This window comes from Eleutherodactylus coqui, chromosome 3 (genome assembly GCF_035609145.1).
Source record: "Eleutherodactylus coqui strain aEleCoq1 chromosome 3, aEleCoq1.hap1, whole genome shotgun sequence".
NCBI classification, from domain to species: Eukaryota; Metazoa; Chordata; class Amphibia; order Anura; family Eleutherodactylidae; genus Eleutherodactylus; species Eleutherodactylus coqui.
This window is the reverse complement of record NC_089839.1, coordinates 153,720,004-153,864,182: the sequence shown is the minus strand read 5'-3', so window position 1 is coordinate 153,864,182 and position 144,179 is coordinate 153,720,004. Positions and strand designations below refer to the sequence as shown.

The following is a 144,179-nucleotide window of genomic DNA, read 5'->3' as shown; positions in this document are numbered from 1 at the left end:
AGCGCAAGCGCAAGTACGCCGCCACACACCCGCACACTCAAGCGTTAAACGTGCACATAGCCAAATTGTTCAGCCTGGAGATGCTGCCGTATAGGCTTGTGGAAACGGAGGCTTTCAAAAACATGATGGCGGCGGCGGCCCCGCGCTACTCGGTTCCCTGTCGCCACTACGTTTCCCGATGTGCCGTCCCAGCCCTGCACGACCACGTCTCCCGCAACATTGTACGCGCCCTCACCAATGCGATTACTGCCAAGGTCCACTTAACAACGGACACATGGACAAGCACAGGCGGGCAGGGCCACTATATCTCCCTGATGGCACATTGGGTGAATTTAGTGGAGGCTGGGACAGAGTCAGAGCCTGGGACCGCTCATGTCCTACCCACCCCCAGAATTGCGGGCCCCAGCTTGGTGCTGGTATCTGCGGCGGTGTATGCTTCCTCCACTAAACCACTCTCCTCCTCCTCCTCCAACGCAACCTCTGTCTCGCAATCAAGATGTGTCAGCAGCAGCACGTCGCCAGCAGTCGGTGTCGCGCGGCGTGGCAGCACAGCGGTGGGCAAGCGTCAGCAGGCCGTGCTGAAACTACTCAGCTTAGGAGAGAAGAGGCACATGGCCCACGAACTGCTGCAGGGTCTGACAGAGCAGACCGACTGCTGGCTTGCGCCGCTGAGCCTCCAACCGGGCATGGTCGTGTGTGACAACGGCCGTAACCTGGTGGCAGCTCTGCAGCTCGGCAGCCTCACGCACGTGCCATGCCTGGCCCACGTCTTTAATTTGGTGGTTCAGCGGTTTATAAAAAAGCTACCCATGCTTGTCAGACCTGCTCGGAAAGGTGCGCCGGGTCAGCGCACATTTCCGCAAGTCCAACACAGATGCTGCCACCCTGCGGACCCTGCAACATCGGTTTAATCTGCCAGTGCACCGACTGCTGTGCGACGTGCCCACACGGTGGAACTCTACGCTCCACATGTTGGCCAGGCTCTATGAGCAGCGTAGAGCTATAGTGGAATACCAACTCCAACATGGGCGGCGTAGTGGGAGTCAGCCTCCTCAATTCTTTACAGAAGAGTGGGCCTGGTTGGCAGACATCTGCCAGGTCCTTGGAAACTTTGAGGAGTCTACCCAGATGGTGAGCGGCGATGCTGCAATCATTAGCGTCACCATTCCTCTGCTATGCCTCTTGAGAAGTTTCCTGCAAAGCATAAAGGCAGATGCTTTGCGCTGGGAAACGGAGGTGGGGGAAGACAGTATGTCGCTGGATAGTCAGAGCACCCCCATGTCTATATCTCAGCGCGTTGAGGAGCAGGAGGAGGAGGAGGGGGAGGAGCATGAGGAGGAGGGGGAAGAGACAGCTTGGCCCAATGCTGAGGGTACCCATGCTGCTTGCCTGTCATCCTTTCAGCGTGTATGGCCTGAGGAGGAGGAGGAGGAGGATCCTGAAAGTGATCTTCCTAGTGAGGACAGCCATGTGTTGCGTACAGGTACCCTGGCACACATGGCTGACTTCATGTTAGGATGCCTTTCTCGTGACCCTCGCGTTACACGCATTCTGGCCACTACAGATTACTGGGTGTACACACTGCTCGACCCACGGTATAAGGAGAACCTTTCCACTCTCATACCCGAAGAGGAAAGGGGTTCGAGAGTGATGCTATACCACAGGACCCTGGCGGACAAACTGATGGTAAAATTGCCATCCGACAGCGCTAGTGGCAGAAAGCGCAGTTCCGAGGGCCAGGTAGCAGGGGAGGCGCAGAGATCAGGCAGCATGTACAGCGCAGGCAGGGGAACACTCTCCAAGGCCTTTGCCAGCTTTATGGCTCCCCAGCAAGACTGTGTCACCACTCCCCAGTCAAGGCTAAGTCGGCGGGAGCACTGTAAAAGGATGGTGAGGGAGTACGTAGCCGATCGCACGACCGTCCTCGGTGACGTCTCTGCCCCCTACAACTACTGGGTGTCGAAGGTGGACACGTGGCCTGAACTCGCGCTGTATGCCCTGGAGGTGCCTGCTTGTCCTGCGGCTAGCGTCTTGTCAGAGAGGGTGTTTAGTGCGGCTGGGGGAATCATCACGGATAAGCGTACCCGCCTGTCAACCGACAGTGCCGACAGGCTTACACTCATCAAGATGAACAAAGCCTGGATTTCCTCAGACTTCTCTTCTTCACCAGCGGACAGCAGCTATACCTAAGCAATACGTAGGCTGCACCCGCAGATGGAAGCATCGTTCTCTATCACCATCAAAAACGGGGACCTTTAAGCTTCATCAATCTGTGTATTATATTCATCCTTCTCCTCCTGCTCCTCCTCCTGAAACCTCACGTAATCACACCGAACGGGCAATTTTTCTTAGGCCCACAAGGCTCAGTCATATTACTTTTGTAAACAATGTTTATACGTTTCAATTCTCATTAAAGCGTTGAAACTTCCACCTGAACCAATTTTTATTTTAACTGGGCTGCCTCCAGGCCTAGTTATAAATTAAGCCACAGTAACGAAAGCGATTAATGGGTTTCACCTGCCCTCTTGGTTGGGCATGGGCAATTTTTCTGAGGTACATTTGTACTGTTGGTACACCAATTTTTTGGGGCCCTCGCCTACAGTGTAATCCTAGTAATTTTTATCGGCTTCGCCTGCACTCATGGTACAGCAAGGTGTGTGGGGTTGGCCTACACTTTTGCTACATAAATGTAACTGGGGCCTTGTCTATACTGCAACTACTGAAATGTGAAAGAGACTGTTATCTCCCTAAACTGCTGCAACGGGAATGTTACTGTGGCCTGTCTTGACTGCTACTACTACTGAAATGGAACTAATACTGTGCTCCCCCTATACTGCTGCTTTGGAATTGTTACTGGGGCCTGTCTTGTGTGCTACTATTACTGAAATGGAACTAATACTGTGCTCCTCCTATACTGCTGCTTCGGAATTGTTACTGGGGCCTGTCTTGAGTGCTACTATTACTGAAATGGAACTAAGACTGCGTTCCCCCTATACTGCTGCTTCGGAATTGTTACTGGAGCCTGTCTGGACTGCTACTACTACTGAAATGGAACTAATACTGTGCTCCCCCTATAATGCTGCTAGTGATATGTTACTGGGGCCCGTCCTAATGCTACCGCTGAAATGTTACTAATTCTGGGCTCTGCCTATACCGCTGCTAATGCTATGTCACTGGGGTGTGGAAACGGAGGCTTCCCAAAGACATGATGGCGGCGAGGCCATTTCCCACCAACGCGGTTACTGTTAAGGTGCATATAACCACGGACACGTAGTGCCTCAAAAACATCCCCCTCCTCCTCCAACATTGAAAACATTCTTGGCAAATTCCTTTGCATTGGTCCGTCTGGTGGCAGTCCAAGAATTTCACCTTTAACGACACAACAAGAGAGCCCCCCCACCATTCCCCCGCCACGGCCCACTTAATCCTGGCTACATTCCGAAAACCAACTAAATAAAACCGCGCTACTAGGTCCGCAGTCGCCACCACATTCCCACCAACGCGGTTACTGTTAAGGTGCATATAACCACGGACACGTGGAGAGGACACGTAGTGCCTCAAAAACATCCCCCTCCTCCTCCAACATTGAAAACATTCTTGGCAAATTCCTTTGCATTGGTCCGTCTGGTGGCAGTCCAAGAATTTCCCCTTTAATGACACAACAAGAGAGCCCCCCCACCATCCCCCCGCCACGGCCCACTTAATCCTGGCCACATTCTGAAAACCAACTAAATAAAACCGCGCTACTAGGTCCGCAGTCGCCACCACATTCCCACCAACGCGGTTATTGTTAAGGTACATATTACCAGTCTGACTGGGGCATGCACTGTGGGCCGAAGCCCACCTGTATTGTATCTGACGTTAGCTTTGCTGAGCAGGGCACTGCAATGGGATACATTTGTGTACCGCCGGTGGGTTCCAGGGAGCCACCCATGCTTTGGGTCCACACGGACTTCACATTAGGGATTTGTACCTGCCTGTGTCTATGTATTAAAAACCCTGGTTAGACTGGGGCATGCAGTGTGGGCCGAAGCCCACCTGCATTTAATCTGACGTTACCTCAGCTGTGCTGGGCAATGCAATGGGATTTATTTATGTAACGCCGGGGGCTTCCTGGGACCCACCCATGCTGTCGGTCCACACGGAGTTGTACCTGCCTGTATCTACTTATAAAGAACCCCGGTCGGACTGGGGCACGCAGTGTGGGCCGAAGCTCAGCTGTATTTAATCTGACATTAGCTCTACTATCCGGGGCACTGTATTGGGAAAAACTACAGGATCAATACAGCGCTAATGAGACGTGCACAGCTACGCTAAGATTGGAGTCCGCTGTAGGCACGCGATTGCTGAGGGCTTGTGCAGAGGCCTATGTCCTGGGTGCAGTGAAAGTCCGCTTCCAGCCTAGGATTGCTGAATCTGTGGGCCGAGGCCTATGCCGTGGGCGCGGTGCAAGTCTGCCATGTTTGGCCGCTCAGATCAATTTTTGGTTCATGTCTTGGGTTTCCTAGGACCCACCTATGCTGTTGGTGCAAACTTAGTTCCCATTGCGGTGTTTGACCTGTCTGGCACAAAGGCACTGACTAACTTGGGTAGGGGGCAGAGCGCTGACGGCTTTCCCCTTGCAGTGTGGATTGAGCTATGCGACACCTTGACAGAATGAATACTGTGTGGCACATGGATTCCCCATTGCTATGCCCACATTTGCAGCTCCTGACGGAGGTGGCACAGGATTGGAGTTCTCATTGCTTCTGTACAGCATTGTGGGCTATCGCCCCGCCCCTTTTAAAGAGGGTCGCTGCCTGGCCCTGCCAACCCTCTGCAGTGTGTGCCTCCGGTTCCTCCTCATGGCAGACGCACTTATAAATAGACATGAGGGTGGTGTGGCTATGAGGCCAGCGTGTGGCATGAGGGCAGCTGAAGGCTGCGCAGGGACACTTTGGTGTGCGCTGTGGACACTGGGTCATGCGGGGGGTTGGGCAGCATGTAACCTAGGAGAAGTGGCAGCGGAGTGTCATGCAGGCAGTGATTGTGCTTGGTTGGAGGTAGTGTGGTGCTTAGCTAAGGTATGCCTTGCTAATTTGGGTTTTTCAGAAGTAAAAATTGTTGGGAGGGGGGGGCACTCTTGCCGCTATTGTGGCTTAATAGTGGGACCTGGGAACTTGAGATGCAGCCCAACATGTAGCCCCTCGCCTGCCCTATCCGTTTCTGTGTCGTTCCCATCACTTTCTTGAATTTCCCAGATTTTCACAAATGAAAACCTTAGCGAGCATCGGCGATATACAAAAATGCTCGAGTCGCCCATTGACTTCAATGGGGTTCGTTACTCGAAACGAACCCTCGAGTATCGTGGAAAGTTCGACTCGAGTAATGAGCACCCGAGCATTTTGGTGCTCGCTCATCTCTACTCATAAGCGATGTCATGTACCTGCCTTTTAAGCTGTTTGAAACTGTAGTCTGCATTGTTGTGATGCAGGTTGTCCAGTCACAGGTTGTCCAATCACAGGTTGTCCAATCAGTACAGAAACATTCTCAGTGGCGAATTCCTGGTTCCTGATACAACCTCCCAGCACACGACATACAAGGAGACTAAATCATAATAATGGAATTATTCTTGGGATCTTCAACTCTTTGAATATAAACTGGAAAACTGAAACCTGCAGATATTATAAATGAAACATGTTTCAGTCAATAACTAAAGTTAATTACCTTTCCCAACTGATGCAGGACCCAATTAGAGGGATGGCCCTTTCGGACTTAACCAACATACCTGACAGAGTAACAAAGGTGCAGGTCAGGGGGTACCTAGGAAATAGTGACCATAATATAATAAAATTCCACTTGTCTTTTCATAGGACATTTTATTAGGGAGCTATAAAAATACTAAACTTTAGAAAGGCAATGTTTGATCAATGTCCTCAAAAATAAGAGTTGAGACAATAAATAGGACATTTTTAAAAGCATCTGAAATATTAACTGGGAGTTGTTCAAGCCTTGCAGGAATAGGAGGGTTAGGAACAGGAGAAAAACAATGTAGCTAAAAGCAGATGTAAATATGTCAATAAGCAACAAAAAGATGGCATTTAAACTACTTAAACATAAAGGCAGTGAAGAATCAATATAAAGCTGTAAGGACAAATTAAATTACGTAAAAATCAAATAAAAGCAACAAGTGTGGAGACAGAGAGTTGCATTGCCAAAGAGAGTAAAACTAACTCTAAAATGTTCTTCAGTTATATAAATAGTAAGATAATTAAAACCAAAAGTGCTGTATCTTTGAAAAGTAATGAGAAAATAATTGTAGAGAGTGATAAGGAGAAAGCAAATCTATTAAATTGTTTTTTCTCCACTGCATTCACAGGGGAAAAAAATATTTAAGGTGAAATGCAGAGTGATAAAGTAAACTCTCTATTAAATGTCACCAGTCTAACTCAGGAAGAAGTGCAGAGCTGCCTTAAAAAAAGATTAAAATAGACAAATTGTCGGATCCCAATGGCATACAACCCCAGGTTCCAAGGAAATTAAGCAATGTGATGGATAAACCATTGTTTTTTATATTTAAGGACTCTATAGTGATAGAGTCTGTTCCATAGGATTGGCACTTAGCATATATGTAGTGCCAATATTAAAAAAGGGGGCAAAAAGTGAAACTAAAAATTATAGGCCAATAAATCTAATTTTTATTGTGGGTAAAATGTTTTTAAGAGATGCTATCTTGGAGGACCATAATGAAAATAACTGTATAACTCCATATTAGTATGGTTTTATGAGGGATCAGTCCTGTCAAAGCAATCTGATCAGTTTCTATGAGGAGGTAAGTCCTAGATTGGACCGGGAAGAGCCATTAGATCTCATATAGCTCAATCTTTGCAAAGTGTTTATGTAAAATGAGAATCTTGGTCTGAAGAAGAATGTGTGTGGGCTACTACAGGGGGCAGCATTGGACCCTATTTCCTTAAATATATTTATGACCTCATAGAAGGATTGTACAGTAAACATCAATATTTGCAGATATGCAAAACAATGTAAAGTAATTAACACAAGAGCAGACCCTATACTTTCTGTAAAAAATTGATCTGGATAAGTAAGGAGCTTGGGCAGAAAAGTAACAAATGAGGTTTAACTCTTTCCAATTAAATTTCCCTGCCACCCGCATATTCCCCAACTCTTATTTATTTTGGGTGGGAAAGCACATTGTAGATTCCTTGGAAATACTCCAGAATTACAGAAACACATAGAAATGACCCATCATGGTGATGTTATTTGCAATTTTTAAAAAATCTAAAGCGAGTTATGGTGTATATTACTATATACTGTATATATATTATATATATTACAATATGCAGGAAAGAGGTCTGTCATTGTAGCTCTCTTCTGTATATGCATATATATTACAGTATGCAGAGGAGAGATCCAATATCGCAGCTCACCTCTGCATAGTTTGAGGCCGCTTTCTCACGGGCTACAAAATCGCACTACAGAACGCATGTATGTCAAGCCCATAGTTTCCAATGGATTCTTTCAAATGAGTGATGTTGGTAGCCTGAAAGAACCCATTGGAAACCATCAGCTTCACATACATGTATTTTGTAACGAGATTTTGTAGCCCGTGTGAAAGAGTATACGGAATAGCGCTCCGACATTGCAGCTCTCTTCTGCATAGTGTTAGAAACATGTTTCGGACCTCATTCTTGCTTTCAGTTTTTGCCCTGTTTCTCCGACATAAAGGCCCCAAACAGTACATTTACTACACATGATCAGGTACACAACATTGGAGGGGGAACATGTGATAGTCCCCGGGATCTTATAGTCCTGCTGTGTGTTGGGGATTTGTATCCTGTCCGCGGTCAGTACATGTGAGCAGGTCTTACAGCTCCTTATATTATAAGGGGTTCTCGACAGTAATCCTTGTGTATGGTATGGTGGAATTTCTTTGCGGTCTTCCTTAGTACGTCTAGCTGTGGATTGTAGGTCACTACTAGAGGTACACAATTGTTCCTTTCCTTCTCCTTGTATTGGAATAGTTGATTCCTCAGTATCCTGGTGGCTCTGGTGATTTGGTCATCAATTGAGGTGGGATGGTAGCCCTGATTTAAAAATGTCCTTTTAAGATGGTATAAATGTTCCTCTCTGTCTGTTGGGTTGGAGCAGATCTGGTTGTATCTGATGGCCTGGCTGTAGATGATTCACTTTTTGATGTGTTTAGGATGGAAACTGTCCCATCTTAGGTATGTGGGCCGATCAATCGGTTTTCAGTATAGGGTTGTCTGTATTGAGTTGTTTGAAATCTTTATGGTGGTGTCCAAAAAGTTAATTTCGGTATACGAGAAGCCTAATGTGAGGTTTATGGTGGTGTGAAATGCATTGAATCTCTCATGGAATTTTATTAATTCTTGTTCGGTGTTGGTTCAGATGATTGATGTCATTAATATAGCGGAAGTAGGCCAATGGTTTGCTGGGGCTGGAGGCCAGAAACTGACTCTCCAGTTTTGCCATAAAAATGTTGGCATATTGCGGTGCCAGTTTACTGCCCATTGCGGTTCCGGTGAGTTGCAAGAATATCTCTTTGCCAAAGGAGAAATAATTATGTGTGAGGATGAATCTTGTGAGTTGTAACACAGATTCAGAGTTAACGCCATTGGCCTCAAGGTGTGCCTGGCAGGCAGTCAGTCCATCTTCGTGTGGGATGTTGGAATGCAAGGATTCCACAACCATAGGGGCTAGGATGGCGCCATCGGGGAGGGGACCTACGGTTGAAAGTTTGTTCAGTAGGTCAGTGGTGTCTTGCAAGTAGCTGGTTGTGTTTCTCACCAGTTGGTTTCCCACACCTGAGATAATTGGCCTCCCTGGGTTGCCAGCTATGTGTAGTTTTGGAAGCATTGTTCGAACCCTGGGGTTCTCCGGTATCAAGTCGATAAGTTTTGTGGAGCCCACAGATAGACTTCTGATGACCCTTCTTAATTCCGTCACATATTTTTGAGTCAGGTCTTGATCCAGTTTGGTGTAGTATCTGGTGTCCGTCAGCTGTCTGTCTGCTTCTTTCTTGTAGTCCGATGTATTCATGAAGACTATAGCACCACTCTTATCTGCAGGCTTAATTGTGATCTTCCTGTTGCTCTAAAGTGCATAGATGGCCTTTCTTTCCTGCATATTAATATTAAAGGTTTCCCTTCCAGGCTTGTCCAGTATAGTAGATTGCACCATATTTCTAAAGGAATCTATATATTTGTCCAAAGTGTGGTTGCGGCCAGGAGAGGGTATCCAATCAGACTTCTTTTTGGCCCCAAGTTCCTCGTGTGTGTGCTCTTGAAAGTCCTGTGTCCGCTTTATCATGAAAAAAAATGGGAAATCACTGAGAAAAATTGACAAGGAAAAGTACTTGGTTATGCAGTTAACTGTAAACTTAAAAGTAATGTATCACCTATATTTTTCTTTACTAATTGAAACCAGATAGTGAAACACTTTTCATTATTCTAATCTTGTTTTATTTTCTAATTGAAGATTTTTTTATCCATTGTCTGTAAATGATTATGGGAGATGCCATCTTTCCTAACCGTATTTAAGAGCATTTCTGCTTCATCGAACTGATGGATATTGGCGTGTCAGGCGAGAGACATCAGAGAACAAACACCTTACAACTAGAGATGAGCGAACGTACTCGTCCGAGCTTGATACTCGTTCGAGTATTAGCGTGTTCGAGATGCTCGTTACTCGTGACGAGTACCACGCGATGTTCGAGTTACTTTCACTTTCATCTCTGAAACGTTAGCGCGCTTTTCTGGCCAATAGAAAGACAGGGAAGGCATTACAACTTCCCCCTGCGACGTTCAAGCCCTATACCACCCCCCTGCAGTGAGTGGCTGGCGAGATCAGGTGTCACCCGAGTATATAAATCGGCCCCTCCCGCGGCTCGCCACAGATTTATTCTGACAGAGATCAGGGACAGTGCTGCTGGTGCCGGAGCTGCTATAGGGAGAGCGTTAGGAGTATTTTAGGCTTCAAGAACCCCAATGGTCCTTCTTAGGGCCACATCTAACCGTGTGCAGTAGTGTGGAGGCTGCTTTTTGCAGTGTTGCACTTTTTTTTTTTTTTTTTTGTATATCGGCCGTGCAGAGCATTGCGCCCTGCAGTAATTATACATAGTCCAGGGCCAGTAGTGGTGGTGAGGCAGGGACAGAAGACATATATTTATTGAATATAGGCAGTGGGCCTTTCCAAAAACATTTGGGAAACAAAATCTATTTGGGCTGCCTGTGACTGTCCTCAGTGTACTGGGTCTATGCTGGGTGTAGTTGTCCTCCTAATTCATACGCAGCCAGCTAAGTGTTACAGCAGGCTTTCGCAAAATTATTTCCTGGCTCTGTGTTGGCTGTTACATAACCACTGTATTCCAGTCCACAGTGCAACAGTCTGCAGTTATTTTACATACTCCAGGGCCAGTAGTGGTGAGGCAGGGACAGAAGACATATATTTATTGAATATAGGCAGTGGGCCTTTCCAAAAACATTTGGGAAAAAAAATCTATTTGGGCTGCCTGTGACTGTCCTCAGTGTACTGGGTCTGTGCTGGGTGTAGTTGTCCTCCTAATTCATACGCAGCCAGCTAAGTGTTACAGCAGGCTTGCGCAAAATTATTTCCTGGCTCTGCTGTGCGTTCCGTAAGCGAAGTCAGCCTCCAACCACAGGCCAATAAGCGGCACATTTAATTACAGCGTTCTGTTTCTGCACTACTGGTAATACACCATGCTGAGGGGTAGGGGTAGGCCTAGAGGACGTGGACGCGGGCGAGGACGCGGAGGCCCAAGTCAGGGTGTGGGCACAGGCCGAGCCAGTGCGGTGGCCAGGGGTAGAGGCAGGGCCAGACCGAATAATCCACCAACTGTTTCCCAAAGCGCACCCTCGCGCCATGCCACCCTGCAGAGGTCAAGGTGCTCTACGGTGTGGCAGTTTTTCACAGAGACGCCTGACGACCGATGAACAGTGGTGTGCAACCTTTGTCGCGCCAAGATCAGCTGGGGAGCCACCACCACCAGCATGCGCAGGCATATGATGGCCAAGCACCCCACAAGGTGGGACGAAGGCCGTTCACCGCCTCCGGTTTGCACCACTGCCTCTCCCCCTGTGCCCCAACCTGCCACTGAGATCCAACCCCCCTCTGAGGACACAGGCACTACCGTCTCCTGGCCTGCACCCACACCCTCACCTCCGCTGTCCTCGGCCCCATCCAGCAATGTCTCTCAGCGCAGCGTCCAGACGTCGCTAGCGCCACTGTGTGAGCGCAAGCACAAGTACGCCGCCACGCACCCGCACGCTCAAGCGTTAAACGTGCACATTGCCAAATTGATCAGCCTGGAGATGCTGCCGTATAGGCTTGTGGAAACGGAGGCTTTCAAAAGCATGATGGCGGCGGCGGCCCCGCGCTACTCGGTTCCCAGTTGCCACTACTTTTCCCGATGTGCCGTCCCAGCCCTGCACGACCACGTCTCCCGCAACATTGTACGCGCCCTCACCAACGCGGTTACTGCCAAGGTCCACTTAACAACGGACACATGGACAAGCACAGGCGGGCAGGGCCACTATATCTCCCTGACGGCACATTGGGTGAATTTAGTGGAGGCTGGGACCGAGTCAGAGCCTGGGACCGCTCACGTCCTACCCACCCCCAGATTTGCGGGCCGCAGCTCGGTGCTGGTATCTGCGGCGGTGTATGCTTCCTCCACTAAACCACCCTCCTCCTCCTCCTCCTCCAACGCAACCTCTGTCTTGCAATCAAGATGTGTCAGCAGCAGCAGCACATCGCCAGCAGTCGGTGTCGCGCGGCGTGGCAGCACAGCGGTGGGCAAGCGTCAGCAGGCCGTGCTGAAACTACTCAGCTTAGGAGAGAAGAGGCACACGGCCCACGAACTGCTGCAGGGTCTGACAGAGCAGACCGACCGCTGGCTTGCGCCGCTGAGCCTCCAACCGGGCATGGTCGTGTGTGACAACGGCCGTAACCTGGTGGTGGCTCTGCAGCTCGGCAGCCTCACGCACGTGCCATGCCTGGCCCATGTCTTTAATTTGGTGGTTCAGCGCTTTCTGAAAAGCTACCCACACTTGTCATAACTGCTCGAAAAGGTGCGTCGGGTCAGCGCACATTTCCGCAACTCCAAGACGGACGCTGCCACCCTGCGGACCCTGCAACATCGGTTTAATCTGCCAGTGCACCGACTGCTGTGCGACGTGCCCACACAATGGAACTCTACGCTCCACATGTTGGCCAGGCTCTATGAGCAGCGTAGAGCTATAGTGGAATACCAACTCCAACATGGGCGGCGTAGTGGGAGTCAGCCTCCTCAATTCTTTACAGAAGAGTGGGCCTGGTTGGCAGCCATCTGCCAGGTCCTTGGAAACTTTGAGGAGTCTACCCAGATGCTGAGCGGGGATGCTGCAATCATTAGCGTCACCATTCCTCTGCTATGCCTCTTGAGAAGTTCCCTGCAAAGCATAAAGGCAGACGCTTTGCACTCAGAAACAGAGGCGTGGGAAGACAGTATGTCGCTGGATAGTCAGAGCACCCTCATGTCTATATCTCAGCGCGTTGAGGAGGAGGAGGAGGGGGAGGAGCATGAGGAGGAGGGGGAAGAGACAGCTTGGCCCACTGCTGAGGGTACACATGCTGTTTGCCTGTCATCCTTTCAGCATGTATGGCCGGAGCAGGAGGAGGAGGATCCTGAAAGTGATCTTCCTAGTGAGGACAGCCATGTGTTGCGTACAGGTACCCTGGCACACATGGCTGACTTCATGTTAGGATGCCTTTCTCATGACCCTCGCGTTACATGCATTCTGGCCACTACGGATTACTGGGTGTACACACTGCTCGACCCACGGTATAAGGAGAACCTTTCCACTCTCATTCCCGAAGAGGAAAGAAGTTCGAGAATGATGCTATACCACAGGGCGCTGGTGGACAAACTGATGGTAAAATTCCCATCCGACAGCGCTAGTGGCAGAAGGCGCAGTTCCGAGGGCCAGGTAGCAGGGGAGGCGCAGAGATCAGGCAGCATGTACAGCGCAGGCAGGGGAACATTCTCCAAGGCCTTTGCCAGCTTTATGGCTCCCCAGCAAGACTGTGTCACCGCTCCCCAGTCAAGGCTGAGTTGGCGGAAGCACTGTAAAAGGATGGTGAGGGAGTACGTAGCCGATCGCACGACCGTCCTCGGTGACGTCTCTGCCCCCTACAACTACTGGGTGTCGAAGCTGGACACGTGGCCTGAACTCGCGCTGTATGCCCTGGAGGTGCCTGCTTGTCCTGCGGCTAGCGTCTTGTCAGAGAGGGTGTTTAGTGCGGCTGGGGGAATCATCACGGATAAGCGTACCCGCCTGTCAACCGACAGTGCCGACAGGCTTACACTCATCAAGATGAACAAAGCCTGGATTTCCTCAGACTTCTCTTCTTCACCAGCGGACAGCAGCTATACCTAAGCAATACGTAGGCTGCACCCGCGGATGGAAGCATTGTTCTCTATCACCATCAAAAACGTGGACCTTTTAGCTTCATCAGTCTGTGTATAATATTCCTCCTCCTCCTCCTGCTCCTCCTCCTGAAACCTCACGTAATCACGCCGAACGGATAATTTTTCTTAGGCCCACAAGGCTCAGTCATATAATTTTTCTAAACAATTTTTATACGTTTCAATGCTCATTAAAGCGTTGAAGCTTGCACCTGAACCAATTTTTATTTAACTGGGCTGCCTCCAGGCCTAGTTACCAATTAAGCCACATTAACCAAAGCGATTAATGGGTTTCACCTGCCCTCTTGGTTGGGCATGGGCAATTTTTCTGAGGTACATTAGTACTGTTGGTACACCAATTTTTTGGGGCCCTCGCCTACAGTGTAATCCAATTAATTTTTTGCCCACCTGCATTACAGCTGACGTTACCTCAGCTGTGCTGGGCACTGCAATGGGATATATTTATGTACCGCCGGTGGGTTCCAGGGAGCCACCCATGCTGTCGGTCCACACGGAGTTGTAACTACATGTGTCCACTTCTAAAGAACCCCAGTCTGACTGGGGCATGCAGTGTGGGCCGAAGCCAGCCTGCATTAAACATGACATTACCTCAGCTGTGATGGGCAATGCTATGGGATATATTTATGTGCCACCGGTGGCTTCCTGGCACCCACCCATGCTGTGGGTCCACAGGGACTTCACAATAGGGAGTTGTACCTGCCTGTGTCTATGAGTTAAAGAGCCCAGTCAGGTTGGGGCATGCAGTGTGGGCCGAAGCCCACCTGCATTTAATCGGACGTTACCTCAGCTGTGATGGGCACTGCAATGGGATGCATTAATGTACAGTCGGTGGGTTCCAGGGAGCCACCCATGCTGTGGGTGCACACGGAATTCCCATTGCGGAGTTGTACCTGCCTGTGACTATTTATAAAAAACCGCGGTCTGACTGGGGCATGCAGACACCTTGACAGAATGAATAGTGTGTGGCACATAGGTTCCCCATTGCTATGCGCACGTGTGCAGCTCCTGATGGCGGTGGCACAGGATTATATTTCTCATTGCTTCTGTACAGCATTGTGGGCTATCGCCCCGCCCCTTTTAAAGAGGGTCGCTGCCTAGCCGTGCCAACCCTCTGCAGTGTGTGCCTGCGGTTCCTCCTCATGGCAGACGCACTTATAAATAGACATGAGTGTGGCATGGCATGAGGGCAGCTGAAGGCTGCGCAGGGACAATTTGGTGTGCGCTGTGGACACTGGGTCGTGCAGGGGGGGGGGGTTCGGCAGCATGTAACCCAGGAAAAGTGGCAGCGGAGTGTCATGCAGGCAGTGATTGTGCTTTGTTGGAGGTAGTGTGGTGCTTAGCTAAGGTATGCATTGCTAATGAGGGCTTTTCAGAAGTAAAAGTTGTTGGGAGGGGCCCACTCTTGCCGCTATTGTGGCTTAATAGTGGGACCTGGGAACTTGAGATGCAGCCCAACATGTAGCCCCTCGCCTGCCCTATCCGTTGCTGTGTCGTTCCCATCACTTTCTTGAATTGCCCAGATTTTCACAAATGGAAACCTTAGCGAGCATCGGCGATATACAAAAATGCTCGAGTCGCCCATTGACTTCAATGGGGTTCGTTACTCGAAACGAACCCTCGAGCATCGCGATAATTTCGTCCCGAGTAACGAGCACCCGAGCATTTTGGTGCTCGCTCATCTCTACTTACAACCATTGCTGGTAGAACACAAGCTGGTGGCGGTAGCGCTATATTGTCTGGGGAATTTTTTTGTGGTATTCTGTGGCCCGTTCATCCATGTGGTATTTTGTACCAATTTGGTTATGAATCCATCCTTACAGATCACGTACACCCATACATGCTATTTGTCTATTCTGGGGCAAACTGGATCCTCCAGCAAGACAATGCAACATATCACATGGCTAGAAATGTCTGTGGTTGGAAGAGAATGACAAAGACGTTCAAGGAGTTCCCTTCCCCCCTCTATTTCCCCAGACTTGAACCCAATTGAGCATCTGTAGGGCCACCTCCATTGTAATGTTCGCTGAATGGATCTTCCTCCACATACCCTCCAACAACTTTGGGTTGCACTGTAGTCAGCATGGCTCATAATAAATGAGACAACCTACCAACAATTTATTAAGTTGCTCTCAGGCTGTATAGCTACTGTCTGTGCGGCATGCAGTGGTTACTCTGACTGTTGGCTCGTCGTCATAATAGTGTGACTCAACTCTCTATAAACCAACTAACACGCCAACCTATTTGGCACAGGTGTTTTTAATATGCAGAAAACTTCTTGGTTTTATGAACTCCCAGTTGAAGTGCTACATCATTTTCTATTCTTGGATCTCTGCATTGGATCCATACCTGACAGAGTATTTTTTCAGGCGCTACCACCTAATCTGGTTTGACATCTAATCTTTTCTATGAAATACAGTGAGCGGTACCTGTTGTGTCTGCATTAACAACTATGATAGGAAGGATACACCAATTAAAAGCAGATGCTCTTCTCCTGACTCAGTATAAACAATGCAAGCATAGCAAAAACATTTCACTGTGCATTCTCCACCAATAAGGGACTCCTCTATTCCCTTATAGGGACACTCTTTTGGACTCAGATGAATAGAAAACCTATGGGTACATTTCCAATATATTCAGCAGAAGCCAGGAAACAGACATTGCAAAACACAATGTCAAGGTAGCTCTAGGGACCATTCACACGGGATGGAATAAGGACGTGCCGACATTTCTGCATCATAATGTTATCCCTGTGGGGCTTGAATTTCACACCTGTTAAAATCCATGTGACTTCACTTCAAAACAAGATTAAATTCTGCAGTGGAAAAGCTTTCTGCTGCAGAATTAATAAGGACATTTTGTGGAATTATTGTTAGAGATTTCTAACATACGGGAGATATAGTTAAGCAGAGTAAAAGGCAAGAAATTCCACAAGATGTTAGGCAGAATGCATTCTGCAGTTAAAATGCAACAAAATCCACACTAATTGACAACATCTGCATCTGTGCAGTCAAATCTGCCATCCTGCAGTCAATTCCATCCCATGTGAAAGGTCCCTTTTTGAGATTGGAATAGCTGATAAAACCCATTTTCAGATACCCTATTAGGGAATTCATTTTTGATAAAGGAGGTCTTCAAATTAAAGATCCTCATCTCTTAGCCATACAGTAGAGCAGCCACATGTATCTCATTCTTATTCTTGAGGACCAAACAGGTCCATGCATCATTCAGGCAGGCCATTTGTTTTAATGGAAACTGTACAATCTTTTATTTATCACTGTGGTGGCACGACAGGGAGACTGAACACTCCTTGGAGGGCTTGTCCACAGATTACAGCTGCTCTTTGGGAATCAAAGCAAGGAAACAACAACTCAGTTGCTTATTGCTTCTTCTAGCAAAAAAAGGTCTGTCCAAACCAAATAATACATATTAATCAGTGTGACAAGTCACTTTAATATGATATGAGTTTATATTATAACCAATTACAATCCTGGCAGTGGTCATAGTGGAACATTAGGACTTTCAGACTACTGCTTCTTTCAAGAGGCAAAATGGGGGAAGAGGATATGCGTAATAGACGCCAAAATAGTCTAAATAATTGGAGGTGGCAGGAACAGTTGCTGATGTCACTCACTAGCACATGCTTCAACACTACATTCTGATTCAGCAGCACAAAAGAGGAGCTGAATTGGATAGGGTATCATTTCTCCTTAATAGGGGGACCTAGAAGGTGTGAGAAGACTTGTAAGGCCATTCATGCTCCTTTGGTAAACATGCAAATGGGGAGATGGAACAATACCTCTGTAGTGCCACCACCTATTAGAAGGCAGCATTCCTGCAAGTCATTGCCAGACCTTTGTGACAAGCCTTATAACAACGACTGGGAATTACGAGCCAAACCAGAATCCTCTCCAGAACAGCAAATAACCATGTACAGACAGCTGTTACAGGGTGATTGTCCCTCATCAGTGTGCAGTAGGTTTCTGGCTTGGCTAGTAAAAGTCCTATAGATATGGGTCAAGAAGGGTATTGTTTCTCCTTAGGTACAGCACCTAGAAGGTGTGAGGAGACTTATAAGGAGACAGATATTTTAAAGCAACGTTTTATTGAACAGGGTTACCCAAAAGAATTAGTAGAATCCTCCTATTTAAGAGTTTTAACACCAACCAATAACCAACTGTTATTTTTCAAAAAAACAGGACTCTGAAAATCATTTTAGCCCTGTCTTGTCCCCATAGTAAAAAAAACCCTCTTGTTTACTTAGGGGTGTTATATTTGGACTTTTAAAGGGCTTTTTGAAATGTGGGATTCGGAATTGTAAGCATTGTTTAATTCATCATGGAAGGAAGGAAATTCCTTGTAGAAAGTGAGAATAGAACTATCCATCTGAAACAATTTTGCATTTGTGGTTCAAGCTACATAATTTACCTTTAAGAATATCCATGTGCTCTTAAATATATTGGGAGGACTATAAATGCCAGGATGACCACACACTCTTAACATCTTGAAAGGATTTCAAAAACACAGCATATCCAAAAACTTCTCAAGTGGGCACAATAAGGACTCCTCTTTGATGCGGATTACACTTCTGGAGAAGGCAATTCAAGGTCATTTCTCAAGACTCAAATCCAAAGAAATGTGCTGGGTATTCCATTTCAGAACACTCATGCCGAATGGCTTGAATGAAGTACTAGAGAAAATATGATAACAGTGATTTTACTATACCTTACTTTCTTATATCCCCATTTTTAACTTTTATTAGCTCACCTTTATATTGTCTTATTTTATGTTACAGTACCCAATTAATATTTTCTAATACTACTTTATTCACTCCTCTGGATCATTTTTATTTTTTACACTTTTCACATTTTAATATGCACGAGACATTTTATAAGTATTTTAAAATATCTCTCCCTGATTACTCCACGCCTGTCCGTATCTCCATTTATCTTAATAAATCATCAATTATCTCAAGTGTTTTCATCAAATTTTTATGTATAAAATATACATATTTATGTATAAAGTTGTAAATAGAGACAATACCTGTGAGCGGGGAAGGGAATCATGGGAACCTGAACTGTAGATGCTAGTGTCCACAGTTAACTTGGCACTGGCAAGACTGGAATGCAAAGTCTAAAGAATTTCCTGTTGTTCACCATAGCCCCCCGACAAGGAAGGTTGGACTTTTCTACAGAAGAATCCCCTGGTTATGATTCTCTGAAGAATTATCAGCTGGTAGTGGCGATGCAGATGAGCAGTGCAGAAAAATCTGGTATGGATTTAGAGGCCATGACCAGAAAGCAATCCAAAACGTCCATACAAAAACAAAAAAGGAAAGTAGTTAAGAGTAGCGAGTAATCAGAGCCAGAAGTAGAACCAGAAGTCTCAGCAAAGTATCCAAATTGCAATACTGGAGATTATATTTCAGTAGGTAGCACTCTGGCAAGCCAATATCTGACCTTTTAACATCTCTTCTAACATAACTGGGAATATAGCTCCAGTCCTAATAGAAGACCTGTTAAAGGGTAAGACATTGACTTGCCAAAATGCTACCTTCTAATAGGTGGCACCCTAGAGACATTGTACCATCTTCCATTTGCATACTAAATTTCCCAGAGGAGCATGCATGGCCTTATAAGTCTCCTCACACATACTAAGTGCTCTCCACAAGGAGAAACTAAACCCACCCAAAACATGGAGATTATTTTATAACAGCCAGGGTCAATAACAATTGGAGTAGAACTGCACACTTCTGCAAAATATCCAAAAAGCAATACAGGCGCATAGGAAATGGAAAGGCTAGACAAAAAATGGGATTAGAAACAATATAGGTCAAATAACAAGACAGAGAGCAGTAAAACACAGCAAGGTATGAGAAAACTGTAATAACTGGCACTGGAGATGGAGCTTGAAGTTCCTGGATCCCAATGTAAAACCTGTAACAGAGCTACAATACCTACCTACTATATGACATTTATAATAATGGTGTCTTCTTATGCAGCAGAGGAGGTCAGTTACCCTTAGGACCCTTTTACATGGGCCGAGAAGTCATTCATATTGTTAAAACACAGGAACGACCATCGCTGCACTCAACTCTATGCAGGAGGACCCAGGTAGGCTATTATCTTGACAGCCTCTACAGAGATAATTGTGCAGGTGATTGGCTGGGTGAGGTATGTTCATTATGGAACTGTAGTTCTTGCAGGCCCCAGCAGCATCTAAGTAAAGGTACAGCACAGAACTGGGCAAAATAATGAAAAATGACAATTTCTGCTCTATTGTGGCATCACCTGGTGAACAGTTAGCACTCATATAGGTAAATCTTTATTAGCTTGAAACCCGCTCAGGTCATAGGGGTTATGTTTGTCCAGCTGAACAATGTAAGCACCTAATAAGGCTAAACTTTCTAGCATGTATATATTAAAATCCCCCCTCTGTCAGCAGATCTCGGAGCCCACCAGTCTCGAAGATCTACTGATTACAGCACAATATAAATAAGTGAAACGTTTGGGTGCTCTGTTTAAGTTAACTTAACTTAAGGTTAGACTTAGAGATGAGCGAACGCGTTCGTCCGAGCTTGATATTCGTGCGAATATTAGGGTGTTCGGGATGTTCGTTATTCGTGACGAACACCATGCGGTGTTCTGGTTACTTTCACTTCCTTCCCTGAGACGTTAGCGCGCTTTTCTGGCCAATTGAAAGACAGGGAAGGCATTACAACTTCCCCCTGCAACGTTTAAGCCCTATACCACCCCCCTGCTGTGAGTGGCTGGCGAGATCAGGTGTTCGCCTAATATAAAAGTCGGCCCCTCCCGCGGCTCGCCTCAGATGCGGTGTGAGTTAGATGAGGGACAGTGCTGTTTATACCGGAGCTGCTGTAGGGAAAGAATTGGTAGTTAGTGTAGGCTTCAAGACCCCCCAAAGGTCCTTATTAGGGCCACTGATAGCTGTGTGTTGGCTGCTGTTAGCAGTGGGATTTTTTTTTTTTTCTCAAAATCGCCTCTGCAGACCGTTGCACCTGGCATTAGGGACAGAAGTGCTGCATAGGCAGGGAGAGTGTTAGGAGTGAGTGTAGCCTTCAAGAACCTCAACGGTCCTTTCTAGGGCCATATTTATCCGTGTGCAGTACTGTCCAGGCTGCTGTTGGCTGTGCTGCATTTTTTTTGGGCTTCTCAAAATCGCCTCTGCAGAGCATTGCACCCTCCATTGATACTGCAGGGAAAGAATTGTATAGGCAGGGCCACAACACAGTTATTATTCATAGAATATACGCAGTGCTGCCTGTTGGTGGGAAAAAACTGAAAACAAATCTATTTGTCCAGCCTCTGTCCGTCCTTACGCCTGTGTAGACGTGTGAGCTGCGTGAAAAACATTGCTAAATCATACGCAGCCAGCTACGCTTTACTGCTGGGTTCGCCATTTGCTTTCCTTAATTGGGAAAAAAAATACCTGCTCTCCAAGAGTTATAATAACTCTGCTACCCTCACGTTCTGTGACACATAAGCAGGGACACAGCGCAGTTATTAAACTTCGCAGGTTCATTGAATATACGCAGTGCTGCCTGTTGGTGGGAAAAAACTGAAAACAAATCTATTTGTCCAGCCTGTGTCCGTCCTTACGCCTGTGTAGACGTGTGAGCTGCGTGAAAAACATTGCTAAATCATACGCAGCCAGCTACGCTTTACTGCTGTGTTCGCCATTTGCTTTCCTTAATTGGGAAAAAAAAATACCTGCTCTCCAAGAGTTATAATAACTCTGCTACCCTCACGTTCTGTGACACATAAGCAGGGACACAGCGCAGTTATTAAACTTCGCAGGTTCATTGAATATACGCAGTGCTGCCTGTTGGTGGGAAAAAACTGAAAACAAATCTATTTGTCCAGCCTGTGTCCGTCCTTACGCCTGTGGAGACGTGTGAGCTGCGTGAAGAACATTGCTAAATCATACGCAGCCAGCTACGCTTTACTGCTGTGTTCGCCATTTGCTTTCCTTAATTGGGAAAAAAAAATACCTGCTCTCCAAGAGTTATAATAACTCTGCTACCCTCACGTTCTGTGACACATAAGCAGGGACACAGCGCAGTTATTAAACTTCGCAGGTTCATTGAATATACGCAGTGCTGCCTGTTGGTGGGAAAAAACTGAAAACAAATCTATTTGTCCAGCCTGTGTCCGTCCTTACGCCTGTGGAGACGTGTGAGCTGCGTGAAAAACATTGCTAAATCATACGCAGCCAGCTACGCTTTACTGCTGTGTTCGCCATTTGCTTTCCTTAATTGGGAAAAAAAAATACCTGCTCTCCAAGAGTTATAATAACTCTGCTACCCTCACGTTCTGTGACACATAAGCAGGGACACAGCGCAGTTATTAAACTTCGCAGGTTCATTGAATATACGCAGTGCTGCCTGTTGGTGGGAAAAAACTGAAAACAAATCTATTTGTCCAGCCTGTGTCCGTCCTTACGCCTGTGTAGACGTGTGAGCTGCGTGAAAAACATTGCTAAATCATACGCAGCCAGCTACGCTTTACTGCTGTGTTCGCCATTTGCTTTCCTTAATTGGGAAAAAAAAATACCTGCTCTCCAAGAGTTATAATAACTCTGCTACCCTCACGTTCTGTGACACATAAGCAGGGACACAGCGCAGTTATTAAACTTCGCAGGTTCATTGAATATACGCAGTGCTGCCTGTTGGTGGGAAAAAACTGAAAACAAATCTATTTGTCCAGCCTGTGTCCGTCCTTACGCCTGTGTAGACGTGTGAGCTGCGTGAAAAACATTGCTAAATCATACGCATCCAGCTACGCTTTACTGCTGTGTTCGCCATTTGCTTTCCTTAATTGGGAAAAAAAAATACCTGCTCTCCAAGAGTTATAATAACTCTGCTACCCTCACGTTCTGTGACACATAAGCAGGGACACAGCGCAGTTATTAAACTTCGCAGGTTCATTGAATATACGCAGTGCTGCCTGTTGGTGGGAAAAAACTGAAAACAAATCTATTTGTCCAGCCTGTGTCCGTCCTTACGCCTGTGGAGACGTGTGAGCTGCGTGAAGAACATTGCTAAATCATACGCAGCCAGCTACGCTTTACTGCTGTGTTCGCCATTTGCTTTCCTTAATTGGGAAAAAAAAATACCTGCTCTCCAAGAGTTATAATAACTCTGCTACCCTCACGTTCTGTGACACATAAGCAGGGACACAGCACAGTTATTAAACTTTGATAATTCATTCACTAGAGGCAGTGGGGCCTTTCGTTTTCCAAAAAGGGCAAAAATTATATTTGGCCTGCAGTCTTGCGCCAATTTATTTCCTGCCTGGGAAATCTAATCACTGGTAATACAGCATGCTGAGGGGTAGGGGTAAGCCTAGAGGACGTGGACGTGGACGTGGCAGAGGACGCGGAGGGCCAAGTGAGGGTGTGGGCACAGGCCAAGCTCCTGATCCAGGTGTGTCGCAGCTGTCTGCTGCGCGATTAGGAGAGAGGCACGTTTCTGGCGTCCCCACATTCATCGCCCAATTAATGGGTCCACGCGGGAGACGGTTATTAGAAAATGAGCAGTGTGAGCAGGTCCTGTCCTGGATGGCAGAAAGTGCTTCGAGCAACCTATCGTCTACCCGCAGTTCTGCGCCGTCCACTGCTGCCAATCCGAATCCTCTGTCTGCTGCTCCTCCTTCCTCCCAGCCTCCTCAGTCCACTACAATGACACCTGCTCAGGAGCGGGAACACTCCCAGGAACTGTTCTCGGGCCCCTGCTTAGATTGGGCAGCAGCGGTTCCTCTCCCACCAGAGGAGTTTATCGTCACTGATGCCCAACCATTCGAAAGTTCCCGGGGTCCGGGGGAAGAGGCTGGGGACTTCCGCCAACTGTCTCAACAACTTTCTGTGGGTGAGGAGGACGATGACGATCAGACACAGTTGTCTTGCAGTGAGGTAGTAGTAAGGGCAGTAAGTCCCAGGGAGCAGCGCACAGAGGATTCGGAGGAAGAGCAGCAGGACGATGAGGTGACTGACCCCACCTGGTGTGCAACGCTTACTCAGGAGGACAGGTCTTCAGAGGGGGAGTCAAGGGCATCAGCAGGGCAGGTTGCAAGAGGCAGTGCGGTGGCCAGGGGTAGAGGCAGGGCCAGACCGAATAATCCACCAAGTGTTTCCCAAAGCGCCCCCTCGCGCCATGCCACCCTGCGTAGGCCGAGGTGCTCTAAGGTCTGGCAGTTTTTCACAGAGACGCCTGACGACCGACGAACAGTGGTGTGCAACCTTTGTCGCGCAAAGCTCAGCCGGGGAGCCAACACCAACAGCCTCACCACCACCACCATGCGCAGACATATGATGGCCAAGCACCCCGCAAGGTGGGACAAAGGCCGTTCACCGTCTCCGGTTTGCACCCCTGCCTCTCCCCCTGTGCCCCAACCTGCCACTGAGATGCAACCCCCCTCTCAGGACACAGGCACTACCGCCTCATGGCCTGCACCCACACCCTCATCTCCGCTGTCCTCGGCCCCATCCAGCAGTGTAGTTCAGCGCACCGTTCAGCCGTCGCTTGCGCAAGTGTTCGAGCGCAAGCGCAAGTACGCCGCCACGCACCCGCACGCTCAAACGTTAACCGTCCGCATCGCAAAATTCATCAGCCTTGAGATGCTGCCGTATAGGGTTGTGGAAACGGAGTCCTTCAAAAGTATCATGGAGGCGGCGGCCCCGCGCTACTCAGTTCCCAGTCGCCACTACTTTTCCCGATGTGCCGTCCCAGCCCTGCACGACCACGTCTCCCGCAACATTGTGCGCGCCCTCACCAACGCGGTTACTGCCACGGTCCACTTAACTACGGACACGTGGACAAGCACAGGCGGGCAGGGCCACTACATCTCCCTGACGGCACATTGGGTGAATTTAGTGGAGGCTGGGACAGAGTCAGAGCCTGGGACCGCTCACGTCCTACCCACCCCCAGAATTGCGGGCCCCAGCTCGGTGCTGGTATCTGCGGAGGTGTATGCTTCCTCCACTAAAGCACCCTCCTCCTCCTCCTCCTCCTCTGTCTCACAATCAAGATGTGTTAGCAGCAGCATGTCGCCAGCAGTCGGTGTCGCGCGGTGTGGCAGCACAGCGGTGGGCAAGCGTCAGCAGGCCGTGCTGAAACTACTCAGCTTAGGCGATAAGAGGCACACGGCCCACGAACTGCTGCAGGGTCTGACACAGCAGACCGACCGCTGGCTTGCGCCGCTGAGCCTCCAACCGGGCATGGTCGTGTGTGACAACGGCCGTAACCTGGTGGCGGCTCTGCAGCTTGGCAGCCTCACGCACGTGCCATGCCTGGCCCACGTCTTTAATTTGGTGGTTCAGCGGTTTCTGAAAAGCTACCCACGCTTGTCAGACCTGCTCGTAAAGGCGCGCCGGCTCTGCGCACATTTCCGCAAGTCCCACACGGACGCTGCCACCCTGCGCACCCTGCAACATCACTTTAAGCTGCCAGTGCACCGACTGCTGTGCGACGTGCCCACACGGTGGAACTCTACGCTCCACATGTTGGCCAGGCTCTATGAACAACGGAGAGCTATAGTCGAATACCAACTCCAACATGGGCGGCGCAGTGGGAGTCAGCCTCCTCAATTCCTTTCAGAAGAGTGGGCCTGGTTGGCAGACATCTGCCATGTCCTTGGTAATTTTGAGGAGTCTACCCAGGTGGTGAGCGGCGATGCTACAATCATTAGCGTCACCATTCCTCTGCTATGCATCTTGAGAAATTCCCTGCAAACCATAAAGGCAGCTGCTTTGCGCTCGGAAACGGGGGCGGGGGAAGACAGTATGCCGCTGGATAGTCAGGGCACCCTCCTGTCTATTTCTCAGCGCGTACAGGAGGAGGAGGAGGAGCATGAGGAGGATGAGGAGGAGGGGGAAGAGACAGCTTGGCCCGCTGCTGACGGTACACCGGCTGATTGCCTGTCATCCTTTCAGCGTGTATGGCCTGAGGAGGAGGAGGAGGAGGAGGAGGATCCTGAAAGTGATCTTCCTAGTGAAGACAGCCATGTGTTGCGTACAGGTACCCTGGCACACATGGCTGACTTCATGTTAGGATGCCTTTCTCGTGACCCTCGCGTTGCACGCATTCTGGCCACGACGGATTACTGGGTGTACACACTGCTCGATCCACGGTATAAGGAGAACCTGCCCACTCTGATTCCCGAAGAGGAAAGGGGTTCGAGAGTGTTGCTATACCACAGGACCCTTGCGGACAAGCTGATGGTAAAATTCCCAGCCGACAGCGCTAGTGGCAGAAGGCGCAGTTCCGAGGGCCATGTTGCAGGGGATGTGCGTAGATCGAGCAGCATGTACATCCCAGGCAGTGCAACAGTCTTTAAGGGCCTGGCCAGCTTTATGGCTCCCCACCAAGACTGTGTCACCGCTCCCCAGTCACGGCTGAGTCGGCGGGAGCACTGCAAAAGGATGGTGAGGGAGTACGTAGCGGATCGCACGACCATCCTTGGTGACGCCTCTGCCCCCTACAACTACTGGGTGTCGAAGCTGGACACGTGGCCTGAACTAGCCCTGTATGCCCTTGAGGTGCTTGCTTGTCCTGCGGCTAGCGTGTTGTCGGAGAGGGTGTTTAGTGCGGCTGGGGGAATCATCACAGATAAGCGTAGCCGCTTGTCAACCGACAGTGCCGACAGGCTAACACTCATCAAGATGAACAAAGGCTGGATTTCCCCAGACTTCTGTTCTCCACCAGCGGACAGCAGCGATACGTAAGCAATACGTAGGCTGCACCCGCGGATGGAAGCTACGTTCTCTCTCACCATCCAAAACGGGGACATTTCTGCTTCATCAATCTGTGTCTAATATTCCTCCTCCTCCTCCTCCTGCTCCACCTCCTGAAACCTCACGTAATCACGCTGAACGGGCAATTTTTCTTAGGGCCACAAGGCTCACTCAAATAATTTTTCAGAACAATTTTTATAAGTTTCAATGCGCTTAAAAGCATTGGAACTTTAACTTGAACCAATTTTTCGTTACACTGGGCTGCCTCCAGGCCTAGTTACCACTTAAGCCACATTAACCAAAGCGATTAATGGGTTTCACCTGCCCTCTTGGCTGGCCATGGCCAATTTTTGGGATGTACATTAGTACTGTTGATACAGCAATTTGTGTGGGCCCTCGCCTACAGTGTAATCAAATTAATTTTTAGCCCACCTGCATTACAGCTGACGTTACCTCAGCTGTGTTGGGCAATGCAATGGGATATTTTTGTGTACCGCCGGTGGGTTCCAGGGAGCCACCCATGCTGTAGGTGCACACTGAGTTTTTAATACATCTGTACACTTCTAAAGAACCCGTCTGACCGGGGCATGCAGTGTGGGCCGAAGCCCACCTGTATTACGCACGACATTACTACCTCAGCTGTGTTGGGCAATGCAATGGGATATTTCTATGTACCGCCGGTGGCTTCCTGGCACCCACCCAGGCAGTGGGTCCACAGGGAGTTAAACCTACATGTGTCCACTTGTAAAGAATCCCAGTCTGACTGGGGCATGCAGTGTGGGCCGAAGCACACCTGTATTACGCACGACATTACTACCTCAGCTGTGTTGGGCAATGCAATGGGATATTTTTGTGTACCGCCGGTGGCTTCCTGGCACCCACCCAGGCAGTGGGTCCACAGGGAGTTAAACCGACATGTGTCCACTTGTAAAGAATCCCAGTCTGACTGGGGCATGCAGTGTGGGCCGAAGCACACCTGTATTACGCACGACATTACTACCTCAGCTGTGTTGGGCAATGCAATGGGATATTTCTATGTACCGCCGGTGGCTTCCTGGCACCCACCCAGGCAGTGGGTCCACAGGGAGTTAAACCTACATGTGTCCACTTGTAAAGAATCCCAGTCTGACTGGGGCATGCAGTGTGGGCCGAAGCACACCTGTATTACGCACGACATTACTACCTCAGCTGTGTTGGGCAATGCAATGGGATATTTTTGTGTACCGCCGGTGGGTTCCAGGGAGCCACCCATGCTGTGGGTCGACAGGGACTTCACAATAGGGAGTTGTACCTGCCTGTGTCTATGAATTAAAAAGCCCGGTCTGACTGGGGCATGCAGACACCTTGACAGAATGAATAGTGTGTGGCACATAGGTTCCCCATTGCTATGCCCACGTGTGCAGCTCCAGATGGCGGTGGCACAGGATTCTATTACTCATCGCTTCTGTACAGCATTGTGGGCTATCGCTCCGCCACTTTTAAAGAGGGTCGCTGCCTAGCCGTGCCAACCTCTGCAGTGTATGCCTGCGGTCCCTCGTCATGGCAGACGCAATTCTAAATAGACATGAGCGTGGTGTGGCATGAGGGCAGCTGAAGGCTGCGCAGGGACACTTTGGTGTGCGCTGTGGGGGGGAGGGGGTGCGGTTGGGCAGCATGTAACTCAGGAGAAGTGGCAGTGGAGTGTCATGCAGGCAGTGATTGTGCTTTGTTGGAGGTAGTGTGGTGCTTAGCAAAGGTATGCCATGCTAATGAGCGCTTTTCAGAAGTAAAAGTTGTTGGGAGGGGGGGGGGGCCCACTCTTGCCGCTATTGTGGCTTAATAGTGGGACCTGTGAACTTAGGATGCAGCCCAACATGTAGCCCCTCGCCTGCCCTATCCGTCACTGTGTCATTCCCATCACTTTCCTGAATTGCCCAGATTTTCACACATGAAAACCTTAGCGAGCATCGGCAAAATACAAAAATGTTCTGGTCGCCCATTGACTTCAATGGGGTTCGTTGTTCGAAACGAACCCTCGAGCATCACGGGAAGTTCGTTACGAATAACGAACACCCGAACATTTTGGTGTTCGCTCATCTCTAGTTAGACTCCTTTTAGGAATCCTAGACAGCCATTTTTTATTCTCATGATTGTCACACTTTGCTTGATATTTGCATGCGCACAATTAGATTCTAATATTAATAATAATCTATAGCATTATTTCTTGAGTGAACACTATTCTTGTCTGGCAGGTCTTCATTTAAACTATTATTACATACTGAAGACTACTGTATTTCTGACTTCTGAAGTTTTTAAAAACATCCATATGTCAAGCTTTTATGACTACCATACAAAACGATTCACATACAAAACTTAGCTTACAGTTCCTAAAGTGCTAGTCAAAGATTACTAAGAAATATATGAAAATAAGTAGCACTGAGCTGTTGTGCCTGAAATACCCAAAGAATTTAGACTGATAAGTTTGCCGTTCTAGCTTCCACCTCTCTGTATCAGCTTGCCATGGTAGGAGGTAATCAAACTTGCAAATTGTGGCAGATTGGTTTGCAGATTTTCTGTGTAGACATGAACTGTACTGTAAGTATTCTCTGATTCATGTACAAAGCCAATTAAAACCTCATGAATTTGTTGATCTGTATCAGATCCTATGAGTCATTGTTCTGAAGGAAAAAAATGCAGCATTTCAGAAGAAATACACTTGGAAGTTTAACTCAGAGCTGAGTTATGAATCACCGGGTTAGAACGTGCTGGCCTCTCCCTGCCCACTGCATGAAGACTGGCAGCTCTCTACCTATATACAAAAGGTGAGAGATCTGTCACTCTGCATGCAGCGGGTGGGGAGGGGCTGGTGTAGTGGGTGGGGAGGGGCCGATGTAGCTGGTGGGGAGGGGCCAATGTAGTGGATGGGGAGGGGCCAACGTAGCCCGCCTTCATGACTCAATGCATAGCTGCAAGTCAAACTGGATTTATTCTGAAACACCACAGCTTTTCAGAACAAGGGAACAAGAAGTTCCAATTTCTTGCTGCCCTTGGTTTGGACAGCATGAACCTGATGACAGAACCCCTTTAAATGATCTATTAGGTTATATTCACAGCATTTTTTCTTTCTGTCTAGCTGTTCTGTTGTGGGAGCAGCTCAACAGAAAGAAAAAGACCTTCAGTTTCAATCAGTTTGTCAATTTTCTATCACTATTCTGTTTTAAAAATGAAGCAAAAGAAACAGAACCAAAATGGACTGCAATGTTTTTGTTTTTTAATATTGCTATCAATGGAAAAGGGAAGCAAATTGAAATCTATCCAGTTGCTTCCGTTTTTCATTTTATGAAAGCAACGAAGGGCGATATATATATTTGGCAAATTTTCTTGTGTGTCTAGTGGTTGCTGGTGGCAGGTTCCAGGGAGGTTACTAATGATGTTTATTTATTTTTGACTTTAACACTTGATCATTTACAGCTGTTAAGGCTTCAGGTATCTGGTTTAATGACCCAGCAGTACTTGGTCATTTTTCCTAAAGCTACAAAGTTGGGTAGACGTGGAAAAAAATGTTTTTGTCAGGCTAGTCTTGAAAGGATTGAAGAAGGAGATAGGTCATTGAAGGCTAGGCTGTGTCATGTCCGTGCAGTGCACAAGCACCACGCTCAGCACCGATGCAGGATGATGTTCACAACTACTGTAGTAGATAGATATACACCGAAGAACAGTGCACACCACAACTTAAATACGTAACCCAGATGAAAAGCCTGTGCGACACCAGAGTACTACACTCAGCATGGCACCAAGGAACGTACACACTGTAGGAACTAGCCACACACTACGCTATGCTGAACGGTAGCACCACCCTAAGGAGGAGGAAGCCTAGCCCTAACCTAGCAGGGGGGAGTGAAGGGTCCCTGCCTAAAAGCAGAGTATTATTCTCGATAGAGACAACCCCACGGTCTTCATCCTGGGTCCTGACTATCCCTGAAATGACCCCTGGAGAGATGAACCGAACAGCAAAGTAAAATAGAAATAAAAAACAGAAATGCAACTGAAAAGGAACCCGCAGCAACTTATCTGCAAGTAGAAATACACCCAGCACAGAAGAGCTCCAAACTCCAGGGGCTCCACTATGGAAGGGAATAAGCAGGACTGAGCAAAGGGAGGGGTGAGAATATATAGCCACTATACACCTGGGAACTGGCAGAGTGAATGGAAAACCACACCTCCACCCTACTCCCAGGCATGACTAATCCAGCATGCATCCATGCAGCAAAGACAGACAGCACTATCAGTCTCTGCACATGGTGCATTAACTCTTGTCCTGCATAACAAGGGGACAGGTCTCGGCCTGTGTCGAGGCCACCTTGTCACAACATAGTCGCGACCGACAATCCGCGACAGGCTGCCCCTATTCTCTATGATTTGTTGAAGTTGTTATCTGTATTATCTGCATTATCTTCATCTGAGTACAAGGAGATGTTGTTTAATGCGGTTTCTGTTTTAGCCTCTTTCTGTGCGCTACAAATTTTGAAGTTAGTCTCACCAAGTGCATGATGTAGTTACTACCTATTTGGGATGTATGTTTTTACATTTGTTGGTCCAACACTGATGATTTCAGAAAAGGGTGGTGGATATCTCTGTACCCCTTTATGAAGCCAGCTTGCCTAATTCATTCATTGTCCATTTTTCTAGCTAATCAGAAGTTAAGGGCTCATTTGTATCTCACAAAAATGGAAGAGTTTCCAATTTGCACCTGTTTTTAAGAGAGCATTAAAGCCATTAAAGAATGCCTGATATACTACAGAGGAGTTCAGCACATATTCATTTAGGGTTAGTGCTGCTACCACTGCTAATGGGTTTGGTCTACTTGATGAAGAATTGCATCACATAGGGCATTGGTGGTCAGATTGTTTTGCAGGTTGCATCACACCTGACCTTGTTTTCCATTAACAGTTTTTCTTTCTTAGGTGTTCACCTGGCTGTGTGAATATTGGTGCATATGTTTGTTTTTTGGTATGAACAAAGGGCAGCAGTTTAGCCTTGAGAGCCCTTTCTCAGATTTACCGAGGTAGATGTCCATTGGCATGGTCTCCGGGATCTGTGGTAGTTGGAGGCTTTGCTTGAAGTGGTGGACATAGGCAAGAACCCACAAGTCACCATTCTACTAGCACTCCATAAAGGGCGCAATGATCAATGTCATATTCATGTGGAGAAGTTCATTTCTGTCATTCAGTCTGACTTAGGGAGGTTTGCTTTCTGTTTCTCACAGTTAATTTTGGTTGGGGATTATTTTCTGGGTATTTGTCAACTGGTGTCAACACTATCTAAGACGCCATTCCCACGAACGTATATCGGCTCGGTTTTCACGCCGAGCCGATATACGTCGTCCTCATGTGCAGGGGGGGAGGATGGGAGAACAAGGAGCAGAAACTGAGCTCCCGCCCCCTCTCTGCCTCCTCTCCGCCCCTCTGCACTATTTGCAATGAAAGGAGGTGGGTCGGGGGTGGGGCTAATTCTCGGAACTTAGCCCCGCCCCCGGCCCACCTCCTTTCATTGCAAATAGTGCAGAGGGGCGGAGAGGAGGCAGATAGGGGGCGGGAGCTTAGTCCCTGCTCCTGGCTCTTCCATCCCCCCCCCCTGCAGATGAGGATGACGTATATCGGCTCAGCGTGAAAACCGAGCCGATATACGTTCGTGGGAATGCAGCCTAAAGGGGAACACCATTTATTAAACACAGGGTCGTCCCATTTTGTTTGCGCAACAGTTTGAGTGGTTGTAAGATGCCAATTTTATAAGAGGAGATAATCAGTGTCTGCTGCTGACTCATGTGTCCATTCTAAAGATATTAGTATGGACATTTTTCTTGCCATTATCTAATACAGTCTGTTCCAACACTGGTAATATAGAATTAGGTGGTTTGAAAGTAATCTACAAAAGTTGAAACACCTGTAGGAATCGTTTGCTTCCAATTTCAAACCATAATTTGCTTTTTGTGCTGAAGTTGCCTGATGTGTTCCCTGAAATAACACCCTTTAGTTAAAATATTAAATTCACACTATTTTTGCATTTCAGTTTAAAATTTCATATTTTTATGTTTTTGACTTCCTTTGGAACCTTTGAACCATTAATAACCTTTCCTGTTATTTGCTGGACTTGAACTATTTAATGTCAAAAATAGCTGGAAAAACTTTCTACCAGTAGTGTATTTCAGAAAAAATAAAGATAAAACTTCATACAGACATTTAATAGAGCTGTAGCCAACCCTTGATCAACCCACATTGTATGACCCTAAATTGGTGTCTACTTTATTTACTGCCTATGTTATGGTCCTGTTGAGTTACCCGAGCAACCTTACCCCCTTTTTTTCCACAAGTTTAATTAATTTATTTTTGGGCAGTCTAAGTATAACAATGCATAAATAGTTTCATGTATTAGAAAATCAATCAATGGGTCTCATGATTATTTACAATTTACATATCATGTCACAAAAGAGATATATGAAGTCAAACAAGACATAACCAGCTATTATAACTAATAAAACAATATAACCAACTATTAAAAGCTAATCTTTAAATAAATGTCTACCCTCGAACAGCAATTTTTAATCCAAAGTGTTCCAAAATTCTGGGCTGATTAATTTAAAATATCTTTCTATGAGTTGATATGCAATTTGCCCTGCAAAGCATTAGAATAGAATTATTACATTTTGGATATCTCCAGACACTACAAGAAGAAATTCAGGAGCATACTGCATAGAATTCATACATTAACCCCATGAAGACTGGCCTAATTTATGCTTTAAGAAACACTCACAATTGTATCAGTAACTGGGACACACATCTAACTATTGTAGAGATCTAAGCGTTAAGTTCAATAATAAAATGGCATGCAGTTAAGCTCCATCTAGTGGAGAATGCAGGCAGACACAAATTTATCATTTTCCAAGTATATTTTTTTTAAAAATCATAGTGGGCAGATTAGTAACTAAAAAAAGAGAAAAAAAAAACTGTAATCACCTTTAAAATGCCCCCTGTGTCCAACACTGCCACACTTGTCCAGTCCCAGAAGTTCCTGCAACAGTCTTGTGCCATTCATCGTTCATATGACATCTGAAGCTAATTATTGGCATCAAAGGTCACATATGCATGAAAGACACATGTAAAATTCAGGTGCATGGTGTATGATGGTACAGCAGTGATGGAGGCAGAGGTAGTTTGATACAGCAAATTCAACTTTTCCTAACCAGAAATATTAATTACATTTCACTGTTTCTCTCCATAGCAGGACACAATATTTAAACATTATATTCAACCATTTTTTTACCAACGCAAAACAAATGATAATATTGAAAAATGAAAATGGGTTATTCCTCTAACTAATGTTTTCTTGTCTCACCCTGAGTAGTTATTCTGAGACTTAAATGTATCTTCAATCAATTACAAAGCTTGGTTACCTTTTTTTTAAGGAACATTTATTGGGCATGTCTTACATCACAATACAGAACAAGGGAGATGTCAGGACTCGGGGTCCGGGAAACTGGAAGTCCCTGAAAATACCCGCAACCCCTGTCCCTGCCTACTTGCCCCCCTGGGCTAAGCCCCAGGGCGACAACTGGGCGACGGTCCCTACACTCACTAAGGAAAGGGGACACTGGGACTAACAGACAGACACTGGAACAAACAACAGCAAGGAGAGTCAGACAATCCGGGTCAACAACGAGAGGGTACGCGGTACAAGAGGGTCAGGCAAAGGCAACGTCAGGTCAAAAGGCAGAGAGTCAGTATCAGGAGTCAGAAATACGAGGTACGCTGATGTAGCAGGAAATCCAAACTAACACTGGCACTGGTTTGCAGACACCAGCAGGTTTAAATGCTGTCAGAGCTCCCGCCCCATCAGCTGAGTGCACCCAGCAGCACTGGGGAACCCGCCCCTAGCCCTGCAGGAGGCAGGAGAGGAGACACATGTCTGGTTGCTATGATACCTAGGACGCGACGCGGGGCAACACCCACCGCGTCCCTAGCAACCCGGCGGCGAGGCGGAGCTCGGCGGCCAGGGGAGGTGACGAGGACCGGGGCCCCCCCAGCGCCACACAGCAGCCACACGTGTGACAGGACCGGCGGTGCGGGCACGACGGACCCGCGAACCGCCAGTTCTTACAGGAGAGTCATCAAGAATACTTCACAAAATTAAAACATTACAGTTTTCTCACTCCCTTCGAAATTTATAATAACCCCTTTTTTCTTTTCTTTTTTTTTTAATTTTAAACAACTTTGGCCGCTATAACAAAGGAGACCAAGACTCCCAACCTGGGGAATCATAACAGATAGAACAAACAACTATAAATTAAACCCACAGCTCCAGTACCAATATTGTGTATACGTATTGTCCATGCGAGTCACAACAACCAATAGAGAAAAGACCTTCAGTTTTTCCAGAAAAGATGAGTTAGTCAGATACACCCAGTGCCGTATTGGGGCAGTCAACCCACCGAACCCATATCTTGGTGAACTTGGCAGGGCATCCACTAGCCATATATGTCAATTTATTTAGAGGGGCAACACTGTTTAACTCACACAGCCAGGCTGCCCTAGTGTTTTTTGGGGGGTGTTTCCTTTTTAGCATAGAAAAAAAGCAATTTGTATAGGGTGTGTGCTGCCGCATTGACCGGAATGTCTTCCACAAGGCCAAAGAGTCAGACCTTAGGGTGTAGGATACGCGGTACTCCCAGATGCGTCTCCATTAGAGATGAGCGAACGCGTTCGTCCGAGCTTGCTATTCGTGCGAATATTAGGGTGTTCGGGATGTTCGTTATTCGTAACGAACACCATGCGGTGTTCTGGTAAATTAAACTTTCTTCCCTGAGACGTTAGCGCTTTTTTTTGGCCAATATAAAGACAGGGAAGGCATTACAACTTCCCCCTGCAACGTTTAAGCCCTATACCACCCCCCTGCTGTGAGTGGCTGGGGAGATAAGGTGTCCGCCTGATATGAAAGTCTGCCCCTCCCGCTGCTCGCTATGGATGCATTCTATATGCGCTCAATGGGGCCAGCGGCAGCAGCGCTGACCCCATTGAGAACATATAGAAGACAAATCCTTCTTCTCTGGCACAGCTGTAACAGCTGTAGCAGAGAAGAACGATGTTTGCCCATTGAATTCAATGGAACCGGCAATACAGCCGACTCCACTGAATGCAATGGGCTGCCGGCGATCGCAGGATGAATGGTCGGAAAGGGGTTAAATATATAACCCCTTTCCTGCAATTCATCCAGAAATGTGTTACACTAAAAATATATACCGGCGTATAAGGCGACCGGGCGTATAAGACGACCCCCCAACTGTCACCTTATACGCCGGTAATACAGTGGAGAAAAGAATAAAAAGCATTACTTACGTTTTTAGATGATCTGCGGCGCTCCTGCAGGCTGTCGCTCCCTCCTAATCCACGGCAGAGTATTCCTTTCTCCACGAAAGACTTTAAATCCCTGCCTCCAGAAAGACACGTGCCTTCAGCCAATCACAGCCAATGACAATGATGTCATTGAATGGCTGTGATTGGCTGTGTTTCTGGAGGCGGGGATTTCAAGGCTTGAAATCCCCGCCTCCAGAAACACAGCCAATCACAGCCATTCAATGACATCATTGTCATTGGCTGTGATTGGCTGAAGGCACATGTGCTTCTGGAGGCAGGGATTTAAAGTCTTTCGTGGAGAAAGCTTGTCTGCCGTGGACCAGGAGGGAGTGACAGCCTGCAGGAGCGCCGCAGATCATCTAAAAACGTAAGTAATGCTTTTTATTCTTTGCTCCACTGTATTACCGGCGTATAAGGTGACAGTTGGGGGGTCGTCTTATACGCCCCGTCGCCTTATACGCCGGTATATATTTTTAGTGTAACACATTTCTGGATGAATTGCAGGAAAGGGGTTATATATTTAACCCCTTTCCGACCATTCATCCTGCGATCGCCGGCAGCCCATTGCATTCAGTGGAGTCGGCTGTATTGCCGGTTCCATTGAATTCAATGGGCAAACATCGTTCTTCTCTGCTACAGCTGTTACAGCTGTGCCAGAGGAGGACGATCTTTATGCTGACAGTGGGGGGGGGGGGGGGGGGGGGCACTCTTGCCGCTATTGTGGCTTAATAGTGGGACCTGTGAACTTGAGATGCAGCCCACCATGTAGCCCCTCGCCTGCCCTATCCGTCACTGTGTCATTCCCATCACTTTCCTGAATTGCCCAGATTTTCACACATGAAAACCTTAGCGAGCATCGGCGAAATACAAAAATGTTCCGGTCGCCCATTGACTTCAATGGGGTTCGTTGTTCGAAACGAACCCTCGAGCATCACGGGAAGTTCGTTACGAATAACGAACACCCGAACATTTTGGTGTTCGCTCATCTCTAGTCTCCATGAACCCAAGAACATCCTAAAATATGAAACTCCCAGAACATATGCATAGTTGTGCCTGTATCCATCAAGCACCTTGGGCAGTCTGAACTAGGAGATAAAACCATAGCATTTAGACGGCTAGGAGTATAATAGACTCTATGAAGACTCTATGAGGCCCAGAGCCTGCCAAAGGGCCTCTTTGGTCATCCGAGTCCAGGTCCAGTATATCCAAGACCCATTTTTTAAGAGCCCTGTCTCCCAGTGAAGCAAGGCTATGCTTCAGATGTCTATAGAAACAGGAGAGCGGCTTCAGGATATTAGCTATCTGTGCCAACTGCTCCAGCCGAGTCAAGACAAGGGGAATACTCAGGTCCTCAAATTGGGCTTTGAGGGCATGGCAAAGTTGGAAATACCTAAAAAGGGAGCTACTAGGTAGGCCAAAACGTGTCTACAATTGTAAAAAGGTACAGAAAACGCCACCTTCAACAACATCTAAGAGGGTAGCGATCCCATGGCATCTTCAATAAACAATATCATGCATAAATTGCAAGTGTGGGAGGTTGGGGTTACACCGTAGAGGGGTATGAGGAGACCACTTTGCTTCCTCATCAGGTATCAAATGAAGGGCGGTGTTCCAGATTTTGAGAGTCACCCATATGGGTGCAGGTAGGGCACTTACACACGAGGTTGGGCCCCTTAGTAATAAGCCTCTCAAACTTTGTTCTGAGCTCACCACTCTGCACTCGAGTCTCACCACATTACAATGGAACACAGCCTATAAAGAAATCAAAATGTTAAACCTACTGCTTTATTTCTATTGTTACTACCTGGCTACCAATTGACTAGCCAGGTAACAATAGAAATGGGGAAGAGCCAACTCACCTCCATCCGTTGGCAAGCAGAGAGTTTCCAACTTTATTCTTTGGGTGGAGCGCCACCATATTATGCGAAGGAGTATTTTACGGAGAACTGTAAAGAATCTTTTAGGGATCAGGATAGGGGCGTTCTGAAATATATACAAAAATTTGGGTTATAACTTAATTTTAATTAGGTTTATATGACCAAATAGGGTCAATGGGAGTGAAGCCCATCACGTTGCCATGTCTCTTGCCCAGTCCAAAAGTGAAGCAAGATTATCTGTGTAAAAATGGTCAGTAGATCTCCACACCACCATTCCCAAATAGGTGACGCTATCCTTCCACTTCAGGGGGGCAGGGAGGGTTAGTGATGCCACAGGGGCATCGACCGCCAACGACCCAGTTTTATCTCAGTTAACCCTTACTCCGCAGTACTCTCCGTAAATGTTAAAAATTGAGAGCACTGAGGCTAAAGAGGATTCGGCATCTTGCAGAAACAGAAGAGTATCATCTGCATACAATGCCACCCGCTCTTCATGAGTTCTCAATTGGAACCCCCATGACTGCCGTTGACACTCAAATCTGTATTGCAAGTGGCTCAGTCGCGATAGCAAAGAGGGCTGGGGACAGAGGACAGACCCGACGCATCCCTCTACCAGGGGAAAACTGCTTAGATATATGGGTGTTTGTCCGCAACTGGGCCACCGGAAAATGATACACCACCTGTACCCACTTATGAAAGGTTCTCCTGAACCCAAAACAAGCCATTACTTCCCACAGATATCTCCAGTCCACTGAGTCAAAGGCTTTAGTCAGGAAATAACCTCCCAATCCCAGACTAGCCCTGACCCTAGTCTTGTCAGCACTGCATCTAGCTCCTGCTCACTGTCTGTACTCAGACCAGCGACAGAGGAAGAAGTCTCCAAATTGCTCTTCTCTGCTCGCCGCACCCCCTGCGCTAGCGACCCCCTCCCCTCGCACCTCCTCCGTTCCTTCTCCCCAGTGGTCATCTCCCATCTCACCACTATATTTAACCTCTCTCTGACCTCTGGCATCTTTCCCTCTTCTTTCAAACACGCCATCATATCCCCACTGCTAAAGAAGCCGACTCTGGACGCGACTGATGCTGCCAACTACCGACCCATCTCAAACCTCCCCTTCATCTCCAAACTACTAGAACGGCTGGTTTACTCCCGCCTTGTAAGCTACCTATCAGAGCACTCTCTCCTAGACCCCCTACAGTCTGGCTTTCGACCTCAACACTCAACAGAAACTGCCCTTACAAGGGTATCCCATGACCTACAGACAGCCAAATCGAGGGGCAATAACTGCCTACTGATCCTCCTCGACCTCTCCGCAGCATTTGACACTGTTGACCACAAACTCCTCCTCAGTATGCTACGCTCCATTGGCCTAAAGGACACTGCCCTCTCCTGGTTCTCCTCCTACCTATCTGACCACTCTTTCAGTGTCTCCTTTGCTGGCTCTACCTCCCCTCCTCTTCCCCTTGCTGTTGGGGTTCCCCAGGGCTCTGTCCTCGGCCCCCTTCTTTTCTCTATCTACACAGCCCCTATTGGACAAACCATCAGGAGATTTGGCCTCCAATACCACCTGTATGCTGATGACACCCAGCTATACACCTCTTCCCATGACATCTCTGCACCTTTACTCCAAAACATCACTAACTGTCTGTCCGCTGTCTCTAACACCATGTTCTCTCTCTACCTAAAACTAAACCTCTCTAAAACTGACCTGCTGGTATTTCCACCCTCCACTAACCGACCTCCTCCTGACATCTCCATCTCAGTGTGTGGCGCCACCATAACTCCTAGACAACATGCCCGCTGCCTTGGAGTCATATTTGATTCTGATCTCTCTTTTGCCCCCTACATCCAATCTCTGGCCCGAACATGTCAGCTGCACCTCAAGAACATCGCAAGAATCCGCTCTTTTCTCACTGTGGACACGCTAAAAACGCTTACTGTTGCCCTCATCCACTCCCGGCTCGATTATTGCAACTCGTTGCTGATCGGCCTCCCCTGCACCAGACTCTACCCTCTCCAATCCATCCTGAATGCGGCAGCCAGGCTCATCTTCCTGTCCAGCCGCTACTCGGACGCCTCTGCCCTGTGCCGGTCACTGCACTGGCTGCCCGTTAAATACAGAATTCAATTTAAACTCGCCACCTTCATCCACAAAGCCCTCCACAGTGCAGCGCCCCCTTATATCGCCTCCCTCATCTCAATCCATCAACCAGCCCGGGCTCTCCGCTCTGCTAACGAAACCAGACTGAGCACCCCTTTAATTTGAGCTTCTCATTCCCGCCTCCAAGACTTCTCCAGAGCAGCACCGGTCCTCTGGAACACACTACCAAAGGCTACCCGAGCAATCCAGGACTCGCAGAACTTCAGGCGTGCTCTAAAAACGCACCTCTTCAGGGAGGCATACCGAATTCCCTAAACAAACCCCTCTGTACTCCGCCTGATAACATGCTCCCTGACCTACTGACTGCAATCCCTGCTAGCCATCATAAATCGCTCCTGCAGTCATACTGTTTCTGCCGTCACACAGCTAAATGTCTGACCATTGTCTATGTGTATATCACCCCTCACTCTCCACCTCGCCATACAGTGCACATCTCCAGCCCCTTTACCTTCTGTATCACCCCATTACTTGTAGTATGTAAGCTCGTTGGAGCAGGGTCCGCACCCCTATTGTTTCCATCAATGTAAGCGCTGCGGAATATATTGGTGCTATACAAATAAAGTTTATTATATTATTATTATTAAAGACCAAGGAAGACTTTCCTTGGTTGGAATTAGACAGCGCGAGGTTAGTGAAAAGTCTTCTGACATTCATAGTTGTACTCTTGCCTGGCATAAATCCTAACTGATCAGCGTGTATAATGTGACTAAGGGCCCTATCAAGATGCATTGCCAGAACCTTAGCCAGGATTTTAATATCGTTATTGAGTAGGGAGATAGGCCGGTATGAGCCACAGTCCCCTGGGTCCTTCCCAGGCTTGGAAATCAAGACTATCAAAGCTTCACGTATAGTTGGTGGCAGAATCCACTCCCGAAGGATACTGTTGAATAACACACGGAGTTTCTGTAATTACACATTTTTTTTGTACCATTCCATGGATAGCCTGTTGGGACCCGGGGATTTCCTGTTTGGGAAAGACTGAATAGCTTCTACAATCTCCTCCTGCTCCAAGTTACCATCCAGCATTGTCACACTAGTCTGGAGAAAAGTCAGGAAAGTCATAGTGTCAAGGTAGGACTTCCGGGCTTCATCAGGGCAAACAAGTTGGGAGGTATACAGATTTGTGTAAAAGACAATAAATACATTATTGATGAGCTCAGGGTCAGTGAGCATGGCCCTGGATGTAGCCTGGATTCCTACAATTGGGAGAATAACATTGTTCTCACTTGCGAGGTAGGCTAAAAGTCGAACATTTTCATCCCCTTGATCAAAGACTCTATGCTGAGAGCACAAAAGTCTTTTCTTGGTATAATCAAGCATTAGTAACTTATATTCTCCTCAGACAGTTAAGTGCAGAGTGATTTGCCTCAGTGGGAGCCATAATATAACAGGTTTCCGCTTCGGAGAGACAATGCTCAAAATCCTACCTTGCCTGCTACAGAGACTTTCTATAAACTGAGATGGCTCGAGCAAAAGACCCTCTACTGAAGACTTTAAAGGCCTCCCAAACCGTGGACTCAGATGCCGAAGCAACTTTAACTCCCCAGCAAATCTCTTGGTCAGTCTAAGTGTAGACCTCCTGTTGGTCAAGCCAAAGGGGATTAAGTCTCCACAGGGGACGAGTGTCCCTCCGCCCAAATTGAGGACCAGCTGTAGCGGTGTGTGATCTGAAATACCTTGGGGCAGATAAGAGACATCACACACCAAAGGAAGACACTCCGGGACCCATAGCACAGGTCAATTCTAGAAAAAGAACCATGAGTCACTGAATGACAAAAATATGCAATATCGTGTGAATGCTTCACGCGTCACATCTCCTCCAGCAGATAAGCAGAAGCCCAAGTAGGCAACTGGGATCCCACCAGAGTCATCTGCCGAAGACGGTCACGTATTGAGTCCATTAAGTGGTTGAAACCCCCCCATCAGTGGGACTGCTTCTAGGAGTATCACCTTAGCCATGATATCATGCAGCACCTGAATATCTGCTGGAGGTGGCAAATAGATATTGACTATGGTCAGAAGCTGTCTGTTAAAGAAGCCCTGCAATATAAGGAAGGGACCATTAGGGTCAATATGCAGCTGTGTGAATGTGAACAGGACTGATTTAGCAACTAGGATTGTCATGCCTCTAGCATAGCTAGAGTATATGGAGTGATAGGCCATCACTTTAGAGCCCTGAAAATGTGTTTCCTGAAGAAGAACAATGTGGGGAGAATAATTGCTAAGGAAATTGAGCACCAGTGACCTCTTTATCTTGGAATTGAGGCCTCTGACATTCCATGAAATCAGCTTAAGCTCATCAGACATTGGGAACCCATAAACAATAATATGAGAAGGTCACATCTGTACAAATCAATTGTTTAACTGCGCATGGACAATCGAACTTAAGATTTAAACTGTTATGAACGCACACCAACTTCCCTTACCACCCTACCCATCCAACCCAACCAAAGATAGGTTTGAATCCCGTAACTATTGTAATCAGAAGGGGGGGTCACAGGGCCACCAGGTTACTCCTAAAAAAAAAAAAAGAAGCAGCAAAAGATTTGAAGGAGAGAAGAAATAGAACTCCCCTGTCTATGTCCCAAACAGTTTGACATCCATAAACCCATATAGAAAACCAGAGATCACGTATTCTGCATGTACTAAGTAACTCAATAAAGGAGAAGGACCCGTTTAGCCATGGGAGAATAACTCAGTACAAAATATAACAGTGGCCTGTTCAGCCTTGGGGCTTAATTCCCCCCTCAGCAAAGGGGTCATAAATAAGGCTACAGTATACTAGACTTTGTTGGTCAGAGTTTGGTTTTGGGGGTCCGTCGGTCAGTAGCCTGAAAAGGAAGGAGAGATTATGCATTACAAACAGTTGTTTCAATGTTTTCGTTACATAAGCATAGAACAGTCTCTGCAAAAGGCTGCCTGTCCACGGGCATTGCGATATCCTGTGGCGGATCTCTGCCGCGGGAGCCGCCAACCGGGAGCAGGAGCCAGCAGACAGATCTCCGCGGTGAGCCTTATCTGACAGATAGGCTCACCGCGGAGAATCGCAGCAATTCGCAGCATGCTGCGATTTGCCACCTGCAAGCGGAGAATCGCTATGGTTCTCTGCTCGTGGACAGGGGGGCTGCACTTTCCATAGCAACGCTATGGAACGTGTGCACTGCATTCCCCACTGCCGGATTATCGCCGCGGGGAAGGAATGCAAAAACGCCCGTGGATTCTCCTTTACCTTATAAGAGAGAGTAAATGCAAGGTTAATGGCATCAAGGAGTATCACAGGTTGCCAGTCTAACTCAGATATTTAAGGACAATCAGAATGTAATGGCGCTCTAGCCAAGCAATCACATCATCTGGCCCATCAAAGAAGTGATCCCGGTTGTTCTTGATGACCTTAGGCTTAGCCGGATACATCTTTGCATACTCCAGCTGTTTAGCGCATAAGAGACGCCTTGCCTCCATGAAATTCTGGCGACGTTTCTGTACTTCTAATGAGTAGTCGGGGAAGATTCTCACATACTTTTAGGGGGTCCATCCTTCGGTTCAGTTCCAGCACTTAAGCTCTGTCCCTGTAATTTAGTAGTTTGGCTATAAATGTGCATGGAGGTACTCCTGGAGGCAGGGCTCTGGTTGGAATAAGGTGCACACGTTCCACACAGAATACGGTGAGAAGGAATCAGAGCCGTAGACTTCCCTGAGTAATGATTCGAGGTATTCATAAGGTTGTCTCCCCTCCACTCCCTTAGGCCAGCCGACCATCCTAATATTGCATTTGCGAGAGCCATTTTTAAGATCATGGATCTTTAACTGCTGAGCAGATGAGGTAGATTGAAGCGTCTGTATTCGTGCCCTAAGTGGTGCAACTATGTCTTCTTGATCAGAGACTCATGTCTCCACAGTGGTTGTGGACATCTCCCCATAGTAGGCCGAAGTCAGACTGCAGGGCATCAATCTTCCCCGTAAGAGCAGATCAACAGTTTGTTATGGCCCTGAGTATGCCCACAACAGTTGGACTTGGGGTGGTGGGTCCAGGGAGGGACCCCTGAGGCGAGCTGCACACATTGGGTTGAGTGTCTTCCATAGCGCCAGGTTGCACAAGTTGCTGTGCTCTATTGGTGAACTTTGTTTGTTTTGTAGGGGGGCCATATAGCCGGAGGGTGTAATTGAAGTATAGAGAAACGTATTTAGAAGTAGAGACGTCACTTAGCCTAAGCTATTTTGTACCATAGAGGAGTTCTCTCAAGACTTCCACCACTATTTCATCATTGAGCTCCCGTATCTAGCAGAGTGTGGGGTGTGCATCATTGTGAGTTTGTCGCGCTAGTAGCAATGCACTCCGGAATTTCTAGTTTCAAGATCTGAACTCTGCAGCAGTGATATTGGGTAGAAACTTGTTTCAGCAAGAATCCACTAGGTGGCAACAGAGTACAATAGCAGTCCTGCACACAGAAAACAGCGGCTGTATATTGTTTCTCCTTCTGCTTCGGCGTGTCTCTCCTGGACCCCAAGCTTCTGCTTACGTGAGTGAATAAGGGGGGCTGCAGGTGGGTAGATGAGGGGGGAGGGCAGACAGGTGGCTTCACTTGTGGTGGGATTCTAGTGCTTATTAGTACCCTTTTCTTGTTGCCTCCTGTGGGTTTCTTCCTCCATCACTGTATGTCTTTCCTCTCCTTCTCCTCTCTTCACTCTCTCGTCCAGCATTCCCCCCTCTCCTCTCAGGGCCAGCAGTGAAGTCCGGTAGATAGTGCAATGGTGACAGGTGTCAGCAGGGTCGAGAGCCAGTGATGAAGTGCAGGGGCCTGGGGAGGGGGTCTGCAGTTCAGGAGCAGCCAGCAAAGTCTCTGTCTGGGCTGCCTGTCACTCACTTGGCTGTTTCTGCAGGAGTAGAGCAGAGGGAGGGCTGCAGTCCTGGGTCAGTCCCCTTTGCAGCCCGGGCAGCAGGAGGGTTGTAGCTGGGCTTTCCACTGGGCGCAGACACCCGGCAATCCAGCCCAAGGATCATCTGGCTCCAGCAGGTCGCAGCAGGTCTCAGTCAGGGTCTGTCTACAGTAAGACCATGGAAGGTCCTGGGAAGTCTCTAATTGTTCCCCAAGGCGGGGGAGAGGATATAGGACCCAGTAGGCAGAGCAGAGTCCTTTTTCAAGCAGGATTTTAGGGTTTTTCCCCAGTTAGATAGAGGAGCACTTTCCCATGTGTCTTGTCTCTCTGCCAGCTAGGCCACAACTTTTTGGTTGCCTTTACTATGCTGTACACCAGCAAATCTAGTAATATTGCTTAACATGAATTGTTTTTTTTAACAATAATCCTTTTAACCTCTTTCTACCAGTACCCTGGGTACCGTAGGTTTGGAACTCACTCTGAAGTAGAATTTTTACACAACATCACTGACTTTGGAATATGGTCTCAGTCTTTAGTTAGAACAGCCCCATCGTCCATGCGAGATCACCTGACAGTCTCTTTAGTCACATGGTGGGACTGGCACAACTCTGAATCACACGCAACAGTACATGGAATAACACAGTCTCTCTTTGTAGTAAGGTTCCCACTCTCTTTAGGATACAAGCTTCAACAACTAAAGCTCCCTTAACTCTTTGGTCCCATAACTTCCTTGGTATTGGCCCATTCTTTCTCTGATTCTACTCAGCTGAAAGTTTTCTCAGCTGCTTTCTCTCTCAGCATCTGTCAGCTCTGCTCTGTTTGCACATATGGACTCTGACTTGCTTCCAGTCTTGCACATGAGAGCACTTATCATTCTGGTTCTGACTGTCCATATCTGACTTTTGCTTTCTTTCTCCTTTACAGCAGCTAGTCTCTCAATGCTCACCATTCACACTCACCTCTCACTTTCTGGATCCCAGCTTGCTGGTTTATCTCAGTATCTCCACTTGCTGATTCTCAATTTCCAGCTGTGACAGACTTCACAAGTCTTTCCCTGATGTCTATGGCAGCATACACATAACAATCATTGGCTGTAACAAATATTTCTCAGAGTATTCACCAATTTGCACACACTGCCTCCCTGGAATATTTCTCAAATTGAGGGAGATCTCTGACTCCTTTCTACTTGACTCACAATGATTCTGTAATGAACTGGAGCGCCCAACTTCACTGTGCTCCCCTGACACACACAACAGCACTTTTCATCTACAATGTGCCTGCTGCACAGACCTTTACCTGGCCTTTGTGTCCTCTGAGTCCCCCACAGTTCATTAACCTCTGGACTCTTCATCTCTGTTACCTAGGATTCCCAGCCACTCCCCAGTATAGGGACTCTGCTGCATGTGCGGCCTATGCAGCACTCTTCTTAAATGGCCTCGGCCACCTTAATTGCTGTTCTATTGCTGCCACTTTAAGGATTTTTTTTCTTTCCATGACAATCCATGGTCCTTATATCTAAAACAAAAAACCTATGTGGAAAGGCAATAACAATCCTATATTAGGCCCCCAATATAAAACTTTTATTAGAGCTTAACTGCAATGCCTATACAAATGATTACAAACCCAGAACCCCTGCTGTGCTGATATATAGTAGTATAATCAGGCACACAGTGTCCTGTATCAGTAAGTGGGTCCTGAGTAGGGTTGCCACCCGGCCAGTAACTCACCGGCTTGGCCGGTATTTTTCCGGCCAGGCCAGTGCCGGTATTTTTTTTTTTACCGGGCCTATTAAAGGCCGTTTTTTTTTTATGCTTTCTGGAAGCGGGGATTGAATTCCCCAACTCCAGCAAAGATAAAGCTGTGATTGGCTAGCAAGCCCCAGCTTCAGCCAATTAGAAGCCGGCGCGCGGTTAACCAATCAAAGCCATTCAATGACGTCATTGAATGGCTGTGATTGGTTAACCCAGCGCTGGCTTTCATTGGCCGGCGCTGGGTAACCAATCATCCGCGCAGGAGGCGGTGACGTGCCTTCCAGTGTGTGATCTCGGCCCTGCACTGTGCACTAGGAATCCTCCTCTCCACGGTTCCACGGCCGAGGACTCCTGGGTAAGTTGCTGACAGCCGCTGCTGCCATCGTCCCTGCGTAACTGCCATTAGCAAATGTGTCAAGTGGGATGGAAGGGGGCTTTGGGGGGGAATCTAAGTACAGTATTTGAACTACTACTGCAGAGACCGACAGGGACAGGTGACAGTGGGGGAGGCAGCTGGTGGGAAGTTCTGCCTCAGTAACTTTTTCAGGTATAAGAGAGAGTCAGTCAGTCCTATAGTCCGTCTATCCCTCAGTTAGTCAGTCAGTCCTGTAGTCTGTCCGTCTCTCAGTCAATCTAATCGTCCGTGTGTCTCTTAGTCAGTCAGTCCTTTTGTCTGTGTGTCCCTCAGTCAGTCCTTTAGTCATGCTTGCCAATGTGTGATCCTTTATGGCCCCCTGTCCATGGCCGTCGCACATGCGCAGAACGAAATGTTTGCCCTGCGATAAGCCACACCACCAAGCTACGCCCCCTTTAACCATAGCCGGTATTTTTTCATGACAAAGGTGGCAACCCTAGTCCTGAGGAACCTTTTTTGTTTTGTCATGCTTATATCTGGCCATTCCTATCTTCTTATGCGCCTCCTGCATCACACTGTGGGCAGAGCTTGACCCTGACGCATTCACTAACATGGGGGTTGCTCTCCAGGACCGGTGACACAGTAGCCATGTCACTATCCACATTGTAGTGGGGGTGGATACCTCTGTCTTCTGGAGCTCCAAATCCCTGTGATTACTAGAGGGGGTAGCACATAGTCCTGGTACATAAATGAGCTATCAGAGTGGCGCAGCTGCTATCAGTAGAAGGGTCAGGAACTCCTTGCACCACCCTATAAATCATCACTGAGGCCAGTGATAGGCTGCCACATTCACATGAACGGCCTGTGCCTACTGCAGGTGCATCTGTCATTGGGCTAAAGAGACAGTGTTGGAGGAGGAGGACACCTAAGAAATGAGTGCAATTATTTTCTTTGTTTTTAGTCACTAATCTGCTTCCAGTGAATATTTAAATAATCTTAGAAACCTCTGGAACTTGTTTAAAGAAAAGTGGAGGATTCAGAGTTCTGGAACAGAAAATTAGGCTCCTACTACCATAAAAAGATAACAGCAACAGTAACATAAACAGTACATAATGGTAGACCTTCACTTAAGGGAGGGTTCACACGAGCGTGTTTTGGTGCGTACTTAGGTGCGTACATACATCTGCACCTAGGTACGAGCAAAAACATGCGTGAACACAGCTGCGTGCTTGTTGTCAATGGAGCCGCAGCCGCTGCCCGTGGCTCCATTGAAAACAATGCTCTGCCGGCCCCGTGCATTCTTTTTCAGGGAAGGGCTTTACATATAAGCCCTTCCCTGAAAAAGAAACATTTTAGTGCAAAACCAAAAAAAAACTTACCTCTCCGCCCTGAAAAGCCAATTAAAAGTAGTGTAAAAAAAAAATTACTTACCTGTCTGCCGCTGCTGTGTCCCCCACAGAGGAATTCTTTAATTCTCTACCGCAGCTGTCACACATGTCAGCTGCAGTAGAGGATTCTGCTGCCGGCAATTGATTTCAGGGAAGGGCTTTGAATGTAAGCCCTTCCCTGAAAAATCAGGTAAAAGTGGTTTAAAAACAAAAAAATAGATACTCACCTCCCTTCAGCTGCTGGGGCACAGCCGAGTCTTCTCCTGCTGTCCCCTGCACTGTGGTGCTGATCTATCAGCAGGTCGGGATTTAAAATCCCTGCCTGCTGAAAGAGCTGAATGTGATTGGCTGAGGTGCTCAGCCAATCACAGGCAGCTTTCACCTGTCATTCATTCGGGGAGAGCTGCCTGTGATTGGCTGAGCACCTCACCCAATCACATTCATATTTCTTATCTGTAAATGTTGCCCTTCTTTAAAATTTTTCCAACTCCGGGGCATTATTTTTTGTGAACCAATGCAATAAACTGAATTGTATATTCTAGTTGAGTCTGCACTAATGCTTTGTAAAGATTTTACACCTGTTCTTTATCTTTTTTTCACAGTTTACTGCATTTTCTTAGTACAAATATACAATTAAACAAATCTGAGCATATTTTAATATACAAAATTATCCTACTGACATTATTAGATGACTCTTAAAACTACATATTAAAATAACAAGTCCAGGAGCAGTTATTAAACAGTAGGAATGATTATTAAAAATAAGAACCTTAAAAAATAATAAACTTAAAACAATACATTGTAGAAGTGGTCAAGTGATCGCACATTCAAAGCCCCTAATGGGATTAAATAAACCATAAAAAATGTTTAAAAATAACAAAAATGAAATGTCACAAAACAAAATCTCCCCTTTTTCAATTTTTTTCACAAAATAATCTTAACACTAAAAAAATAATTGCTGTCACCACAACCGTAAAAACCATTATATATCCCACATACTGAACATGCCAGAATTGCTTTTTGTCACACGAAGTGATCAAAAAGTCTGTACCCAAAAAGGGTTGAAATAAAAACTACAGTTGCTTAACAAAAAATGCCCTCACACAGCCCCATCGATGAAAAATTTAAAAAATTATCGGGTTTAAAATATTTCAACAAAAAAAATTTTTTTTAATGAAAAAAATGGGTTTTGAAATTTTTTGGGAGTAAAACATTAAAAAAAAACCCACAAAAGTAGCATCACTGTAAATCATACTCACCCATAGAATAAAATGAACATGTTTTTATTGTACCATGGATGCTGTAAAAGCAAAATCTTCCTCAAAATGCTGCAATTATGTTTTTTTTCCATTTCACCCCATTTAGAACTTTGGAAAAGATACATTAAATGGTACTATTAAAAATACAGCCCATTCCATAAAACATAAGCCCTTATAGCAGTTAAAGGGCTAACCAATAGACTTGAATATTCAGACCAGGTTTCTATGAGGGACAACGTGAAGCATATTGACTATTGCTTGAATTATTTTCTGGCTTGCAGTCATGAACAGTTCCATCAAATAGATTATAGGTAGATAGAATTAGTTTCTCATTTTAAAATAGGTGCATACTAGGACTCTGCAAGTCCATAGTGATAGGCAGTGTGCCAGTCTGGGAATATTATATGACTAGGTCTCTGCAAGTCCATAATGATAGGCAGTGTGCCAGTCTGGGAATATTATATGCAGGAGTGTATAAATAACTATACAAAAGGTGTAACAACTTGCTGCAAGTGCTGTTATAAATAGTAAAAATATTTACTCTTTGTATAGCATTAATAAATGTGTGTTGAGAACCTTTATTATTTATATAGTACGAATATATAAAATATACTGTAACAGTGGTGCAATTTAAAACAATGTAGATTTGTCTTTTCTGAGTAGCCACAGAGACGAGCACCTACATATACTTATTTCACCTTGTTCTGAAAGTGCTCTCTAACCCTGCCTTGTTCTACAGAGTGCATAAATACATGAAACTTTTTAAAAACAATTTGGTATAATTCATTCATTCCTCATGCTGTTGTGATGTTTCTGTCAGGGGAGGTGTCATATGTCCTACAACAGTGCATCGATAATCAGTCTTTATACTAGCAGTTTTGGTTAGCCTGACCTAGAGACCACAGATCTTCACTAGAGATGAGCGAGCACCAAAATGCTCGGGTGCTCGTTACTCGGGACAAAAATTTCGCGATGCTCGAGGGTTCGTTTTGAGTAACGAACCCCATTGAAGTCAATGGGCGACTCGAGCATTTTTGTATTTCGCCGATGCTCGCTAAGGTTTCCATTTGTAAAAATCTGGGCAATTCAAGAAAGTGATGGGAACGACACAGCAACGGATAGGGCAGGCGAGGCGCTACATGTTGGGCTGCATCTCAAGTTCCCAGGTCCCACTATTAAGCCACAATAGCGGCAAGAATGGCCCCCCCCTCCCAACAATTTTTACTTCTAAAAAGGTACAACTCCGCAATGGGAATTCCGTGTGCACCCACAGCATGGGTGGCTCCCTGGAACCCACCGGCTGTACATAAATGTATCCCATTGCAGTGCCCTGGACAACAGAGCTAACGTCAGATTAAATGCAGGTGGGCTTCGGCCCACACTGCATGCCCCAACCTGACCGGGGTTTTTAATTCATAGACACAGGCAGGTACAACTCCCTATTGTGAAGTCCCTGTGGACCCACAGCATGGGTGGCTCCCTGTAACCCACCGGCGGTACATAAATATATCCCATTGCAGTGCCCATCACAGCTGAGGTAATGTCATGTTTAATGCAGGTGGGCTTCGGCCCACACTGCATGCCCCAGGCAGACTGGGGTTCTTTAGAAGTTTATGCAGTTACAACTCCGTGTGGACTGACAGCATGGGTGGGTGCCAGGAAGCCACCGGCGGTACATAAATATATCCCATTGCAGTGCCCGACACAGCAGAGGTAATGTCATGTTTAATGCAGGTGGGCTTCAGCCCACACTGCATGCCCCAGTCAGACTGGGGTTCTTTAGAAGTGGACACATGCAGTTACAACTCCCTGTGGACCGACAGCATGGGTGGGTGCCAGGAAGCCACCGGCGGTACATAAATATATCCCATTGCAGTGCCCAGCACAGCTGAGGTAATGTCATGTTTAATGCAGGTGGGCTTCGGCCCACACTGCATGCCCCAGTCAGACTGGGGTTCTTTAGAAGTGGACACATGCAGTTACAACTTCGTGTGGACCGACAGCATGGGTGGCTCCCTGGAACCCACCGGCGGTACATAAATATATCCCATTACAGTGCCCAGCACAGCTGATGTAGCGTCAGCTTTAATGCAGGTGGGCAAAAAATTAATTGGATTACACTGTAGGCGAGGGCCCCAAAAAATTGGTGTACCAACAGTACTAATGTACCTCAGAAAAATTGCCCCTGCCCAACCAAGAGGGCAGGTGAAACCCATTAATCCCTTTGGTTAATGTGGCTTAATTTGTAACTAGGCCTGGAGGCAGCCCAGTTAAAATAAAAATTGGTTCAGGTGCAAGTTTCAACGCTTTAATGAGCATTGAAACGTATAAAAATTGTTTACAAAAATTATATGACTGAGCCTTGTGAGCCTAAGAAAAATTGCCCGTTCGGCGTGATTACGTGAGGTTTCAGGAGGAGGAGCAGGAGGAGGAGGATGAATATAATACACAGATTGATGAAGCTAAAAGGTCCCCGTTTTTTATGGTGATAGAGAACGATTCTTCCATCCGCGGGTGCAGCCTACGTATTGTTTAGGTACCGCTGCTGTCCGCTGGTGGAGAAGAGAAGTCTGGGGAAATCCAGGCTTTGTTCATCTTTATGAGTGTAAGCCTGTCGGCACTGTCGGTTGACAGGCGGGTACGCTTATCTGTGATGATTCCCCAAGCCGCACTAAACACCCTCTCTGACAAGACGCTAGCCACAGGACAAGCAAGCACCTCCAGGGCATACAGCGCGAGTTCAGGCCACGTGTCCAGCTTCGACACCCAGTAGTTGTAGGGGGCAGAGGCATCACGGAGGACGGTCATGCGATCGGCTACGTACTCCCTCACCATCCTTTTACAGTGCTCCCGCCGATTCAGCCTTGACTGGGGAGCGGTGACACAGTCTTGCTGGGGAGCCAGAAAGCTGTCAAAGGCCTTAGAGAGTGTTCCCCTGCCTGTGCTGTACATGCTGCCTGATCTCCGCGCCTCCCCTGCTACTTGGCCCTCAGAACTGCGCCTTCTGCCACTAGCGCTTTCGGATGGGAATTTTACCATCAACTTGTCCGCCAGGGTCCTGTGGTATAGCATCACTCTCGAACCCCTTTCCTCTTCGGGTATGAGAGTGGAAAGGTTCTCCTTATACCGTGGGTCGAGCAGTGTGTACACCCAGTAATCCGTAGTGGCCAGAATGCGTGTAACGCGAGGGTCACGAGAAAGGCATCCTAACATGAAGTCCGCCATGTGTGCCAGGGTACCTGTACGCAACAGATAGCTGTCCTCAGTAAGAAGATCACTTTCAGGATCCTCCTCCTTCTCCGGCCATACACGCTGAAAGGATGACAGGCAAGCAGCATGGGTACCCTCAGCAGTGGGCCAAGCTGTCTCTTCCCCCTCCTCCACATGCTCCTCCACCTCCTCCTCCTCAACGCGCTGAGATCTAGACAGGAGGGTGCTCTGACTATCCAGCGACATACTGTCTTCCCCGCCTCCGTTTCCGAGCGCAAAGCGTCTGCCTTTATGCTTTGCAGGGAACTTCTCAAGAGGCATAGCAGAGGAATGGTGACGCTAATGATTGCAGCATCGCCGCTCACCATCTGGGTAGACTCCTCAAAGTTTCCAAGGACCTGGCAGACGTCTGCCAACCAGGCCCACTCTTCTGTAAAGAATTGAGGAGTCTGACTCCCACTACGCCGCCCATGTTGGAGTTGGTATTCCACTATAGCTCTACGCTGCTCATAGAGCCTGGCCAACATGTGGAGCATAGAGTTCCACCGTGTGGGCACGTCGCACAGCAGTCGGTGCACTGGCAGATTAAACTGATGTTGCAGGGTGCGCAGGGTGGCAGCGTCCGTGTGGGACTTGCGGAAATGTGCGCTGAGCCGGCGCACCTTTCCGAGCAGGTCTGACCAGCGTGGGTAGCTTTTCAGAAAGCACTGAACCACCAAATTAAAGACGTGGGCCAGGCATGGCACGTGCGTGAGGCTGCCGAGCTGCAGAGCCACCACCAGGTTACGGCTGTTGTCACACACGACCATGCCCGGTTGGAGGCTCAGCGGCGCAAGCCAGCGGTCGGTCTGCTCTGTCAGACCCTGCAGCAGTTCGTGGGCCATGTGCCTCTTCTCTCCTAAGCTGAGTAGTTTCAGCACGGCCTGCTGACGCTTGCCCACTGCTGTGCTGCCACGCCGCGCGACACCGACTGCTGGCGACGTGCTGCTGCTGACACATCTTGATTGCGAGACAGAGGTTGCGTAGGAGGAGGAGGAGGAGGGTTTAGTGGAGGAAGCATACACCGCCGCAGATACCACCACCGAGCTGGGGCCCGCAATTCTGGGGGTGGGTAGGACGTGAGCGGTCCCAGGCTCTGACTCGGTCCCAGCCTCCACTAAATTCACCCAATGTGCCGTCAGGGAGATATAGTGGCCCTGCCCGCCTGTGCTTGTCCAGGTGTCCGTTGTTAAGTGGACCTTGGCAGTAACCGCGTTGGTGAGGACGCGTACAATGTTGCGGAGACGTGGTCGTGCAGGGCTAGGACGGCACATCGGGAAAAGTAGTGGCAACTGGGAACCGAGTAGCGTGGGGCCGCCACCGCCATCATGCTTTTAAAAGCCTCTGTTTCCACAAGCCTATACGCAGCATCTCCAGGCTGATCAATTTGGCTATGTGCACGTTTAACGCTTGAGCGTGCGAGTGCGTGGCGGCGTACTTGCGCTTGCGCTCAAACACTTGCGCTAGCGACGGCTGGACGGTGCGCTGAGAGACATAGGTGGATGGGGCCGAGGACAGCGGAGGTGAGGGTGTGGGTGCAGGCCAGGAGACGGTAGTGCCTGTGTCCTGAGAGTGGTGTTGGATCTCAGTGGCAGGTTGGGGAACAGGGGGAGGGGCAGTGGTGCAAACTGGAGGCTCTGAACGGCCTTCGTCCCACCTTGTGGGGTGCTTGGCCATCATATGTCTGCGCATGCTGGTGGTGGTGAGGCTGGTGGTGGTGGCTCCCCGGCTGATCTTGGCGCGACAAAGGTTGCACACCACTGTTCATCAGTCGTCTGCACTCTCAGTGAAAAACTGCCAGACCGTTGAGCACCTCGGCCTCTGCACTGTGGCATGGCGCGACGGGGCACTTTGGGAAACAGTTGGTGGATTATTCGGTCTGGCCCTGCCTCTACCCCTTGCCACCGCACTGGCTCTTCCAACCTGCCCTGCTGCTGCACTTGCCTCCCCCTCTGAAGACCTGTCCTCAGTAGGCTTAGCAAACCAGGTGGGGTCAGTCACCTCATCGTCCTGCTGCTCTTCCTCCGAATCCTCTGTGCGCTCCTCCCTCGGACTTACTGCAATTACTACTACCTGAGTGATAGACAACTGTGTCTCATCGTCGTCGTCCTCCTCACTCACTGAAAGCTCTTGAGACAGTTGCCGGAAGTCCCCAGCCTCATCCCCCGGACCCCGGGAACTTTCCAAAGGTTGGGCATCGGTCACGACAAACTCCTCCGGTGGGATAGGAACCATTGCTGCCCATTCTGGGCAGGGGCCCGAGAACAGTTCCTGGGAGTCTGCCTGCTCCTCAGAATGTGTCATTGTAATGGAGTGAGGAGGCTGGGAGGAAGGAGGAGCAGCAGCCAGAGGATTCAGAGTTGCAGCAGTGGACGGCGCAGAACTCTGGGTGGTTGATAGATTGTTGGATGCACTTTCTGCCATCCACGACAGGACCTGCTCACGCTGCTCATTTTCTAGTAAAGGTCTACCGCGTGGACCCATTAATTGTGAGATGAATGTGGGGACGCCAGAAACGTGCCTCTCTCCTAATCCCGCAGCAGTCGGCTGCGATACACCTGGATCAGGAGCTCGGCCTGTGCCCACACCCTGACTTGGGCCTCCGCGTCATCGCCTGCATCCACGTCCTCTAGGCCTACCCCTACCCCTCAGCATGGTGTATTACCAGTAGTGCAGAAACAGAATGCTGTAATTAAATGTGCCGCTTATTGGCCTGTGGTTGGAGGCTGACTTCGCTTACGGAACGCACAGCAGAGCCAGGAAAGAATTTTGCGCAAGCCTGTAGTGAGACGTAGGTGCGTATGACTGAGCTAGTGGAATTCACAGCGCAGAAGCAGTCAAGTGTCCAAAGGCCACTAGTAGGCCTTAAGTGTTTTGCTTCTATTTTTTTTAAGGCTGTGCTGAGACAGCAGACAGATACTGTAGGCAGCGTATATATGTATACTGTTTCCCTCTGGACGGGATGACAGCGGTGATGTAACGGGCAACGCAGAGCCAGGAAAGAATTTTGCGCAAGCCTGCTGTAACACTTAGCTGCGTATTAATTAGGACTACTACCCCCAGCAGAGACGCAGTACACTGAGGACGGTCACAGGCAGCCCAAATAGATTTTCTTTTCCAAAATTTTTGGGAAAAAGCCCACTGCCTATATAGACAGTATATCTCTTTCACCTTTTTCACTGTCCCTGCCTCACCACTACTGGCCCTATACTATGTAAAATTACTGCAGACTGTTTCCCTCTGGACAGGATGACAGCGGTTATGTAACAGGCAACGCAGAGCCAGGAAACACTTTTGCGCAAGCCTGCTGTAACACTTAGCTGTGTATTAATTAGGACTACTACCCCCAGCAGAGACGCAGTACACTGAGGACGGTCACAGGCAGCCCAAATAGATTTTTTTTTCCCAAATTTTTTTGAAAAAGCCCACTGCCTATATAGACAGTATATCTCTTTCACCTTTCCCACTGTCCCTGCCTCACCACTACTGGCCCTATACTATGTAAAATTACTGCAGACTGAGGACGCAATGCTCTGCACGGCCGATATACAAAAAAAAATGTGCAACACTGCTCACAGCAGCCTCAACAGTACTGCACATGGTCAGATGTGGCCCTAAGAAGGACCGTTGGGGTTCTTGAAGCCTAAAATAACTCCTAACACTCTCCCTATAGCAGCTCCAGCATCAGCAGCACTTTCCCTGATCTATGTCAGAATGCATCTGTGGCGAGCCGCGGGAGGGGCCGATTTTAATACTCGGGTGACACCTGATCTCACCAGCCACTCACTGCAGGGGGGTGGTATAGGGCTTGAACGTCGCAGGGGGAAGTTGTAATGCCTTCCCTGTCTTTCTATTGGCCAGAAAAGCGCGCTAACGTCTCAGAGATGAAAGTGAAAGTAACTCGAACATCGCGTGGTGCTCGCCTCGAGTAACGAGCATCTCGAACACACTAATACTCGAACGAGTATCAAGCTCGGACGAGTACGTTCGCTCATCTCTAATCTTCACCCTTTAACCCCATGCATTTAAGTAGAAAAAAAGGCTACCAATGGTGGCCAAAGACTTTTAGGGGTTTTCCTTAGGTATAATATGGTATATTGCTAGATGACCTGATTAGTATTCAATCTGTCGTGGTTCCAACAATGAGGAAACAAGATCCTTGCAACAATTGTTAATCAGTCTTTCTCATATACACATTCTCAAAATAAAAGGATATTGGCAATGTTGACTTAGTTTTTTAACTTTCAATATTGTTGAATAATGTTGCAACTTCAAGTAAGAATCTAATTGAAGGGAGCAGAAAGAACTGTAGTCCAAAAGTGGAGCTAGAATCCAAATGGGAAAAGCAAGCCAATGTAAGTGAAACCAGAACTCAGTCAGACCATGACAATGGGATATGGCCAATCTCAGAAGGAAAGGGGAAGGAGAACTCAGCAGTGGTTGGGATAGGAGGTGCCCTTAATCATGCTTCTTAAAAAGGGAGAATTGCTGTGCAGTCACTACACTATAGACAGGATGACCAATGCAAAAAACAGCAATGGCAACAACAGGGGATAACAAAAAAATATAGAGTATAAACCTTTACAAATTAAATAGAAGATAACATAAGTGAAAAACATGTTATGAAGTACAATTTGTGATGAGAACATACAGTAGTTCTACCTCCATACAAATCATAAATTGGACTGTAGAAGGTGAAATATTGTACATAGTTTTGGAACCAGAGTGCAAGAAAGAAAAAGCAAAGCTAGTACTAGTTCAAGAGAAAGGAGGAAAAGACTTAATTTATTGAAATATTCTAAAATATCTTGGATGCCTTTCTGTAAATAATGGCTACATGGTGACTTTGACCATAACTTGGGTCATGCGGCCAAAGATTGTGATTTGACAATGTATTAGAACTCAATGCAATCAAATTGTGTATTTCAAGTTGCCATGACCGCAACCCGTGAATCATAAAAAAAAACAATCTTGTTGCATTTTTTTGTCATCTGAGGATCATGGTTGTGATTACTTGCAAGCTGCAATTCCAACACATTGACTTCTATGAGATTCTGAAGTCACAGGACTGCAATCTTTGGTGAAGTGACCGTTGTCACATCCAAGGTTACCATGTAACCCTTGCATTATATGTACTAGTTCACTAAAGATGTGTCATTAATGTGGAGATTTATTCTGATTGCCAAATTAACAACATTCATTGGAGAGGTTTTGTATTTGTCTGTATTAAAATTGGGAACAATTCAAGAGGTATTCTGGGACATTTTTAACTTTAGCTATTGATGACTGACAGGTCATCAATAAATGTCAAGTGAAGAAGAAAGGGATATAAAGAGGTGTACTAAATGAAGTGAGTGCTCTGAGATAGCAAACTGGTGACATCAGTGCATACAGTCATAGGAAACTCAACACAGCAATTATTATGGGCTTTTTATTGTTGAAAGCACATTCAACTAGAGTAATTGTTCAATATGCTGAGATGGTAGCTGAGTAATTAGCAAGAGCTAAGATATTGATTTAGCTACATAGAACACTTGTTCTCAATAGCATTCTGTCACTAAAATATTCAAATATTAGTTATCGTAGTAGAAGAGAAAATGCAGACAGAAAGGTGTCTAGATATACTGTATTCTGTCTTGAGAGTATTTATATGGAAGACATCTATGAAATTATGCTTGGAGGTTGAAGAAAAGCTACAACACAGAAATAGATCCCATATGACCATTGTTGAGGAAAAACAAATATTAATTTAGAGCAACAAAATCCAAAGAGAAGACTAACAGTAGCGAAGAGTATAAGATTGAGCTCTCATAGTCAATATTAATTTGGTAGTGCTTCCTTTTCAAAGCACTGCTTTCCATTCTTTTTCAGTCGCTATTATATATTCTTTTCCGCCAACTTTTTTCACAACCGTGATCCAGTCAACTAAACACATTCTATAAAACACACATCATTGGTAATGTCTGTACATTTCTTTTTATGTAAGAATTGAATAGCCTAGTGTATATTATTCAATATGAAGTTTCAAAGTTCACTGAAAGCAGACAGAAACAAACAGAAAAGTATTTCAATTATATTGCTGATGATGCAAAACAATGAACAAAAACATAGTTCTCTAAGGGCTCGGTCACACGGGTGCATTGGCACCCACACACAGGCGCCGATGCGCCGGTGTGACTGAGCCCATCCTCCTGGAAGAAGAAGATGGCCGTACTTCAAGACGGACGACTCCCCGCAGCGCTGAAGAAAGAACACATGACCGGCAATGAAGGCGGTCACATGTTCTTTCTCCCGGCGCTGCAGAGAGACGTCCATCTTGAGGTATGGCCGTCTTCCTCCTGCAGTAACCTGGGCGCCGATGCGCCCGTTTCTCCAGTTTGCACCTGTCCGGTTCCCAGAATAGTCTAGTCTACAAAATCCTTTCATGGCTTACAGTAGGCTGATGTATTCAGCAAATGTGAGGCTGAGACTCTACTGCCACACAGGCCTTATAAATGTCCAATAGACATTCTACCAGGATTTTCTCCAACCCAGGGACAAAACTACTTTCTCTCTCTTCTGGAGACTGAGGCAATGTCCACATGTATTCAAAAGAATATGTAACAGAGATTTATCTATAAAGACTCCTCTTCTGCTTAGGCAAGGTTTTTCTTCATCAAGAAGAAGCACAGATACCCATTTTCTTGTATATATTATCATGGATTGAAAGCCATTACTGTAAAAATTAAGTATCCTCTACCATTAATATTGGAACTCTTTGACAAGGAGCTTAAATCTTCATGAAGCTAGATTTACACAGGGCTTACAATATAATTCAAATCTGTAAAGGTGATGAATGGAATAATGCATTTAGTACCCATGATGGACACTATGAGAATTTAGTCATACCATGTAATGCACCAGCAGTATTTCAAGACTTTGTTAATGATGATATATTCCTTGACCTATTGTATTACTCTGTATTTTCATATTTGAGCATTTTTTTTTCTCCTCAGATTTGGCTTCCCATTGCAAATGTGTCAAGGTCTACCACCATCTACGTGTCAACAATCTCTACAGCAAGATCAAGAAATGTGTCTTTGAGCAGTACAGTCTTCTCTTCCTTGGTTATTTAATTTCTGCCATATGAGTTATGCATGGCTACAGAGAAAGCTGCAAAGTCTGAGGGCTGCCCAACATTTTCTGGATTTTGTAAATTATTATCATCAATTTATATCACATTTCTCTACCGTCACAGCACCAATCTTAGTATTGATGCAGCAAGGCGCTAATCTTAAGATTTGGTCCCAGGAAGCTGAAAACGTCTTCCAAAAACCATTGTTGCTCAAAACTCTGAGTGTTTAGGGTGTATAGGGTCTGAATTTGTTAATGGGCTTTGGTCTGTATTTATTTTATGGTTCAGTCTGGGGTCTCCTGTCTGAATTTATTTGGGTTGCTATAGAGGTTTGTGATGGCTGTAGAGATGAGTATACAATGATGTTTTGGTTGTAAACTCAGCAGTCATCAAAATGTGTCATGGCAGTCTGAACCAGATATAGAAGAAAAGGAAAAAGAAATACAATTAGAGTTGACACCACTTGTGAGTCATTGGATATACAGTGTAGAGATGTAGAGATTTTAACCCCTCCAATTGGCATCTGGTCTACATTGCAGGGAACCCCAGACCATTAGTCCAGCAGTACGCTCGAGTATGAGCAGATGAAGCAAACTTGTCAGGGTTGCAGCAATGCAAGACTGGAGCAGTAGACAAAGACTTGGTTGTAAAACTGAGCTGAGATCAAGATAGGCAGAAGTCTTGTTAAACGGTAAATCAGGCCAAGGGTCAGGGCAGGCAGCAGACAGCCAATGTGTGGTCAATAAACAAGCCAAGGTCAGGAGTGAAGAGGACAGGAAAGCTGAGTGGAATAGACATGGATATAAACCAAAAGAACTGTCAGAACACTATAACAACTTTGTACACTAGAAAGACTAATTGCTCAGGCACCCTCCAATGGCTGGGGTAGCCATAAATAGACTCATACCAATCAAAATTGGCCAGGAACAGGAACGTTGGGTAAACTGACCCATTAAGTAGTGGACCATCTACACACACACACAAACTATGGGTAGCAGTGACAAAAGGCCTGCGATGTAGCCGAATGTGAAGGGAGAAGGTAGGAGGTGAGGGCAGTCAGCAGCCACGGCCCCAGCACATAATTGCTCCTGACATGTCTGTTATAGCAAATACTTACATGTCACAAAAGGTGTACAAAAAGTCTCTGTAGCCCAGACTGTCAAGACAATGGTTGTGGACCTATGTGCTATACACCAATTTGGCTTAGGGCTAATCCCAGGTGTAGCACCAGGTATTCCCTAGTATTTACCCTTTAACCCCACCAATTGGTATCAGATATTTGCTGCAAGAAACCCTACAAGGTTACCCCAGAAGTAGTCTTGGTAATTTGGTGGCTGACATGAACAGGGCAGGATAGCCGTAATGTCATCATACTGAAGAAACAGGTAGAGATGTGGTCAAAGTTCAGAGCAAGTAGCATTCTTGCATAATGTTATATAAGGACAAGGGTCAGATCCGGCAGTAGTCAATAAACAAGCTCAGGTCAGGAATTGAGACATTTGGAAAGCTGAGAGGAACAGAAATGGATCAAAAACTGGAAAAAAAAGTCAGGACAATATAACATGAGATGGACTAATTGCTTAGGCACCCTCTAGAGGGAGAGGGAGTGGGAGTCTTAAATAGACCAAGACGTGTCAGGTTTGGCCAGGAATAGGGAAGTTGGGTGTTTGTGCTAGCCTTTTAAAAGACAGGCATTTTGCATGTGCACCCTATTGTAGATGGCCTGTGTCAGAGGAGGATGTAGCATTTGCCGCCAGTAACAGGAGCAGAAGGACGATGGCCATGACAGGCATAAGGAGGAGGTAAAGGGAGTTGGCAGCTGTAATCTTGCAATTGTCAAGAGGATCTGTCCATACACAGTATGATATTGTGAGCGATAATTGGAAATTGTCAGTTTGTTGGGATACAACCCTTTGACAAAGTGAATGGTAACACCCAGTTGACAAGTTCACAATGCTAGCACATGAAGGTGGTAGGGACTATAGATAGACATGGTGTAGCAGAGCGAAGTGGTGACGGGGACTCAAATTGTAAGATCTAACCAGGGCCTATGGAATACATAACTCGTAAACTTTTCAAGTAAGAGCCATCTGAGATCCCAACACATTTTGCCTTCAAGCTTCCTCTCCCTCGCCCTGTATAAGGTTATTACTTGAGTTTTTACAGTTCTATCAATCTATTCTATGCTCTATGAGCAAAACATATTTCTTCACTTTACTGATAGTTCAGTATCAGTGTAGATAATTTAACAGCTTTGGAGTTCAACATGTTTATCCCACAGAGGGATGTCTAGACTAAGTACAATTGTATCTAACCCTCTGCGTAAAGTTTTAGGTCTACGGTTATCAGCCTCTGGGTATGAAGCAGCATATTTGCATTTACTGGCAGCAAGTAGAGATGTGGAAATGGTGATCAATTAAAATATAAAGTAGGTGGGTGGCTTGGTGCGCATGAAGGAGGACATGGTCTGTGGAGCATTGCAGACCGACAAGCAAAACCCAGGATCTCTTGCCTCACCTGAGCCCCATATAGCCTCAGTTTCCTCTCTGCTGGCTTCCCCTGCTTGAGGGAAACAGATAGAGACCTTCTAAGTTCGATTTCAGGTACAACTGCAGCACAAGGCCTGTTGCAGCCTACGAATCCCTGGCCTAGATTTCTGAACACTGCCGTCCAGCAGCAACTTCACAGGAAGCCCATGAGCTGCTGGAGGAAATTACAGCAACAGGACCATCTGCGGGGGACAGCAGCAGGTCTGACCTCACCACCAGACCCCTCTCCAGCAACAAGAAGCAGGTGAGTGTGACCCAGCGGTGCAGGTGCTACCGGGGTACCCCCTGCCACTGACTAACTCTATCCAGGCAGCAGACATGTTCTAGAGTGGAAGCGCTGGGCCCCTGAGGCCAGAGGATGTGAAGTGAAGTGTCTGGGGAATTATCACACCGCAGATGGAGGCTGCAGTTCCAAGCAGTCTGCTCGGGCCTACAAATACCCGGCCTGAATTTTCACGGAGGCCCAGCCCCCTGGTGGCAATGCTGTGAAGTGCTGCTTGCAGACATCCAAAAGTCTGCCTAGAAACAAGAGGGACCCTATGACAGCCAAGGGAGCTGCTGCACCGGAAGAACGGGGTTTCACAGGGTGCTGGGAGAGAGGGAGCAAGTTTCATCAGCCAAGAGTGACCCCAGAATGTACAGGGCTCTGGAAGCAGGGGAGACTGTACCCTTTATTGCTATATTATTGCTGCGACATAATAGCAGAAAAACGCAAGATATAACGCTGATTACCAACAGTCACCCACGGGATTACTACCGACTCCCAAGAGCTACAACTTCATAAAGCTCCCGCACCTCTGAGCATCCTGTGTGCTGTCTTACTACCACCTTTTATATGCCATAGACTATGCCCACTCCCTACTGTCAGTGTGCAATGCATTGGTGGTCTGAAAAGAATGCGCTGATGTCCAACTAGATCACACTTGGACTGGACTTCTGCATTCTCTGAGAAAGGCTTTATAATTTATACCGCTCAGCTCATGCAGGTTTGAAAATGACCAGAACTAAAGGGAAGACCCCTCAGGAAGAACCTCTAATTACATCACGAGGTACTCTACCAGAACTATTTGCAATCCTATCTCAAGCAGATTCACACATAGGATCAGGGCCGCCAAGCCCGGCCACGTCCAAACAGCTATGCGACTCTCTCATACTGCAAGAAAACCTGGACCCAGCATCCCTAGCAATCACAGGGCCACAGTCAGCTTTGCTATTTCAAATGAAGTCAATTTTCAAAGCAGTAAAAGAATTCACTGACCAAATAAAAGACCTCAGGCAGAGAACCGATGAGCTTGAACAGAAGACAGAAGACATTGTGGTTGCACTTGAGGACGATAAACATCGTATTGCAGAGCTATAGTCCAGTCTAGAACTCCTAGAGTCCAAACATGAAGACCTGGAAAACAGGTCCAGGTGAGCGAATATCTGAGTTTGAGGACTCCCAGAGTCAGTGACAACTCTGAGAGATGGCCACCACCCTTTTCTCCGCATTTCTGCCCAACATTGACCAGCAACTGCTGCGAATGGATAGGATCCACCGGGCCCTCACTTTCCCTCCTAACCCAGATCTACCCCGAGATGTGATCTTGAAATTACATCACAGTGAAATACGAGACCAGCTTCTAGCAGCAGCGAGACAAATGTCCCAACTTCCAGGACTTTCTACCTCTATCCAACTTTATGTCGGCATAGCCCCTACTACACTACCAAAACACAGATCACTGTGTCTGGTGACTCAGGCACTTCAAACAGTTCATTTAAAATATAAATGGGGTTTCCAGTTTGGCCTTCTTTTCCAATACCAGGGCAGATCATATTCAGTAAGAACCCTGACAAAGGCCTATCAAGCTGCAGAGACTGCTCGCATTCCAGTGACGACTGCACCCTCACCAAGAGATCCACCCCCGCGCCCCAGATGAACATGGGCTATGACAGGTCCAACCAGACAACCAACTGGGCCAACCTCCACTCCAGCTCAGACCAGAATTGACTCGAGCACGTCAACAGATAATCTTTGGGGAGGCATCCTTATAGGGCATTGCAGCATGGACACATGTGACACTGGTTGGTTGGGGCCGGTGTTAGGCTTGTCCATAATGTTAGGGCCTTAGAAACTTGCTTTTCTCAGTCCTCCACCCCTACCTATCTTTATCCACAGTATCCCAGATTTTTTGCTGCATCGGCTCCCACAAAACACAGGGGAGTGTTGACGCTCTTTTACAATTCCCTACCCCTACATATAAATCAAATAGACGCAGACGAAAAGGGGCAGTTCTGCACAGTGTTTTGGGGACACTATACGACCAACAGGTTGTATTTGTTCATGTTTACGCTCCCTTAGAGAACCCACTACCTACACTCTTACTTCTGAGCCACAAGCACAGTCAACAACAGCCAAACTACTTTGGGCGGGAAATTTCAACCTTCTATTCTCCCCGAGACTGGACAGAACAGCTTCCAATCCCGGTAGGTTCTCCATCGCCCAGAGTAGGAGGTGGACAGATGCCTTGGTATCCCTCTCGGTGGCTGACTGCTGGAGAGAGCTCCATGGCACTAAAAGAGGGTACACCTAGTCCTCCCCAATGGCCCACTTGTACTCCAGGTTAGACTACATATTAATCTCAACTTCTGTCTTACCAATGTTAGCCCAGATCAGACACATCCCTTGCTCCTTGTCAGACCACGACATAGTTTTAGCTTCAGATGACGTTTAAACAAATCCCTTCTAAGAGACCCAATACTCTTCGCCAAAATCACAAAACAACTCACAGATTATTTTGAAACAAACACCAGGCCAGACTCTACACCTAGGTGGATCTCGCTGGCCCATAAAGCCTACATAAGGGGACATTTGATCAAATTAGCATCTAAAAAGAAAAGGGAAAAAGGACAAGCCCTCCTAGCCCTGAAAGAAGGCTCTTTCTCCTGCAAACATTAAATCAGCATACTCCCACTCTAGCTGCAACAAAGGCTATGAAGGACATTAAACTACAAATTAATACACTTATTTCACAGCACTTCACAGTGACAGACAGACTAAAATATAACTTTTATTCAAGGCTAACATAAAATAATGACTTGGGCTAAGAACAAGACAAACATAAAGACAGAGAATATTACAGATAGGTGGGTATATGGAGTTATTAGAATCACCCCACCTAGGCTATGATAAAGACGAGACTGAAGAGCCGCTAGTGATGCATCAGATAGTCCGTAATTTAATGAGTAGAATTACAGGTATCAGATATAAGTCTAGGAACACTTTGGTACTGGAGCAAAATTGCTCAAAAAACGTATGGAGATCGCACTGGTTTAGTCGTCACTTGCGATTAATCAATCCAATGGTCACTAAAGTGGGGCCCTAAAGGTGGTCTTAAGGCGACGGAGTTCTTTCTGAATCAAAGAGGACCTTTATACAATATGCATAACAAATGTGTCCTGGAATTCCTTGAATTTATCCTAAACCACAATTTTTTCTTGTTCGAAGCCAAGTACTTCCACCAGCTCAGGGGCACCGCGATGGGGACTCCTTGTGCCCCATCGTATGCCAATCTGTACCTGGGCTGGTGGGAGGAACGGATCTTCAACAGTGATAACATCATGGGGTCAGATAACATCTCATTGTGGATACGTTATATTGACGATGTGCTCCTGTTCTGGAATGGCGATCGGTCGTCCCTTGAGGTATTCATTGATCATCTAAACCGTAATGATCTGAATCTTCAGATTACTTCGGAAATTAATACCACTACGCTGTCCTTTCTGGATCTCCAAATTAAAAAAGATCCATCGGGACAGATAACATCCTCTCTTTTCCGTAAGTCCACGGTGACAAACAGCCTACTTACCTGGGACAGTTTCCATCCTGCACCATTAAAACGTGGCATACCAAAAGGTCAGTTTCTGCGACTCCGACGCAATTGTTCGGATAATTCGAGTTTTGAAATGGAAAGTAAAAAATTGTATGATCGCTTTAAAAATCGCAATTATCCCAAAAAGGTCATCGACCAAGCATTTATCTTTGCATCATCTCAAGAAAGGACTACTCTCCTTCAACCTAAGATCCGTTCCTTGGACAATAAAGCCAGAATTATTGGCACTTGACACTTGCTCGATACAAATAAGGAATATCCTCAACTACTATTGGGATATCCTGAAACGCGACAAAGACCTTAATGATTTTCTTCCCGAAAGACCATCTATAACATTCCGCCGTGGCCATAATTTAAAAGACCATCTAGTGAAAAGTCACCTTCCTCCCGATGAAAGGCAAATTACTTGGCTTGGTTCCAGCAAGCCCCAAGGTAGCTTTCCATGCCAGGGCTGCCTCGCTTGCCCTTTTATTCTGCGCGGTAATACTTTTAAGTCATTATCTACTAATACAGTTTACTCATGAAGAGACTTCATTAACTGTCGAACACAAAACATAGTCTATCTTGCCACATGTTCTTGCCCCATGAACTATGTGGGCAAGACAATTCGACAATTTCGTCGCAGAATTCTCGATCACCTAGGGAACATCAGACGCCATGAGTCAACCCCCCTAGCAGACCATATGTGGAAATTCCACAATGGTGACACAAAACAACTGAAATTTCAAGGGATTGAAATTATCAGGACTCATGGGCGTCGCGGTGATACGGACAAAAAACTCCTATGCAAAGAGGCAGCATGGATTTTTCGACTGAATACAGTTAATCCTAGTGGCTTAAATGAGAATCTGTGTTTCAACTGCTTTTTGTAATCCCTCTATAGCCAATCTTTCTTCTCTTTGATTATACAGCCGGCATCTATCAGTCATTGGCTCTATTATGAGAATACCAATATTTTGATTTTATCATGCATTTAGAGTGCTGTTTTACAAAGGAATTCAAAAATCAGCCCATTGTTACGTTATGTGATTCTTCCTTGTCATTGCGCTAAGTGAGCAATATCTAAGACGCTACGTTCATCGGTTGTTCTTTAAACCATCTAATTATTAGATTTATGCAGTATATGCATGACTCTTTCTACATTACGTAGCCTTAAAATAACCATTACCGACACACAGTACTTATATATATATATTTAAATAAACTTCTTTCTGTGTCTTATAACTAACAACCAATAAATCCTCACTAAACGCATTCTGTATATTCTATGCTGTAGCATCTAATTAAAATGCACTATATACATCCCAGTCTCACTCATGTGTCTTCTGGGCAGTGCAGATCACATGACCGCTATTGCCATGGCAATCTACATTGCTTCTAATAAGCTATTTCTTTGAATGAAGCCGATCATGTGACACAACAGAACTTCAGGACGTGCCACATCACATGACTGACGTGATGACGTCACAGCGCTGCGCGCACGTGCGCAGTAGCGGATCACCGGTAGCGATCTTTCTAAAGTAAAATTTAAAGATCCATGTGTACATACGGGCGATCAGACTATGAGGGAGACTGCTGCAACATTTGTCCTCACTAATACACCCAGTTTGAGCCAAACAGCAGATTATAAACGGACTTCTTTTCCCTGTTTTCCCTTAGATCAGTGGAGTCGTCCTAACCCCTCCCACTATAACATCTGATTGGCTGATTTTCCACACCAACCACCTTTAGGGGAGGGCTTCTTGGTATATCAGTAGCAGCACTCTGGGCTCACAAACATAATGCCTGAGCTCACCATCAGAGCTCCAGGCTCTACCACTTTTGTTATTTTATCTGAATGTGTGTGTGTTGGATGTAGGTCTCATATCTAGGCAGCAAAGACACCGCTCTGCTTATGCTACTATGCGCTGCCTAGAGACCTTGATAGAATGAAAGGGATCTGAAAAAAGCTCTATGTAGCCTAGAACTCTATCTCTTTTTTGATAGACTAGTCCCAGGCTACTATATATCTATAGAGCTTATTATATGAACAAGTTGCAGACCACTATTATTTCGCTATTTAGCGACCTTGTTCAAAGATTATTGGATGATGAACTAAGTATGGGTCTTGAATAATCCCCTACTTTTTAGTCCTCATCCCATTTCAATTCTTTGAGGTTAGTTGATGTGCAGTATTTCTCTATAAATCAGTATATCTCCTGCACATCTCCTAACTAGCCTGCATGACCACACCAACAAAAATCTGACAGAGATTATATAACCCTCTATGTCCCAAAACACGATTGTGGTACTTTCTCAAAATCTGACAGAAAGTATTTAACCCTTTGTGTCCCAAAACACGATTGTGGCACTTTCTCTTAACTCTTTGTGTCCCAAAACAAGATTGTGGCACTTTCTCAAAATTTGACAGAAAGTATTTAACCCTTCGTGGCTCAAAACACGATTGTGGCACTTTCTCTCTCTCTCTTTCTCTTGAGTTTTCAACTCAATGAACCTGTCATATCGTATGGCATAACTCATACAATTGCTCCTGATGAACTACCAACAATCCTAGTAGGGAAACGCGTTGAGCAGTAATTATTCCTGAGCAAGTAATCATATTTCTACGAGCAGTAATTATTCTTGAGCAGTAATCACCCTTTCACATAAAGAGAGGTCATCCATTCTTCTCTCTTGAGTTATATGAGTTGTATATTGAGCTATACTTATACTAAAGAGAGCTAACCGTTCTTTCCAAATGATATGGACTGATACTACTCTGAGCCAAATACTTGAGGTACTTTTATGGTTTCCTCAAATCATATTATTGGCTAAGTAACTATCAAATCCTGTGATCATCAACCTATCCGAATGTGACCACTTTGTTACAGACGGTCGCTACACTGATGCGTGACACTTTTCTTATAGTTTATAGGTACTGGGGCCCCACTTTAGTGACCATTGGATTGATTAATCGCAAGTGACGACTAAACCAGTGCGATCTCCATACGTTTTTTGAGCAATTTTGCTCCAGTACCAAAGTGTTCCTAGACTTATATCTGATACCCGTAATTCTACTCATTAAATTACGGACTATCTGATGCATCACTAGCGACTCTTCAGTCTCGTCTTTATCATAGCCTAGGTGGGGTGATTCTAATAACTCCATATACCCACCTATCTGTAATATTCTCTGTCTTTATGTTTGTCTTGTTCTTAGCCCAAGTCATTATTTTATGTTAGTCTTGAATAAAAGTTATATTTTAGTCTGTCTGTCACTGTGAAGGGCTCCAATTTGATTTAGTCAGACAAAGCTCTGCCCCTGTGATTCCCCACTTCTTTCACAGCAGGTTGAAAGAACTCTTCAATGGACAGGGGCGACTTACTACAAATACGCTAACAAACCAGATCGTCTACTAGCATCCAGTCTCCGAAACAGGGCTAAAACTAAAAAAGTTCTCAAAATTAACACTCCTCAGGGTATTTCAATGTCTAACCCTGACCTTCCTTGAATACTACAGCACACTGTGTAAGGCGCAAGAGGGTAATGCACCTCCTCCAGAAACCACATTCCTGGAAGCAGAGAAACTCTCCTCCCTATCAAATGCCCAGAGTCCCTGAACGCCACTATATTTTAAGAAGAAATCTTGAACATTATTAAAAACCTTAAAGGGGTTGTCCCGAGGCAGCAAGTGGGTCTATACACTTCTGCATGGCCATAATAATGCACTTTGTAATGTACATTGTGCATTAATTATGAGCCATGCAGAAGTTATAAAAAGTTTTATACTTACCTGCTCCGTTGCTGGCGTCCTCGTCTCCATGGTGCCGACTAATTTTCGCCCTCCGATGGCCAAATTAGCCGCGCTTGCGCAGTCCGGGTCTTCTCCTGTTCTCTATGGGGCTCCGTGTAGCTCCGTGTAGCTCCGCCCCGTCACGTGCCGATTCCAGCCAATCAGGAGGCTGGAATCGGCAATGGACCGCACAGAAGCCCTGCGGTCCATGAAGACAGAGGATCCCGGCGGCCATCTTCAGCAGGTGAGTATGAAGACGCCGGACCGCCGGGATTCAGGTAAGCGCTGTGCGGGTGGTATTTTTAACCCCTGCATCGGGGTTGTCTCGCGCCGAACGGGGGGGGGGTTTAAAAAAAAAAAAACCCGTTTCGGCGCGGGACAACCCCTTTAAGCTAGGAAAGGCCCTAAAAAAATTCAAAGATATCTTAGTGAAACCATTGATAAAATTATTTAGGCCTTATGAAGGGAGAGACTCCACCAAATAAATTCCTGTACTCCCAGCTCACAGTAATCCCTAAAGAAAATAAAGACTACCTGTCCCACAAAAATTACAGACCTATTTCATTGCTTAACCTGGATTACAAGATTTTTACGGCCATTCTAGCTACTTGCCTTCTCCCAGTCATGGTCCATAGGGATCAGGTGGGGTTTATACCTGTAAAACAAGCCCCAGACAACATCCGTTAAGTGTTAAACATTGTGGACCATGTCTCTAGCACAAAGACCCAAATGACCCTATTAGTGCTCGACCTAGAAAAGGCCTTTGATACAGTATCATGGAAATATTTATTTGGGGTTTTACAACACATTGGAACCCATGGGCCCTTCCTTTATGCACTCTCGGCTATCTACTCTACACCTTCTACGTCCCTTAATTACCATCCGCTAAATCAATTCCTATATGAATCAATAGAGGAAGAAGACAGGGGTTCCCCCTGTCCCCCTGCCAGCGTCCGGGAGCTTGGAATTAGATTCCATATGTTGCGTAGCAATGGGCGTAACACTTAAAGTTAAGAAGGCAATGTACCTGTTTGAAGATCCTCCATATGAGTTATGTTGTCCAGGATTTCCAGCCAGAGGGTCCTCGTGGGAGGCGAGGATGACCTCCAAAGCATTGGTATGTGGTCTGTCTCACAGCCATGAGAAAAAATCTGAAAATGCTTTTTTTTTATTTGGAGAGGGGTCCTGGGAGCATGGACAGCAGTGCCGCCTTAGGCGTCAGAACCACATTCTCTCTATGAATTGCGTTATAGAGATTGGTGATTTCCTGCCACAGAGGCAGGACCAGAGGGCAAGACCACCAAATATGTATGAGGTCGCCTCTCCCGCCCTGGCATCTCCAGCAGGCATCCGGGGTTTGGGGAAACATCTTAGCTAGCTGTGCCAGGGTCCTATACCACCTGGTTAAGATCTTGTAGTTGGTTTCCTGAAGTTTAGAGGATATCGCCATTGAATGAGTTAATGTAAAGGCGATCCTCCACATGCCTTCTGGGAGGCTCTCTCTCCCAGCTTGCAACAAATCCCGGCGGATCCTCTCGTGTCTCTGCATCCAACAGGGGCTATAGAGAGCCAAGACCCTAACTGGGCCAGAGGCAGGGGATGTGCATAATTGCTCAAACTGAGAGAGAGGAGCCAGGAGAGAGGTCAGAGAGCCCAGGGACAGAACAAAGTGTCTAATCTGCAGGTACTGGAACCACGCTCCGGTCTGAGGGCCCCCCCACCCAGGAACTCGTTCATAGATCGGACCCCAAGATTCAAAACCACATCCCTGACCCTAAGAGCCGTTGGGATCCCCTCCGACAGCAGCGTAGAGCCCCCCCAAAAGGGCCGGTAAATCCAGATTGCCCGTCACTGGGGTGAGAGGGCTGGGGCGACAGACCAGACCCAGGTGTGAGGCAAAGCCATTCCATGCCTCCAGGATCTGTTTCAACAGAGGCGAAAGCAGGGGCATCCTGCCAGCCACTGTTGGTGGGTGCCAAAATGAGCCTGTTACGAGGGCGGAGAGTTCCTCCCGCTCCAGATCTACCCAGAGCTTAGCTGGGCTATTGTGAATAATGTCAAGGACACATCTGCATATGGACGCCCTGTATTATGTAGAAAAGCTGGGAACACCTACTCCTCCGTCCCCTTTTCTTCTAATAAGGGTCTGGTATTTGACCCTCGGTTTTGATCCTCCCCATATGAACTCCAAGGAGCTCTTGCGGAGTCTAGTCAAGTATGGGTTTGGGATTTTTATCGGTAAGCTTTGGAAGAGGAACAAGAGCCTGGGCAAGGCGTCCATTTTCAGAGCATTTATTATCCCGAGCTAATCGGGGTAAGGGGTCTCCATTTCTTGAAGTCTCTTCCAAAGCTATCAAGCATTGGCTTAAAGTTTGCTTCAAAGAGGGCTTTAGGGTCACTGGTGATGTTAATACCTAGGTATTTAATGTGATCGTTCCTCCACTTCATAGTGGAAAATTTGCTAACAGCGGAAGCTACTTCCAGGGGAATCGAGACATTGAGGATTTCCGACTTGCTTATGTTAATTTTAAAATTGCTGACATTGCCAAACCTCTCGAATTCCTTCAGGACTATTGGAAGAGCTACCCAAGGGTTTGTAATGTATATTAAAAGATCGGCCCTAAAAAGGGACAGTTTGTGTTCGGAGGAGGCTGTGTGCACCCCTCATATGTCGGCGTTACTCCTTAGGGCGTTGGCCAGGGACTCCATAACCAGGACATACAGGAAGGGGGAAAGAGGGCACCCCTGTCTTGTCCCGTTCTTTATTTTAAACGATGAGGATAGAACGCCATTCACTGACTGACTCTGGCTGAGGGATCGCGGTACAAGGCCATGACCCAGTCAATAAATCTGGGACCCAGTCCAATCTTCTTCAGGGTCGCCTCCAGGAGCCCCCGGTGCACCCTGTCAAACGCTTTTTCAGCATCTACTGACATTAAACACAGGGGGGCCCCCGAGAGGCGCGCCAGTGAGATCAGGAAGATCATTCTGATAGTGTTGTCCCTTGCCTTACGGCCCAGGACGAATCCTGACTGTTCACGATTGATTAAGGGAGGAATGAGAGGCCTCAGGGGAGAAGCCAGAATTTTTAAAAACAGTTTAGTGTCAATGTTTAATAAGGAAATGGGACGATAGTTGGAACAGGGCGTGTGGTCCTTCCCCTGTTTCGGAATGATTGTAATTATGCCTGCAAAGCCTGAGGTAGGAAAGAGAACGTGCCAGAAATGGAGTTGAAAGTATCGGCTAGTGGAGGGGTTATGAGGTCCCCGAACGCCTTGTAGAAGTGAGGGGTAAACTCATCCGGGCCCGGGCTCTTTCCCAGCTTTAAGCCCTGGATTGCCTCTTTTATCTCCTCCTCCGTGAAACTGTTCTCTAGGCCAGTCGCTACCTCCTCTGTGAGTGTTCCCGGGGCGAACCTATCCAGATAGTCATCAATTGCCTGAGTCTGATCGTTACCCCGGCCCCCTCATAAGTCGTATAATTTCTGGTAGTATTGCTTAAAGCATTCCAAAATGTCACTGTTAGAGTGGATTATTCCTTTAGAAGGAGAATTTAATAAGGGTATGTATGGTGTGGATGTCCTGGGATGGAAAGCCCTGGCCAGCATTCGGCCACATTTCTTCCCCTGCTCGTAGAAGTTGCAATGCCATCTGTCTCTAGCGCATGGTGATTGCTGATCTAAAATAGAGAGAATCTTACTCCTAGTATCTGAGATATCTGCTCTGAGTGCCTCAGAGGGGGAACTCTTGTTAGCTGCCTCTAGGCTGCCCAACCTAGCTAGTAGGTTCTTTAACCCTTGTGCCTGCTCTCGCTTCAACTGTGCACCGTGAGAGATGAAGATCCCTCTGATCACGCATTTTAGGGCCTCCCATTGGGTGGGTCAGGGCGTGGGGTTGTGTAGGTGGTCCGACATGAAGTTCTGGATCGTTTGTTTTACCTCATCTACGCATAACGGGTCCTGAAGCAGATTGTCGTTGAGGCACCACGAGTGGTTCCGTCTCTTCTCAGTTAAACCCTGTAGGGCCCCAAAGACCTGAGAGTGGTCGGACCATAGAAAAATCCTAATAGAGTTAGATGGGGACAAGTCTAGAAGGTCATGTGATATGAACAAGTAATCTAAACGATTATAGCTGTTGTGGGCTAGTGAATGGAAACTAAAGTCTTTAGTTTTTGGATGCAAGAGTCTCCAAAGATCCACTAGCTTTAGGGAGACTAGGGCTCTTTAAAATTTGCGGATCTCAGAAAAGAAAACCCCGGACCTACCCGCTGCAGAGTCCAGGGCCGGGTCGAGGCATAAATTGAAATCTCCTCACAGGATTATACGCAATCTCGCAGCGAAGGTCGAGAGAGCGTCCATAATCCGGAGACCAAAGGGTACCTGCGCCTGATTGGGAAAATAGACATTTGCAATGGTTAGGACCTTGGTGCCGACAGAGATTTTGAGAAACACATATCGCCCATCTGGGTCTATCTCAGAGGAGATGACCTGGTGGGGGAGATTTTTGTGGATTGCTATCGATGTACCGCCTGTTTTTTTCTCTGGGTGGGGACCATGAAACCAGGTTGTATAGTATTTAGACTTACAACTAGGCGTATTATTCAAAGAGAAGTGGGTTTCCTGCAGGTGCGCGATCAAGACTCTGTTCTTGTGGAGATGTTTGAGTATCTGACCTCTTTTGGAGGGTTTGTTCAGGCCTCTAGCATTGTAGGTACAGAAGTTAAGCTATCCATTGTCACTATTCAGGAGGAGGGCGCCGGTCGCTGACAACCTAGGGAAGAATGGGGTAGGAAAGGAGGCGGAGACAAAAATACAGAAACAAACTATACATCCGGAAAAATCCGGAACTTGACAGGCCATTCTCCGATTGTCGTCGGGTACCGAACTACACAGGGTGTCGTCCAGCCTGGTGGAGGCAGTAGTTATCAACAGCGGGGCAAGGTGCCCCCGGCCATCACTGGTATAAATCAATTACCCCAAAGGGGGTCAAAAATGTGAACCAGGTTACTTAGTGGCAGAAGAAGAATTTGCAAGAAACAGGGTGAGTCGAGATTAGGCATAGATAAGATAGGTGGTTTATATATGAGTGTAGAAATATATAGCTAGCAGATGTTAGTTAAGTGTATGGAGAAGCAGGAGAGACCAAGGATAAGAGGTGAAAGACAGGAGGGGGGGGTAAAAAGCCTCCCCGCGCCCCAGCCCCGTCCAGGACGGAAAATTCCTGTGGGACGTCAAATGTAGGGTGCGGTTGGTTTCCCCCCCCCCCCAACCCTCATCTATCCGGATCCCTAAGGACCCATATGTGGAAGAAATGTGATGTCCTCATGTTGGTAGAGGTCTGGGTTTGCGGTAGTTCCATTTGCATGATGGTCCGACGATGTGCCAAGTCTCTGACGTTGGTTGGGCTGGTAGGGACGGCAGAGCTGGCCAGTCTGGTAGCGAGAGCATCGGAAGTTCAAAAGTCCCCAGAAAGTTAGGGAGGTCCCCTAGCGATCGGAAGGTGGCAGATTTGCCGTTTTTCCAAGCCACCAGCTGGAACGGATAGCCCCATCTATATGGAATGTCTTTTCCTCTAAGGGCCTCCAATAATGGTTTCAGTGCTTTGCGTAGTTGTAGAGTTTTCCTAGCTAGATCCGGCAGTAGAAGAGCTGGCTTATCTTGGAAGGATAAATTTCCCGCACCCCTACGGCTCGTTTTAGAATGTCCTTCTTGCCTTTATAAAAGTGGATACAGCAAATGATGTCTCGGGGGCGTCTTGGGTTGAGGTTCTTGGGGCCAAGAGATCTATGTATACGGTCGATTTCTATGGCCTTATCTCGTCGTCTCTGAATAAGGGTACTGAAGAAATCCTGAGCCCACTGCTCCAGCTGTGTATTAGTGATATCTTCTGAGAGGCTGTTCACACGAATGTTATTCCTTCTATGCCTATTTTCTAGGTCGTCGATATGCGCGAGAATGTTGGCGATCTGGGTTGAGTGAGACATGATAACTTGCCTATTGGCTTCAAGTACTGAATTAGTTTGTTCCTGGGTCTCTTCTATAGCTTGTACCCTATGTCCGCTCTGTTGTATATCTTTCTGTATCTGCGCTACCGCTTGTCTGTGAGATTGCTCGAGATGAGAGAAGGATGAGTTAATTTCGGCTTTGGTGGGGAGAGCTCTGAGGTGTGCTTTCCAATCCCAATCGCTGTCATTTGTGTGCACACTAAAGAATGGGGAGCACGGGGGCCAGTCTCCCCTAGAGTTCTGGGGGGGCGGGAATGCCGGGAGGGTGAGCTGTTAATCCCCTCTTTGTTGGGGGAGTTGTGCATGGGGTGGCAAGAGGCATTATATGCATTAGATGAGGGCCTCTGGAGACATTACTGTCCACGTAGCTGTCTGCTGGGTAGTGAAGGTGTGCGGGCTTTCCCCCTCCTGAGGCTCCACTAGCTCCACGTGCAGGGGGAGACTGCGTCGCTGCTATCTTGTGGGTATTGTCCCTGCCCGGCATGTTAGGTGCAGCTACCATCCAGGGTCCCCACTCTGCTCCACTCTCCTCCATCACCCCCCCTCCAGTGTTACACACCTTGTAGTCCTCAGGCCTCCGTCGGTTGGCACCCGGGGCCCCCTCCGTCTCCTCCTCTTCTCTCTCCCACGCGGCCACTCCGGCCGCGGTAGCGACACCTTCATCGCCATGCTTGGCGGATTGCCTCTCCACTGGTGGGGGCGTGGGCGCAGCTTCCGGCAGGGCTCCCTCCATAGCTGCCGCTGCTCCGTCGGTGTGGACCGCTGGGCTGAAAAAGCGGTTTATGCCGCTCAGGTCTCTCTCCGCTGGCGCTGGGGTACGAGGCTGGATCCTCCTCCTTACCATCCTGTCGGGTGAGTGTTTAAAAGATGCCTGCTTCTCTGTGTGGATCGCCTGGTATTGAAGATGGCGCGGGAGCTAGTCCTCTGTGCGGCTTATCCCGCCATTGGCAAGCCACGCCTCCGCTACATTACAATTTATCTTCTACCTAACCACCCTACCAGAAGCTAATTCCTGATATTCAGTATACAATTAATAGAGAATTGATATGGATCCTCAATCACCCCATATTATATATCCTTTTTCATCCCTTCTAGTTATTTCATTTTTAGGAGTACCATGTTATAATAAAAATTACAGTTAGTAATAATGAGCCCCCTGCGTAGGAAATTAAGACTGTGGTACACTACGAATATTTGTGTGAAAACTTTCAATAAAAAACGTTGAAACTAAAATATAAAGTAAGTCAGGAAATTAAATACGTTTTCATAATAAAATGGAACACTGTGCATAAATATGGAAAACACAATTTAAGAGAGTCTTGTTACTGACCAAACATTTAATCAACAACTGATATTACAATGCACTATGACACTATGTGAGTGTATATATTTTCAGTGTGGTGTATTTTTATATGAATGTGCACATATTGTTATGCCATGTATCTAGCTTGTGGGTAATGTTAGGGGATGCTTTATATTACAGGCTACATTTTTTTGTATACACATTTGTATCATCTAGTTTTCTAAAAGCTGGAATTTTTCTGCACATCAGGCATATCTCAAACATTGTATTCAGTTGGTAAATGGATACTATACTAAACAGTAAAGAGTTAAATGGAGCAGTGCTAACTCACTAGGGGAATAAAAAATGAAGAGGAGGAGGGAGTTATGACGTCCAAGATTCCCCTCCCTTTCCAAGTCAGAGACCAAGCAACGACTGTGCACTAGAGAGAGTAGGGCTTGCTCTTCATCCATCTGTTTAGACATACTGTCTGCAACCAGAACAAGGGCTTCTTCTTTGCACAGGCAGCTCTATTAACTCAAGGACTGCTGGTCTATTTTCTCTGCGAAGAGGTCCCACTTTAGCTGTCACCCTGAAGTTTCTGGCTGTATTACTGGTGGCAGGAATGCTTGCATTCCTTGGTGCCATCATATGCATTATAGCCAGCGTCCACCCAGCAGCCAAAGGACCTCTCCTTGGTGCTGAAAATGAGTCTGCTCCTGCCGCTCCAATGGAGAAGAGCCTAGGAGCTCTCCATGGTGTTAAAACACTGTATGGATCAAAGGATGCATTTCTTGAGCTCTCCGGATCCAAGTCGCAGGGTGCCCCAAGCTTCAGCAGACTCATTTGTACACCTCTGGCCATGGAGTGCCCCTCTGATGTGCAGAGAGATTCCCCCCAGCCTGCAGGGGAAGAGGTGCTTTCCTTGCAGAACACAGCAGAACAGCTGAGGCAGACAGTGCTGCAGCAGAAAAAGCAGATCCTTACTGATCAAGAGGCAATCAGAGAGCTCACCGGAAAGCTAAGTCGTTGTGAGAATGGTCTGGATAAGGGCTACCAGGAAGGAGCTGATGGATGGGGACACAAGGAAGGAGCCATGGGAGACCTGCCTCTTGATTCTCCCCAAGCAGTGCAAGAACTGGAGGAGGCAGTCAGGACACTGAAGGATCGCATTGAAAAGATTGAGGTAGGAAGGAATAAATGGACATTCATCTACAGGTACATGTATCAGACATTAGCTGTACACCGACTCCTGAGACTTGTGTTGATATGTCATTTTATTAGAAAAACTGCTTAAAGGTGAAAACATTTTATTATTCCATGGCAATATTAAAATTGCATGTCAGATGCACATGTAGGATAACAGATATTTAGCAGTCTTCCAGATAGGAAGGAACAAAGGCCATGTAGACAGATATATTGATTAGTGGTCAATGTCTACATTTCATAGTTGTTTCTTATAATGTAGTAAACATAACAAGGATAATATTCTAGATGATCGTTAGTTTACATCATCTAGAGGTAAGTCAATAATATCTGACTGCGTTGAATTTCTATAAAATTATATCAAATCTTTATATTTTTAATGCTAGACTTCTTCTGTGACTCTGAGGATCGCTTCTCATGTGCTATAACATGTTATATGCATATATAAATTGTTCTGTACTGATTATATCTAGCTTCCATATTGTTATTCCATATTATTATTATTCCATTATTGTTATTATTCCATTGTTATTCCATATTACAAAAATAGAGATAGAAGTTGCTGAAAATGCACTGTTGCATAAATTCCTCAGTCCAACTTGGGCAGTAACTTATTTAATCTGATGCTAATGATGAAGTAATTTACTACAGGAGTAAAGTATATTTGTGTATTAAATAGTTATACCTAACAGAATGCTATGTATAATGGTCAACTGGACTCAATAAGTAAGATGTGGTATTTTCTTATATTAATTTGGAAGTAGCTTGGCTGGACATTTCACTTAACTGTTCCTTTTGTGCACTGGGAATAATTAATTAACTCAATAGGTGATATCACAGTAGTTTATGCCAAATGACAAACTCAGCTCTGCCACATTGACATATCAGTTCTGCTTCATCTGTATATACACGAAGAAATGACAACACCCATGAATGTATATGTATTAGCCTTATGGTACTTTTATGTTTTGTTTTCTGTCTGCACATCTCGATATGACTAGTCAGAGATGTGTAAAGATATATTTGAATGGTTAAAGCTAAGTAACTTATAACAGGTATCTTCAGGAAATAAAAGTAAAATGTAATTATCACCTCTATTACAGGAAAGGTATGTAAACAAATAAATAATTCAAGATATTCACTGATAACATATACCAGACAATAAGGTACTTCAGTCACAAGGAATGAATATGAATATCAAAAGGCACGCAAGAGAGTATCTAATAACTACTACATTGCAAGAAGATGCAACAGATATTAAAGGTAGCATAGTATTAATACAAGATTCAGAGATAGATAGATGAGATAGACAGACATGAGATAGATAGATAGATAGATAGATAGATAGATAGATAGATAGATAGATAGATAGATAGATAGATAGATATGAGATGGATAGATAGATATTAGATAGATAGATATGAGATAGATAGATGGATAGATATGAGATAGATAGGTAGATAGATAGATAGATAGATATGAGATGGATAGATAGATATGAGATAGATAGATAGATATGAGATAGATATGAGATGGATAGATAGATAGATAGATAGATAGATAGATAGATAGATAGATAGATAGAAGATAGATATGAGATGGATAGATGGATAGATAGATCAGAAAAACAAAACTTAGACCTCAAAACAATATATTACAGACATGATTTTAAACCATATACTATCTACCTAATATTGACTGGATGCTTTTCTTATTCACATCATGTACAGTACCATCTCTATATAATTAAGAATGTACACTTCTCTTAGTATCTGCTGGGTTTCTGTCTGACAATTCCTAGCCAGCATTATCTGTTGGACATCTGTACATTATGCTTGAATCAATATAATGAATTCCACATCCTTTTCCGGCCTCCCTCCAGCACACTCTCTATGTTGTCTCATTAGCACCTCTCCTCAATCTTGATTTTCCTACAGATAACATTTCCTTTGTCGCAAGAACCCAATAGTCTTCCCATTACAACCTGGAGAATCAATTGAGTGTAATGATGCTGAGAACTGCCTTTCTAACACGCAATACTTCTGTCTTTGAAAAATGAATGGAAGATTGTGCAATGTATTGTAGACGGGTGAAAAACAGACTGTGATGTAGGAAAGTCAGAGTCAGTACACAATGGATTTACTCATGCAGCTCCCATTTCTCAATATTTATTGGAATGTACTGAATGAAAATTGTTTAACTGTCTGATATGATGAGTAAAATATCAAGATTGTGTTCAGCCATTTGGTAAAATCTAGTTCTATACGTAATCATTGATACTGCCATCAATATTTTAGTCACCCAAAGGTGCGGATATAGTGATGTATTTAGCAATCATGGTTTCCAAAATAGTATATTTAGTGATAAGAACATCAGAGAACAGGTTTTTGAATTTGTCAATTATACAATTATATGTTTTCAAAGATGGAAAATCAGGTGTCAGAATCATTACTGCTCTACATACAAGTCATGCAACTATTAAAAATACCTTCTAAACTTCATAGGAACAGTTGTTAAGTTTATCACAGCGACAATGTATCTTCCCACAGCTCAACTCTGAGGTTCTAGTCTTATAAAAGAATTGCGTAAACATAGACTGGACACACAATGGAAGAAAATTAAATACATAGTACATTCTGTATTCTACTGCTTTATCCATGAATTCCTCTAGCTTTAATTGACCAAAGACAGCGGAGATATGTTTTCCCTACTGTACATGTAATCTAATGGATACATAGCAATGTATTTAGAGGATAGTATAATTTTGGTAATTTATAATGATCTCCTGTAGAGCTCCCATTTATAGTGCAGTGGGGGAGAGGGGTCGCCCTCATACCCAGAAACCACCAATCGGGAGAGGGAACCACACAACCACAGATTTAAACAATATTTTTTTCTGCCTCCAGGATATTTCTTACACATGGAGTTACTGTGTATGTTGAATGAACTGGATTCAAAGGAAGTTGCATAAATGCAAAAACAATGAGTTCTTTCTAGTGATGGCTGTAGGAAGCCGGAATTTTATCATTTAACTTTATAGGCCCTCTTACACAGCCTGATATTGGGAATGAACGTTCATTCAATCATTGAGCCATGTAAAGAGCACAACAGCTCATAAACACTTGCTGGTCAATTGTAAAGGAGGTACGTAGTAGGCTACATGGGGATGAACAATGGGAGTAACAATCATGAGTTCCCATACTAGCAATTCTTGGGCTTTGTAAAATAAATGGACATGAGTAACAATCAACATGCTTTGTCGATTGGTGCTTGTTACGTCGGGCTGAGAAATGGCGCAACTGAAAGGAGCTTATGGCTGTGCGGAGGGAAACAGGAGATTATATCATTAAATCAGAACATAATTCTAACTCCATTTAATAAAATGAAAAATTATATGTATACTTTAGCTCTTTATGGTTACAGACTACCGTAAATACTGTGAACCTCTTCACCCTTGTAAACCACTAAGAATAATTAGAGTTAGCTTCTAACTCTAACTTCTAACCGGAAGCCTCCAGGCATTTTAGATATTACACCATGACCACCCAAAAGCACAAAAGATATCACTAAAGATTCCTTCAACACTCTAGACCACCAGAGATATTAGATATTAACCACATATATCAGGAATATTATCAAGAATACGGTCAATAAGAATTTACCCACACTATAAAAACACGTAGAAAGTTGGCAAAATGAGTATAATGTGGCAGGGCATATTGGTATTTTCACTGTGGGCAAAAAAGAAATTTGGAAACCTTATTTTGACTTTCTTCACACTTTTTGTGGTTTTTTTTGGCTTGTAAAACACCATGAATTTCAACCTTTTGATAAGCATTTTCTTAGGGGAATTTTTTTGTGCACTCAATCTTGACATGCAATTTTTTCAGGCATGAAACAAAAGCCAAACCTCCAGCCTGCTGCATTTGCAAAAAAAAGGCAATTGACCCAAGAATGCATGACGAGTAAAAAAACGCTGCCTGTAATGCATGTAATAATTCTTATTACTTGCTAAAACATGGCTGTGGTGTTTTATACCTTAAAAAAGTGGCATTTTTCCAAAAAACGCTGTGTGTTAAAATGAGCTAGAATCACACACGCAGTTTTTGATGCGGCTTTTTTTCTGCCAAAGCCAGGACTAAATTCAGAAGGAAGGGGAAGTATAAACCACCTATAGGAAGTAGGTGCAGACGTGGCAGATTTGCTGTGGATTTGGGGTCCAAATTCTGCACCACAAATCTACAGCAGTATAATATAAGTGGATGGGATTTTCAAAACTCTATCCCCATGTAGTGGACAAAACCCCTAAAAAAAAAATCAGAGCTTGCTGCAGATTTCCAACTCCAAGGCATGCTTATTCCTGTGTGGAAAAGCTGCTGATTTCCACCACAGCTTTCACTCTTTTCAGTGCTTTGTAATGAGGTAGCGTGAAATCCACCGTAAATCAGCTGCTCAATCTACAAACAATTCCGCATGAAACATATATCCTTGTACAGTGCTTCTTTCTTTTCCTTCATGCTTCAGAATTTATTGTAGGGACAAAGCAGAATTATCATTGAAAACTTAATTACACAATTTGTCATAGAGAAGATTAGAAATGATACTATAATGGCACTTAAATTGGCACCTCTGTTTTCTTATGGTAGAATATTGACATCTTATTTTTAGGCCATCAGTTGTGACCTCATTGTGTCAACGTCAAAAGTTCATAGCTGATTGCACATAACTATGCAGCTATATAAAATAACATCAATCTTCATTCATAATATCTTTAGCAGTAGTTTATTCCCTATAATAAATCCGTAACTGTGTTTATACGATGCTGACTTCACAGTCCAGAAGCCTGTAGCTTGTAAAAATCTTCTACCACTTGTATAAAAATTCTAATTATTAACTGTACTACAACTCCAATTCCCCAAAAATTGGGAAGCTGTGTAAAATGTAAATGTTAAGAAAAATGAATGCAATGATTTGGAAATCCCATATAACCATATTTTACTCACAATAGAACATATCAGAAGGGGAATGCGAGACATTTTCACATCTCATTTAAAAAAATGAACTCATTTAGAAATTGATTTTTTATTAACATTTTTCACAGTGTCCGAAATTTTTTGAAATTGGGATTGTACAATTAAAACAAGGGTAAAGCTCCAGAGGTATAAAAGGAATTGAGAAATCCAAAAACAGAAGTGACTTACTTTGTGTAACAGGTCTACCCAAGGTGGAGGCAGACTGTCACACCTGAAGTCAAAGACAGCTTGTAAGATACTCAGTTGGAATGACCAAGAGTTTCCCTCGTCCAAAGATGGAAAGCGCCAGGATTCCAAAGTAGATCTTGGTCACATGTGTATGGAAACTTAAAAAGAACAAATAAAAACTGGCGATTTATAGCCATTAGAAGAGAAATCCAATGTACTTACTCTACAGGGGGTCTCCATTGAGAACACCCCCCTTTATCCTGGTCTGCAAATTGCCTCAACAAGTTCTTCAAGGATCCAAATCCACAATGAAGGTATGTTGAGGACTTAATTTATTAATAGGATTATATTAATACATAACAAAATCTAAAAACAAAAAAGAGGTTTTTAGTTGAGGGGGGGGTGGACCGCGTTTCGGAGGGATCTGAGCTTTCTTTTTCAAGCACATGATAAAAATAATCATTAGAAAGGTTTATATATAGCTTTAAAGAATGCTGAAGTTGTGTGGTGCGAATTTCCGCCATTCATTTTGGCACGTTAGATAACTGCAAAACCACGCTACCCTATGTCGGGAACCTAGACGTGGAGCGCACGCATTGTGCTCCAAGCCACCAGATATCCGTGGGTTGCAAGTGTGTCAAAATGTGAGTATTCATGTGTTCCAGTGACCGGTTATGAAGCTGCTGGGATGCACAATATTTATAATTGATTTTAAATGAAATGCAGGAAAATAAAAATGAAGTCCTAATTTAGAAACATAGTATAAACTTAAGACTCAAATCTTTTACTATGTTTCTAAATTAGGACTTTCTTTTTCTGCATAAGAAGTATTCTTAGACCTTGTATGAGTTCATATTCCTTTTTAGGCCTCTTTCACATGAGTGTTTTTATGTGGCTAATTTAGCCATGATAAAAAACTGTGACCATCTGACCCATTGGATTCCAATGTATTCATTCAGATGGCCGATTATTAGCCAAATAAAAATGTCCGGCCGACGAAGATAGGACATCAGTGACTGATTACACCAATCGATTTTTTAATGCGGCTGCAAAAGATATCTTTTGTCCGCGATCAGACGGCAACTCCCATAGCTGACAAAGGGAGGGGGAGGGAGTTTAGCAACGACTAGAGCTGCAAAACTATGTCCGCTGGCTCTATTGGGCTAGGTGAAGTATTTATGCCAGCCTAAGGAATTCCAGGCTGCGGTGTCTGGCCATTTGAATGGGTAAGAAAACATGAGATGTGTTCCACCCATGTGATTTTTGGCTGCGAAGCGGCCGTCCGAAAGTCGCTACACTCCTGTGAGAGAGGCCTAAATTTGAATTCCTGTCTTAGTTTGTCATGTTACTATATTCTCATGATCACACATCTCTGGATTTTAAACCAATTCCTTTTAAATTATTTTTAAATATTTTGCTTTCCGGCGGCTTCATATCCAGTTGCAGGAATGCATGAATGTTCGCATTTTGACAGGTTGACCACCCGCAGATATCTAGTGGTTTGAAGCACAATGTGCATGCTACAGTGATGCTATACACCTCCAGACTTCCGGTGTAAGGTAGCATGCAGGGTCGTGGCTGTCTTGTGTGCCAAAACTAACGTAATGGCGGGAATTCACAACACACCTGCAATGTTCTTCAAAACTATATATATACCTTTCTACCAAGTATTTTGCCGTATGCTTTTTTGGGTTTTTAGATTTTGTTAGGTATTATTATAATCCTATTAAATAAGTCCTTTATACACCTACATTGTGGATTTGGATCCTTAACCCCTTAATGAGGCGGCCCTTTTTTCTTTTTTCCATGTTCGTTTTTTCCTCCCCTCTTCAAAAAAATCATAACTCCTTTATTTATCCATCGACGTCGCTGTATGAGGGCTTGTTTTTTGCGGGACAACTTGTATTTTTAAATGATGCCATTTACTGTACCATATAATGTACTGAAAAACTTTTTAAAAATTCTAAGTGGGGTAAAATGAAAAAAAAAAACAAAAGCGACATGATAACTTTATTCTATGGGTCGGTACGATTACTACGATACCAAACTTGTATAGGTTTTTTTATACTGTACTACTCTTTTTTTTTTCAAAGACATTTAATTTTTTTCAATTATTTTCTGCAGTCATTTTGTGCGCGCAATAAACTTTTCTACTTTTCCATCAACGTAGTTGTGCGAGGGCTCATTTTTTGCAAGATGTCCTGTAGTTTCTGATAGTACCAATTTGGAATACATACGTCTTTTTGATCTCTTTTTATTGCGTTTTTTCTGGGCGACAGGGTAACTAAAAAAGTGCATTTCTGGCGTTCTTTATTTTTTTTCGGACGATGTTCATCGTGCGGGAAAAATAATGCACTACTTTGATAGATTGGAGTTTTACGGACGCGGCAATACCAAATACATATTTTTTTTTAATGAGTTAGATTTTTTAATAATAGATATGGCAAAATGGGGGTGATTTAAACTACAACATGCGATGCTGGGACTACAGCATGCGATGCTATGATCGCTCCTGCTCCTGCATCCTGCAGTAATGTTATAGCATTACATCATACTGCTATTTGACAGGCAGTCTATCAAGCCACCCCATGGAGTTGGCTTGATAGGCATTCTGCTAAGGTAGCCCTGGGGCCTTTCAGAAGGCCCCCTGGCTGCCATGACACCTGCACGGCTCCCCCCCCATCTCACTGCGGGGGGGGGGCACCATACAGGACCCCCGAACATAGTTTGGGGCATTTAAATGCCGCTGTCAGAATTGACAGCGGCATTTAAAGGGTTAATAGCCGCGAACGGCCGATAGCGGCTATTGCCCGCGGGTGTCAGCTGTAATAAACAGCTGACGCCCGCGCTGTATGAAGAGAGGTCGCCCCACGACCTCTCTTCATACATACCCGGACGTTCCAAGACATACCCTTACGTCCTGGAGCGGGAAGGGGTTAAAGAACATTGTTGAGTCATTTTTTAGACCAGGACGAAGGAGATGTTCTCAATGGAGACCCCCTGTAAAGTAAGTACATATGATTTATATGTAATGGCTGCAATTCCTGGAGAGTTGGGTTTTATTTATTCTTTTAATTTCATCTCCATGCTGTAAACCATTCCATGGAACAAATGTTACTGGTAGTATCAATGGGGAATGTATAACCATGTGGATGTAGCGAACAATAGGACATAAAAGGGACATATAACCCTGCTCAAATATACTGTAAGTGATGGGGTGAACACAGCAGGACATATAGTGCTGCCAGTGGTTGTAAGGTTATTCCCTATTATCTCTATTGCTGCTATCCTGCAAAATATGATCGCATGTCAACAACATCTTGAAAACATATTACGAATCAAGAGATGCTGCCTGCTGCAGCCGGGCCTTATTCCACTGCTCTGGAGCAAGCGGGCCCCTTTATCTAAGCTCACATTCACCTGGCGCCTAGCTTAAAGGGGTTGTCCCGCGGCAGCAAGTGGGTCTATACACTTCTGTATGGCCATATTAATGCACTTTGTAATGTACATTGTGCATTAATTATGAGCCATACAGAAGTTATAAAAAGTTTTTCACTTACCTGCTCCGCTGCTGGCGTCCTCGTCTCCATGGAGCCCGCCTAATTTTCGCCGTCTAAAATGGTCGAATGGCCAAATTAGACGCACTTGCGCAGTCCGGGTCTTCTGCTTTCTTCAATGGGGCTCCGTGTAGCTCCGTGTAGCTCCGCCCCGTCACGTGCCGATTCCAGCCAATCAGGAGGCTGGAATCGGCAATGGACCGCACAGAAGAGCTGCGGTCCACGGAGGAAGAGGATCCCGGCGGCCATCTTCACCGGTAAGTATAGAAGTCACCGGAGCGCGGGGATTAAGGTAAGCGCTGAGCGGTTTTTTTTTTACGTCCCTGCATCGGGGTTGTCTCGCGCCGAACGGGGGGGGGGGTTGAAAAAAAAAAAACCCGTTTCGGCGCAGGACAACCCCTTTAAGGTAGCTTAGGCAAGACAAATCTGGACCTCTTTGTTCTACAGAAGGTCTTGTAGACTGGTAAACAGGAATTTTTCTTAGTTTTTTCCTTTTAAAGGACTTGTCTGAGATCAGAAAAAAGTCAGATTCCTTTTTCCAGCAACAGTGACTCTCCAGTCATAAGGCTGTGTCTGGTATTGCAGTTCAGTTCCATTCAGCTGGCTGAGCTGTGATATCAGATAGAGCCCATGGACAAAAGTGGTACTAAAATCTACAGACTTTTTTTTAATAAATCCCATACAACCACTTTAATGTAGAACTCTAGTGTCACTTTAAGCTTTGAAATGTACAGTACTGTGTTTCATTAAGCACGGTATATTAAGATATATAGTCATGGAAATATTATGCTCCAGCGTTATTTGGCTCTTGTGCTGCAGGTCAGGGACATGTTTTTCTTGATAATACTACAGTATGGAAAAGCTTCATGAAAATGTTTGCAGTATTACAGTACTCGCTGTTACATTGTCAGTTCTTTGTTTTCATTATGTGCCATGCTCCCCCTGATTGTTTTTATATAGATGAATGTGATTATTATTATTCTCTCAACTCTTCTATACACTACAGTTCAGTTCAATGACAGACCGAAAAGAATACATGACTTATGGCAACTTTAATTGTTAAGTTGCAGAACACAGAGTACTGCGTGGTAACTAGCATACCACAGGCTCAATGCAACAAATTGATTAACCCTTTGCAATCCAATTTTGGATTCAGGGTTTCCTAGGGGGCTTTCTCTGTCTGCCATTATAAAATGGCGCCATCTGCTGGCTGGAGCCAGTACTGCGTTATGGGACATTATGGAGAGGCCCCGAACAACAGAGTGGCCAGTAATCTACAGTAAGAATACCCTGCCGGACGTCTTCCGACATCTGAGCTGTACAGCCTTCAATCAGAATGTCTTCAGATGTCAGACAGTAGATTGGAAAGGTTTAAAGGGATTGGAGAATAAATCTATATGGAGAAAACTCCCTATGTGCCAAAGATTAAAATATACTAGTTTGCCCATGCAAGATAAATGTTATGAAGAAACACACTTTCATATGATATTCTCCATTTTCATGCTTTTATAGCCAAGAAAATTGTTTTCTATTAATCCTATAATAAATGATTCATTGATTTAGCACCACAGAGCTGCCAAATCTCCTTGTTAATTTTCCCGATAAAATTACTGCTTGGCATTCGGTGCTCCTGAACCATCATGTGAACATATATGGTCTACTCATAAAAACACCAACTCATACTAATGAGACAGAAGGCTCCACAAGCCTGGCAGCTCAGCAGAGCGGAACACACCAGTAATAAACCACACACAATAAAGATGTGACTTATGACTGTAGAGATACTTTATTATTGAATGGAAGGCAGAAATTGGAGATTGGAAGCATTGCTAGTTATTGCTTCGTGTAATTAATGTGTAAGTTTAGGCCAGCACTATATATAAACATAAATAAGATCTTCATTTTTGTATAAATTGTCTTACTACTGAATAACTACATCTCAATTCAGAGATTTTTGGACAGTGATACGATTTTGAGATTTTCTCCTCTGTACAACACCACAATGGATTTCTAACAAATATGTTAATGTATAGATTTTCAGCTTTAATTCAAGGGGTTATCAAAAATATTGCATTAACTGCTTAGGAATTGGTCATTTTTCACATAGTCCCTGCATTTTCACAGGTAACTATTCACAAAAGTAATTGAACAAACTAATATAATTATTATAGGAATATTTTTAATTCCTGGATGCAGATAATGTACATTCAATAACTGCCTGGAGTCTGGCACACATGGATCTCAATAAATGAGTTTCTTCCCTTGAGATGCATTACTAGGCCTTTACTGCAGTAAGTGTCTTCAGTAAGTGAAATGTCAGATAACGGACAGCCATTGAAGAATATTCTATTTCATTGTCTTAAGCATCTCTTGGATTTGCCTTAGAATTAGGTTTTGGCCCATTATCCATCTATACTCTCTCCTGTGATTTGTGTAGCAGTTGACTGAATCTGAGCAGGAAGTATCGCTCTACACACTTCAGAATGCATTCTGCTACATCTATCCATAGTCCCAACAATAGAAACCAGTGACCCAGTTCCATGGTGAGCCTTACATGCCCATGCCATAATGCTGCCACCACCATCAGATGATGCTGTATGCTTTCAGTCATGAGCTCTTCCTTTCTTTCATCATATTGCTCTCTTCATATCATTCTGGTACAAGTTAAATTTGGTTTAATCTATCCAAAGAATCTTGTTCCCGAACTGGGTGTTTTTTTTAGAGATATCTAGTTTTATCTCACCTTTCTGTACTTAATAATAATAATCTTTATTTATATAGCACCAACATATTCCGCAGCGCTTACAAAACAGGGAGAACAGATACAAAAACAAAAATACAAAAACCACGGTTACATGTAATAATCAGTTGATGGAGACAGTAGGGGTGAGGGGCTCCAATGAGCTTACATACTACAAATAGTGGGGTTATACAGAAATTAAAGGGGTTGTCCCGCGGCAGCAAGTGGGTCTATACACTTCTGTATGGCCATATTAATGCACTTTGTAATGTACATTGTGCATTAATTATGAGCCATATAGAAGTTATCAAAAGTTTTATACTTACCTGCTCCGTTGCTGGCGTCCTCGTCTCCATGGTGCCGACTAATTTTCGGCCTCCGATGGCCAAATTAGCCGCGCTTGCGCAGTCCGGGTCTTCTGCTTTCTTCAATGGGGCTCCGTGTAGCTCCGTGTAGCTCCGCCCCGTCACGTGCCGATTCCAGCCAATCAGGAGGCTGGAATCGGCAATGGACCGCACAGAAGAGCTGCGGTCCACGGAGGAAGAGGATCCCGGCGGCCATCTTCACCGGTAAGTATAGAAGTCACCGGAGCGCGGGGATTAAGGTAAGCGCTGAGCGGTTTTTTTTTTTACGTCAATGCATCGGGGTTGTCTCACGCCGAACGGGGGGGGGGGTTGAAAAAAAAAAAACCCGTTTCGGCGCGGGACAACCCCTTTAAGTACTTGGGTGTTATCAGTAATTGTATGCCGAGATGAACCTGTTATACTGTATTTACATTCATGAAGGCATCTCTAGATTGTAGATTTTCTACAATCTCCATTACAGTGTACAAGATTTGGCTAGATCTTGTGAATTAGTTTTTCTTAAAGGGGTTCTGTCACTAAAAAAGAAAAATGCTATACTTATCTATTCCTTCCCCATCAGTCTACTTACCAGATCTTCACCTCCTTTATCTTCTCCTGTCTCCTGCAGTCCGGGAGCTCACTTCACCTCCAGCTGCCTGATTCTTCTCCTTCCTGTGAGGTTACGTACATTAGGTTGTCAGTCTGCCAATGTACGTTACGTCACAGCTCACAGGCCAGCAGGAGGACTGCCTATCTTCTTCAGAGATTGCTCATGCAAGCTATCTCTGAAATAGATTACAATTCCTTCCTAGGCAGTGAAGCTACAGCACAGGGATGTGATCTTCACTGACCCAGCAAGAAAGAGTTTGTGATCAGCAGCCTTCATAACAAGCTGGGCCCAGCCTGCAGTGAGCTGATCTGGGGCAGTGGAGAAGCTCAACCAGGAGAAGATGTGATAAGGAGACAGACAGGGAAGAAATAGGTAAATTTAGATCATTTTGTTTTATGACAAAACCCCTTTAAGGACTCTTTCACACAACTGTATGCGTTTTTACGCCTGGCTGATTGCGGCTAAAAAACACAAGAATGCAGAATAGCCACAATCAAGTCCTGGGCTTTAGCTGCGTTTTTGTCGACCATTCACAGTCACAGGCGGCGGTGGCGTATCAGTGAAAAAATACGCTGCAGTGCAGAAATCCCTCGGTTGGAAGAAATCCTTGGAATGATTGCTAATTAGAGATCAGCGAACGTACTTGGTAAGGCCGATTTCGCAATCGAGCACCGCAATTTTCGAGTACTTCACTACTCGGGTGAAAAGTACTCAGGGTCGCTGGGGGGCGGGGGAGGCGTGGCGGAGCCGGGGGTAGCAGCGGGGAACAGGGGGGAGACCTCTCTCTCTCCCTCTCCCCCCCACTCCCCTCTGCAACCCCCCGCTCACCCACAGCGCCCCCGAGTACTTTTCACCCGAGTAGTGAAGTACTCGAAAATCGCGGTGCTCGATTGCAAAATCGGCCTTACCGAGTACGTTCGCTCATCTCTATTGCTAATGCTTAAATAGAGCCAGCTGTCTTCATTTCCCAGTGTTGGACGAAGCTAAACTCCCTCCTCCTTCCTTTTTTTGGCTCCCATAGAGAAGCCTATGGGAGCCTCCAACATATCTCAGAAAAAGATTATAAAATTGGTTGGTGTTTTTGGTTGTCGATTTGCTACTTTTGCCAGTGCCATTTTTGTAAGCACCAAAAATTGCTCATCTGAAAGAATACATAGAATTCAGTGCTTCAGATGCTGATGATTTGTGGATGCAACTACAAAAGCTGTGTATATACGGTCATGTGAATGAGGCCAAACTAATGAGCTGGCCAGCGCTTTCTTTCTTTTTAAGAATGTAATATATTGTTGATTTGGCCACTCCTAAAGTGTCCAATATCTCTGACAGATTTTTTTTCAGACTAATGAAGGCCTCTTTCCCTTGCATTGACTCCTCGTTGGACCACATATTGACAATTGCAATGAAAAGTTACAAAATCCAAATTGAACAATCAATTCCAGACCTTGTAATTAATTCGTCATGAAACATTTAGGGAGCAGGCCACAAGTGGACCTTAAAACGGCCTGTGAAAATAGAGGGACTATGTAAAAAAATGGCTGTAGTTTCTAAATGGTTAATGCAATATTTGTATTGGACCCTTCAAATTAAAATTAAGTCTACAATTCAACAACATTTTAACTAATTGGTTTCAAATCCATTATGGTGGTGTATGTTGGCTCAGTGGTTAGCACTGCTGCCTCACCGTGCTTAGGCCCAGGGTTCAAATCTGACCAAAGGCAATATCTGCATGAAGTATGTATGTTTTCCCTGTGTTTGTTCTCAGTGAGGGAAACCAAGTAATCCTGTAGATATGCTGCCAGTGTTTGTCATGGGTTTCTTCTGGGTACTCTGGTTTCCACAAAAATTCCAAAAAAAAACATACTAATAGGTGATTTTAAAATGTGTGCCCAATGGGGACAGAGCCCAATATCAAGTAAGGACAATCTGTGTACAGTTTGAGAGCCCCAGGGAGTCCCCTCATTCCCGCGATGAAGGGAAGCCCTGGCAAGGATGAAGGGAATCCCCAGCTCCCGTTCTGCTATACCGTGACTAGCATATCAGAAGAGCATTGCATATGTTACACTGACTACTTATACTATACATGCTCCACCCTGGGGGACAACTTTAGGGCGTGCAGAGCCTGTAGACTCAGCTAAACCACAGAGCCTTTCTGGAACTAATATTATATATGGCACATGATAATTGGTGATCCTGTTATAGAATTTGCCTGAAATATCAAGTTACACCTTTGAATGGGTAACAACTTCAGATTTCTTTGCATCAAAGCATTATATAATGTCAGCACATCGGAGCACTGAATGAGTGACATACATAATTTAATTCAATACCTTCAATAGTATATACATTATAAATCCAGTTGCAAAATACGTAGCATTTCCACATCTAAAACAGAATCAAAACCTGCAGCCATGGGTGTAGATTTTGATTCGAAATCAGCTGCAGGTCTACAACGGATTTCTGCCTGCCGATTCTCTCCCCTCACAATCAGCAGCCCCTCACTTCAGTGCACAGAGTGTCCTCACGTCCCTCACTGGACAAGCGGGCACCGATCAGTTGATGCGCACATTTCCGCATCACACTTATAAGCGGTTGCTGGGTGCAGGATGTCAGGCCTTTTCCATGCACTGCAATGGGGGGCTGCTGATTGCGAGATAAAAGGAATGGCCGAAATCAGCTGTGGATCCACACTGGGTCAAATCTCGCACTAATGTTCTGCGGAAATGCTGCAGAATTTGCCCTGAGAATTTTACCGCCACATGTGAACGCACCTTAAACCCATGAAGAAAAAGGTAGTCCTTTAACAGCACTTTTCATCTGTGCCCCCAGTATGCTCAGACACACTGCAAGCCAAAGTGTAACAAAACATTCATATTACATTTCAGTATAAGACTGGGCTCACACAACCAGGTCAGTCTCCGCGGAGGCCTGCAGTGATTCTGTCTGTGAGCCCGGCCAGTGACTCTACGTACGGCGGGTAACTGTATTGCATATGTGCACTACAACTTTTGTTTTCTTTATGTTTGTACTTCCCGCGCCATTGCTTAGCGAAGTCACGGGTACCCACAGCCCATGTTAATTACATGCGGGTCACATGCATCCATTGACAATGGAGGCCGACCGGGCAAAATCTGCGGTGAAATACAGCATGCTGCGATTTTTCTTCCGCTTGTGGAATATGCAATTTAAACCCGTAAGTGTGAAGGATAATTCAAAGCTACATGCCATTCAATGCCTGTGTTTTACCTTGGATCGTCTACACAAATGGCGATCACGGAATCCGCAATTCAAATCCAGTTATGTCAGACTGGCCTAAGCTGTTCTGTGTGTGTACTTGAGAAATGACATTATATGCAGCCATTATGTGTATCCTGCATCTTTAGCTATGTTCCTCTTCTGTAGATTCAATTTCTATGGGCTTCGACAGACAAACATATGCGCAAAAACACTCGCTGCAACTTTTTTTTTAACCTGTCATAGGCTTCTCTGGCAGCTTTATGCATATCACACAGGAAGAAACGGCAAGTCCTATCTTTTCTCGCATGCAGGAATAGCGCACGAGAAATACACTCATAAGAACTAACCCATTGAAATCAATAGGTTCGCTTCATCATGTTTTCGGGGTGTGAGTTTCACTAGTGGAAAAAGGTGTGCAGATGCGTTCATCTGTTTAAACCCTATTTGTCAGCTGCAGAGGAAGGGGGTGACTAGCTGCTGTCCCTATACACTGCACACAGACAGGGAAGGAGATCCTGCTTCCCTATGTCTATCTCACACATGCATGAAGACAGTGACCTGTATGACATTACATGCTGTGCTGAACAGTGTAGATGTGATTCCAGCTGTGGAGTAAGATAAAACACTTGCTGGAAACTGCAACCAAAATCTTTAAACATATATTTGCCTCCTTCTCTGCCTCTATAGAATTCTATGGGCTGCAACTGTAACCTGATCTCCTAGTGATGTATCCTCAGGATAGGTCATCAATAGTTGATCGGCTGGGGTCTATCGCTCAAAACCCCCGATTGATCAGCTAATTGTGCACCTGCTGAGAGCGCCACAAATACACGGGGGTTGGAGAGAAAGCAGCAGATATCTCTGCTCCAACCTCTGTGAGGGGGCTGGCACTTGTAACTGCAGGTACGGCTCGTGTTGATTTCAATAAGAGCTGCAGTTGCAGTTACAAGTGCCAGCCCCCTTACAGAAGTTGAAGCAGAGACATCTGCTGCTTCCGCTCCGACCTCTGTGTAATTGTGGTAATGTCAGCGGGCGCACAATCAGCTGATTGGTCAGTGTCCCGAGCGACAGACCCCAGCCAATCAACTATTGATGACCTATCCTGAGGATAGTCATCAATAGCATTCACCCTGGAAAACCCCTTTAAGTTGGAAACATAATTTTTACTTGTAGTGATGCTGCATAGTCACTTGCTGGCGGATTCCCCCAAGATAATAACCGATTAGAGGGTCTTAGTAGTGGGATATCCTATGATGAGATATTCAACAGAGGGCCCTTCTAGCACTAGGGGATTGTTGAAAAGAAACAAGCCTTTTAAGGCCGGCTGCACTTGACCGAGTTGGATTCCGCATGCCCAGCTGGTATCCGCGCGTACCTGACAGTCTTCTTTTTTTTCTGTACATTTTTTTTTTTTTTTTTTAATCCCAGCTTTCCCATGTCATTCCTAGGCAACAACACAGGTACCCACAACCTTTCCGCAACGACACTGGGGAAGGGCCGTGGGTCAGACGGCTTCTATTGCCTTCAATGGAAGCCGTCTGTGCGTAATCCGCACTGAAATAGAGCAAGCTGTGATTTTTCCTCTGCGAGCGGAAATCACAATTGATTTCCACTCGTGGGCAGGAAAAAATTCTTTTCCATAGCATGCTATGGGCGGTATTTGCTGCAGAATCCAGAAGTGGACGGCTGCTTCGGATTCCGCAATGCAAATCCAGCTGTGTGCAGCCAGACTATTGAATATGTAACATCTTTTTGTCATTTCTTTTGCATAGCATATTAAAATACATTCAGAGTTTTGTATAGAATGAACATAATGGGAAATATATTTGAATGTGTACTTTGCCTATGCACTGTGATCCTTTGGATTTATTGTTGGTACAGGGCCCCAGAGCACCATAGGAGTCCTTCTTAATCTGCTATATGTATGTCCTGAATAACAAATAGCCAAGTGAGTTCCTTGGAAGGTGGCTAATGTTTACACATATTGAGTACATTGTACATCATTAAGATGGAGATCTGTATTCTGCTAATAGAGAGCCAATAAATAATGTAAATGTCTGCATCTTCCCCCGGATGACTTGTGGTGACTGCCATGGCAATATGAATATGCCTGATCCTTTCACCATTTATAAGTGGCAGAAAGGGAATTACAGGACACTGCATTAAAAGTTTGTCTTCAATGAATAAATAAAGCAAGTCTTTTTACAACGGGTATGAGCACAAATCGCTGATTTGCTGCGAATTTTGTTACAGATTTTGGAGTAGATCTTCAACACATTTCACCCCTTCAATTTATTTCAAATTGAAGGGGTGAAATCTGCTGCAGATTTGTTCCAAAGTCCATGGCAAAATCTGCAGCAAATCAGCAACATGTGAACATACCCTTAAAGGGGTTGTCCCGAGGCAAAAGTGACATTTTTTTTTCTGCCCAGTCCCCCTTCTAAATCAAACATTACAATGTACACGTGTAAAGAAGGTTTAAAGAAGGTTTATACTCACCATTCTAGCGTTTCTTCAACTTATAAAACTTCTTCCAAAGATGGCCGCCGGTCCTTTCCCAGGGATGCACCGCGGTTTTCTCCCATGGTGCACCGCGGGGTCTTCTCCCATGGTGCACCGTGGGCTCTGTGCGGTCCATTGCCGATTCCAGCCTCCTGATTGGCTGGAATCGGCACACGTGACGGGGCGGAGCTACGCGATGACGCGTAGAAGGGGGCGGAGCCAGAACGCCGCTCGTGCCTGGACCGACCAGAAGGGAGAAGACCCTTCTGCGCAAGCGCGTCTAATCAGGCGATTAGACGCTGAAATTAGACGGAGCCATGGAGACGAGGACGCCAGCAACGGAGCAGGTAAGTGAATAACTTCTGTATGGCTCATATTTAATGCACGATGTATATTACAAAGTGCATTCATATGGCCATACAGAAGTGTATAACCCCACTTGCTTTCGCGAGACAACCCCTTTAAGCTTCTTTCACACAATCGTATGCATTTTTACGGCCGCCCGCATGCGCCATAAAATTGCATTAATGAAGAATAGCTGTGATCGAGTCCCGAGCTTAATTAGCGTTTTCTCGTTCATTCACTCAGGTGTATTGCGGGAAAAATACACTGCAGTGTGGAATTTCTTCAGTCAACAGAAATCTTGTAATGACTTCTAATAGCTTAAATAGAGCCAGCTGTCTTCTTTTCCGAGCGCTGGACACAGGTAAACTCCCTCCCTTTTTATTCAACTCCCATAGGAGTCTATGGGAGTTTCAGGTGCTTTTTGCCAAAAGATAGGTCAAGACCTATCTTTTCACACAGCGTGAAAAATTGGTGACCGAGAACAGTCGCCGATATTCTCGTTTTGATGGCGCAATTTTTTTTACACAACCGAAAATCACTCATTGGAATCCAATGTTTCAAATGGTCGCAATTTTCAGCCGACATAGTCACACGGCTAAACAGCCATGTAAAAACGCGTGTGTAAAAAAGGCCTTAGGGTACGTTCAAACGGGACAGAAATGCTGCAGCTTTTTAGCATTGGAAAATGGAGAACAACTATCACTCCTGTGTAAAGGCACAGGAGCAATAACCAGTGGAACACCTGTCAAGTGATTATATGCCATACCAGAGGCTCAGGGGCCGGAGTACAAAAGTTTATCTGGGCCCCCCCCCATCCTTACCTGTACCCATACCTAAACTGTATTGCATACAGTTGCGAAATGAATTAACATACATGATTTAGCCCCTTAGCATAAACTTTCTAAATATGGCTAATTTCCTAGACTAGGGAAAAATCTGTTTGTAGCCCCTTAGGACTCGTTCACACGAGCGTTGTTTTGCACATTCATGTATGCTCACAAATCCGCGTGTCCACACCCGTACCAAAGCACGTGTGAACAAAGCTGCGTGCCTATTGCTGTCAATGGGGCTGCCACTGCAGCCGATGGCCCAATTGACAGCAATAGGATACCGGCACCCTCCTGCAGTAATGAGCGGGGAAAATCACTGGCCGCGTCACTGGGACCGTATCTGGCAGGGAGCCCATGAGGCACCCTTTGCTAAGGGGCCAGGTCGCTGGTGTGCCCTATAGTCATCCTGAGCTAAGATACCTTTAGGAGGGTCTCACACGAATGGATTATAATTGTAGGATCTGCAATCGTCACTCACACAAACTTTGAAAGGCATGTAGGTTGATTTTTCCTTTTCACTTGCGGATACGAATTGCGTTTTCTGCGAGCGGAAGAAAAATTGCAGCGTGCTCTATTTTGCTGTAGATGGCCTTCAATGGAGGCGTCCGACCCGCAACCCTTACGCAATTAACATTTCGTATGGGCTGTGGGTATCCGCGTCATCACTAAGCGATGGCGCTGGAAATACAAACAAAGAAAAAAACAAAACTGTACTGCGCATGACTGTGTGCCTCCGTGGTCTTACGCAATACAGTAAATTGCCGTACGCAGGGTTACTGGCCAGGCTCACGTCCGGAATCCGCTGCGAACCTCCCGCATGCGGAGTCCGACCCAGTCTTGTGAGCCCGGCCTTACACAGGCAGAAAAATTATCATTTGTTTGGGCTGATGACAATACATTGATTCCGCAAGTTACAATGGCCTCAGGATACAATATTTTTAACAAGCAATCGACTTTCCCGGTCCATTGTAACTTGAAACCAGACTCAAAATACAATGCCACAACCAGTCCAGATCTGTGTCATGTGCACTTGGCTGTCATGGGCATGTTGCTGGTATAACACATGTATTACTGAAGCGCATGCACTGATTTGATGCCTAGTAGCGCCTCTCTACAGAATAGTGTGGTACTGCATATTCTGTACTGCCCTGTGACAGGTTGAGCTGCTCCTTTGGACACCAGGTGAGGGCGGTTCCATGTTATTTCCAACGTACACTGTGTACTGTAAAGTACTGTAAAGGACCCAGTCCTCAGCATAGACAGTGATTTCCAACTACCAGCAGATATTTCTCACCTTTTGGATGCCTGCAGACGGCCTGGTCGGATCCCGCTACGAGAATTGACCAGTGCGGCGCACGCCTCTCACACGGCTCCGGCTCTTCGATGTGCCGTCACATGCGCAGAGCGGAGCCGGGGCGCTCGGAGAGACATTTCTGTGTGGGCCATTGCGAGACCCGCACAGAAATAGAGCATGACGCGATTTGTTTTCCGCGTGTGTTTTCACGCGGACAAATTGCGGCCATCTGCATAGAATTGCATTTTGCAATGCAATACTATGCAGGCATCCAGGGGCGCAAATTCTGTGGGAAATCCCACCGCAGAATTTCCGCCTGTGTGCAGGGGGCCATATATAGAAGGACTGCTTTCTGATCATTCTTCTTTCAGCTTTGTTTTATTTTACTTTTGGTTAACGTTTTGGAGGTTTAAGATCCAATTATGGTTTCAACATTCAATATTTTCAACATATAATGGTCCTCCTGGAACCAATTAATATTGTACTATTTGTTGAGGGAACACTGTAATTGTTACTATGAACTGCTTCACGATTATTGATACATGAGAATGAAAGTTAACGAGCACTGGTCAACTTTTTAGCATTGACTGCCACTTGTTACAGTTTATCTGCCCATGTAACAGGACCCTAAGGCATAATGGCCAAGTAAATGAAAATTAACTATGTTAAAACGGTCATCAGATTGAGCAAAGATTGTGACATTCTTTAAAATGTAGCGTAGCTCATGATAAATATCTCTGATATTACAGTGTATTATGGAACAGGCTGAAGAACTTGACTGGTGCTCCACTTTTGTTAGGGAATGTCCTTCTTTAAAGGCTCAGTCAGACGGGCATTTTTTTTTTTCACACCTATGTGCTAAAAGAATGCATGTTCAAAATGCGCATGACCTAAGCTCTGTGCCCATTGCTTTCAAGGGGGCCAGTGCTATTTCCGCCCCATCTGTGACAGCTGTGGCAGGGGATTCTTTCATCCCTGCGGGGAGTCCCATCATCACTGAACACTGTGACAGTGCTGTCACAGTGTTCAGTGATGAGGGGACTCCCCGTTAGGAATCTATACGCGCAGCACGCACCGTGCCGATATACGCATGTCCTATCTTTTACAGGTGCAAAGACTTTTTGCGCCTGTAAAAAACGGACATGTGAACACTGCATAGGAAACCAATGGTTGTAATAGACGCGTGCAAAAAACGCTCGTTTGACTCTGCCCTTAGACAGTGATAAATATCTTGCATATCTGAAGTTAGCGACACATATCCTTATCAGAATCCTGCAACACAGCATTGGAAAGCAACATTTATAAGTATCTTAAATGGTCACTAGCTTCTGCTTATATGACTGCTAATGTAATAACTAGGAAAACTGCAATTTACTTTATTTGCCTAAAATTACATTTTTTTGCTGAAAAATCACTGTAAGGGCTTGTTTACAGTTGCCATAAATCCTCAGAATTATTTCTAATGCCTAAATAGAGGCGCCTGTCATGTTTTTGCAGCATTGGCTACTGCTAAAATCCCTCTATGGGGAGCCACCAGCGTATATCGGCCAAAAGATAGGGCCAGACCTATCTTTTCATGCCGCATATAAAATCGGCCACCGTATTCAGTTGCTGTTGTTCTATCTTTTCAGCTGCAACGTTTTTATGCGGCTAAAAATCAGTCATCTGAATGAATGCAAATCCAATGCTTCAGATGGTCGCAATTTTTTATTGCACCTAAAAACGCTTATGTGAATGAGGCCTAAAGTGTATTCTTGGTTCTGACATCTGCCTGTTTATTGACCATTCTGACTTCTGAGCCCTTTGGCTTTGTATTTAGGACTCTGCTATTGCTTGCTTCCTGCCCTGACCTTTGCCTTGGACCTCATTAATGCACCCGTGCTGCCAGCCCTGACTTCAGCCTGTTTCTCAACTACACTCCTGTTCAGACCTCCAGGTACCGCTCTTTGGCCAAGTCCAGCATCAGCAGCCCCATTTCTAGGACTATCTATGTGTGTAATAGCTTGGGGCCCTGAAGCAAAACCAATACCCTATTGGATGGGTTAAGCGTTAGTCGGGGATCCCTAGGTGCTGCCACCTCAGATAGCCCAAAGTCAAACCGGTGTGCGACAAGGCGAATCCACATCTGTCTGCCTGACACATACGTCAAATATTACATTAAAAATATATTACACATTTGTATTTATGCCAGTCAGGTTTGGGATTAATTATTAACTCAGGGCTACTAGGATAGATGCACATAAAAACTGCCTTTTAGAGGAAGGGTTTGTTATTTTCATTGTTTCAGCCACAGATGACGGCACTGCTAAAAAGCTTAGTCATTACAACACATGCTGCTATTGACTCATTGTATAGCTGTCATGTGCTCAGTGTAGGCAGATATAGAAATACATAAGGTCAGAGATGCCTACCAGAAAATCGATTGATAGCGTTGATGGATAAATATTCATCTTTCAAATGAATAACATTAGCATTGTCCATTACTCACACTTGTTTACCAGTATACTTGGGCAAACAGAGCAAATAAATCAGTTTTATAAAGGTCATTGAATACATTATTGTAATATATATATATATATATGTGTGTGTGTGTATGTGTATATATATATATATATATTGGCAAGGAGTCACTCGTGTGCAGATCACCTCTCGGTTAAGAAGATGGGCACCACACGTATAAACAGACTCCAGGAGACTTGACTTTCTTTAAATCTGGCACCTGCCAGCATTTATTCACAATACAGAAAACATATATAGCATATCACAAAGTCATATTATCTACACTCCACTTGGGTGTAAGTCCAGGGTTGTCATCCCTGCCAGACTCGGGCCTTCATTCCTTGCTCCCACCGGGTGCACAGGCTGTTGCCCAGCAGGTCCTGCAAGCCCAGCAGAGATTTTTTAAAAATGCATACAGTTCCCGCCTGCGCTGCAGCTACTAACCCCCTGGAGCAAGTGACTTAGCCGGCGGTGGCGGGAGGGGGGCAGAAGGCCGAAATTCCAGCTTAGAGTTGAAATACTGTGTGCCGTCACTAAAAGGGAGGGCAAAGGCAACTGACATTGCTTTACCGAGAGAGGCCGTCACAGAGCAGTGATGCGGGTGCCGGAATGGAGAGTACTGCCGCTGGCCGGGAGGGGGACGCCACAGAAAAATGAAAGTTGAGTGGCTGGGCGCGTAGCCCGCATGGATGCAATGCTGCGCTGTACACAGCTGTAATGCGGCTGGCAGAACGGAGATCACTGCTGCTGGCGTGAGGGAGGCACCACAGAAAACCAAGAGGTGAGCAGGTGGCCGCGTAGCCAGCATGGCACAAATAGGGCCCGGGACGGAGCACCTCAGCACACAGGCTGCAGCGTGTGCATTGATTTGTCAGAGCACTGCAGGCTTAGGCTGACGGTTACTATAGTTCTTAGGCTTACATTATGGCATGTAAATGCAGACATCTTACAGCGGTACCATGCCTGCATTTACAGGTAATAATGTAAGCCTAACAACTATAGTAACCCTCAGGCTAAGGCCGCAGTGCTAGGACAATCTATCCACACTGTGCTACTAGGACCTTTGTGCCGGAGCTAGGGGTGTGAGAGAGGCGTTTCTCCTGTCAAACTCCTAGCTTCCCGTGGTGTCAAGGTACACTCTCACCTCAGGTATCAGATTGACTGTCTATCACCCTCTACAGGTCATTCTGTGCAAGGCACTTTTAATATAAATATATATATATACATATATATATATATATATATATATATATATATATATATATATATATATATATATATATATATATATACATACACACACACACACATATTTTTTATTTTGCAGATATTTTTTGACATTAGCAAAGTTTAAATCCAGCAAATAACATGAAATTATGAAATTTTAACCTGAAATACAATGGTAGTGTGAATTTCTCATTTCAGTTGAAGGCTGTTTTCCGGGAACACACCAAGGACAGCTGCTCTGCAGCACAGAAAACAAATTATGGTTTGAAATATATATATATATATATATATATATATATAAATAAAATCAATGTTGGAACAGACTACATTACAACACCCTTTTAGGCAAGATTTGAACATTTTTTCTTTTCAGGACTGATTACATTGTTGTCATAATGGCAATGAAAAGGCAATTAACCAAAGAAGACAGACAATTATAACCCTAAGAGCTCATTCACACAGGCATTGCTATTTTCGGCTGCCCATATCACAATTAAAAATTGCTTGAACGAAAGAAAGCCATGACCAAGTCATGGCCAAAACTTGTGGGGTTTTTTGCCAATTCAGATGGCGGAAGGGGCTTATTTACACCACAGCCCGGAATTCCGTCGGCCAAAGAGGAGAGAGTTTAGCGATGCTAAAATGTCTCCCCCTCCCTTTGCCATAGAAGCCTAAGGGAGCTGCCAGAAAAAAGAAGGGGGAGGAAGTTTAGCAGCGCTAGTCATGCTAAACTCCTCCCCCTTCAACTTGCCAGCAGCTCCCATAGGCTTATATATGAGCTGCAGATTGATCATGGCCAAAAGCATCTGGCCGGAATCCGTAGTGTGTGTGCTGTCTTTCCTTGCTGGCCAATTTTACAAGCCGGAAAATCGCCCATCTGAACAAATGCATTGGAATCCAATGCTTCAGATGGTCGTGATTTTCAGCCGATGTTTTATTGTGGCAAGATAGCCGCGATAACACGTTCATATGAATAAGGCCCTAGAAGTGTAGGTCTGTCCTACAGAGAAATTGCAAAGAAAGCCAAGATGGTATAGGAAGCTGTACTGACTGTCATCAATAGGCACTCGGGAAACTGGAGGGAACTCTGATAAAAAAAGGTCTGGCAGACCAAATGCCACTACAAAATCGGATGACAAATTTTTGAGAGTGACCAGTTTTTGTAATTTGTGCCCCACAGCACAAGATCTCAATCACAGCCTAATGCAGCAACAAATAAACACGTTTCTATTTCAACTGTGAAGAGAAGACTTCCATCTGCAGGTTTGATAGGTAGAATATCAGTAAGAAGGCCACTGCTAAGATTCCAAAATAAAAAAAAAAGACTTGCCTGAGCCAAGTAACACATCTAGTGGACTACTGAATAGTGGAAAAAGGACTTATGGACTGATGAATTTAAATTTGACATCTTTGCTAAAATCACAAATTGCAATGAACTGGACAGAAGGGTGAAAGCAACGCAATCTACAATTGCAGCACATTTGTGGGAACTTCTGCAGCAATTTTGAGAAGAAATTTCTGAATACAATTTCAATGCTGTTGTAGAAAAAATGCCTTGATTGTGTATCAGCTAGAGGTTGCTACTTTGCAGTCAACAATCTGAGTTTAATTTGGTAGAACAAAGTTAATCCTTTATTTTTATTAATCCTAACTTCTTTATTTTTATGCTTTCATTTCAAAGTACATTGGAGACATGAAACTGTGTAAAAATTAGAGATGAGCGAACGTACTCGTCCGAGCTTGATATTCGTGTGAATATTAGGGTGTTCGGGATGCTCGTTACTCGTAACGAGTACCACGCGGTGTTCCGGTTACTTTCAGTTTCCTCTCTGAGACGTTAGCGCGCTTTTCTGGCCAATTGAAAGACAGGGAAGGCATTACAACTTCCCCCTGTGACGTTCAAGCCCTATACCACCCCCCTGCTGTGAGTGGCTGGGGTGATCAGATGTCACCCGAGTATAAAAGTCGGCCCCTCCCGCGGCTCGCCACACATGCCTTGTGAGTTAGCTGAGGGACAGTGGTATCGTGCTGGAGCTGCTGTAGGGAGAGCGTTAGGAGTTAGTGTAGGCTTCAAGAACCCCAACGGTCCTTCTCAGGGCCACATCTAATAGTGTGCAGTACTGTGTTAGCACTGTATTTTTTATTTTTTTTTCAAAATTGGATCTGCAGAGCATTGCACCCTGCAATAGGGACAGAAGTGGTGGTTAGGCAGGGAGAGTGTTAGCAGTGAGTGTAGGCTTCAAGAACCCCAACGGTCCTTTCTAGGGCCACATCTATCCGTGTGCACTACTGTCCAGGCTGCTGTTAGCAGTGTTGCATTTTTTTTTTTTCTCAAAACCGGCTGTGCAGACCATTGCACCCGGCATTAATACTACAGGGATAGAATTGTGTAGGCAGGGCCAGAAGACATACATTATTCATTGAATAGACGCAGTGTGGCTTGTCCTTTGAAAAACAAGGGAAAAAATTCTATTTCGCCTGCCTCTGACAGTCCTCAGGGCTCTGGGTACGTGTGTGCTGCGTGCAGAACGTTAAAAAAAATCTGACGCAGCCAGCTACGTTTTACTGCAGGCTTGCGCCAATTTTTTTCCTGCATGGGAAATCCCTGATCTGCTGGAGCCAATAACTTTGCATCACTGCAGTTCTCTGACACATTTGCAGGGCCACAACACAGTTATTAAACTCAGTAGTATTCATTGAATACACGCAGTGTGGCTTGTCCTTTGAAAAACAAGGGAAAAAATTCTATTTTGGCTGCAGGCTTGCGCCAATTTTTTTCCTGCATGGGAAATCCCTGATCTGCTGGAGCCAATAACTTTGCATCACTGCAGTTCTCTGACACATTTGCAGGGCCACAACACAGTTATTAAACTTAGTAGTATTCATTGAATAGACGCAGTGTGGCTTGTCCTTTGAAAAACAAGGGAAAAAATTCTATTTCGCCTGCCTCTGACAGTCCTCAGGGCTCTGGGTACGTGTGTGCTGCGTGCAGAACGTTAAAAAAAAAAAATCTGACGCAGCCAGCTACGTTTTACTGCAGGCTTGCGCCAATTTTTTTCCTGCATGGGAAATCCCTGATCTGCTGGAGCCAATAACTTTGCAACACTGCAGTTCTCTGACACATTTGCAGGGCCACAACACAGTTATTAAACTTAGTAGTATTCATTGAATACACGCAGTGTGGCTTGTCCTTTGAAAAACAAGGGAAAAAATTCTATTTTGGCTGCAGGCTTGCGCCAATTTCTTTCCTGGCTTGGAAATCACTGGTAATACAGCATGCTGAGGGGTAGGGGTAGGCCGAGAGGACGTGGACGCGGCCGGGGACGCGTAGGCCCAAGTGAGGGTGTGGGCACAGGCCGAGCTCCTGATCCAGGTGTGTCGCAGCCGACTGCTGCGCGATTAGGAGAGAGGCACGTTTCTGGCGTCCCCACATTCATCGCCCAATTAATGGGTCCACGCGGGAGACCTTTATTAGAAAATGAGCAGTGTGAGCAGGTCCTGTCGTGGATGGCAGAAAGTGCTTCGAGCAAGCTATCATCCACCCAGAGTTCTGCGCCGTCCAGTGCTGCAAATCCGAATCCTCTGTCTGCTGCTCCTCCTTCCTCCCAGCCTCCTCACTCCACTACAATGACACATGCTCAGGAGCGGGAAGACTCCCAGGAACTGTTCTCGGGCCCCTGCTCAGATTGGGCAGCAGTGGTTCCTCTCCCACCAGATGAGTTTGTCGTCACTGATGCACAACCATTGGAAAGTTCCCGGGGTCCGGGGGATGAGGCTGGGGACTTCCGGCAACTGTCTCAAGACCTTTCAGTGGGTGAGGAGGACGATGACGATGAGACACAGTTGTCTTGCAGTGAGGTAGTAGTAAGGGCAGTAAGTCCGAGGGAGGAGCGCACAGAGGATTCGGAGGAAGAGCAGCAGGACGATGAGGTGACTGACCCCACCTGGTGTGCAACGCCTACACAGGACAGGTCTTCAGAGGGGGAGGCACGGGCAGCAGCAGGGCAGGTTGCAAGAGGCAGTGCGGTGTCCAGGGGTAGAGGCAGGGCCAGACCAAATAATCCACCAACTGTTTCCCAAAGCACACCCTCGCGCCATGCCACCCTGCAGAGGCCGAGGTGCTCTAAGGTCTGGCAGTTTTTCACCGAGACGCCTGACGACCGACGAACAGTGGTGTGCAACCTTTGTCGCGCCAAGATCAGCCGGGGAGCCACCACCACCAGCCTCACCACCACCAGCATGCGCAAACATATGATGGCCAAGCACCCCACAAGGTGGGACGAAGGCCGTTCACCGCCTCCGGTTTGCACCGCTGCCTCTCCCCCTGTGCCCCAACCTGCCACTGAGATCCAACCCCCCTCTCAGGACACAGGCACTACCGTCTCATGGCCTGCACCCACACCCTTACCTCCGCTGTCCTCAGCCCCATCCACCAATGTCTCGCACCGCACAGTCCAGCCGTCGCTAGCACAAGTGTTGGAGCGCAAGCGCAAGTACGCCGCCACGCACCCGCACGCTCAATTGTTAACCGTCCACATAGCCAAATTTATCAGCCTTGAGATGCTGCCGTATAGGGTTGTGGAAACGGAGGCTTTCAAAGCTATGATGGCGGCGGCGGCCCCGCGCTACTCAGTTCCCAGTCGCCACTACTTTTCCCGATGTGCCGTCCCAGCCCTGCACGACCACGTCTCCCGCAACATTGTACGCGCCCTCACCAATGCGGTTAGTGGCAAGGTCCACTTAACTACGGACACGTGGACAAGCACAGGCGGGCAGGGCCACTACATCTCCCTGACGGCACATTGGGTGAATTTAGTGGAGGCTGGGACAGAGTCAGAGCCTGGGACCGCTCACGTCCTACCCACCCCCAGAATTGCGGGCCCCAGCTCGGTGGTGGTATGTTCGGCGGTGTATGCTTCCTCCACTAAAGCACCCTCCTCCTCCTCCTCCTCCTCAACCTCTGTCTCGCAATCTAGATGTGTCAGCAGCAGCAGGACGTCGCCAGCAGTCGGTGTCGCGCGGCGTGGCAGCACAGCGGTGGGCAAGCGTCAGCAGGCCGTGCTGAAACTACTCAGCTTAGGAGATAGGAGGCACACGGCCCACGAACTGCTGCAGGGTCTGACAGAGCAGACCGACCGCTGGCTTGCGCCGCTGAGCCTCCAACCGGGCATGGTCGTGTGTGACAACGGCCGTAACCTGGTGGCGGCTCTGCAGCTCGGCAGCCTCACGCACGTGCCATGCCTGGCCCACGTCTTTAATTTGGTGGTTCAGCGCTTTCTGAAAAGCTACCCACGCTTGTCAGACCTGCTCGTAAAGGTGCGCCGGCTCTGCGCACATTTCCGCAAGTCCCACACGGACGCTGCCACCCTGCGCACCCTGCAACATCGGTTTAATCTGCCAGTGCACCGACTGCTGTGCGACGTGCCCACACGGTGGAACTCTACGCTCCACATGTTGGCTAGGCTCTATGAGCAGCGTAGAGCTATAGTGGAATACCAACTCCAACATGGGCGGCGCAGTGGGAGTCAGCCTCCTCAATTCTTTTCAGAAGAGTGGGCCTGGTTGGCAGACATCTGCCAGGTCCTTCGAAACTTTGAGCAGTCTACCCAGGTGGTGAGCGGCGATGCTGCAATCATTAGCGTCACCATTCCTCTGCTATGCATCTTGCGAAGTTCCCTGCAAACCATAAAGGCAGACGCTTTGCGCTCGGAAACAGAGCCGGGGGAAGACAGTATGTCGCTGGATAGTCAGAGCACCCTCCTGTCTATATCTCAGCGCGATCAGGAGGAGGAGGAGGAGCATGAGGAGGAGGAGGGGGAAGAGACAGCTTGGCCCACTGCTGACGGTACCCATGCTGCTTGCCTGTCATCATTTCAGCGTGTATGGCCTGAGGAGGAGGAGGAGGATCCTGAAAGTGATCTTCCTAGTGCGGACAGCCATGTGTTGCGTACAGGTACCCTGGCACACATGGCTGACTTCATGTTAGGATGCCTTTCTCATGACCCTCGCGTTACACGCATTCTGGCCACTACGGATTACTGGGTGTACACACTGCTCGACCCACGCTATAAGGAGAACCTTCCCACTCTCATTCCCGAAGAGGAAAGGGGTTCGAGAGTGTTGCTACACCACAGGACCCTGGCGGACAAGCTGATAGTAAAATTCCCATCCGACAGCGCTAGTGGCAGAAGGCGCAGTTCCGAGGGCCAGGTAGCAGGGGAGGTGCGGAGATCGAGCAGCATGTACAGCCCAGGCAGTGCAACAGTCTTTAAGGGCCTGGACAGCTTTCTGGCTCCCCAGCAAGACTGTGTCACCGCTCCCCAGTCAAGGCTGAGTCGGCGGGAGCACTGTAAAAGGATGGTGAGGGAGTACGTAGCCGATCGCACGACCGTCCTCCGTGACGCCTCTGCCACCTACAACTACTGGGTGTCGAAGCTGGACACGTGGCCTGAACTAGCGCTGTATGCCCTGGAGGTGCTTGCTTGTCCTGCGGCTAGCGTCTTGTCGGAAAGGGTGTTTAGTGCGGCTGGGGGAATCATCACAGATAAGCGTACCCGCCTGTCAACCGACAGTGCCGACTGGCTAACACTCATCAAGATGAACAAAGCCTGGATTTCCCCAGACTTCTGTTCTCCACCAGCGGACAGCAGCGATACGTAAGCAATACGTAGGCTGCACCCGCGGATGGAAGCATCGTTCTCTCTCACCATCCAAAACGGGGACATTTCTGCTTCATCAATCTGTGTCTAATATTCCTCCTCCTCCTCCTCCTGCTCCTCCTCCTGAAACCTCACGTAATCACGCTGAACGGGCAATTTTTCTTAGGGCCACAAGGCTCACTCATATAATTTTTCTAAAAATTTTTTATACGTTTCAATGCTCTTAAAAGTGTTGGAACTTTAACTTGAACCAATTTTTCGTTAAACTGGGCTGCCTCCAGGCCTAGTTACCACTTAAGCCACATTAACCAAAGCGATTAATGGGTTTCACCTGCCATCTTGGTTGGGCATGGCCAATTTTTACTGAGGTACATTAGTACTGTTGGTACACCAATGTTTTGGGGCCCTCACCTACAGTGTAATCATAGCAATTTGTATGTTCTTCGCCTGCACTCATGGTACAGAAGTGTGTGTGGGGTTGGCCTACACTTTAGCTACATAAATGTAACTTGGGCCTCGGCTATACTGCAGCTACTGAAATGGAACTAAGACTGCGCTCCCACTATACTGCTGCTTCGGAATTGTTCCTGGGGCCTGTGTAGGCTGCTACAATGACTTAAATGGAACTAAGACTATGCTCCTCCTATACTGCTGCTTCGGAATTGTTCCTGGGGCCTGTGTAGGCTGCTACAATGACTTAAATGGAACTAAGACTATGCTCCTCCTATACTGCTGCTTCGGAATTGTTCCTGGGGCCTGTGTAGGCTGCTACTATTACTGAAATGGAACGAAGACTGCGCTCCCGCTATACTGCTGCTTCGGAATTGTTACTGGGGCCTGTGTAGGCTGCTACTATTACTGAAATGGAACTAAGATTGTGCTCCCCCTATAATGCTGCTAGTGATATGTTAGTGGGGCCTGTCGCTAATGCTACGGCTGAAATGTTACTAATTCTGGGCTCTGCCTATACCGCTGCTAATGGTATGTCTCTGGGGTGTGGAAACAGAGGCTTCCCAAAGACATGATGGCGGCGAGGCCATTTCCCACCAACGCTGTTACTGTTAAGGTGCATATAACCACGGACACGTGGAGAGGACACGTAGTGCCTCCAAAACATCCCCCGCCACAGCCCACTTAATCCTGGCCACATTCCGAAAACCAACAAAATAAAAGCGCGCTACTAGGTCCGCAGTCACCACCACATTACCACCAACGCGGTTACTGTTAAGGTACATATTACCAGTCTGACTGGGGCATGCAGTGTTGGCCGGAGCCCACCTGCATTAAGCACGACATTACTACCTCAGCTGTGTTGGGCAATGCAATGGGATATTTCTATGTACCGCCGGTGGCTTCCTGGCACCCACCCATGCTGTGGGTCCACAGGGAATTATAAATGCATCTGTTTCCACTTGTAAAGAACCCCAGTCTGACTGTGGCATGCAGTGTGGGCCGAAGCCCACCTGCATTAAGCACGACATTACTACCTCAGCTGTGTTGGGCAATGCAATGGGATATTTTTGTGTATCGCCGGTGGGTTCCAGGGAGCCACCCATGCTGTCGGTCGACAGGGACTTCACAATAGGGAGTTGTACCTGCCTGTGTCTATGAATTAAAAAGCCCGGTCTGACTGGGGCATGCAGAGACACCTTGACAGAATGAATAGTGTGTGGCACATAGGTTCCCCATTGCTATGCCCACGTGTGCAGCTCCTGATAGCGGTGGCACAGGATTCTATTTCTCATTGCTTCTGTACAGCATTGTAGGCTATCGCCCCGCCCCTTTTAAAGAGGGTCGCTGCCTAGCCGTGCCAACCCTCTGCAGTGTGTGCCTGCGGTTCCTCCTCATGGCAGACGCACTTCTAAATAGACATGAGGGTGGTGTGGCATGAGGGCAGCTGAAGGCTGCGCAGGGACACTTTGGTGTGCACTGTGGGGGGGAGGGGGGCGGTTGGGCAGCATGTAACCCAGGAGAAGTGGCAGTGGAGTGTCATGCAGGCAGTGATTGTGCTTTGTTGGAGGTAGTGTAGTGCTTAGCAAAGGTATGCCATGCTAATGAGGGCTTTTCAGAAGTAAAAGTTGTTGGGAGGGGGGGGGGGCACTCTTGCCGCTATTGTGGCTTAATAGTGGGACCTGTGAACTTGAGATGCAGCCCAACATGTAGCCCCTCGCCTGCCCTATCCGTTGCTGTGTCGTTCCCATCACTTTCTTGAATTGCCCAGATTTTTACACAAGGAAACCTTAGCGAGCATCGGCGAAATACAAAAATGCTCGGGTCGCCCATTGACTTCAATGGGGTTCGTTACTCGAAACGAACCCTCGAGCATCGCGAAAAGTTCGTCCCGAGTAACGAGCACCCGAGCATTTTGGTGCTCGCTCATCTCTAGTAAAAATCAATAAAAACATGTACACATATAACAAATGTAATTTAAACATTCAGTGACACATGTGAAGAAAAGGCCACCAAAAAGCCATGCTGATCATAGTTCTCAAACATACTCTTGGAAGTGTACATAGATGTGAGGTGGCACAAAACAAGGTCTGAAATGGCACACCTTTCTGGTGCAGGTTAACACTACTACAGGACCAACCACTTAAGACAGGAGAACTTGGTGCTTGTTTGCCTACTGTCTTCTTTCCCTGGTCCATGGGTTGATTCCCCACACCTTTCTTATTATCGTAAGCATCCCCTTCTTCTACCTGACATCAGTGTTCACAAGGGATACACTTGCTGTTAGTCCGCAACTCCACATAGCCTAAGAGGGATGAAGACTAGGTGAGCACTTCTCTGATTGGTTGAAGCCAGTCTACTGTTCCACCAATCAAAAAAACAGCTGTACTCTTCATCCAAACGAAATCAGTATAAACGGCAGCAGGAATCTGGTGTACAAGTTACAAAATCCTTTATTCTTCCATCTTCAATAAAATCACAGCGACGTTTCCACCGTCAAACGGCCTTTATCAAGCATGAGTAAATACATAACTTACTCCCCTTAAATAGTAAAATGCATTGCATTGCTGCCAAATATTTCATCTACAACCTCCTCCATGGCAAAGAATTCACCATCTGCCTAGGATGGTAGCTATTGTACAAAAGCAGGTTGTTCCGATCCGTGGGCTTCGTAAAGATGTCTGTAACCAAGCCCCCTGTCCTCTTTGTCACCATAACATCTAAAAATTGTTTTGAATGAGAAAGCGTAAACTGCAATTCCGGATAAGTAGAATTCAATGATGTCTGAAAAACCTGGAAATCTTCAAATGATCGCACCCACACCATAAACACATCGTCTATGAATCTCCACCATGCTTTCACAGCCGACCAGTGGGGGGAAGTATAGATGTAATTTTTTTCAAATACCCTCATGTAAACATTGGCATATGTAGGGGCCACATGGGACCCCATAGACGTACCCTGTCGCTGCCGGAAGAACATCCCCTCAAAAACAAAATAGTTATTTGTGAGGATGTACTCCAGCAGCAACAGAGCAAACTTAGCACAATGTACTGGCATATCAGATCTCTCTAGGCATCTGCTGACAGCCTCAAGGCCTTTACTATGTTTTATGGAAGTATAAAGGGATACAACATCAAATGTTGCCAGGATGGTTTGATCTGTCACCGGCAAATCCTTTATCTTACACAATAAGTCACTTGTATCCTTAATGTACGGGTCGGCTTCAGTAGAGAAGGACCTCAGCACCTTATCAAGGAATTTAGATACGTTAGAGAAAAGTGAGTCACAACCTGAAACTATTGGACGCCCTGGGAGATTATTTAGATCTTTATGTATTTTGGGCAACGTGTATAATATGGGAATTCTTGGATGTGGTAAATCTAGATAATTTACTAGAGCCTCGTCATTAACACCTTCAACAGAATTTCATCAAAGAGGACCCGAAGTTGTATTTGAAACTGTTTAGTAGGATCTCTCTCCAATCTCTCATAGACCTCTACTTCCTCTAACTACCGTAGGATTTCACGCTCATACTGTATTGTATCCATAAGTACCACTGCTCCACCCTTATCTGCAGCCCTTCGTGATATCTTTATCTTAACGCTACCTGTTCCGCTTTACTCAAATTATGTGTCACTTCTAGCATATTTTTAGTCCTACATAATTTCTCTTCATCAGCTCTCAGGCTGCTGATGATGACGATGATCTGCTGACCAGGGTCATGATGCTGAAGACTGCCTCCATGCCTCTGCTTGTCAGCCCGCTCCCCCGATATCTTCCCTGTATATGTGTGCTTATGGGTAGGGGCTTATTCACATGGGCGTAAATACGTCATGTATTATGAAGTGAAAAGAACCAATTGATTTCAATGGGTTTATTCATATCTATGAATTTTTCACGTGATTTTCGGTCATGTGAAAAAATACACGGCGTATTATATTTTGGTGTGTATTGTGCACTGAAATAGGCTATATAATGGGCTAGCACAAAAATGCAGTAAATATGCCGGAAACATGCATATTTGCGCGTGTATATTGAGACCGTGCTCTGCACCATTTTTACAAGACTTGTTTGTCATCACATACAACTGTGTTGCAGTAAGTTGATGAGGAAGTTGGATATGTCCACATATTGCAAAACATGTGTACATGTAAGTTTTCTTCAAAGCACTTCACATCATTTTCTTCATGGTAATAAATGTATAGTCACCCAAGTGTTATAAAGTAATATTAATCAGTAGTTTAACAAATCATGCATCAGGGATAGATAATATTTATCTCATATAACCCATTCATATAATAGAAAGTCCCTCCTATAATATCTATCAAACGGAAGAAAAGCAAACTTGAGAATTTATAAAAAAATATATATATATTTATTACACATAGGAAAGTCATATATTCAAAAAGAAAAGAAAAAACACAGTAAGGCCTTAGTCAGACGGGCGTTTTTAGCTGCGATTTGCGCATGCGCATGCGTCCGGCGATTTTATAAAACCATTGCTTTGCAATGGTATCGGACACATGAGCGCTTTTTATGCGCTCGTCCGATAAATTATAGAACAGAAATCGCAGATCGCACCTATCTGCGATCTGCGATTCCTGTTCTCTTCTCTATATGCGCTCAATGGGGCCGGCGCAGCAGCACCGACCCCATTGAGAACATATAGAAGACAGCTGTGACAGAGAAGAACGATGTTTGCCCATTGAATTCAATGGAGCCGGCAATACAGCCGCTCCATTGAAAGCAATGGGCTGCCGGCGTGCGCGGGGTGAATTGTCGGGAAGGGCTTAAATATATAAGCCCTTCCCTGCAATTCATCCTAAAATGTGTTAAAATAAAAAAAAATTGTATACTCACCTTTCCGCTGCAGCCGGAGTCCAGCCGCAACCGCTGTCAGTTCTCCTGAACTGCTTCTCGGCACTATTCAGCCGGCGGGGCTTTAAAATCCCCGCCTGCTGAATGATCTGCCTCTGATTGGTCACAGCCCTGACCAATCAGAGGCAGGTTTCACTCACACACCCATTCATGAATTCATGAATGGGTGAGTGACTGCTGCCTCTCAGCGCTGAGCCAATCAGGGGCAGGTCTGACTCACATCCATTCATGAATTCATGAATGGGTGTGAGTGAGACATGCCTCTGATTGGCACAGCGCTGAGCCAATCAGGGGGCAGGTCTGACTCACACCCCCTTCACACCCACTGCAGGACGGACGCGCGGAGCTCCGGCTGCCGGGAGAAGGTGAGTATATATATATTTTTTATTTTAGGATGAATTGCAGGGAAGGGCTTATATATTTAAGCCCTTCCCAACGATTCATCCCGGGCTCGCCCGCAGCGCATTGCTTTAAATGGAGCCGGCTCTATTGCCGTCTCCATTGAATGCAATGCGCTGGACAGCTCCGGCCCGTTTCTAATGAAACGCGGCTAGGAGCAGATTTTCGGGCGATTTGCAGGCGACTTGCGCGCACCGGTCACGCGATTTGCGGATGCGCATCCGTCATGCGATCCGCAAATCGCGCAAAAAAATGCCCGTCTGACTAAGGCCTAATACTCACAAGTATAAAAACACATTAAATCAAAAAATCCGCACATAATGATATCCCTGAGAGCATAATACAAATTCATATAAATGTATATCATTGTTTATGTCCAGGAAAACAGTCATCAATGCATCTCCAGTATAACCCTCCTCCACTTGTATAGGTTCCCTTTAACCCATTAAGGACCAAGTGCGGTAAATATATGGCACTTAGTCCTGGGTTTTAAGGTCGGCTAATAGCAGGAGTACTGCACGGGATTAAAGCCTCTGCTCGTGCAATCAAGCAGGAGCTGGTCGGGTCCTCAGCAGTCAGACCCATTTGAGGGCCCAGAGAAGAAGGGAGAAACGGGTTTTTAACCACTTCCTCCTTCTATCCATGCTACATAGTGCTCAATGAGTGCTATTTACCAAAGAGTGAAAGTGGAAATATTACTTCCACTATTCGACCAAGTGATCACGTGACCGCTGGGTACCCCCTGTTACAACAGAGCTGCAGGGTCCTAGCAGACCCTGATCAGCTCTGTTAGTGACAATTGCCACTACAAGAGGATGTTTTCACCTGTAACTGGAGCTCCTATGGATGCCCCAGCTACAGTGGAAAAGTATGAAATAAAAAAAAGAAACACAATGTGAATGTCTTATATGACGTCATGGGGGATGTAGATGGTAAAACAAATAGTTACAAAAAAAGTTTTTAAAAAAATTACAGTATAAAATAAAAATATATACATAAAAAATGACCCACTGCCAACCAAAACCATCACCATAAGCGTCCTGTAATCCAAAACTCTAAAAATTATATATCAATACGTCTGAAACAAAATGAGAAACCAATTCCTATACTTTATTTTAGTGTAAATATACACCATTTTAAAAATAATCAACTATACATTATTTAAAAATAATTTTTTAGCTCTTTACCCCCAATAAAATGAAAAAACTGAAAAATAGTTAGTGAAAAAAAAAAAATTAAAAAGCAGCACTATATGTCGCAGGAAAAAAATGCAACAAAAAAAAGGTTGGTAGCTGAAGAACAAAAAATTGGGCAGTAAAACCACCACATGGGTAAAACCCCTAAAAAGTGTCTGGTCCTTTAGGATGAAAACACCCTGGTTCTTAAGGGGTTAAAAATGCTTTACAACCACTCTGTCCTTCCTGGTTGCTGCTGACCATCAATGATGTATCATTAGAAATACATCAATGTAAAATAACCAGCAGTGTTTTCACTCCAGTAAAGTCTCGGTATAGCTCTAACCTTCGGAGGAAAATATTAAAGTTTTGGATTGGTCTTGTCAAATTCGCAATTGAAGCTGAGATGCATTACCAGAAATCAGCAGTTTTACTTCAAAATCCTAGCAATGCGTGTGCCGCAGTTCTATGCAGTGTGAGTTATACGACCTCAATAATGTGGAAGACTTATATTACAGGATAGAAATTGTTTACTGCTCATAGATGTAACAAGTTGTTCATTTTAGGGGGCACGTACGTCTAAATGGGTAATATGGGTTTGCATTACTTTCTTCCCTAAATAACTGCCGTAACGAGCAAGTAACTAATTAAGAATTATTAGGTACAATAATAATTAAAACTAATGTTAATGGCTAACAGTTTACAACTGGAATGAGGCAAATATTCTTTTACAACACTGTATCTGTTGTTGTGTTTTTGTAGTTGGAAATTCAGCAGCGAGTGAACAATATGACCACTCCAGCATCCACTTCTCCTTCACCTCTTCATGGACGGGACTCCTTGCAGTCTAAACTACTTGAGCTAGAGGCTCAACTTCTAGCCAAACTATTGGAGCTGGAAAAAGAGCAGACAACAGCTTCAGGGGAGAGAGACAAGCAGGACATAGAGAAGGAGCTAAGTATCTTGCAGAACCGCATTGCAGAGTTGGAACAAGGTAAGATTCGTGTAATAGTTTTGCTTATAGTATAACGTATCAGATAATCAAAATCCATATCTATGTTTGGACACATAAAGCTACAGAGGAAACATAATATATTAACAGCCACCCATGCATTTCCACTGATTTCAGAAGCAGGACTCTTCCTGGTAAGCTGATCACTGGCTTAGCTTCATTTCCATCATGGTGAGACAAAACAAATGAAAGAGGTTTTCTAGGGCCTCATGTCCACAGGGAAAAGAAGATTTTAAATCCGCAGCGGATCACCCGCACGCTGATCCGCACCCCATAGGGATGCATTGACCACCTGCGGGTAGATAAGTACCCGCGGATGGTCAATAAAAGTGAATTAAAAAAATCCTGGAGCATGAAAAAAAATGGACATGCTCCATTTTCGTGCGGGTCTCCCGCGCGGACGGCTCCCGCAGGCTTCTATTGAAGCCTATGGAAGCCGTCAGGATCCGTGGGAGACCTAAAATCAGAATATACTCACCTGCTCCGGGTGATGCAGATCTTCCTTCCTTCGTGGCACGATCTTTTTTTTTCGGCCCCAGCGGAGGTGCCCGGCACATGCGCGCGGCACTCAGCCGGCGTGCCGAGCACATCCGCCGGCCGAAGAAAGAAGATCCGGCCGCGAAGAAGAGAAGACACGCACGGTCCGCTGCGGGTAAGTTTATTCTTATTTTTAGCCCTCATGTCCGCGGGGCAGGAGGGACCCGCTACGGATTCTCCATGGAGAATCCGTAGCGGGCCTGATTTTCCCCGTGGACATGAGGCCTAGGAGGAAAACTATTTGTAACATATCCTCAGCCACTCAGGACGCTGCTGATCAACTTATCATAGACGGCTAAGGACAGCAGGAACTATCAAAACACCATTAGTGGCACAGAAGCCCAGTTTGGTATTGCAGCTCTCCCCTATTGAAGTGAATGGGAGAAAGCTGCAATACCAAATCGGGCTACTACACTCCACATGGTGTTTTGACAGTTCTGGCCATCCATAATAGCTTCTCATCATCTGATCACTGGGGTCCTGAGTGTTGAATCCCTGCAGATCTGCTATTGTTGATCCTTAGGACGCCAATAATTTTTCCCCGTTAAGCTCCTTTAAACTTCTTTAAGCATATTAAATTCCTATTGAAAAGGTATGCAATTTTCGAATATATTTTTTGTATCAATGGCTCATCGGTTTCAAGATTTTTGTTTGCTGTATTTGAATAGAATTCATTGTTTACTTTTTGAGGATAAAAATGTGCCCTATTCATGTTATGCATGTACAGGTACATGGCTTGTTGCAGGAGGGTGCTCTCATAGCTGTAACCTGTAATTAGCCATGCACTATTTTCATTCACTGGAACAAAACAATGAAGAATTCTGTATAAAGACAAGAAACCGAGATCTTGAAAACTGAGATATTAATAAACAAAGTATATCAAAAAATGGTATAAACTACAATGAATGCGCTCTATGTACTGAAACCTGTCATTGTGCATTGTTCTTCTAATATTTTTTTCTTAATACATTCCAAATCCCAGACTTCATTTGTATATCAAACGTAATTAGGTCAATAAGGAATACAAGAGAGGTACATTAGAATAGAAATTTACTACTAGAGTGAATACAAAGGAGACGTCATTTCGAATGTAAAAAATACTATCTTTTGGAAGCGAATCTCTGCATAAATATAGCCGGGCCAGGTTTACAGCAGTAAATCACAGAGGGGAAACTGTCAATTCAAACTGTGAACCTTAAACATAACTTTTATTCAAAATAATAGGAAATCCATCATTCTTCACTTTTAACCCTTAGCGCTTTCATGACCAATTGTCATTGATACGCCTGCGTCCAGGTCACATTCCTCAGTTCTGGTATCCTCACTTTAAAAAAAAAGCATAACTTTTTTGATTTTTCAGGTGAGATATCTACATGTGGATTTGTTTTTAGTGGGGCGAGTTGTATTTTGGAATGGTATTGGTATCAAATAATGTATTGGAAGATTGTGAGGCGAAGTGGGAAAAAAACGGCAATTTAACCATTTTGGGAGGAGTTTTATTTTTATGGCATTCATGGTGCAGTAAAAGTGACATGTTATCTTAATTCTGTTGGTCATTAGGAGTACAGCAATACCAAATTTATTTCGTTTTTTCAATATGGTGCGACTATAAAAAAATAAAATATCTAAAAAAAAGAATTGCTTTCTGCAACCAACTTTTGACCCCCATAATGTTTTTATTATTACTTTGTGAGTGGTTTTTTTCCCAGGGCAATCTGTAATTTGTATTGGTACCATTTGGGGGACATATTATGACTTTTAGCTATCTCTTTATGTAATTTTTTCTTTGAGACGAAATTACCAAAAAAAGCCCAATTCTGACATTGCATATTATTTTTACTACATAATTAATCATGCGGGATTAATAACGTGATGTATTTTTATTAAATGGCCTTTTACAGATGCAGTAATACCAATTATTAAACTTTTTTTAGATGTGACAACTGGGAAATTTTTTTTTAACTTTAAATAGTTTTAGAATAATTCAAAAAATCTTTATTTTACTCATTTTTTATTAGTCCCCATAGGGGACTTAAACCTGTGATATTTTGATCAGTTATATACTATAATGCAATACTATGTTATTGCATTACACTATATTTTAACAGGCTACCTTTAGTAGACATGCCACAGGCACATCTTTAATAGACAAATGATCATGGCAACCCTAGGGACTTTTAGAAGTCTCCAGGCTGCCATGACACCTGGATGGCACCCCCATAATCTTATCACAGTGGGGCTATTCAGGACATCTAAGTCCCAATCGTGGCATTTAAATGCCGCTGACAGAAGTAACAGCTGCATTTAAAGGGTTAACAGCCACAAACAGAGTTCTCTCAAAGACAGCCGATACCCGCTGCACAGGGAAGGGGTCATAAAGGGGTTAAAGAAGGGATACATAACAGCCAGTAGCCATGGATGAGAAGGAATTGTTTTTCCATCTGTGATTTCAACTGTGATTCAAACGAATTAAGATAGAGGTTTTGGAAAGAGGTTATTCCAATAGAATATTAACCAAAGACTGCTACTATGGCCTCCACCAGGATTAATGTAATCTCTTCAGACCCTGCATTAACCATACTCATGAAACTCTGGTACACATTATCGGCACATTCAGTACCATGTTCACTGAAGTGAATAGAATTATTATTAACTTCTGGCCAAATCGAAGAGCAGACCCCACAATCGAAGACTGGGTTCCTGCCCAAATATTACCTATCAGAGGGACGGGAGACTGTTTGGCACCTAGCCATTATGTTGCACTCCAGAAACCCAAGACTTGGCTTGACCATAAAATTGTTGAGACCTACAAATGTGATGGGTATAAATTATGTGGTTATATACAAAGGTCTAAAACTTGTTACAGTATCACCACAGGTACAATACATAGGAATAGGCACTTTGTGAATTTCAAGACAAAAAAGTGTGATGTATCTTTGCACCCGCACTCTTTTCTATGTGGGGAAAATTAAGCGGGAATTGATAGGTTGTATTCTCTAACATATTGGAAATATCGAGAATAAAAGAGATAAAACCATCCCAAACCACATGTGCTATAGTCACATGGAGAACCCATTATCCCTCAGTTTTCAGGTCATTGAACTCATTCAACGTGATGAAAAAAAAGGTGATTGGGGCAAATGCACACAACAAAAACTGTCTTCAACCCATGTGGATACATGGGTTGAAGACAGTTTATCCTGAGGGTTTAAATGAAACTGCTCACGCATTTCATTTCTCTGGTCTTTTCCTGTCTTGTCATGACCATTCTTTCTAAACATCAGCCTTTATCATTTCTTACATATCTTTATCATTGATATATACAGATTTATTATGCACTTTCTTTATCCATACTATACTTATTGCCTTCTTTAACTGTATGGATTTTTAATTACATTGAACAAAAGTTATGTTGTAGATTCAGTTTTGAATTGGCAGTTTTCCCTATGTGATTTATGAATATTTAATACTGGCTGGTTATGATTTGGTGTTACCAAGGACAACAAATAGTTTGGTTCTTTGATCTTTTACAGGTTTAAAGCAGATTACATATGAAGAGGTAATTTCCAAAGTCACTTAAATTCAACAAATGCCATTTTCCACAAATCAGGATTTTCTGCGGTATGACTTTGGACACTTTGGAATAAAAGTGAAAGTTTTGTAGGTATTTAAGTAATTTTGGTTATAACTAGAGATGAGCGAGCGTACTCGGAAAAGCACTACTCGCTCGAGTAATTTGCTTTATCCGAGTATCGCTGTGCTCGTCCCTGAAGATTAGGGTTGCGGCACGGAGCGGGGAGCTGCAGGGGAGAGCGCGGAGGAACGGAGGGGAGATCTTTCTCTCCCTCTCTCCCGCCCGCTCTCCCCTGCTCCCCGCTGCGACTCACCTGTCAGCCGCAGCGGCACCCGAATCTTCAGGGACGAGCACAGCGATACTCGGATAAAGCAAATTACTCGAGCGAGTAGTGCTTTTCCGAGTACGCTCGCTCATCTCTAGTTATAACATGTTGCCTATTATACAGTTGGCATCATGAAAAGTATGTAACCACTCTTGGCTCAATATTTGCAGAAATTGGATCTGAGTCACTTTGGAAATCTCCTTTTCAAATGTCTGTGAAGCAACATAGAGCAAAAAAAGTTAAGAAAAGCCCTGATGAGCATGGCAAATATATTCCATCAGTTTTTATAGAATACAAAATACATCTTGGAAATCAGATTCAAAGAGAGAAGTCAGAGGTTTAGTCATGACGTGAGATTAAAGTGGTATTCCAATCTCAATCAAATATGGGTGAGATACTTATATATATGTTTTAGCCAGAGACTGTTGGGATTTCGGAAACAGCCAACCTGGCTGCTCTACGCCCACAGAAGTGAAGGGAGTTAAAGAAACTGTATGTAGCACAGTGTGCTGTTCTGTTCTCGTAACATCTGACTGTGGAAACAGCATAGTTTGCTGGGCTACGTGATTTCCATAGCTCCTATCTACTATGGAAGTTAAAAAAATCGAGTCAACCTGGCAGCTTGGCTGTTTTGGCAATCCTGACCATCGCTGGCCACGGCATGTAGATGGGTGTTCCCAAAAGAACTGCATTTTATGGTGAAGTTCAAGCAATTTTTCCAATGCAACCATAGTTTTAAAATTAATTTTCCTTTTTAAGGATATTAGATTTTCGACTCGATTGGAGGGCCTGGTGCAGATTTGTAACCTTGTAAAGCCACTGTCTAGTTTCTACACCCAGCTAATTCAGCATCTGGCCCCGATGAGGGAGAGTGTCACCCAGAAGTGAGTTAATGACATTCCTGATCTGTTATCAGGGGAAGATGGAGACATACTAGCAGGTTCTGGCCCCCCTCTGATTAGTGCTAGGGACAGACTTATTCAGGTCAGGTTCCTGTACCCTATATACAACACTCCCTCCAGACTGCATGTTATGAGCTTGCTTGCTTCAGCAAATGGCCAGCGATGCTTAACTGATGATGGGACCATTATGCATATGTTCTGGGACTGTGGTGTCCTGCTAGACTATTAGAGGGATGTTCTCATATTTATGGAATCCCACCTGGGGGCCCCAGAGGATCATGCACCCTCTTCTGACTTTTGGAAGTCTACCGATGGCTGACTTGTATAAATTGCTGCTTTTTTATGCCAAACTATTAATATAGTCAAATTGGAGGCACCTGGAGAGGCCGACAAGGAATGCTTGGATCCAGGTGGTAAATCTATAATTCCTATGTATAAGGAACTGATGTGTATGGCCAGGGGATTCCCAGAAACGTTTGACAAGATCTGGGGTGCTTGGGTGAACTGCCTTGCAACGGTAATTGAGGTGTCTGCCTGAGCATAATGAAGTGATAAAATAGAGAGTACCCGTTTGACCTAAACTCTTCTATCCTTTCCTTTTTGTTAAGAGTTGCGCAGTGTTGTTGGGTGGAGGGGGGTAGGGTTACTATAGTTCTTTTTGTTATTTTCAGACTCCAGGTTTGGGAGCCCTTTTTTGTGGTTCTTTTTATTATTAACAATTGATAAAGTAAAAATAAAAGTACATAGCCAAGTGTTATGATTTATGAGGAACGAATGCACATATCAAGCAAATATGCTTTTTCTGTTTCTGCTTCCATGTACTATGTTGTACCAGTATGATGTGCATTTTTTGTCCCCGTTGTTTTTGTTTACCTGACTACTGTATATACTTGAATATAAGCCTAGTTTTTCAGCACATTTTTTTGTGCTGAAAAATCCCCCCTCGGCTTATACTCGAGTCAGGGAAGGCTTAAAAAAACCCTCCATACTCCCCTCCCAGCCGAAATCTGTGTCTCCGGTGGCGGTGCGGCAGGCTGTTTGAATTCTCTCCGCTATCATCCCCCGCTGTTCTCTTTGCTCGGCTCTGTCATCTCCCGCCATCAGTGCTGTGTAAGTAAGAGCTGGGATTGGATCGAGCGTCAGCCAATCACAGCTAGTGATCGATCCTTTACAGCCAATCAAGCTGCTTTAGAATTCTCCCCGCTGTCATCTCCCTGCTCGGCTTTCAAATCCCCTGCCGTCAGTGCTGTGTAAGTAAGCGCTGTGATTGGATGGAGCACCAGCTGTGATTGGCTGGTGCTCCATCCAATCACAGCGCTTACTTACACAGCACTGACAGAGCCAAGCAGAGAGGATGGCAGGGGATGAGAGCAGGGAGAATTCAAGCAGCTTGTCGCACAGACACAGACGCCAGCTGGGAGGTGAGTATGGAGGGTTTTTTTTTACCTAGTATATACTCGAGTATAGCTCGGCTTATACTCGAGTCAATAAGTTTTCCCAGTTTTTTGTGGTGAAACTTATTGTCTCGGCTTATACTCCGGTCGGCTAATACTGAAGTATATACGGGTATTTTATTTTGGCAAAATAAAAGTTCCTTTAAAAAAAAAAATAGATATTAGATTTTCACATTATTGCATCGAGCTATCTCGTGTTTTTCTATTGAGAGTTTTCAGTCTATGGAAAGATGAGTGAAATCAACATTAAGATTTCAATCTATTGCTAAAGAAGTTCAAGTCCATAAAATAAAAACCTACATAATATTACAAATGTAAAATTGTAATCTTTTTGAATATGCCTTATTGCTAACAGGCTAATTTTAAAATAATTCATGCTTTTCAGGTCATCCTGGATACCACCCTGAGAACTTTAAGCTTAGTTTTTCAGTTCGTACTAACTACATGTATGGGCGGATGAAGAAGACTTTACCAGAACTCTATGCCTTCACCATGTGTTTGTGGCTGAAATCCAAAACAACTTCAGGATCTGGGACACCTTTCTCTTATTCTGTACATGGCCAGCCTAATGAGATTGTCCTTCTTGAGTGGGGTCATAATCCAATGGAACTTCTCATCAATGATAAGGTGATGCACTAACAAGTTACCATACCCAGTCAGAGAACCTTTTAATAAAAGAAAGCCAGCAGCTAGTCCAATGCCCCCCCCCCCCCCCCAATCCGGATATAAACCCTCTTATTTAAATCCATGTCTCTAAGCCACCTATCCATATGTGTAAAGATAATTGATACATGTACCCTGTTCATACTACTAAAAATAACTATTGTTTTTTATCAGTTATCGTATAAGAAAATGCATGTGCAGCATTGCATACAAATAATATCTGCAATAATAGGAATGATTTTCCTTGTAGAAAACCAGATATTTTGCGCTGTATAATAACCTAATAACCAGGGATCCAATAGTACAAAGTATTAAAACATTTATCGGATCATAAAAGAACTCTCCAGCTTATCACCAAGGTTCTAGACAACAGTCCTCAATATAATTTCATCAATGTGAATCCAAACTCACAAAGTCTAACTAGCATAGTCCTTCCTTAAAGAGATTTTCCAGGATTTTTCTATTGATGACCTATCTTCAAAATTGGTAATTAACAAAGGATTTGCAGGGTCTGACATCCGGCACCCTCACCTACCAGCTGTTTGCTGGATCTAACACAGCTCCATACACTGTGCAGTGGCCCAGAATGGTACTGCAGTCCCAGCCCCATTCACTTCAATAAGAATAGCTCATCAATTAGAAAATCCTGGTAAATCCCTTTAAGGTTATCCCATCAAAAACTTTAATCACCTATCCACAGAATAAGTGATAAACATATGACTGCTGGGGATCCGACCACTGTGACACCCAGTGATCCTTAGAATCACACAACCCGAGTCCCTCTAACGTATGGAGTCGCAGTGCATATACATAAAAATACTCCATTCACTTCTATGGGACTGAGGAAGAAGCAGAATTCCTGAAGGTTCTTAGTGCTCACTTCTATCCCCTGATTGACATTTTGGGCTGGAAGTATTCAGAGGATTCAGTTTTACTAGACAGTCAACGTGTTAGATTCAATTAATGAGCTTCAATACAATAAAATATTAGACAAAGACAATCTGAGTATGTTCAAAACAGAATTCAAATAGTTGTAATAGTTTTTAGTTGTGTTCAACTGTGGGACATTGCCTTAAAGGGGTTGTGTCCAAATTTTAAACTTCTCCTATTTAATAACATTATGTGCATGTGAAACAATTTTTATTCCATAGTTAATCAGTTTTTAAGGCACTTTCTGGGATTCCAATATTTTTTACCTAAACTTAGGATAGGTCATCAATAGTAAATCAGTGGGGATCTGCCACCAGGGACCCCCGCTGATCAGCTGTTTGAAGAGACCACGGCCCTCAAGTGAATGCTAAGGCTTCCTCTCAGGCCGATAGCATCACGTTCATTTGTCACATGACCTGAGAACAGATCAGCCCCATTCAAATAAATGGGATGGTGTAGATAAAAAAACTGGGACTAAGACGTGACCCTTTGACGAACATATTTATAAGTATACATATAACGTTGGATACATTTCTCTGGTTTTTTTTTATAGTACCAGCTGAAAAAAACGTGTTTTGAAGCAATGCAATGCTTCTTCATCAGTAATGCTGGGGACACGGGCTGCTAGAAGGCAGAGCAGGAATTCCTCCACACATGCGTCCAGCCCCCTATTCTGCCTTCACATAGCCTGTGTCCCCAGCACTACTGATGAAGAAGCATCGTGTTGCTTTAAAATGCGTTTTTTTGATCTGGTATTACCAATAAAAACAGAGAAATTTATCTGACAATATTTGTGTAGGTGCATGTTCATCAAATAGTCGCACCTGATTCCCAACCTTTTAATTTACACCATTCCATGCTATATACGTCCACCTACGAGTTGTACATTTCCTGAATTGGCTGCACCTGCTATTTCATGCATATTCTACTTTTGCCATTCCACCATCAAGACGTCTAACTAGGACAAAGTTAAACACATTCCGACCACACCTACCTCTAATGGGATAGCTCTACTCCTTTTTCTTAATCTATCATTATCTATTCAAATCAGTGGGACTGAGTTGCTATACCAGGCACCACCACTATGAAATGTACAGCACTGTAATTGGTAGGCTGCAGCCTCTTCAAACAGCTGATTGGTAGACGTCCAGAGCTATGGACTCCTTGATCTAATATCGATGACCTATCCTAATCATAGGTCATCAATATTGGCGTCTCACAAAGCCTAAATAAATTCAATGTTTTTTTGGCAGGTCACTCAACTACCAGTAAGCCTTAAAGATGGAATGTGGCACCACATATGTGTCGCTTGGACCACAAGGGATGGAATGTGGACAGCCTTTCAGGATGGAAAGAAGAAAGGATCAAATGATAACTTATCTGCCTGGCACCCAATCAAGCCCAATGGTGTCCTCATCTTTGGTCAGGAACAGGTATGTTTTGGTCGGTAATCTACAACACCTTGGTCACTCATCTTCTTGCTTATACTATTTTTATCTTTTTTTAATCTCAATATATTTTCTAACATCCAAATCATCCAACTCATCTTTACAAGTTTCAGAAAAATGTATCATTAGAGAATAAGTCTTTGCAATGCATAGAATGAGGGTTACTCTTTTCACAGGATGCTGTAGGTGGACGTTTCGATGCAACCCAAGCTTTTGTTGGAGAGGTGGCACAGTTCAATATGTGGGATCGTGTTCTGACTATCAGCGAAATAGAGGGAATTGCCAACTGCACAATGCCTCTGTCTGGTAACCTCGTCCAGTGGGATGACCGTCAGGTTGATGTTTTCGGTGGAGCAACAAAGAGTCCATTTGAGAGCTGTGAAGAGCGTTTGGGTCACTGAAACATTTACCAGCATTCATATCTGTACTACACCCTTATTTTCCACACAGTTTCACCACTGCAGGATTTCACGGCTTCCTAAAATCTGTGTATAAGACAGCACCAGCTTGTGTTACTCATCACAAGATAAATACAAAACCTGTGTCTGTGTTTGGGGTAATTTTACAGGTTTTGCATTAATTGGGTTTATCAGTTACCATATTTCGAGATGTGTACACATTTTATGTCAATACTTAAAGTAGGGGAGCCTATGATTATGTAGTTAATACTACAATGGAAAGTAAAGCACAGTGAAGTAAAGCACAGTGATAGAAATGTACTTAAGTGTTATAATTTTAAAACATACCATAATTTGAACAAGTTTTAAAATGTTGTAAACTTTTATAACACCTCAAATAAAGGGGAACTAATACTACCACATATTACATCTTATATCTATACCAAAACCTTAAGGGCTACAGTATGTAACACAGTCCACTTGAATGCACAATAAACTACTACACAAGGACCACCACTTAACCACTGGGTATGTCAATATTGCAGACACTGTAAAACTCACATCCCTGTTATATTAAAGCAGGTATGCTCTGGGACCTCCTCATATAAGACTTACAGTCCGCATCCCATCTAATAACTATTCAGTATTTACACTTCTGGCAAAATGCACGGGTACCAAGTCTGGAGATGTTGAGTCCTACATCAAGGATGCTAGGCCACCCATGTGAAATACTTTACTAGCTTCTTATAGAATTGACGATTTAATTAATATAATCCACATTATCTGTTAAAGCAGCACTCCAGTTCTGCAGTTCGTTCCCTCCAAGCCATATATTCTGCACTTTTCTTCTAGCCACCAGGTCACATGACCAGCACTCTGACAACTGCCGTGTCCTGCAGTTAATGACGCATCTTTATCATCAACCATGGCACAACTTTCTTTTTGTATTCTGCTATTCAAAATGAAAGCTGTGCTGTGATTGATTGTTATGAGAAGGAAGATAGTTTTTCTTTAGGACAGTTATTACTTGTTTTTGCGGGACGAATTGTATTTTTCAATTCTACTATTAAATGTACCATATAATGTACTGAAACATTTAAACATTACTAAATGGAGTAAAATGGAAATAATGCTATTCCGCTACGTTTGGGGTGGGGGTGGAGTCTTCTTTTCATGGCGTACACACTGTGGCATAAATGACATGACAACTTTATTCTGTGGGTCAGGACAATTATGATACAGAATTTATATAGCTTTTCAAATTGCTGTATTACTTTTAAACATAAATTGTCTTTGGAAAAAAAAATATTTTCTGTTGCCATTTTCTGACAGCCATAACTTTTTTTATAGTTGCGTGAGGGATCCTTCTTGCGGGATGTTCTGGATTTACTATTAGCACCATTTTAGAGTACATACATTATGATTGCTTATTAAATTTTTGTCTTAGAGACGAGGTGACAAAAAAGTGCAATTCTGACGTTGTGCATTTTATTTTCTGACAAAGTTCGTCGTGCGAGGTAAATAATTCATTACTTTAATAGATTGGACTTTTACAGATGCAGCAATACAAAATATGTTTTGGGGTATTTTTTTTTATAGAAATGGGAAAAGGGAGCTTTCTAAAATGTTGTTACCATTTATTTTTTATGATAATGAATAAAACGTTTTTAAACTCATTTTTACATTGTTGTTAGTCCCCATTGAGGATTTGAACTTGTGATTGTTTAATCGCTCATAGAGTACAATGCAATACTATAGTATTGCATTATACCACGTTCTGACAGGCAGTCTATCAAGGCATGATACAGGCTTGATAGGCAAGCAGCCATGGTTGCCCTGCAGACCTTCAAAAGGCCCCAGAATGTCGTGGCAACTGAATGGAACCTTGCGATCACATCTCGGGCAGCCATTCAGAACCACAGAATACCAGTCGAGGCATTCATTGGTTTAACAGCTGTGACAGCCCTCACGCTGAGCATGGTTGCTATGGGCATGGATCCCACTCCATATAAACCCCACACGCCTCGGATGTAAATGTATGCCCTGGCACATGAAAGAGTTAACTGCAGGACATAGAGAGTTGGCAGAGTGCTGGTCATGTGATATGGGGCCAGAAGAAAGTTGCAGAATACACAGAATGAAGTGCACAAGCTACAGAACTGGATCCTTCACAGCAAAGTGACATCAGTGACATTGGGATAAAAAAAAAACCTAGAGTGCTTCTAACAATGGACTGAAAGATCAACTGATTGTCAGGAATCCTGAGCAATGAGCCCCCGTCCAACCAATATTGATGACCTATGCTGAGAATAGGTCATTAATAGTTAGGTTCCCAGAATACCCCTTTAAAGGGTAAATGTTAATTTTCAGAGCAATGTATCTTGATGAAGTGCTACATGTCTACCTTACCCTACCAACCATGTACCAAGTTCTCCAATTGCTATTCTCCAGTTTTGATTTATTCATACTGACAGATAGTTGTTGCAGAAGTTTGGGGAGGATTGAAACCAGCAGTCAAGTATACTATAACAGTTTAAGAGAGACAGTGGTTTGATATCATTGCCAACTAGAGACATGGTGTATAAAAAGCTGGAACATGTATGGAAATACACTTTATACTTACTAGTCCAGGGTCATACCTTGGAGAGGAGAGGTCTATAGACAGCCGTCTAACATGTCCACCCCTGAATAAGCATCTACTATGCTCCATTTAAGTAACATGTACAGTATGCCTAGACAAGCCAAACATGCATGCTACTAGTGGAGTGGGGGGTAGAAGCTGTTGTCAAACTATGTTCATTCTGTATATCACTTCATAGTGAACCAATAGAACAAAAATTGCCCCAAACTACATATATAATCCTTGCTGAGGATTGAGTTCCAATTCCAAAGGCAATTTGGAATCGTCTTAGGTTTCAGAGCTTTTAATAGCATTCACAGATATACTGTATGTTAAAGCCTGTCTTTGTCAACTGAGCTGGGATTTTCCATGTTTTACTGTGTTAACATTTCTCTGTATGTCTGTGCACAAATTATTGTACCTTTTACCAACTATTTCAGGTGATGTCGATTTGTGCAACATCCTTCAATGGGTTTAATGGCCAGAACTTTTTACATATACCCTGTACCAGTGGTCTCCAATCTGTCACATTCCATTCGCAGTGAAACTAGAAATCTCAACATGCCATGACAGGTGCAGGCAAGGAGTTGTAGCTTTGCAACAGCAAGTAGGGGATCCTTCACACTGACGTTCAGCCTTTCCATCTCGCTGTTCTGTTTTTGGAGCAGAGCCGCAATTAGAATAGAATTAAATACTTCCGCTTTTCCCCCCAATAATTTAAATGTTTTTTTATTTGTTTTTTTAAATGGAAAGTTTTCAGCTTGCCTCAGTTCCAGTAGGTTTCTGGTTTTTAACGGAACAAATAGCACAGTCTTTAGCGCTATATGTTTAATTAAAAAAAGAAACTTGACAGAATAGATTTGCTTTCAGTTTTTTTTTTAAACCCATTGAAATCAATGCGGATGGGGAAAAAACAGAACTATTTAGTTCAGTTTCAATTCCGTCTCTCAAAATGGAACAGAGAAACAGAAAGCCTGAATGCAGACTGAACACTGGTGTGAATGAGCCCAAAGCCCTCAGTTACAGACCACTGCTCTATATACCTTTGTAATTATTCTTCTTAGCTCTGTGAAGTAAAGCCATCTTTTATTTCCGTCAGCTATAGATAGTGAAAGCACAAGTCACTGTGAAAAAGCTAAATGGTATATTTATATTATATGGATCAATATTTCTGTATCCTGAAGTATTTTAAAACAAAACAGAATAGATATTGTTCTTCTTTTTTAAGTTTGTTGATATGAGATTCAAACATTTAAAATTCTTCTCAAACTGCCTTCAGTAAGCACAGTTGCAGTCTTTGGACCACACAGGCATGCTATAAATCGAATTACATTTATTAAAGTGAACCTGGGAAAGATATGCCTATTTAGTCCATGGATATTAGATTCTGAAACAATGCTGCGTTTAATTAAAAAAACATACTTTGACTCGGAGCTTAGCTGAAAAGTAGCTTCAGGTCAAAGGGGCTGGCCGAGATGGCCTTTCCCTGCTTGTGACATCAAGACCAACAGCCCTCTACCTAGCACGCAGAGGAACTGTCAGTCTTGGTGACATGGGCAGGGAGAGCCCAGCATGGACCACCCCTTTGACTTGAAAGCTAAGAGTCAAACGCTTTGGTATACTTTGTCTAAAGTTTTAGAATAAAGTGTAAATGAGCCAAATGGGCATATCTACCCCAGGTTCATGCTGTGGTGCCATGGTTCAGGCATCATGAAGCTGATGATAGGTTCCCTTTAAGGATAAAGGTCAGGAGGCTCTCATCATGCAATTCCTGTGGTTCTACTGTATATTGTTCCATCACTACTTTAACACACTGTGACTTCAGATATCACTGCCATGTCATTCCATTCATGTTTCTCACTTACTTTATATGCATTACTTTAGCCTAGAAGGTTTTCTCTTATATTTCAGTTTATGGAACAGATATGTCTCTTGATAACTTTCCAGCTTCTTTTTTCCCTTCTTTCAGTTTCAGATTTCTCATCATAAATTCTCCCTGCAAATCGTTCACCTGGCTTGCTCTTTTGGTACATTTGTGAACTGAATTGTGTTTATTTTGTAAAATATCAGTGTTGGAAATAAAGATGGAATTGTGTTTGTTTATATTGGCTTGGAGAAGAATGATTATATCCTTGCAGCTCTATTGAATAATACTAAAAAGTAATGTATCAAAACTGAATCAATGAAACAATCAGTCACATCAATAACAGAACAATGTACAATACAGCTGTGAAATGAAAATTTGAGGAGGCAGTTTGGACTATGCACACACATGAATTCAAGGGGATTAAAGGGATTGTTCAGGTCTGAATTACTGATGACCTATCCTCAGAATAGGTCATCAATAGTTGACTGGCAGGGGTCCGCCACTCAGGTCTCTGCATACATTGCGTCCACCTGCACATGCGCTAGTCCGTTAACTTCCTTCGCATTAGTGAGATTTCATATCACTCTGTGGATTACGTAGTATACAGAAGTAGATTTGGAAGAGGGGGGTTTATGCTAAAAACTCCATCCAAAAGAGATAGTTTGGCCCACCCACCAGATTGGACTGCAGATATTAGCAAGCGGCATGCGAAATTTGAAAACAAGTTTTCTGCAGGTATACTTTCCAATGCAAAGATAACAAACTCGTTGCTGGAAACAGTTGTAATTGATTAGTCTGCTGCTGTAGTTGGTTTAGTGGGCTTGAAAGTGCTGGCAGATTCCCTTTAATTACAGGAACACTGAAGAAAACTGATAGCACTGCATAATATGCCTAACCCAGGGACACAGCAAATCAGAGAACTCTAGAAACAAATTCTATGCATAAGGCCGAGCTTACACGACCACATGGTAAATCGCCGCTGTGTAAAATTCGCAGTGTTTTACCGGTGTGTGGATCTGCATAACCCCGTGTTTGTGATTGCGTATGCCTGCCCATGACAGTGTATCTCACGCACGCTGTCATACACTGGCTTCCTGGTTTCTTTTTTTTTTTTGCTTTTAGGGTGGCCACACATATTTGCATGGGCAATTTGCATCGAGTAGAACCCATTTAATTCAATGGTTTCATTCCCACAGTTCCTTTTGGCGCGACATGCTCTATTTTTGTGCACATTTGCTCACCAAAAGTCCCCATAGGAGTCCATGGAAGTGCGCAAATGCACACATATGTAGGCGCGGGTATGCGCAAAACACTACGTATACCCATAAACAACGGCACCTCGAAAGGCTAATTAGCTTTTAAATCAGGGCGGAGGTAATTCCCCGCTTGTGTTAACGAGCAGTACCTACGCAAACATAGGCGCAAAAAGCACTCATTCACTGCGCAAACACGTTTATGCTCGTGGGCTGCTGCCCTTACCCTTATGTTTCCTAGCAACATGTGTAGAAAACACTGTACATATTCAGTGTAACTTCGTATGTACAGCGCTTTGGTATGCACCAATAGAGAACAATAGGGTTCTATCACGCGTTATACGCGGTAAAATAGAACATGCTGCGTTCTTTTTTATGCACATACTATCTGCAATGAATATACACAGTGTGTGAATGGATCAATGAAAATCAAGTCGTGCAATGAACAGTGACAGAAAAAACACTGCGTTCCACATGGCACTGTTTCTAGCCTAAGCATATTCATCAATAGAGTGTGTGCCCTGTTCTTGGATCTGGCACACACTGAGAGGGGGAGGGATACTTGCACAGCATTAATGCCAGTACTGATACGCATGAGTTTTGTCAAGCTTTCAGCACTGGACAAGATACTGACTGAATTACAGCAACAGGCCTAGAAAACCACCCCATGAAAACAGATTAACAGGATTCATTTAGAATTCAATACTAAGGAAAGAAGACCTAAAAGAATGTACAAACTATTGCATAGTTTCCCATATATCACATGCCATTAAGATTACACCAGAAGTCATTCAACTCAGACTATAGTATTAGGCTTACATTGTTAAAAACAATTGGCAGCATTACAGGCTGGATTCAGGAAATGATGCAGAACTGGATAGTTGAAAAATCCAAGAAATACGGGAAAAAAACAATCAACAGCCTTTCATGGGTAATACTACTACACTCAAAGATGAAAATGCAGAAAGCATAAAAAGGTATAAGAAAGAACACAGGGGAAGATTAAACTAGAAGAAAGGTAGCCGGCTCAAGGTTGACTCAGCCTTCCATCCTTCCGAGGTCGGTAAAATGAGAACCCAGCTTGGTGGGGGGTAATAATAAATAATAATTACCTGAAAGCGCTGCGGAATAAGTTGGCGCTATACAAATACGATGATTTGATTTGATTTAAGAAAGCAAAGATTAAGACAGCAAGAAGGAGCTAATGGATCAATTACTACAATAAAGACAGGCACTTAGTAGAGCAAGGAGCAAGAAAGTACTATAAAATATAATGAAGTAGTAACAAGCCTTTGAAGTTACATAGTTATTTAAATGAATATTCCCATATTGGTTTTTCATGGCCAAAATGGGAAAACCCAGCCCTCTGTTTCCATAGCTCCTATTGAAGCTCCTATTGAGAGCTAAGCAAACAGTGTACCGGTAGGACAGCGTCCTATTTTGTTTCTGTAACACTGTGCTAAACTGTTTCTGCAGCTCCTGTTTACTTCAATGAGTGCTACAGAAATAGTGCTGGGCTAAAGCGCTCTGTTATTTACCACATAGGAACTAACTCGAGCTACAGAGTACCCAAACCAAAGCCACCGAAAAATAGGGTACCACAAGTGAATTGTGCACAGTGACAGACCCAGCGCCCAGCAGTAAAATTCATTTTAGGGACCCACTGTACGGTTACATGAAGATATTACCGGTACTGGTGTACCTTGATGCCACCGGAAGTGGTTGGTGTAGACCAGGGTTTGGCTGCTTGACATCCAGGTGATGTCCCCACTTCCCGGTTGGCTGTCAGGAGCACACAGCATCGCCCAAACAGCGGAGTTTGCTGCGGCCCCGGGGAAATTTCTCCACGGAAGCGCCAGCGCACAGTGTCCCTCTTGAGGGAGCAGCGGAGGGGCTGCACGGAGGCAGCCTGGAGCTCTGAAGGGAGGCCAGCGGTGAGGGGGACACTGTGCACTGGGGCTCCCGCTGAGAAATTAGAAGGCCTCCAACTGAACAACCCGCCTGGGACTCTGAGAGCTGGGCATTCTGGAGTGACCTCCTCCCCCCTACTGCCGTTACAGTGAAAGCGGGGCCTTCTGCGGACACATTACAGAGCCTCCAAGCGAATACCCCCTGCCAGGACTGTGAAAGCGTGGCCGCTGGTACCGGATATGCAATGCCGCAAGGGGACTACTGCGAGCGGCCTCGCCAGCTCCGACACTCTCCTGGACTGCAGCCTCACAACACTTACAGTGCCAGTAGGGACAGGGCGCTGTGAGTGTCATGTTCCCCCGGTCGTGCTCCCGATGCAGACCTCGCACATGTGCTGGTTGCCTGCACCTATAACAGACGCCGGCACAGTGGCATGTCTCCTGCTGCTCCTCCAGTCTCCGTCCCCTGCAGTCCATCTCTGCTGCATGTCCGCAGGAAACTCCGGTGTTTGGGCAATGCTGTGTGCTCCTGACAGCCAATCAGGAAGTGGGGGCGTCACCAGGCTGTCAAGCAGCCAAACCCTTGTGTACACTCACCACTTCCGGTGGCGTCAAGGTACGCCAGTACCGATATTACCTGATGCCCATTAGCAAAGTCCCGGCTGTTGCATTCTCTATACAGCTCAATAGAAAGAAAATGTAGAGCCCACAAAGCCATGATACCGGTAGACCTCCCAATGGACCTAAATGTCATCACAGCCATCCTATGTTTCTATATACAGATGTAGCAAATTTTAACTTGTCGCAGAAAGTTATCTCAAGCCATTAGGCCACCTGCAGACGGGCGGGTTGGATGCTGCGGCGAGAATTCTCGCCGCCGGACCCGACCCGAGCGCCTGCAGGGAGGAGCGTGTACTCACCCGCGCCCGACCGCCCCGACTCTTTCATGTGCCGGCTGACAGGCAGCCGGCGCATGCGCAGACCGGAGCCGCCGGCCGGGTGAGTGACGTTTCTGTGCGAGGCTCTGCGAGCCCCGCACAAAAATAGGACATGCCGCGGTTTGTTTGCCGCACGACATTTCGTGCGGCCAAACCGCGGCCGTCTGCATAGGAGTGCATATTGTAATGCACTCCTATGCAGGCTTTTAGTGGCGGAAATCCCGCGGGAAATCCCGCCGCGGGATTTCCACCCGTCTGCAGGCGGCCTTAAAAAGCTATGGCTTTCTTACTTTAACACAAAAAAACACATTGTAAAGTAACTGAAATGGTAAGCAAACTGTGCCTCAGCAAGTTATCATGTGTTAAAAATTATGTCTAACTTTATTGCATCTGGAAATACATAAACTAGCCAGTTCACTATATGGACACATGAACTAATTGAGATGCTGCCCATCTGTATGCTCTGCATGCACCACTTGTATGGGGGTGGGGGACTGGGGGACCACCGGGGATGCCCCTGTTCACATGTAGGCCAGTCTGAGCCTGGCTGTGCATTATCATAATAAATCAGCATGCAGTAAGCTCCTAAGTTCCTCTTAGTAAAGGGGATTTGAAGAACATCTATGTGTATGGGGGTACCAGACTCGCCCCAACAGCAGATATCAAGGGAAGGAAGAATTGGTCCTCTTACAGTTCAACATCCCCAAATCTTTACCTCTCACAGGAGAAAAGCCGCTGCCAGAAGCTTCTGGCAGCAGCTCATCTCCCTTCTCCAGTTGAAAACAACATGTGCACTCAGCTAACTGTGAATGTTCTGCAACATCAATCTTGAGTGAATGGGGACCTTTAGGGTCCACTCACACATGAAGGCGGCAAAGCGTTGCAATTTCAAACGCAGCACTTGGCTGCAATTTTACCTTCACGACATTGTGTTTTAGCGCACCCCATCATTGTGATGGGTGATGAGGTGTGCTAAACGGACAAAGATAGAGCAAACAGCACTCGAGAATTGCGACCGTGGAAAGCGCCGTCCAGCGAGGTCCCATTGATTTCAATTGGAGTGTTATACCACGATTAACGCAGCGTTCAAAACACTGCGTTAATCGCAGAGCGCCTGTGTGTGAGAGGCCTTAAATATGTGATCTCGCTGTAAATGAAGGAACAGTCTAATACACTTCTTACTGCAGGTGTTTGATCTAATGGTTTAAAGCAAATCTCTAGTTGTAAGAACCTCAAGTACTAGAGTAGATATGAGCTCAGCACATTGATCACTATGGACAATGCAGCTTTCCTTAAGTACAGATGTGTAAATGCAACTGCAGTTATTATGTTTGTCATGTCGTAATGTTCTATACTTTGTAATTTAAGGGCTCACATGGGTGGTGTGGATTCTGGATCTTGGAATGCGGATGACTGCAGCGTCTGGCCGTCAATCATGCGCAGTACAGTTATTTTTTCAATGTTTGTATTTCCCGCGCACCGCTTAGTGATGACACAGGTGCTTGTGGGCCATACATAATGTTTATTACAAAAAAGAGCATGCCGTCATTTTTCCTTCGCTTGCGGAATATGCAATTTATATTCACGAGTGTGAGCGAAAAAGCGAATTTACATGCTTTACAATGCATGTGTTTTTCCACGGAACCTCCGCACAAACATTGATTACAGATTCTGCAATTGGAATCCACCCGTGTGAGCCCGGCCAATGGCCGTCAGAAAGCAAAGAACCTGGGAAACCCCGTAGCGAAAAGCAAAGGGGGTGGAGCAGGAACACTTGATAAAAAGGCAGAATGATGTAACTGTCCATTTAAGAGGCTGCAGTAACTGGAAGGGCTGAGTTGGAGACTGAGGGTGGCTGAGAAGTAGAATGACTAGCATCAACAGAACCCACATGACTAGGACTGTGATTAGTTCTAGTAACTGGCAGGTCGCCTAGAACCCAGCAGAACAAGAGACAAGTTCTACAGCGTTTGGATAGCCAAAGGTAAACTAAGGAAACCTCCTCAAATCACCCAGGCAAGTCGAAATCCTGACACACAAAATCAAAAAGATTGCCTTCCAGCTGAATTGAAAGGGAACCTGCGATGCTGAACATAGTGTCTGATCTGCAGGTAGCATGTTATAGAGCGAGAGATGCTGAGGAGATTGTCATCACGGTGATTTGTGCCAAAAGATTCAGTAGAACTTGTATTTTATTCATTTACACCCCTGCACATTCTATGCATAGGACTCCAGTTGGCAGTCGTATCAATGACTGACAGTTATGTCTGTATTTACAGGGAAGGCTGTGAATTACTGATAAGACCCCTCACTGGACCCCCAAGCATATTTAAAGCAGGGTTTTAAATGAATAAAATACAAGATATACTGAATCTTTTCCCATAAAACTATATCTCAATCTGTTCAATGCAAAAAAGATCAGACAACACATCCAAAGTGGAAAAATATATATATAGAGTTGCACATTACTATTTAAAGTAGCTGAAAACAGACATGTAAATGGTATAACATGGTACTAAAAGTGCAATGAAATATGCCAACACTGAATACGTGAATTTGATCTGCATTACCGCTATATATACTTATGGAAGCAGCACCTTCGAAATATTTAATGAAAAGGGAAACTGACATCACATCGAAAGTAGGTAAAATATACACTTATATATGTGAACGTTATTATTTAAAATGGCTTAAAGGGGCACAAACTTTTCAGACAACTTCTGCTCATCTACTAGCTTGTGTTAGGCTCATTATTTCTGTAATATACTTGCATGAAATTCTTTTTTGCTTTATTACTGTAAATTATGTTTGAAATGGCTGCCACTAGAGGTCTCCCTTCCGGCTTCTCTACAATCCACTCTGTCGTTAGATACAGAGCTTCCATAGTGAAAATGACACAGGCATTTCTATAGCAACAGGGAAGGGCCTATCTTCACAGGTAATTGTCATGCACTCACAGGCTGCAAGCTGACAGATCTGTAGACACTGTGATAACTATCTCCACAGTCTCTGCCTCTCCTGCTGACACAGAGTGTGGGTGTGTGTCTGCGTATATGCACACATTCTAATAGATTTGCTAACTATTTGGCCAGAATGTCTCTGAATGCCTGATCTTCCAGGCAAAGCAGAAGAGTGGGCATTCAGATACTACCTCCCTGCTGATTGTACTTGAGACAGTGCAATGAAGGCATGGGAAGTAGGGGCAAGTCAGGACAGTGAACTGCTGGCAGAATGCTAGGCTTACTACACAACCCCTTGCTGATAGTGGATTAGAAATAACAGAAAAATGGGGAAGACCACCTGAAAATCTGAACTTCCAGACAAGAAACAGAGTGCAAACAGCAGAAAATGAGAAGGTAAGGAGAACCTGGTGTGTTTTGGAAAACTTGTTGAAAACTTAGGTACTCTTTAAAGTAAACATATGCTATAACAAAAGTGATCAAAAGTTATATCAAAGTAATACAACAGCACACTAAAAGCTCCATGAAATATGCCAACTCTGAATACGTGAAAATTAACTGCATTACTGCTAAATTTACTATGTATACGTATAACTCAATCTCTAAATGCACATTTTGATCATATTGTGAGAGCCCATCAACCAGCAACAAGGTGACTTCATCAGACGGGACCCCGACACTCAAGCATGCAAATCTGCAGCAGGAATCTCTACTTAAACATGCACATTTCTGTTGCAGTTTTCATCTAAATCTGAGTCTGAGTTTTCCAACATATATTTCAATTTTGTGAATATACCCATATGTGACTTTTACACAGATTTTGGTTCAGAATTTATTGCAGCTTTCATTTTCTCATTTAGAGGTGAAATCTATGTTGCGAATCTGCATTGCTTGTCAGTTTATGAAGTATTTCTGCACTTGGTCACCAAGAGGTCCTAATATTACATAATGTTTCAATATGTTGCTGTCCTACCAGTTTAACCTGGCCAAAGATGTAATATTTTTTCTACCAACTATTTCACTGACAACCTCAGTCTGGCTGTCCCCAGACAACTTGCTAAATGATAAAAAGTCTGATACCATGTTCTGACAACTGCTATCATAGGAAGTGAGGATGATTTTACAAAGTCCAAAACTCATTACTGTATAGCCATAGATATAATCAAGACGGGAAAGGTAGCACATGTCAGAGCCCAATAGGAAACATGTATTGTAGGGTGAATCTCTTGCTGGGAAACCCAAAAATTCCTCAGTAACTTTATCATTTTTGTATGGTTCCCTATGATAATAATAATCTTTATTTGTATAGCGCCAACTTATTACAAGAACATATGCTGAAAATGGCCCCGCCAACATCCCAGCACTTTTGTATGAGAGTCTGCATATAGGAGAAGACATCTACTAATGTGACATCAGTAATGGCAGTAACCTCCCACCATATTGCATCTTTGAGGACGTCAACCATAAACAATATCATACACATTTCTACAAATCCATTGGAAGTAATTCTTGACCTACAAACACACAATATGTTTACAGTTTAGTTTTTTGTCATGTGGAATAAGGAACGCCAGTTTATTGTAAAGTCTTCCTAAGAAACTTTTGGGCGATGCCAGTAATCGATCCTACGCATCCTCCACCATGTGATCAGTCATCTTCTGGCCTCCTGCGTGTTGAGTCAAAACCCTTCTGGTTGTCTCATTTTTGTATTTTCTCATGAATACAGGATTTTGTGGGTACACTTCCTTCACCAGACTAAGAAATAGGAAGAAAAAAAGGGATGTAGTGGAGCAATCCCGTTGTGGAAAAGTCTGAAGTGAGGAACCTGGGATTAGATAGCGGGGATAGTATGGAGATGACTTTTTCTTAGGACGGTGCAGTCCACCTACGAAACGTTCTACCCATAAGGTGAACGTGTAGAATCGTAATTTCTTCATAGGGGTGACTATAGCGCGACCTTCAGACAAAGACGACTGTCATATGTATTTGCCAAAAGAAATATTAGTTTATTAATAAGACCAGCTTGTAAACACGCTGCAAGGATCTTTCCTAACATACACCGTTAGGGACATGTATCCCCAGCAAGTACTGAGGAAGAGGTTCTCATACCTCGAAACGCATTTACAAGCTGGTCTTATTAAGAAACTAATACTTCTTTTGGCAAATACATATGACAGTCGTCTTTGTCTGAAGGTAAAATTCTTTATTTTTTTGTTTTTTATTCTTCACCAGACAAAGGGCCGTCGTTGCAGCAGTGCTGGGATTGCTGCCAGGTTGATGGAGTCGAGTGTGAGTTTTAGACATGGTTTTGCACCTTCTAGCTTAGTAGGTGTGACGCAATGTGCTCACATCCGTGGATGATTAGCTGGCTATTTAGCTGGGATGGATAGGAAGCTATGGTGCTGTAAATTGTCATTTGCTCGCTGTCTGAGCTGGCAGTTAAAGGGGTTGTCCCGCGCCGAAACGGTTTTTTTTTTTTTTCAACCCCCCCCCCCCCCCCCCCCCCGTTCGGCGCAAGACAACCCCGATGCAGGGGTTAAAAAAGAACACCGGAGAGCGCTTACCTGAATCCCCGCGCTCCGGTGACTTCTTACTTACCTGATGAAGATGGCCGCGGGGATCTTCTTCCTCGGTGGACCGCAGGGCTTCTGTGCGGTCCATTGCCGATTCCAGCCTCCTGATTGGCTGGAATCGGCACGTGACGGGGCGGAGCTACACGGAGCTACACGGAGCCCCATTGAAGAAAGCAGAAGACCCGGACTGCGCAAGCGCGGCTAATTTGGCCATTAGACGGCGAAAATTAGTCGGCTCCATGGAAACGAGGACGCTAGCAACGGAGCAGGTAAGTGAAAAACTTCTTATAACTTCTGTATGGCTCATAATTAATGCACAATGTACATTACAAAGTGCATTAATATGGCCATACAGAAGTGTATAGACCCACTTGCTGCCGCGGGACAACCCCTTTAATGGCTCCTATGGATGGCGTGGTATCCACGGTTCCTTCCTTCAGACGGCTCTGTGTGCTGCGGCTTATCCTACTAAAGCTAAGTGCTGTGTTTTATTTTGTTTTGTCCCTTATCAATTTGGCCAAGTAGGGTTATTTAGACCCCAGGAACTATCTATTGACGCGATCAGTTTGCCGTGTCCCGTATATTATTTGTGAGCAATTATTGTGCATGTCTGCAGTTGCTGGTCCAGCACGTCCTTTGCAGACATAACAGCCAGCTCACATGACCATAAGCATAAAATCCTGTGTGAGTCACACAGGGTTTTGCCGCTGTCGAACTGGCGGTGAGCTGGCCTATCGATGCTTATGGCAACAATATTGTACTGCACTTGATAGCATATCTCACGCACTTTGTCATGCGCAGTCTTCCTGTTTTTTGTTTAAATTCCCTGTGCTGACGCTTCACAACAGAGCATATATACCCCAAACATAAGTAATGTAATTGCGTATTGGCGACATTGATTACTCACCCATAGAGAAGTGGGTTTCTTGTACGTAACACATGACAAAATAGAACATGCTGTATTCTTTTTTGCGCTTGTGTATGTACAATGCATACATACAAATGTGAGCTTAACAGCGTAAGGCAATAGATTTGATTACCTGTGAATTACCGCGTATCACACGCACGGACATTGCATGCGTAATATATGGTAATCTTATGCTCGTGTGAGCCCAGCATTACTCTGACATGCCCTTTGACATTGTTTAAATGACCCCGTTCATTAGCATTTAGAAACTGTAAAGTACAGGTTTGTAGAACCATGGGGCTTATTTACTATTGAAAATTCTACAGTTTTCTGGCACTGACTACATGCTTTGCACCACATTTAGAGCTCATTCAAACTACAGTGATTTCACCGCGTATTGTGCACGCGATGCACGGACGCATAATATGCAGTGAGTGGAGTCAATGAAAGTATATGGACTTTCATTGATTCGTTCACACTAGCCTGTAAACTAGCCTGATAAAGATGGCAGCATGTTCTATTTCACGGTGTATCACGCAGAGACAGGCCCTATGCTTTTGTATGGTTAGCGTATGCAATGCTATGCATACGCAATACATTGTGTATGGGCAACGATACCTATGCAACTCTGCTATGAGACAGAGGTGGGGGAAAAAAAAGATCACACTGCGCATGACCACGTGCGTCAGATACGCTGTCATGTGCAGTGTGCTCGCTGCCATACGTGGCAATAGCCGTCTCTCCACCAGCTCATACAAACCAGTAAAATGTTGCGTTTACGCATACAGTCCTATGAATGAGCCCTTAATAGGTGTTTTGGACTGTTTTCAGACACATTTTGCCATTTCTGACAAAGAAGTGTCCGGTACTGGTGTATCTTGTCTCCACCGGAAGTATGGGTGGAGACAATAGTGTGTGGTGCTGGAATTTAAAGGAACGCCCACAGTTTGCGATTGACTTACAGAAATTACTGCTATACCGCCTCCGCTACTAGCCGTACCCTCCTGTGACAGTGCCGGGCTCCCATCAGCTATGCGGTATTTCCCTCCCCCTCTCATCTCCGACACTGTAACAGTGTTTCCCTGGCACTGTGGCTGCGGTCCTTGCTGCTCTGCCGATGTCCATACTCCGCAGTGAGTGTCGCAGCCAGGCTTCCTTCAGCAAAGTTTCTGCCGGGAGGCTGCCACCTGTCACTTTCCCTGGAGCTCTGACACTCTCCGTCCCGTGCTGTCATTGGCCGGCAGCAGAGCTATGATCTTCTGTCCAGAGCCACACTTGGCTCACTGCTCCGGCACTCTCCATCTCCCGCTGTCAAGGGCCGGCAGCAGAGTACAGCTCTCCTGGAGGTGTCAGACACCATCACCACAGCTGTAAAGAGTGACGGAGAGGTAGAGGGGGAACAAGGTTGTAAGGCGGCATGCAGCCAGCTGAAGGCTGCTGCAGATACAAGGCTGGGGAGCGCCGTGGAGTTTTACTGCGCCACTGGGAGGGGAGATGGTAGTGCACCGTGGAGTGGCCCAGTGACAGCAGAGGTGGTAAAGCCACAGCGCCAGCCATTATAAAATTGGGCACAAGATCATAGCCGGCACTTAACCTGAGCCAGACT

At 45.1% G+C, this 144,179-nt stretch overlaps 1 protein-coding gene across 1 annotated transcript; it reads left to right on the top strand.

Annotated features, from left to right (window-relative positions):
* The first annotated feature begins 77,708 nt into the window (after positions 1 to 77,708).
* On the top strand, positions 77,709 to 129,122 carry NPTXR (neuronal pentraxin receptor). Its single transcript, XM_066594580.1, has 5 exons — positions 77,709 to 78,335; positions 117,065 to 117,296; positions 124,492 to 124,733; positions 126,953 to 127,132; positions 127,324 to 129,122. The coding sequence occupies exons 1-5, from the start codon at positions 77,775 to 77,777 to the stop codon at positions 127,546 to 127,548; spliced, it is 1,440 nt and encodes a 479-aa protein (XP_066450677.1). The 5' UTR covers positions 77,709 to 77,774; the 3' UTR covers positions 127,549 to 129,122.
* Positions 129,123 to 144,179: the final 15,057 nt, after the last annotated feature.

What these genes read in the sequence shown, in the direction of transcription:
- NPTXR (XM_066594580.1), top strand. Translation starts at nt 77,775, where the DNA reads ATGCTTGCATTCCTTGGTGCCATCATATGCATTATAGCCAGCGTCCAC. An exon ending in ATCGCATTGAAAAGATTGAG is followed by an intron (nt 78,336 to 117,064) that starts GTAGGAAGGAAT and finishes GTGTTTTTGTAG; the next exon opens with TTGGAAATTCAGCAGCGAGT. An exon ending in TCATCTTTGGTCAGGAACAG is followed by an intron (nt 127,133 to 127,323) that starts GTATGTTTTGGT and finishes CTCTTTTCACAG; the next exon opens with GATGCTGTAGGTGGACGTTT.